Here is a 144,179-nt window from a genome sequence, read left to right as displayed (position 1 = left end):
TGAATCAGATAGAAGAGGAAATTGGTGAACCTTTATAAAAATATTACTAGAAATAAATATGAGTTTTCTTCATTTAGAAGTAAACTGAAATAAAATAAGACCATTGTACAGTATCTTTCAGGGTTAGCCTTAAAAAATGGAAAAAAAAAAAAAACTCGTTCTAAAGAGCAGAATACTTGGCAGCACACTTCATCCTTAATTTTATGTGGATAAAGAAGTTACCTCAGGTAATAAGGTACATAAACTAATAGGAAGAAATCAAGACTTGATCAAGGGTCTAGAAGAAACTTTTGATGACTATAAAATTTGGGGGGTACAGTAATAAGGAGAGAGACAATGCAGTGCAAATCATGGGATTTCACGCTATCACATACGAAAGCACATACATCATGGACATTGAACAAGACAGCCAAGTTGACAACTTGACTTGGCTAGTTATTTTTATCCAGCCTCGGATGCTGCACAGGATGAATGAGGACTGAGTACCATAATGGTTTCCATAACTGCATTTTATCTATCAAATACCTCTTCCAAATACCCAGCTAGCTAGGAGGAGAGGTCTATCTCTAGGTTCTTGTTACAGCATAATTCTTTTCATCATTCTCTCATAATAAATTAACAAGTGGACCTCTTAACTGAGAAATAATTTTAACCAGAAAAACTCAAACTTTTTTTTACATTTTGCTTTTAGAGACAATAAATGCTAAGCAATCGCCACTAATAAAGTGTCAAGAGATTATGCCTCAAATTCAATCAGACCACACTTAACAAAAATAAAGATATTACTATTGGTCTATGACCATGGTATCAACTCTATTATCATCTACAAAAGAAACAAAAAGCTACTGGCATGGTAGAATACTGGAATATTGAGTTCTAATTAGGGCTCCCCAGGAGGTAGATTAAGACCATGATGTAAATTTCATTATATCAGTTTGTGCTACCAAGAAACAGACAACATACATCCAGGAGCCAGAAAGTCAAAGTTGAAGAGTCCTCACTCATGATCATTTCCATTAACCAACTTGGCAATTATATTTTCTTACACCATTCTTCTGCATCCTCCAGTTTTAGAAATTCTAATTATTTAAGAGGACACTTTTCCAACAGGATGTCTAACAAGATTCCAAATAAAATTTAAACTGCACATGAGAACTCTAAATTCTATGTACTAAGAAAACAGAAAGGAAGAGAAGAAATTACAATCCTAGCTAGGTCACTTCATTCTCCTTAACAGAAGGACATTTAGTCCATGTTACAATGAAGACAAAAATCAGATAATGCAATCTGAAAACAGATGATCCTATTTTCTACTTTTTAGTACTCACTTGCCCTACAGGAATGGTGAAAAAAAAAGAGTAGTAGTTGTTGCTTGAGAAAATTATGGTGAGGAGGCTCAAATAATTTGGGGAAGAGTATAAGTTTCACTCAATCAGCTAAGTTATAGAGATCAAAAGAAATATTTTTAGGGGATTTAAAATGAACAACAGAAGAGACATAAGATGACCATTAGTATGACATTCAATTAACACAGCTATCAAAACTGTAATTAATTGCACTATTTTCCCTTCTTATAAATTTTCTTCAGGAATAGAGTCTCACAAGAACCATAAACTCAGTACAGAACTTAGACTGAAAAGTGAATTTTTGTGGTGTCACTATAGGGAACTGTGCTTTATGGCACCATTAGGACTGAAGGACTCATTTGCCAGACAATTGCTGAAAGTGGTCTTTTAAAAATACTTTCATCAGGAGAAGAGAGTTTTGTGGCTATGACCATTCAAGGCTTCCTACACTCAAGACTGTTTGGAACTCATGTAAATCACACTCCATGTCTCATTGTAGGAACAAATATGAGAGTGCAAGACAGCTCCAAAATTTCACTTTGAGTAAGCAGAAGCCTCCTTTGAGATAAGACTGCAACCCCAGATTCTGTGCACCCAAACGTGCTTCCTTCCCTTTATTTCCATTGTGCTGATCTGAAGCATACTCATTCATGGACTTCCAAGATGCCTAGTCATGGTCTTAGTCTACCTCCCTGGGAGCCCTAATTAGAACTCAAATGCATCCTTAATCTACTTCCAGACTTTTTTGTTTTCCAGAAGTTCTTTGAAGTCTTTTGTCACTGGAGATCACCTCCTCTTTTCATTGTGGATGTTTATCTCATTTTATGTTTCTCTTTGACTGTTACTTTAATTAATTGTGGGTAAAATAGACTTGTATATTTGAAGATCTGGATCATTAAGTAAAATACTTAGCTTAGTTTATGGGCTTATAATACACAATCAAAAATGTTCAATATATTTTAATATAAATTTAGATCCATGATTAAAATTGAGGAAATAAAATAGGCTTTATAAGGATGTAATTCAGCACTACAAAATTATCATTGTTTTTTCACAAAGGATAAGAATTTTGGAAGATAACAAGGCAACAAGAAAAAGAATCACTATTTTTTTATATATGGTTTTACTTGAAAGAGAATAATAATGTCACCATAAATCGATGATATAATATAAAACAAAAACCTTTATGAACAATTTCTGTTTATTTTTGACAAAATATATTTGAAGCAAAAATTCCAAAGCCATGAATCTACCCAAAATACTATAAATATACAGTGAATAGCATTTCTACACAAATCATGTAATTTTTGTTATATTATGTAAATTTTCTAGACATAGATGTAGAAGCAAAATACACTAATATTCTTTCTCAAGGCACATTTATAAATCTGCAAATATAATTAAACTTTATTTATTATACACAGATCAGTACATCAAAAATGACAAAATACCTGGAAATAATTCCTTTGGCATTTTCCTATTTCCTAGACAATAAGGTCAGCTTTAATATAATATATCTTCTACCTTTTCAGTGACACATAATTTTTAAATTTTAAGTAAACTCCTTTAGGCTCAAAATTCACCATATAACTATGGTACTAATACAATGAGTGATGGATGTTAGAAGAAAAATTATTAGCACTTTTTAGAGATTTGTTTGAAATGAAACACTAGATCAACACATGATCCTTCAAAAAAATTATAATAATGCAAGCACAGCAATAAATTTGAAATAAAGAAGGTATAGACATTATTAGCTATAGGACTTTGAAACCTCATGCTTTGGACCTAAAAGGCAATTATTTTGCTTTGTAATTACAGAACTTTCATAGCTGTGTGAGGAGTCTTAGATCCATGTTTTTGTTTTGTGATCTCATATGCTTCATTTATTCAGATGTATTAATGTAATATATGCTTATATGAGTAATTTGAAATTATATGCCTCTTTCTATTTATAGAATTATTTAAGAAATTCTTGGTAATCACACAGTTTCTACATTAGAGAGCAATTACCCTGCAAGCTAGAAAATGAACATTGGCTTAAAGAACTCTTCATCCCAGAGTTTAGCCTTAAAATTTCACATAGTTGATGGTCAATAAATTTATATGGTTCATAAAGTTAAGATCTGTTGAATCTTAAAGTAAAGAAATAGGAAACCAGACAGTGCTTCTTCACAGATGCCAAGCTGTCATTACTGGGAATCCCAAGGAGTCTTACAGGGCAGTCTGTCTCTCTGATTGATGTAGTTATGTAAAATTCAAGTCCTGGTTTTCTTCCCCACAACTTTGGCTTTCCTGTGTCATCTTGTTCTTTGCTTTTCAGTGATCAGAGAAGGAGATAGGTTCACAATTATTTGTTCATGCTAAAGAAGCAAACAACAAGCAAAAAAAAACCCATAACAAACAAACAAAAAAAAAAAAAAAAACCAAACACAACTAAAAAACAACTGAGTTTGTGAAAACTTCAGAAATTTAAGTACAGTGATCAGGGTAGGATGGGATTCCACTGACCTAAATGTTCCTTTAAGAAAAATTAGATTTGGTCGTTTTCATTATAACAGAAATTCAAAAGGACATATATGTATGTATATAGGCACACATGAAACTAATACATAAAGAACTAATAAACACAAATATTCCTCCTCTAAACTTGGAAATTATATTCCTGTGTATTTTTAATCCAGGAATGGGAAATTACTAGCATGTTCATTTGATTTTTCAAAAATTTTCAGTGTGCTTCCAAACCCTTTTATCATGATCCTCTCACTTGTCATTTCTTAACGGAGAGAGTACAGGGTCAGGAAATTTTTAATTTTTTGAGTTAAATTGGATCCAAAGACTTTATGAGAAATATAAGTAGTTTATGGCATTGTGATATTGCTCTCTATAAAATGAAGTTTTGAACATAGAATTTCATTTCCTTCTAAAATGTTAAAACTTATAATTAGTCAAATTATAAAATTCACATCATTAGTAGTTCTATTTTTTATTAATATTACAGTAACAAGTTTATAAATAAAAAATGCTGAATTACAAATGGAGATATGGTACAGTGGTGGAGCACTTGCCTAGTATGTGTGAAGTCCTGGGTTTGATCCTCAGCACCACATGAAAATAAATAAAATAAAGGTTTATAAAATATCAAGTTAAAACTCATGTCTTCTTTTATAATATGTATACAAATAAGTAATGTTTAAAATCTCTAGATGACATTCCATATGTAAGTTGTATCAGTAGAACTCATTAAACTTAGAACAAATTGGAAACTAAAATTAATCATCATTCCCTATTTTAAAAATGACTTATTTTAGGAGGATATGAATTAAAGAAGCAAACATTGTTAGAAGAAAATATCCTCAATGTACCATATGGAACACAGTTTTCTAGGCTGAGTGGAACTGTTGGAGCTGAAGTCTGTCTTCTGCAGCTACAAGAAACCTCACCAGTATGCTAAAATTCCCTCCTTCCACAGCCTTTCCATGAACCAACTGCACACTACTTCTGAATCTAAGAATGCAGAGGCACTTATCCAGATGGATGAGGCCAGGGAGGATGTGGTGCAGGTAACAGCCTAAAGAGTTGCACGTTTTAAGGAAAGACATCTTTAAGTTCTGTCTCTGCAGGCCTATAATTTGAATATCTATAAAAAAATGACAAAAATCTCCCTGGAAAACACAGAACTGTGGCTTTCCCAGTGTAACATGTCAGCTTTCTCTTAATTTTACTCTCTTCTTTGTTCGATAACAGCAATCCTTGGAGAGCTGGTCTCCAAACTTTTTTCTGGACTTATTTGGAATGACATTTCAATTGGAATCATGTCCCAGTCAAAGTTGCTATTATTCTGATCATAATATCAAATTAGTCCAGTCCCATTAAACAATTTACTATGCCTCAACTTTGGCGTGAGGGATTCCCGGCACCTCCAATGGTTCCACTATGGCTCTGAGGGTCCTACCTCTATCATGTGTGATAGGCTCCTCTTCCCTAGCTTGTTCCCAAATGAAGCACCTGGTTTTCTGGGTACTTTTGTTTCTGTATGCCACCATTTTCAAAGTGGCAGTTTTGTGATTCAGGCTCTGTGTAAAATATTAAAATTAATCTCAAATTTTAAAAGAAGAAGAAGAAGAAGAAGAAGAAGAAGAAGAAGAAGAAGAAGAAGAAGAAGAAGAAGAAGAAGAAGAAGAAGAAGAACTGAAGGCCACAGGCTGAGGAGATCACAGGAAGATTAAACATGGAGCTGAGTCAGAGCACATGCTGGAAGGCTACCCTAAGGAACCTGTGATGAGCCCTCATACTCACTAATGGTGGTAGAGGGGAGGTCTGCCCTTTCTCTTAGAGAAACCATGTAATATTAGCTTGGGCTTGTGTGTACTATATATAAAGTTATATAAAGTGTAAAAAATAAAATGGAGACTTGTGATGGAGAATCAAAAGAAAGTGCAATCATTTTAAGCAGGTCACTGATACTCCAGGTGTTGAAATCAGAAAATACTGCTTCATCACAACCATTGTCAATATGTGAAGGGTTAATAAAAGTGTCATAAAAAATAAAACGTGTATTTCAGAGAGATTTGGAAACTTGAACTAAATGGTAATACAATGAAACTATAACCTGTACAGGTAATATTCTAAATGGTTGATTTTGGGATAGTTTGAAAGATGCATAAAAAATATAAGAAATACCAAAGCATGAGACCTCCAAAGCCATGTGCAAGAGAAATATAAAATAGGAGAAGAGCATAACTAGTTGAACAAGCATTTGTGTGATAAGGCAAGGCTCATTTGTGGAGGAGGAAGCCCTAGGCTTTATGTGCCCTGGAAAAGTTTATCCTCTATACCAGCCCCCATCCTGGCCCAGCCACACCTCTGCCTTTGCTGAAGTTGGTTGTGCCCTATTTCCTTGCATCGTGCCAATTGATCATCAAGGTACCACTTGGAAATGTCTCCTATATGTTCACTTATTCTCTGTGAGTATTGTTGGGTGAGTTGTGGCAGAGGGGTTGGCTTGTGTCTCCCCCAGCTTTGTGGAGTCTCCTTTTGTTTTGAGCCACAGAGAGCTCTTTGGAGAGCTACAGAAGTACAGACATACACCCTGATTTTCCTGTGGACTTGACACACAACATTGAGCAGGTGAGTCCAATCTCTTTGTTTAAGCTTCCCTGATTTTTAATAGAAAAGTGATTCCATTCCTAATTGTGAGCATTAGATTCATTTACCCTGATACTCAGACTTTAGCTCCAATCAGTGAAACAATAATCTCTGGAGAGTAATCTTAAGCATTGGATTTATTAATCTTTCAGGGAGGTTCCTAGATGTTATGACTAGTATTAAATAAATGTTAATGGACCAAGGTCTTGAGTAAATATTATACATTTGTATTGTGGCTTTTATATATTTTTAGAGTCTTGAATAGAGTTTTTTCCTTTGGTACATGTGAGGGGCTCATAACCACTGAGTCACATCCCCAGTCTTCTTTTGTATTTTATTTACAGACAGTGTCTCACTGAGTTGCTTAGCACCTCAGTTTTGCTGAGGTTGGCTTTTAACTCATAATCCTTCTGCCACAGCCTCCTAATCTGCTGGGATTGCAGACATGTGCCACCTCACTCAGCTTGAATAGATCTTTAACATCTCCCAACTTCTATTTATTTATCTTTAAGATGGGGCTGATGCCACTTGCTTCCCAAGACTGTGGTGAGAATTAAATGAAGTCATAGGTAGTTGGCACTTGGTGTCTAGTGAATGCTACATAAGCCAGGGGGATGACAGGCCCTTGTATTTTTGCTTTGTGGGCACACAGCTTTTTGTCTGTTGGCAAAGCCTTGAATAACTTAGCAAAACCCTGTTTCAAAAAAATACATAAAAGGACTGATGATTTTATTAGTATATTCATTTGTGACATATACATGTATGGGCATAACATCATTCATCAGTCTCATTTCTCAGTGCCTGAATCATCTCTCTTCTCTTCTCTTCCATCTGTCTAAACTCAACTATTCTCTCTCCAATTTTTTTGAGATCCACTTCTTTTTTCACTCCATTTTTCCTTTTACCTTTCACATATGAGAGAAAACACTTGACAATTGACTTTTTGAGTCTAATTTTTTTCATTTAATTTGATGATCTCTAGGTTCATTCATTTCCCACAAATGGTATAATTCCATTCTTGTTTATGGCTGAGTAGAATGAGTAAATTTGTGAAAAGATGTGTAGATGCTATTTTCTGGGTATGTCACCTGCCAGCACACAGAACCTTCATGTCCAAGCTCAGCCTGACATTGTTTGAGTCAGGGAATGAAGATGCAGGACAAAAACGGTCTCATGTGAACCATTTGAGGTCTTTCAATCTGTGGCTCTGACTGCTTGTACATGCACCAAACAGCCTGGTAACTTCCAGAGTGTCCTTTAATGTCTGCATTGATGACTAACCTGTCTTGTGGGTCTGTTTTCAGTACAGTTTTATTCTCAAGAGGAGGGAGTCAATGTGAAGGTAAAACCTCCGGATTTTCCAGGTGTCAGATATAGGATTTGGCTCCTTCCCACAATTCTTTCCCTTTTGTTCATTCATGAAACTGCCTTTATCAGCTTTACATTAGTCCTTTATTCATGTGGCACTGTTGTATTCATCCTGGCCCTGAGCTCTGATTGGGGGCAGGGAATCTAGAGTCAGAGCAGACCTGGGCCCACTGAACTTAATTATTTTATTTTTTTTACTTTTCAGGGATTCATGTTCCCATGTTGTGAAGTGAGATTGACAGCTAGTAATGGTAACACTTAATGACATCAGGAGCCATTGATAACCATGTACTGGACTATTGTTTTTGAGATTTTTGTCCCCTGCCCCCTTCACTGGCAATTAGAACTCCATGAGAAGAAGCCATGTTTACATCCAAGTTGCAGGACAGGGATGCTCAGCTGTGTCGAGTTAACTTGTTTAAGGTAATACAGCTAGCAAATGGCAGCTTCATTGTAGCTGTGGGAACAGAGGGGAAAAATGTACAAATGATCATGGTAAAGTGTTGGCACATAATGATCAGGTCATAGATCAGTAAAAGGAGGTACAGGTACAATGGAAGGCCTGGCTCTAACCAGGGTACAGGCAGGGCTGAGGAGATGAGAGCAGAGTCCAGAGTACAGATTAGAAGCAGGCTTCACTCCAACCTTAAAGAGGTAGCTCAGAGAGTAACACCACAGGAGGTCTGGGACTGCATTTCAGGGATGGGGCAAAGTAGGTGGTTCCCAAATTTGACATGTAGAAATGCAGAATATGAGGATTGTGCTTGGTGGAAAGCCCCAAGCTCCTTGCTGTTGTATATGCATGTACATAGGCACATACATGAGGGATGCCCAGAGAAATGTCCTCACCAAACATTGAATTGCCTTGTTCCTTGATCTTACATACTGTGAAAAATGAGTGTCTATGGCTTATAAACCACCCAGTCTACCATAAATTATTGTAGCATCTTGATGAGAGTAAGGAAGTGCACCATCTGTGTCCTCACAGGATAAATTGAGAAGTTTCTTTGCAGCTCCCTTTTAATAAATGACAATAATCCCATTCCATGGCTCTACCCACATGACTTAATTGCCTTGCAAGACCACACCTTTGTCTGCCTAGGCTCATGATAAACTACCACAACATTCAAATACATACTCACACAGGGTCTAGGACTGGTCATTTTTCCCCAAGTGTGTATAGCCAAGCTTCTGAAATCTGGACCTGGAAGTAATTGTCAAGTCCTTTCTGTGTTCTTGGCATTAAATATTCAAAGAATTCTTCAGTGTATGTTAATAATCGTATCTGTGTATTCACCAGACTGCTCACCCTAGATAAGAAGTGGCTCCTGCACTTGGAGACTCCAGTCTAATGGAGAAAGTATAAAACCCATGTTGTCCCTTGCTGTGCAGACACTAAACATTGCATATGAATCCTGGGATCCTTTAATGTCAATTACTGAGCAGAAAATGTTACATCACAACAAGCATTGCTACTTTAGGTAAAAATTTTGATCACACTGGAGAAAAAGATCCTGGAAATCATGCAAGCTTAAGAAATTAATTAGTCACAGAATAGTATGGTTCATATTTGAGTTGTCAGACTCTTACCTGTCTTTTGGCCCTTGATTTTTGTCCTTTTATTTTATTCTATGTTTTCAACGTGGTTGTTGTTTATGTGGCTCAAATATAAACCCAGTTAAAATACATTGATGACTCACCTATATTCCATCTCCACTAATCTTTTCCCATTGCCCTTCATAAACATATGTTTTAATTGTTATATATTCTTACTGTTTCTTGTTCTGGTAAGAGGCAATAACAATAATAAGTTATTATGTAAATTTCTTTCTTACCCAAAAGGGAGTGCTCCTGTATATCCTGTCTGCCCCTTATTTTTTACTCAATGAAACAACCTGGAAAACACTCCACATATGCAAAAATCTTAAATTCCCATGGTGTAGGTTGACCAAAGTTGGAACTAAACAAATGATGGACATTCGGGCTATTTCTGAACTTTTTTTATTATCAATATTTCTGTATTGAAAAGCTCTGGGAATCTATTTTATATTCTTGCAAATGTACATTCAATGTTCAGTCCTGCAAGAAATATTGCTTTATCAATGGCTACTTTTTATAATTTCAAATAATAAAGCCCAATTTGCTGGAAGATTGGAACATTTTTTCTTTCTCCCATCAGGTATACATGTTCATGCTTTCTGTAGATGCCCCAGTAGACAGAGGCCACATTTTGGATATTCTGTGCAAAATCACAGTGTGCTGATAATGTCTTCTTTTTCTGAGGGAACAATTTCTTATTTCTGTTATTTTTTTTTCCTTTTTACATACGATTGATACCATGTCATGGTTACAGAAGAAAATACCAGTGTTTTACCCTTAATAAATCCATGGCTTGGTGAGAGTCCAATGCTAAAACCAATAATTTCTTCCCAGTACAATGATCACCAAGGACACAATGCATTTTGGTTATTTGTGTCTTCCAACAAATTGATCTATGTAATATAAGTCCTTATACCTATGGGCTGAGAGTTTTAAATATTGTTTATTTATTTTAATGTTCAGGTATTAACAGTGATAAGATTATTTATTTTTTAGTTAGAGGTTTATCTATTTATTGAATTTTAGAAAGAAGTGAGGATATGAGCCCTATAAAAAAGAATTCCTGGAACACCTCAAATATTTTAAATAAATGCCTTAGAAAGTAATACATTGGTATAATTATTCAGCATACAGTAGTAAATATAAGATCACATTAGGTCACATTGACAATGGCAGTAGAAGAAAATGAGAAGCAAGCATTGAAGAACATGCAGAATTCCCAAAAGTTACAAGGAACCACAGGCTCTGATGTGAGAATTTATGGTTTAACTTTACCAAGCAGGAGCTTCTGGGGCTGAGGGTGATGTCATAGAGAACACACAGCAGGCAGATGGTAAAAATAAAGAAGTTCCCCCAAACCTCGTGAAAGTAGATTATTAATTTATATTTGATGTAATCTCCAAAATACTGAGACAAAAACATCTGTAACTATAAACCCCATAATTTTCAGAATCCCTAGATATATTAGGGCCAAGAAACCAATGGTAAAGTTCTAGGGTTAGATCTTGTGTGAGAAAAGGAATGTGAAGTTGCAGAAGAAAATTATGGTGTTAGCTGAGACCTCAAGATGAACTTCAGAGGAAAATGTTTCTTATACAAAAAATATAGTTTGTTGATCATTTTTTCATATACCATATTAATATTATATATATTAGGAGAAAATGAAGCAGAAGCCTTTATTTCAAATATTGTCATCTTTATCAATCTCAGCCTATCCTATTACCAGAGATGTGATATTTGTGGAAATAGCAATCAAAAAGAATTTATTTTTAGAAATAGTTACATAATATTTTCTTAACATCTTATAAGTGTTTTAGATCATTTTCTTTTTTGAGTCATGCTCAGTCTCTGGGCCTGTGATATGCTTTTTAAACCCTGTAATCTCCAAGCATTTGCCCTCTATAAAAATCCGTTTGATAGATCTTGCTTCAGAAGAGTTCCTTTAACATGTAAAATGCTAAATTAGTTGTGTTTCTCCTAGGAAGTATTTGTGAGGTACTCTCTTCAAAATGAGGAAGAAAATATATCTCCAGACTGACATTCTTTATATAAGGAACAAACCAAACTTTGTTAAGCTTTGAAGAAATTTCATACTGTTCTGTATTCAGGTAGTTCTGTGTGTGTTGTTGAGTTGCCTTTTGATGTCCAGAAACCTGTGTTTTCTCATCTCTACAATGGGAATAATTTTTGAGGACAAAGATTAGCAATGTTCCTCATGCAGCCTACTAATACATGACTGGGCTGTGATTCAGACCTAACAAAGCACCTGTAAGACACCATGAAGATTCCAATTTTTTAAACATTATCTGCCATTCACATATATCATATATACTTTCTTTCAAAAGATTGTAATAACCTTTTTAATGTAGGCCCCTGTGTCATACACATGAGCAAATATAAAATGTTGAGTCCTCCATTTCTAAATTCCATTTTTTCCCTATGGTGATTCAAAATGATACAACTAATTTCATGTTTCTCCTTGCCTTCATTTTACTCTATGTTCCCAATTAGAGTTCTCTACTTAGAGGCATAAAGAGATATCTATAATATATAATATATATACATATATACTGTGTGTGTTTACATGCATAATAAATATATACTATGGATAGTATATGTATATATATACTATGTTTAATATATGTTTCCTATATACTATAGTATACACATTCTATTATATAAACAAAATATATTTATATTATATAATATACATATATGATACATATACATATATGATACATATACACACAGTATATATATGTATGTATATATATATATATATATATATATATATATATATATATATATATATATCACTGTTTTGAATATTTATCATTAATCAAGGCATAAAATAATAGAAAAATTTGTATGTGTGGTAGAGGTATTTGGGCTTTCAAATTAGATACAATTTTTTAAATGTATTATTTATTTATTTTTTGGTACCAGGGAATAAACCTAGGGGTGCTTTACTACTCAGTTACATTCCCAGCATTTTTTAATATTTAGAGACAAGGTCTCAACAAAGTTGTTTAGGGCCTCATTATTTTTCTGAGAGTCATTTTGAAGTTGTGTTTCTTTTTGCTCAGCCTCTGGAGCCACTGAGGTTTTACACATGTGTCACCATATGTGGTGATACCTGCTTAATAATTAAAGTGTCTTTAATCATGGAAGAAAAACAAATGTCATAGAGTAGTAGTCATTAGGTCTAAAGTCAAATATGAAATAAGGAGTTTTCCTTTAATGCTCTTAAATAATAGACTCAGAGTTGTGATTATATGTGAAGACATGGGCACCACTTTCTGGAACATTTTCTTTTGCTTCTGTCTGATATCTTAAATGAAAGGGTCAATTGCCAGCATTTGGTGGGAAATAGTCTACTTTTGAAAACTCTCCAGTTAGACCTTCCTGCTCTTATCCATGGCATTATCTCTCATATTTTTTGGACTTGAGAAGAAGTATTTGAAAAAAAATTACATCCCCCACCTAGAATAAAAGAGAAGCAGTCAGGACCTTTATTTTTTTGAGGTGAGAAAAATTATAGTTCTGAAGTCCGGAATGTGGTTTTATGAGCTGTGATATTCTGGAGGCTTGACATATTGGTTTTGAGGGCACAGTTTCAACAATGCATATACTTTTAAAATAATATTTTATTTGTCACATAATTGTAATATTCCCATATTAAAATATTTATGCGATTAAAATCAATTTTTTACTATTTATTTATTTTGTGAATAGTATAAAATATATGACTACATTTGTGTCTGATGTATTCTTATCATTGTGCTCACTGCCGTAAAGGATTGCATCCCAGTTAAATTTTCAATGTTTCTTCAGAAGAAGAGAAAGCAAGAAAGTTAAATAAAATTTTTCATTATTGTTATTTTATTATTTCCATCCAAAATAATATACAGATTTATAAAATCACAGATTAAAAAGACCTTATGTGAGAGGTTAAATGCAAATGTTCTTTTGGGTAGGTTGGGTCTCACTACTACCAGGAAACCTTAACTGAAGCCAGTTGCAGCCTGAGGCTCTGTATTTCAGTTGCCAGCAACTGAAAAAAAAAAAAAAAACTGCAACCAAGAATCTGTCTTTCTAACCTCATTCTTTTCAGCATTTGATGACATGTCACTAAAACAGAAAACTCAGTAGGATTAGCCTGAGAGAGTGAAAATATAAGTGTTGTCCTCTTAGGTGTGCTATATCAAATATAGCACATGGCCAATAATGAGAGGCAGGCTTTTGCCATCTGGTGTGGCTTTATTTCTCTAGAGATTGCCAGTATTTTTTTCCCCTTCTAAGATTCCTTTTTATGTTCAGTGGATCTATTTTTTTCCCTTGCTCATGTGCTGGAATATTTACTGACAGAACATTAGGCCTCTCAAAAACTAGTAAGTGGTGGTGTGCTCTGGTACCCTGACACTGGTGGGCAAGGCTTCGTGAAATTGGCTGTACTCTCGTAGGAACTGGCAACTGTGGACTGGTAACCCTGGGGTAGTCTCTAGAGTCTGCTGGCCATGGTCTTCATCTAGGTTAGGTTATCTCTGAGTCTTTAGTGGCCAGTAATTTTGGGCATGTGTCAGTGATGGGGACTTTGAGAGTCCTGTCCTATTTCTCCAGAGTATCTTCCATCCTTACCTGAACTTCTTTCTGAAAGTGCAGCATTTTAGCCCCTTTCAAGATTGTGTCGTGGAGTGAGCAGAGTCACTAGAATCGAAACTCCATGTGTTCTCTCCTTGCATGAGTGTGGTAGTGATCTGTAGGAGTCTCAGTTATTCCTTCCTCTCAATCTTGCTAGTCTTTCTTTTTTGTGAGTATAGTGGTACTGTAGATTAAAAAATGACTACATTTGTGTCTGATGTATTCTTTATCCTACCTGAGATTTTCCCTAGCCCGTAACTTCTGCTGCTCCCTTATAATCTATCAGTACTCCTCTGTCTTCAATTTCTACAATTTTTACTTTAGATACCATAGTTCTATGTTGACACTCCTTTGCAAATATTCAGAGCTGCATTTCCCTGCCACAAACAGAACCAGTTTTTGCTTCTCTCCCTCTGTACACTTTTCTGTATTGATTCCCCATGTGTGTCACTCCAATTACTTTCTTTGTAAACACACTTTTGAAAAGATCTAAATGTCATTTCTTTTAAAAAGTATTTTATTGGTACCTGTTATATGGAATAGTGGGTTTCACTGGGGCATATTCCTACAGGCACATAAAATAATTTAATTAAATTTACTACCCAGGATTTCCTATTTCTCTTTCTTCCTCCTTCCCTCAGACCTCCTCACATCCTGACAGTTTTCACGAGATTTCCTCATTTTCTTTCTTCTCTCTAGCTTCTGTAATGGAAGAAAACAAATGGCACTTTTCTGAGTCTGGTTTATTTCACTTAACGTGTTCTTCCTCTCCATCCATTTTCCTGCAAATGACACAATTTTGGTCTTCATAGCTGAATAATACTCCATTGCATGTATATACACACACCATATTTTCTTTATCCATTCATTTGTTGAAAGACAACTAGCCTGGCTTTATGACTTTATTATTGTGAGTTGTTCTGCTATAAACATGAGAATATATTTATCCTTAAAATATGCTAAAAAGACACTTCTCAAAAAAAAGTAAAGATAACTAACAATGATAAGAAAAAATGCCCAACATCTTTAGCCACCAGGAACATGAAAATTGGAACTACTCTGAGATTCTTTCTCATTTCAGTCAGAACGACAATCAGGGAGACCACAAATAACAAAAGTACTGATGAATATATAGGGAAAATGGAAACCTTATGGACTATAAACCAGTACAGCCACCATGTAAATCAATATGAAAGTTCCTCAAAAATCTGAAACCGTAACTACTACATGATCCAGCTATTCTATTCCTTCATGCTTACCCAATTGAACTAAATATTAATTTTATAATACAGTGCTAATTATTTTCATTTTGAGAAATTGAGCAAAAGGAACATCAACCTGGAGTCTCATTGGCACAGCCCCACTCTCATTGGAGAAGCACTTTGATAAAGAGGCCTGTTTCCAAGAGAGGCACTTAGAAGGAAAGTGCTATAGGGAAGAACTTCTTGAAAGAAGCTACTGAACAAGCTGATGCTGGAAACTGACCAGAGCTACCTTCTTCAGATGATAATGAAGTAGCATTACTGCTCTGGTATAGAAATAGACTCTAAGAACTAATTTTCTCCCTACATAGTATACCCAAGCTCATTGGCTATGTTTGCTCACTGGGAATAAAAATATTTAGATGGTCTACATGAGAAGTAGAACATTTGGGAGTGGACAGAAGATATTTTGAAACTGGCTGCAGATATCACCTGCTCTGTAATTGAAGCTGCTCTACTAACTGGAAACTTTCACTGGCTTTTGTAATAGGTGTTTTACAGACACTAAATTCAGGACTGCCCTTTCTATTTGGCACCTCCAAATACAAACCATCCCTCAGACTAGGTGGTTGCACTGTGGGCTCATAGACCAATGTTCTGGAGATAGATGCTTTATAAAATGGAATCACCCATTAAAATATCCCATAGTGATGTTTACTCTAGAATTTTTGCATAATCAACCTAATTTTGCTATTATACAAGACAGGAAGTACTACAACTACATTCTTAAGGATTTTCCCTTGGTGACTTAAACACTTGATTCAATGATGTTCATATTGCTTTTTCAAGATGTGTTTACAAAATTATCAATCTGAAGGACTAACTGCTGACTGAATAGCAAATCTATTGACAGAAAAGCATAATGAGCCTAACTATTTATGGTTTACGATGAATTCCAATCTTTAAAGTGTAATATGTGCAAGTGAAATTATATGCAATAGATACTTCCAATCTAGTTTAATTCTATATACAAAGTGTTCAAAAAAAATGGAGAAATCAATGGCATATATTTATGGCACATAGTAAACGTTACCTTATATTTCTGCTTCATTGAACATGAATCTTTTTAGATTTTTGTTTTCTCATTGAAATTAAAAATGCATTGACTTTTACATTGCATGAGCCCAGTTCTTAATTTCAAAGTTAGTTAGAAAGTTGATTTTCATGTTTATAGTATGATATGGACAGCATATAGATAATGAATCATAGTAAATTGGCATTTATAAAATATTAGTTTTCTGCAAGCATCAACGCAGAGAGGAAGGTTACATTTTCTATTCATTAAAAATACATTTTGAAAGTCATCTGTTCTTTAAAATTGTTACTAAAATAGATAATGCAACTGTTTTTTAATATGCCAGTCCTTGCTGAAGAGTGTTTTAATGTTGCTTTGCATGCACTATAAAATGACTCGTAGAAATTTTGCAGACATTAAGGAAATATTACATAAAAATAAATTACAAAAATAATTCATTAAAGGGTAATTTAAACTTTAAGAGTGAATTTTAACATTTTGGTACCAGATAAAACTCATTATATAGTGATTTGAATGGGATAAGAATTTAACAAATAGTAGTTGAAAGAGCATATACTTATATGCACAGATAGGTATACATATACCACTAGGGTTGGTCCTTAACAAGAGCTTCTTGTCTTAGTCCTTGATTCCTTAATAAATAGTCATTATATTTGCTCTTTTATAATATTATTCATCCTTTCTTCCATAAAATTGATACTAATGTGTTTGTTTGGGAGATTTTTCCCTGGACACAATTTGTTCCAGAAAGGATTGATGATTTTAGAAATTGATAGTTTGATTTAATTAGGTTCTAATGATTTTCAGTTTGAACATTTGATTTTTGTTTCAGATACCTGTGGCTCTATATGCAAGAGAGTTCCATGCTCTTCTCAGCATTATTTTTGTAAGGGTTACTGCACTTCAGCAGGACAGTTTACAACTAACTTCCTGTGTAGTGATTAATCATTCAGAGCATAGGCTTTGATGTCACCCTGCTTATGATATCATGTGATTGGGAATTGTGTAGCTTTTCTCTAAGTCATCATTTTCTCAACTGAAATGGTGCTTTGAAAGTGCTTAGAATTTTTGAGAACTAAGTGAGGCAAAAAATTAAGGCATTTAACAAAGTAAACTAACCTCAAATATAGTATATTTTAAGGAAAACTTTAGGACTAATGTTATCCATGTCTTTATCATTTAATATTACCCAGGAACTTGGATATATCATTTTAACCTTCTCAGACTGTTTGCTTGTTTAGAATGAGGAGACTGAGTTAGATGGTTCTTAAATTTACGTTTAGCTCTGATTCTATGAATCTGAAATGAAGTAAAGCCAAGTGAGTAATTAAATCCTGTTCTTTCTTGATGTGGGAGAAAGGGAGGAAAAACAACTTTTAGCTGTCTGGATTCCCCTCCAAATTTTCTACAACTATGTAGCATTTTGAATAAAGGTATTTATTCCAGAAATCATTAAATTTACTTTCCTTTTATATTTTTTTAATTTTTATTTATTTATTTTATTTTATTTTTTTCATCTTTCATACATTTGATTCAAGTTAGTTATGAACTTCCATTTTTACCCCAAATACAAATTGCAGAATCTCATCAGTTACACATTCACAATGTTTACATAATGCCATATTAGTGACTGTTGTATTCTACTGCCTTTTCTATCCCCTACTATCCCCCCTCCCCTCCCCTCCTATCTTCCCTCTCTACCTCATCTGTTGTTGTTCAGTTCTCTCCATCCCCCCCTTTCCTCTCACAACCTCTTATATGTGATTTTGTATAACGATGAGGGTTTCCTTCCATTTCCATGCAGTTTTCCTTCTCTCTCCTTTTTCCTCCCATCATTCATCTCAGTTTAATGTTAATCTTTTCCTCATGCTCTTCCCCTGCTGCTCAGTTCTTAGTTGCTCTCCTTAAATCAAAGAAGACATTTGGCATTTGTTTTTTAAGGATTGGCTAGCTTCACTTAGCATAATATGCTCTAATGCCATCCATTTCTCTGCAAATTCCATGATTTTGTCATTTTTAGTGCTGTATAATACTCCATTGTGTATAGATGCCACATTTTTTTTTTATCCATTCATCTATTGAAGGGCATTTAGGTTGGTTCCACAGTCTAGCTACTATGAATTGTGCTGCTATGATCATTGATGTGGCAGTATTTCTATAGTATGCTCTTTTAAGGTCCTCAGGGAATAGTCCAAGGAGGGCGATAGCTGGGTCAAATGGTGGTTCCATTCCCAGCTTTCCCAGGAATATCCATACTGCTTTCCATATTGGCCACACCAATTTGCAGTCCCACCAGCAATGTACAAGTGTACCCTTTTCCCCACATCCTCACCAGCACTTACTGTTGTTTGACTTCATAATGGCTGCACAACACAATAATTATTGGGGACTTCAACACACCGCTCTCGCCATTGGACAGATCCTCTAGACAAAAGCTGAACAAAGAAACTATAAAACTCAATAACACAATCAATAATCTGGACTTAACCGACATATATAGAATATATCAATCATCATCAAGTGGATACACATTCTTCTCAGCAGCACATGAATCCTACTCAAAGATAGACCATATATTATGCCATTGGGCGACTCTCAGTAAATATAAAGGTGTGGAGATAATGCCATGCACCATATCTGACCATAATGGAATGAAACTGGAAATCAATAAGAAGGAAGGAAAAATCCTGCATCACCTGGAAAATGAACAATATGTTACTGAATGATCAATGGGTTACAGAAGATATAAAGGAGGAAATCAAAAAATTCTTAGAGATAAACGACAATACAGACACAACATATCAGAATCTATGGGACAAAATGAAAGCAGTTTTAAGAGGGAAATTCATTTCCTGGAGTTCATTCCTCAAAAAAAGAAAAAAACCAACAAATAAATGAACTCACACTTCATCTCAAAACCCTAGAAAAGGAAGAGCAAAACAACAGCAAATGTAGTAGAAGACAATAAATAATTAAAATCAGAGCAGAAATCAATGAAATTGAAACAAAAAAAAACATTGAAAAAATTGATAAAACTAAAAGTTGGTTCTTTGAAAAAATAAATAAGATCGACAGACCCTTAGCCATGCTAACGAAGAGAAGAAGAGAGAGAACTCAAATTACTAACATGCGGTATGAAAAAGGCAATATCACAACAGACACTACAGAAATATAGAAGATAATTAGAAAGTATTTTGAAACCATATATTCCAATAAAATAGAATATAGTGAAGATATTGATAAATTTCTTAAGTCATATTATCTGCCCAGACTGAGTCAGGAAGACACACACAATTTAAACAGAACAGTATCAAAGGAAGAAATAGAAGAGGCCATCAAAAGACTATCAACCAAGAAAAGCCCTGGACTGGATGGTATACAACAGAGTTTTACAAAACCTTCAAAGAAGAATTAATACCAATACTTTTCAAGCTATTTCAAGAAATAGAAAAAGAAGTAGCTCTTCCAAATTCATTCTATGAGGCCAACATCACCCTGATCCCGAAACCAGACAAAGACACTTCAAAGAAAGAAAACTACAGACCAATATCTCTAATGAACTTAGATACAAAAATTCTCAATAAAATCCTGGAAAATCAAATACAAAAGCATATCAAAAAAATTGTGCACCATGATCAAGTAGGATTCATCCCTGGGATGCAAGGCTGGTTCAATATATGGAAATCAATAAATGTTATTCACCACATCAATAGACTTAAAGATAAGAACCATATGATCATCTCGATAGACGCAGAAAAAGCATTTGACAAAGTACAGCATCCCTTTATGTTCAAAACACTAGAAAAACTAGGGATAACAGGAACTTACCTCAACTTTGTAAAAGCTATATATGCTAAGCCTCAGGCTAGCATCATTCTAAATGGAGAAAAACTGAAGGCATTCCCTCAAAAATCTGGAACTTGACAGGGATGCCCTCTTTCACCACTTCTATTCAATTTATTTCTTGAAATACTAGCCAGAGGAATTAGACAGACAAAAGAAATTAAAGGCATAAAAATAGGAAAAGAAGAACTTAAATTATCGCTATTTGCAGATGACATGATAATATATTTAACAGACCCAAAAGGGTCTACAAAGAAACTGCTAGAGTTAATAAATGAATTCAGTAAAGTGGCAGGATATAAAATCCTTTTATATTTTGTTAACTGAACAAATTGGGATTTAGGAGTAGTCTTCTCTGATTCCAAATTTTGATTTTTGTGATTTCTCTATGTTCACCTGTAATTTTAAGTATGAAGAATTAGTTTTGTGTACATGAGGGATTTAGCTAAATTGACCAATTTAACAAAAATCCCATTTAAATCAAAACTTAAGAATATTTTGTGAGATATCATGCTAAATATCTTGTTCATAAATATATTGAACAGTCAGGTTTTGCTTATGTATTTGAAGATGACATGGTGTTTTTAATGCATCACCCTGCCTAAATAACAAGTTAGAAATATTGTCTGTGAACAATTTGTTTCATGATTGAAGTTCAATGGGACTTTAGTGATACTTTTTAAGCATTCATAGATCTAATGGCCTATTTTACAAAAGGATATTGAAAAATATCATTTGGATGACTGTTTAGAATATGAAGTTAATGATGAATGAGCTTTCATATTAATCATTATCGTGAGAATCCCAAAGGGAGGTGTGGTTTTTAAATGTATGTCCTTGTAAGCAGGATAATTCATAAATGCACAAAGCCTATTAGATATGGGACTTGAGTGGTAATATATTTAAGAATGTAATTTATTATTCTTTTCACACCTACTCTACTCAATATGCAGGGTTTAAAATGCAGTGACCATCAGACAAGGAAGTGTCATTAGAAGAATGTGGACATGGACTCCTGGGCTTCTAATGATTGTTATCTTTTGGGGTCAGCATGGGAATGGACAAGGCCAAGGTAGGTGCAAGCATGTTATAACACTTGAACACTGGATGTGAGTTCTACTTTAGAATGAAATTACATCAGTCTTTGGTTTGATGGTTGTGGCAATTTGTTGTAATCTTTCCCGAAGATTTTGTCAAAGTGTACCATTATGCTTTTGAATCAGTTAAATTGTACTAGAGTTAGGTGTGAGTTGGTGTATCAAATTCAAAACCATCTTTCTGAAATTTGTTTTGCTTGGATTTAGTAGATACTGCATGTGTGTGTGTGTGTGTGTGTGTGTGTGTGTGTGTGTGTGTGATTTTAGAAAAGTACAAAGCATTTAAAGGTTTTTATATTTTGAAGAGAAGTTTTTGAATCTGTTTTTGTTAGTGACCTTCATGGTATATAGATTGATTTCAAAAATATTTTTGATGTGATATTCTTCAGAAATTAAATGCAACACTTGATGATTCTCATTGTCAGAGCAAGTATTTGGGACAAAATTAGTAATGGAGTACAGCTGTGATGTTGTGGCATTCTGAAATGTCCTTTGGAGAGTAGAAAAAGGTCATAGATTTTGTAATAATGTTTTCAGTATATTGTTTGGTTGAGTAAATCTATGGAGCAGTTTACACAAATTCTAGTGTCTCTGTGTGTGCATTTCATGATTAGTATTGTATTTTTGGAAATGTGGTGCCTACTCAGATATAAATTAAAATTTATTGTATATGATTAAGAGAAGTTATGGTCCCCTTAGAATTATTATTTTTCCCTTTTGGAGGGCTGTGTTTTGACTTGTCAGAATTTGAAATGAAATTTTTGAACAGGAAAAGCATAGGGGTAGATATGTGACTCCTGATATAGTTGGAAGTGTGTTCTGGTATTATATAATTGTGATGGAATTGGGATTTACTAGTCCTTTGGCTTCCAAAATATTTGATGGGTATTTATAAATATTTGCATATTCAGATGTTTATTTACCCTTTTGAAGAGCTCCTTCAAAACAAACACTGTTTGCTTGTCATATGTAGTTTTGTCCTATGAATTTTTTAATTCAAATAGGAAGAAGTTTCCAAAATAAAAGTGCATGTGTATCCATGTATGAGAATAAATATATGTTTATATGTATGTATATGTAGGTAATGATGTGATTGTGTTCCTTTCATGCCATTAAGAATTTATATTATAGGCTGAGGTTGTGGCTCAGGAGTAGAATGCTTGCCTAGCATGTATGAGGTTCTGGGTTCAATCCTCAGCACCACATAAAAATAAATAAATTAAATAAATGTATTGTATCTAACTACAACTAAAAAAATAATTTATATTAGTATCTAGTTGAGTATTCATTTTCCTTTTCTTCTATGTTGAAAACAATGTATGAAATTATATTTAATATATAGTTTTTTGAGCTTTTTGCCACCAAAGGTCTAAAACAAGAATCTGTAGACAGTTGCTGTCTTACATTTCTATTGGCTAAGAGAGCTATTAATACTTCTGGCAGTATATCAGTTCACTAAAATGCAGTCTGCTTACTGTATATAGAGATCGAGCACTACATGTAGTATTGAACAGGATTGCAAAGTACTTTCTCTTATCCGATAGACAATATTTATTTTATTATTTTCTAATGAATAATCATTTATTGGACATGTAAAATAATTGTGAAAAATAAGTATTTTCTTTGTCCAAAATCATTATTCATTTTTTAAATTTACTCTTTTAATTTTGATTGCTCAGATAAGCTTTAACTTTGTGACCATCATTTATTTAAAAAAAATACCTGAAAATCAATTTGTAGCTTAACATCAGTGAAGCTTCTAATGGTAAATGCGAGTTAAGTAATTTGGCTTCTTTTTAAAAGAATAAATTAAAATAGACAATAATTCAAAGGAAAAATGACTTAGCAGAAAACATAATGGAATGCTTTATCTTTATTATTAAGGGAATTTTACTTTCTGAGTAGCTAGACTGAGTGATGGAGATTTCTCAAGTATAATGAACAGACCGCACCATTGCAAATATAACATAAACTACATATTATAATATGTTCACTATTAAATATTTTTTTCACTTTTGAATATTGAAGCAAAAATCTGTTTACTAAATTTTTTTGCACTTTTGCATATGGAAACAAAAAATAAAGTTTTTCAATTAAAATTTATATTATTTGTCATATTTTAAATAAAAATCTTAGAGCTCTTTACTATTATTGATAAGAATATAATAATTAGGAATCTAATGAGTAATATATTCTCTATGGTTTGCAACTCTCCTTTGAACATTGGTGATTTACATCTTAAACTCCAGAATTATGACTAAATCTCAATAATGTATGATTCTTACAGCAAGTGTGCATATAAAATGTAATGCAGTTATTTTAATATAAATTTAAATTCCTCAGGCATGGTAGTAAAGCCAGTCTCTATTTCTATGAGTAGATTATGTTTTAATTGTTTGTCACTCACTGGGAAATTTAGATATTCTTTCCCATTGATACCATATTAGAAATGGTTGTGAGGAAAGAGGACGAAAGTTTGTGTAGTTGAATTGAGAAGGTATGTGAGTTGTCATACTCAGTATTGTTTGAACTGTGGGTAATCGCCACTTAAACAAAGGTAATATAGCAAATGTAGTCTGAATTCTAAACAAGAATTTCCCCCCCAATCCCTCTGGAAGCATCAGGGTCAAAATAAGAGGAAACAGATGGACATGCACTGGTATCAGGCAAATTAGAAGTGGACTTTTTAATCCATCAAATAAAGCATCTGCGTTAAGACATTCAATGCTTAACTTCAGGATTAACAGGTGCTTGTCTTTATGGTAGCATTCTTGGCTAAGCCTTGCCTTTTATCTAGACTGCTCATGTTTTTTGCACAATAGAAACTGTTAGGTATGGGAAATTGTAGGCAATCCTTAAGATAAAGTAGAAGGTATGTGAACTTTAAAAGAAAATATATCCACCTTACAAATAAAATTCAGTGTAAACATTCAGATTTATTTTGTCTTTCCAGGAACTAGAATAGGCATTTTTATAGTCCTTTTTTAAACATTAAGTTAAATAGTGACATTGCAATAATCTAGATAGAACTGAACTGGCATGCAATAAGAATAGGTATAATTGGTAACACAACCAGCAAAACCATGGACCTATTAACTGGAATAAAAGGGGGGGTGGGACAGAGAGAGAGAGAGAGAGAGATAGAGAGAGAGAGAGAGAGAGAGAGAGAGAGAGAGAGAGAGGAGAGTCCAATCCATTTATAGCCTGCTAGAGAGTGTAGGAGGCAGATATTATATTCAGAAATGAGAAATTGTTTTCAAACACAGCAATCCCATTTCTTCCTCAAAAACATATTTAAGTGATAATATGATGTATGCATTATGGTTATGAAAGCATTAGAATAAAAAAAATCAGTCACTTAGATGAGTGTGAATATAAAGGGAATTTGAAGCAATTTGGGATTGAGAAGAATGCTTGCTAAAAATAAAGGCAATAAGTTTGACTTTAAGAAGCAGATAAACTTTATAACTATTATTTAGTAATTCTTAAATTTGCCACATTAATGGCATAGTAAAGAAATGCTATTTCTTTTTCATATGTAATAGAGATGTGTTTATTTTTATGGAACTTAATTTAAAAAAATGCAATGAATGTCAGTCTGTTTAAAAAAGGATTTGCCAGTGTTTTCAATGTAACATAATTTTAGAGTTTTTATAAATAATGTAGTTTTTAAATATAATAATGATTTTAACATGTTTTGGATATGAGAGAATTTTAAACATCTTTGTTTCCATGATGAGTTTACATGCTGAATCTCAAATAGCAACCTGATGCTAGATGTAAGAAAATTTGAAATTTTGAAGAACTAGTGAAACTTAGCAACGTAAAGATTTGAGGACAATTCAATTTATGTTCCCTTTTAACAACTATATATGGAGTCAGATATTATAAAAATAAAATCTGGTAGTATCTGGTAATTACAATTTCCAGTTTTATGATCAATGAAAAAACTACTTAAATATAGATTTTTGGAAAATAAAGAGCTCTTCATTTCTCTCTCTCTTTCTCTCTCTCTCCCAAATCCTTCTCAAATCCCTCTCAATATTTTCCCAGTGTATGAAGCTGTTATTTTTGTTTCTCTCTTCCATTCAAGAAATTTAAGTGATTGTGTAGTTCTATCAATAAGCGAAGGTCTATGCAACTTTGAATTGAAGGTTTATAGATAGAGCTTTTTATTAGAAAATCTCAGATCACACAATTTGTTTTAATATCTTAAGATCACTTCTGGTAAGGTATAATTACCTAGAAGAACCTTGAAGCCATCTAGAGATAGCTTTTTGAAGATGCTTTGTGAATTATTTTCATCTTATAATTGAGTTTTGTTATAAGAGAAGTGAGCTCAGACATTTTGGCAGTGACTATCGAATGATCATTATTTGTGTATCCCAAAAGACCTGACCTTAAAATGTCATAAAGTTAAGTAGTGGTGAAAATGAACTGTGCTATGTAATAGACGTCTTTGTTTCTGACATTCTTTATCAAATGTAAAGGATTTTCCATTATCCTAGATGAGAATATATATATACACATACGCATGGTGGAATTTAATTGAATTTAGTTTAGTCAATGGCAGAATTATGTTATATTAAGCTTTTAAATTTTTAATTCTTACAATTATAAATAAAAATATCCGATATTTCTAACCCACAAGGTTACTCACCATGAGCAATATTTAAAAATCTCAATTTATTTCTAATAGCTTCTTCCTACAAAAGAAGTCAGAAATTTTATGGAGTGTACCATTTCATATCTTAAAAGCTTAATATCATACAGTAAACAGGAAAATTATTCATTTGAAACTGGAAGTGGATTTATCTTAATGACAATGTTTCAAAAAAACGTGTCTTCAAAATTTGGATTCCTGAAAAATGTATGAAAAATGAAAAATGTATGTGTATAAATTCATCTTTCATTTCAAATTATTTCCAGACATCTGAAATTTGTGTTTCTAACAGTAGTACAAGCACTTAATCTATATGACGATAGTGAGGTGTAAACTATAATATCTTGTAATAAAGTTTCATATTGAATTGCTCTTTAAGAAATCTTATTTTTTTTCTACAGATAGAAATTTCTTTAAACAACATGGAATAATCACTTTTAAACCAAATCACTGCATAAAATTTTCATGTTTCAAATAGTCTTTTTGAAAAATTATGGGTACATTACTATTATATATAGTAGTGGAATTCATTGTGTCATATTCATACATAGACAGAACATAAATTTGATCAACTTTATTCTTTTATCTTCCCAACTTTCCTTCTCTTCCTCCCTCTCTCCCCTCCTTCTTCCCTATCCCTTGCTTTCTGATCTTCTTTATATCATCATTTTCATCATCATCATTATTTTAGTGTATTATAATAATTATTTAGTAATTAAAGGAACTGCTATGGAACAAAGGCGATTTTCAGAATATTCCATTTCTCTGTGGGAAGAATATGGTAATTTATACCTCTTGCTAATTAAAATCACAATACCCAATATTTGGGTGGCAGTCATTCACAATATTCTAGAAAAGTTTCTTACCATGCAACATAATAAAATGTGTTTTATTTCATATTTGTTTGATTTTAAATTGTTATTTTAGAAAATTTCATTTTAATAAAATTTATATCCTTTTAATGAGATTAATACCTTTCAAAATTAAAGCTTATTTAGGAAAACTAAATACCCTTTTCAAGGGACTTAAGTATTTTATTGATCATTGTTCAGTTTGCACTTATTTGGAGATGGCACAGTCATTTGATTTAAAATGAAAATTGTACAGATTTATTTTTGTGTTTAGAACTTTAAAGCAGTTTGTGAAGAATAATGATATTTGTTAGACATTATCATCTAGTAGTATAGTAGCTTCATCTCTCTCCTTAGGTACATATTCGTAGAGGAAAAAAGAAGTAAAATTTGAAGTAAAGAGATCATACATAGTTGGAGGAATAGAAATAAGTGGTTGCAACAGTTTCAAAAGGGCAAATTGATAGGAACAAGCATGGGAAACACACAAACAAGGTCTACTGTTGCTAGTAAAGAGCATAAATTCTCAATATTATTCTGCATGTGAAATTTTCAGTAAGGCCTTCATACACATGAGAGAGATTTTGATGGGGAGGAGAAAGAGGAGAAAAGTGGCTGAGGAAAGGAGCCCTGTGTGCCAAGTATGCACTTCACCTCTGTGCACATTACCCTATGGTCAGCTCCAAACCACCAAGTGTGAAAACAATGTTTCAAGAGCAACCTTAGTTAGTTCTTCATGTACAAACTCAAGACCATATCCTGGGCATGGGATGGTCAAGAGAGTTCCAATGTTGTGCTTGAACTTGGTACCCTAGATGTTGGCAGAAATGATTGCTTTTTCTTAATGTTATTGTTTGTTTTTGCCTATTGAACCTGTAACTCCATACCTACTTCAGCATCAAGACAAGCTTGGGAATCACTTCTCTGTCACTTATTATGTGTCTTTTAAAAAGCTTATGAATTACACATAATTTTCAAAGTTGCTACCTGAGGTTTCAAGAGACTTTAAAAAAAATCTGGCACCTTCCCATTAGGAACGCTGTACACAATGTTCTAGTGTTTGTCCACAAAGGACATGGTCCCATCCATCAGCAACTTTAATTCTCTAAATCATCCTATCTTGTGTAAAAGCTTTTTCTCAATGTTTAAGAAGCTCTTAGATTTATAGATGGTCATATCAGCCACATGCTTATCAACTGTAGCTTTATCACACCATAAACTGCCTTGGGATTTTTTGGTTTCTTACATGTGACCTAGTAATTGTAATGCAGTTTATCTTATTTTTGTTTTTTGTTATGATGATTTTCCCCTTATTTTCCTTGTGGTTAATTTCTGGTGCCTATTTGCAAGATATTTCTCTCTCCTCATTCTGGCCGTATTTTCTTTGTCATTCAGTTCATATACCACCGGCTCTATGTCTCTCCCTTGTTCCTCATTCTAATGTAGCATAGTCTCTTGTAGATGACATGGCTTCCGACATACAACACTGTATTTCTCACTCTGTACTCTAATTGTTTGCATGTGTCTTTTTTATTTATAAATTCCTCAATAGTTTGAAGTATATATTCATCTAGTTAACAAGTAGTTTTAAAGCCTTTACCTTAGGCCATGAGTTATTCTGAGGGAAGAAAACTGACCCAAATCTCTGACTTTATGAAGTTTACATTCTAATGTGGGGAATACAGATAAAAGATAACGAGCAACACGAATATGTAAAGTGTGGTAAGAGTAAGTTACATGGTGAGAATAATCCTGTGACAGGAATCAGTGAATTCTGAGAGGGTAAATTTTAATTGGATAGTCAAGAAAGTCCACACAGAGGAGATGAAATTGGAAGTCTGAGATAGTGAGATGATGAGAGCCCAAGCCACACAAATTTGAGAGGGTCCCCCACCTCACTGAGGGCACAGCATGTATGTTATCCTTGCATGGGATCATACCTCTGTTTTGCATGAACATAGAAGGAATGAACATGGCTAAAGAAAAGCACAGATGGGAGTGGTAGCAGGTATGGAAGTAGCAGAACAGGAGAGAAGCAATGAATGAAAATTGTACAGGGTTTTTCTTATTGCAGAAACTTTGACTTTGTTTTGGAGTAAAACATAAAGCTGATGGGGATTTTGACCCTTTTTAGAAATTCACTTTCTGCTTTGAATGGTCACTACCTGGGACTCAAAATTTTTGTTTTATTACTCTTCCAATAAATTATAGACTAGTGTATTAAAGTAATGTTAAATTCTACTTTAAAATGACTAACATGCTTTTATCTCTCTCTTTCCCATTACTGAATATTCCATTTTTAATTAATCTGAAAGCTTTTTAGAACAGCGAGCCAATGCAAATTTAGTATTAATGTATAACTTATTCTTCATCAGATTTAGGTACTTAATTGAAGGTACTAATTTGAAATATTACTTTTTCTATTGGAGAACATCGATAAAACCACTTTCAAATTACTGTCATGTCAATCAAAAACATATTAAACTGTATTTTTTGAGCTTCAGTGTAGACACTGGTAATGAGTTAATAGCTCTAAGTAGACACTTTTTATCCTTGTGGTTGAGGAAGCATGAAGATAGAAGCAATTTTTGGCTTCATATTTGGGGACTTGGAATAACCAGAAATTTTTGGGTCCTGTGGAATTGTCTTCCTGGCAGGCAGTTGTCTTAATGTATTTTGCCTTCCTTCATGGTTTTTCTTTTTCTCTCAAACATTGTTTTCTTGGGGGAAATTAACATCTCAAAACACAACACAAGGGAAAGTGCCAAGGGCATATTATGATGTACATTTTAATATTGAGTAGAAAATCCAAAGAAAGATAATTGTTCAAAAAATACATGGAATGAAACAATGGTATAAAATTATTAAAAAGGATTAGTGTACACACAGTAGTCCAGTTCACCCATGAATTGTATGCCAGGCACCAGGGGCATGGCAATGACGTAGGCAGAGACCCAAATATATAACATAAATTAGAAAACAATACAAACAACAATAACAGACATAAAGTTATAATGCAGTTGAGAGGGAAAGAGAAGAAAGATACAAATATACAGGCCAATGTGTGAGGGGCTGTGAATTTTTCTACTAGAAAGATTAGTTATTATAATTTAGCTGGATACTACTGTTGAGAACACTGATCTAGCTATAGGGAGTCAACGAATTTCTCCATCTTGAAAGTGATGCCTCAGTTGAAACTAAAATGAAGAAAGAGGCCAGTATTTTGCTGATACAGGGTGTTTGGAGCCATTAGAATTGAAAATATTAAGATTTCTAGATAAAAGCCAGTTATTTTCTTTGGAAGAAAACAAGACAAACTAGTATGAATACAGATGGAGAATACAGGATAGGCATGACATAAGCACTCCCAAGTTAAACTTTTGTAGGGGATGCCTGGACATAAATTCAACAAAATGTTTTTAAATTGAAGATGAAATGATCAGATTGACTCTTATACACTTTCCACTATTTTCAATGTGGCAAGTGCACTGTGTTGATAGTGGTGTGGTATGATAGTGGCAGAAGAGGCACCATCTACTGGACCAGTGCTTCTGCCCAGTTGGAGGATCATCCTGATTTTGATCAGATTTTTCCAGCTTCTCAGTTGGAATTCTGACTTTAATGAAAAAGTTGGAGAAAATCATTTGAGATTGGAAGCTATTTTGAAAGTAGAGCTAAAAGTTTATACTGGTCAAGAATCATGCCAAGATGTTTAGATTTAGGGTCCTGGTGGATTATGGTTATTTATTGGCATGGGGAAAGCTTGGTGACAAGATGAATTACAATGCCAGAGGTATAGTTGTGTTCATGTGTCTGATTGAATTTACTTTTTTACATTAAATTGAGATACATGTTAGAATTGATGTGAAGAATTCAAATTGGAACTGAACAATCTCGGCTAGAAATGTGAGTGAGAATTGTAGACCTATATACTATGCTTAAAGTCATAAATCTAGCTAAGGACTTAGAAAACTGCAGCTCATGAATTGGATCTGGTCTACTGCATGTTTTTGTATAGCTCATGATTATATATATATATATATATATATATATATATATATATATATATATATATATATGTATATATATTAGATATTATTACGTAGCTGAGATTAATATCTAATCTTTTATATATATAATTTTATAAGTGGGAAATGTAAAGTAAACTAACAAATTCTGGTGAGGTCAGTTACTCAGATTGCATCTTGGCCCATAAAGTTTGATATTTTCTCTTTGATTCTTTGTTAAACATTTTAATAGCTCTTGATCTAGATGAAACCCTGTGGTATGAAAGCATTTACAGAGAGTATCAGAGTGCATATGAAAATTGTGTCCATTATAATATGTATGCTGGGTGAGAACATAAATCTGGGTATAACTGAGTGAGAGACATTAAAATAAAAGATTTGGTTTTGGGCTGGGGATGTGGCTCAAGTGGTAGAGCGCTCACCTTGCATGCATGTGGCCCAGGTTCGATCCTCAGCACCACATACAAAGATGTTTTGTCTGCTGAAAACTAAAAAATAAATCTATCTCTCTCTCCCTCTCTCTCCCTCTCTCAGAAGAAAAGATTTGTTTTCAGTATCATCAGTGAAAACTTTTGGGGTCAAAGTTCTTATCTTCCACAGACCAGTCACTCACTCATACAAGGAACTCCAGCAGAAAGTGTACTGTTATTTGAGGATAAAAGAGAAGGTTAATAGAGTTAGAACAAAGAAAGTAAAAGGGAGGATGGCATTGGACCTGGCTGAAGATTAAAGAAAGTGTCAAATATTTCAGATTTTTAAAGTGATTTTAAGAAAAATGTGATGTCATTTAGAGATTCTGAAGGGGGAATGCCAAACATATTTGATGGGAATGATCTCTCTGGCTGTATGTGTTGCCAGAATGGAAGGGAGGCAAGGTGGATGAGGAATTAAAATTACCCCACTAGAATCAGTGAATGGAAGACCCCAGGTAACCTTGGCAAGGGCAGGTACAATATCCATATTGGAATGGGCTTAAAAATGAATGAGAATAACAACCTTGGTATTATATTTAATATAATTTTACCAATCCTTTGACTGTGTGGTCAACATAAGCAATTTTTTATTTGCAATTTAGATGTGTGCATGTGCCCCAGGATATTGTGCCTTATTAAATACAAAGCAGGGCTAGAAAAAAACATTTTTAATTATCCGGATGAATAGAATGAGAATCATGACTCTACTGATATTGAAATGTCTCTGTGATATCTTATATTTTTTTACTTATTTATTATTAATACACATTTAGAAAATATTGCTTTAGCTTCATGTAAATTCACCTGATTAATTGTTCTCCAAACTCAAGTATTTTCTTCCATTTGTAGCTTTCTATGGTTTCTCACTTAGAATATGGCCCTTCTTCTTTAAAAATGAATGAGAATAACAACCTTGGTATTATATTTCGTACAATTTTACCAATCTTTTGACTTGAGTCTTCCGGTAAGATCCCATAAGAAGACTCTTTATGACAGCAGTCACCAATGCTATAGTAATTATGAAACATGTTAGTCACCCTCACTGAGTAGAACTTTTGGTGTAGCCTGAGATTTCATAATATTTCTTTGAATTATAAAAAAATTTACACACAGAATATTAAACAAGTTGTCTGTTTTAAAAGAACCATGTCTTTTGATTTGAGTATTTTTTCAGTATACTACTACTTATACTGTTATCTCAAGAAAACAGATTTTTATCATTTTTAAACACCTTCAAATCTAATTCTGACCAGAGTAAATTAATGTATAGTCAACATCTATTAGAACATTTCTGTCTACACAGTTGTAACAACATCATTATACTTGATAAAATGTTTAACAGTTTGAAGTGTTACATCATGATGACTGGAGTGAAAAATGTATAACTCTTACACAAAGAAATATTCATAGATTCAAAAAATACTAGATATCAAAATAAAGATCATTATTCCCACTTGATGTAATCAGTTTTAAGTCATATTACATATTACATAGTTTTGCTGAAAAAACAGCATACTATTTTTCACTCCCCCATAAACCCAAACCCTAAGTTCTTATTTCTCTGTTTGGTGGATAGCTTGGCTTCTATTTTTGAAATTTTTATTGGAATTTAATAATCACCACTCCTTTTTGGATATGCACAGATACTGTTTTCCATTTTTTTGGCAAACTTAATCCCAGCAGCATTACCTGTGTGTGTCTTCAGCTATGGCTGCTCAGAGATCCATCTTGAGGATAGTGGTTTAACTTGTTGCCCACTGTGAATCTTGAGAGGCTTGGTGGCTGTGAAGGCTGCTGATTTGTTTTGACATAGTCATTCAACATGTACTGGTAGGAAGTTTGTTTTCATCCTTAAATGTTACACTGCCTTATAAGCAAACAATATTTGACAAAAATGCAGAAACTAACATCTAATTTTGATGTCCTGGGAAGTAGTCTCATTCTGATGAGGTAGGTTTTGTTGTCCAACTTTGCCTGTTGCTGCTGAACACAGTTGTGCTCCATGACCCCTGGCTTGCTGGACTGGAAACACTGTTGTGATGAAGCACCTGAAATTTAATTCAGATTGTTTTGCATTTTTCCATAGATGACTTTTCTGGAAGCTATTTGAATTCATTAGAAATTAGAGTTGTATTAGAATAACTTTAATTCATTTGTAATGTGAACTTATATATAAAGCATTTGTTCTCCTGTTTAATCCTTTTTGCATGCTAAATCATTTGCAAACAAATATCTTGTCCTTGAGAAAGAATAAGCCTTAAGGTACATTAAGTGCCAGTTGGGACTCTGAGCCAGTGGTCTTATCACTATTATGCAGATACAGTGAGTGAGAGTGTATATGCATATCACTCAATTTCATCAAATAGTTCTTTTGACAAAATTGATATATGATTTCTAAATAAAGTGTCTCTGAATTGAGTGTCATCTCTCAAAAATGCAAAAATTTTATCCTACAATTGGCACTTTCCTTTGGAAAATTAGAATCTATCATTTATGCAAAGAAAAGAAGAAAAATCATGAAAACAAATAATTTCAGGAGACAGAGATCAGATTTCTTTTCCAGATGCCTGTTCCTTTTCTTTCCTCTTCACCTTCTTCTTACTTTTCTACACCTCATTTTTTTTTTAAATTGTAACACATGTGAAAAAAACATGTTCACTTTCCAGAAGAACTAAAGTGTATGTGTACAAGTTTATATCTTAGAAAATATAAGAAAAAAGGAAGATGTGGATGGAATATGAAATCCTATTTGTAACACAGTTCTAATGTGGTTTGTGGGTAGGCTAATGATGTAGTACTAGAAAATTCTGTTAAGAGGCTCGTTGTACTAAATTTAAAAATATTTGTGTAAGCCTCTTAATTCTGAAATGTTTGAAATGGTAATTTTATTTCAGTAAACTCATCAAGTATTTGCTCCATTTTTGTCAGGGATTGTCAAACTTTTTGTATAAAGCACTACAAGAAAATATTTAAGGTTTTGCTGACCTTACCCTGTCTCTTCCCTTTTTTCTCCTTCTCTTTCTTCTTTATAGATGTAAAAGTCAATTCTTACCACTAAGACATAGAAAACAATCCATGAAGCACATTTGGGCTGTGTGTCCATAATTTGAAAACCTCTTACATCATTAGATAGCTTTATTTAATATGCAATATTAGAAAGCAGTGGTGCGGCTAGCAAAGAGAAATCGGCTTCTGTTAACATCAAGGTTTGGAAGTAATGGAATGGCATGAGAACTAATGCTCTGCCTTAAATATGAGTTATATACTATCCATTTATGATATTAGAAATATATGATCATTACTAATTTAAAGGATATTTTCTGTGTTTCATTTTTCTCCTCAAATAAAATGGGATGACACCAAAATTTTTCTTTCCATTTGAACTTTCATTCCATGAGAATTTCTAAAACTTATTATCTCTCTTGTTCTTTAAATATGTTTTACTGCTTATTCTCAGTAATTATAGTGGAACAACTTCTGTGCATTTGGCTTTCTAGAGCAAAGCAAAATAAAAAATTTAACTTAATATGTATAATTAGATGGAGTGCAAGATCATGTGAAAAAGACAAGAAGTACAATAAATTCACCATTAGGTAACAACAAAAGATAGTAGATCAAAAGAAGACAGGACTTCTAATGTTTTACATTTTAAATATCTATCAAAATAAATCTGCAGTGCCCAGAAATAAGTCTTAATTCTAAATCAAAATGCCTTGCAATGCTGTATTAACATGTACTGAAATTAAGTCAGAATATTCTTCATTATCTTTATTTTTTATTGAACTATATTTGAGCAAACCCTAAAATGAGCTATTTTGTTTTAAAGAGAAGATTCTTTGACTTAGAAGGTGAAAATATTTTCATTGTACTCATTAAAATGCCCTAGATGGCTTTTATTGTATTCTGCTTCATAGCAAAGAATAAAACTATATAGTGAAAATAATCTACAAAGCAGTATAAGCAGAATTGTCTCTTACATGCCATACTGCTCTAAGTTTTTCAATCAGGTATAAAAATGTGTTCTTTCCTTTTAAAATTAATAAACTCATTTTGTAAAAGTACTTTTGAGTTTACAGAAAAAAAGTTTCCATGTCTTTTCCCTTCCCTATACCATTTTCCCTATTTTTATTGATTTGTATTAGTATGGCATATTCTTTATAATTGAGCCAATATTTGTACATTTTTAACTAAATTCTGTACTTTGCATTAAGGTTTATTCTTCGTGTTATCAATTCTATAGGTTTTAATAAGTGTCCTATATATCTGCTTTAACATTTTTCATTTGCTGAAGATAATAATATTTCCAAGCAAAACTATAGAAAAGGATCTTCATTTCCCTCCCACCCCAGAATTTTCCAAACATTTTAAAGGAATATTTTTTAACATCTGGAGGAACTAATGTTCCATGAAAAAGTTAGCTGAAAATCAGGCAATTTTATGCAATAATGCAGACACGCATGATTTAATACAATGATGCAAGTTAACTTTAAAAACTTCTCAAGCATTGATTCACTTAAAATTTGTTGTTGCTCAGGTGAGAAATTTAAAAGATAGGAAATTAGAAAGTTTAGAATGACCTTCAACATTAAGGGTAAGAATGCCCCTGGGTAGAAATTAGCAGAAGAAAATATGGAAAAAAAATCAATAAATTTGCCCTTTTGCTCTCTTGCTATTTAGTTTTGGGCTAATAAAAATAAACTCACTTAATGGTTTGCATTACTATGAATGTAAAACATGAAAGGAAGTCGCTCTAGCAGGTACTAGATCTGTACAATAAGAGATTAGACTTGGATTAATGTTGTTATTTTGTTTGTTAGAATGAATGCCAATGAGAAATTTCCACTTAAGCTTCCATTTTCAAGACAAGTGTTTAATTGAATTTCAGAATTTATTTTACAGGAAGGGCTATGAGTGGAATATAAATGTCTTCACAATAAAAATAGTTTGTGCACATGTGCACATGGGTTTGAGAGCAGTTGAGCATCACTATAACCTCTTTCAGTCTTCCATTTTGTATTTTAAAGAGAGAGAGAGAGAGAGAGAGAGATAGAGAGAGAGAGAGAACTAATTTCATAGCATATTTGTGAAGGCCATAAAACAAATGCTTGTAAAGATACAATGAAGTCACAATGTGGTCCATAAAGTGCATTTCTGCTCATATTTGGGGTTTATGAGCTTACCCTTTGCTGATTCTAAACTAGCATTACAGGTGCAAGAGGTGATGTTGATAGGGGTCGAGAGCACAGGCTGACACCAATCGTGTCCTTCTAGTCTGTGCCACCTACACTTGCTATGCAATTTCCTAACTTTGGAAACAAATTTTATTATTTATAAAATGGCCTGTGACTCATATTAGCCAAGTTCTAAAAGGATTGTGACAATGCTAGTGCATGATTTGTGTTCAAGTAAATAGAAGTTATATTTTGTATTTGCCAATCATGGGATCCATCACACTTTGTCCTATATGTTCAGTGCTGATCATGATTCCTAGGGTATGTAAGGTATTTAATCAATGCTAACATTTCAATTTCACAGGGGTTATTTATATGGAATTTGTCTCCCCTTGGGTGAGTGTGTTTACCAAGGCACTTAGTTTAGCTGAGAAAATGTAGATTCTTATTTAAAAAGATATCAGATTGGTCCTTGACTTTTGTCTTCTCAGAACTATGGATTCCTACATCTTGGAACTAATCATTGTGATCAGTAGTGAAGCTTCCTGCATCTGTGTCTATCCTACCAGCCTTTATGTTGTTGGAGTCTTTGGAGTATTTCTGCAACGCCTGCCTTCTCATCAAAATTCATAAGACTAGGTCACTGAATTGTGAGGTTGTTGCAGTGCAGAAAAGGTTCATCCTAATGCTGTTCCAGAGCCATGTAACATGATCCATTTTATTTTCCAGTAACTTTTATGTTGACCATTATTAATTTGGCATTGTTTTAATTTGGGTGAATGAAAATACCTTAGCTTTTCTCTAGAAGTGTCATAAAGAACATATGAGATCATTGAGATATATGTAGAAATTTCAATGATTAGAAACTGTCCTAGTTGCATAGTGTTGGTGAATATAGATGGGATTCTATTTGTTATACTTTCTCAAGAATAATGTAAAGTTAAAGAAATATAAGTTCATAAACACAAGGATTGTGATTTATTTCATGGACAGTGTTGCAAGTAGCAGTCACTCGATCAGTATTGACTGTTTGAATACATGTCAAATGACAGATCTGTTATTTCCCCTCAGTGACTGTTACAACCAGTGACCCACTTTTCAGTAAAATAACAAAAAGAAAAACATTAAGTTGGACAATGTGCATTGTGTTCTTCTGAGAAAATGTGTGTCTTTATTTTTACTACTGTTTTAACTCTGGGAAAATTAATGGATATCATGGCCTTGATGTTATTTTAGACCATATAATTGAGACTATTAAATAGTTTGCAATTTAGTTAATAATATGAAGTTTGAGTTTTCATTTCATCATTAAGCCATTTATTTTATGATACAAGTGATTATCTTAATTGTTTACGATCTACAAATATAAATATTTCACAACCTAACTTGAAAGAAATCTAGTGTATTTTACTAATATATTTTAGTATTATGTTAAAGTTTTAGTTCTAGATAATGATGTAATAATATAATACATACATATGTTTTTCTTTTCTTTTTTTTTGTTTTTATTGAGATTCCTACCCCAGTAAATATGGAAGGACTAAAATATGGAAGGAAAATTTTGCATATTTATAAGCTCATTATACATATTCCTGCATGTTAACTTTAATAGAAAAATTTTGCCTTTAGTACAGTATAAAGTCAAAATTATTGGTTTTTTTCTATTTTTTGAAGTTTTGCTATTGAACTGACATTTTACAACTGAACTACACCTTCAGCCCTTTTTATAAATTTATTTATTTATTCAAACAATCTCTCACCAAAACACTGAGGCTGGCCTCAAATTTCTTCTCCTACTGCCTCAGTCTCTCTATTTTCTGAGATTACAGGCTTGTGCTATCACACCAAGCTGAGTGTTATTTTGTAATTTATATAATGCTTAAAAATAAAGCCATCTATTTAACTTTTAAAAGTAGAAAAATGGTTCTCCCAGTTGACTTTTAAGGCAATTACCAATTTGTTTATAATTTACTTTAAATTTTCCACAATATTTCTAATTTCTGTTGATGCAGAAATTAAAACTGTCAAATAGAGAATTTGTGTCAAGTCATGGCATTTTACAATCTAGTTTATATCTAATTTCTTTTTCAGATAGCATTAAAAATGGCCTTTGCAGCATCATATACAAAATTGAAAAATCATGCTCAGATGTATGTACAGTAGTTCCTGACAGTGATGTGTTGCAAAAAGTAGGAAGATTTGGAAAAAAATCTTCTAAAATGAGAATTTTCTCAGTCTTTGTGAAGCTATTAGAGATAAATGATTGTATTTGACTGTCAATTAGGAATATGAGATTTTTGCTTGATACTGTCTTGAAGTCTAAAGTAAAGTATTTCATTTTTTTAAAGAGAGTGAGAGTGAGAGAGAATTTTTTTTAATATTTATTTTTTAGTTCTCGGCAGACAAAACATCTTTGTTTGTATGTGGTACTGAGGATCGAACCCGGGCCGCATGCATGCCAGGTGAGCGCACTACCGCTTGAGCCACATCCCCAGCCCAAAAGTAAAGTATTCATTAATGGCTTATGTGTATCATCCTGGTGATCAAAGGGGAACTAATTCCTAAAATTAGGAAAGGTAATGTTATATTTTCTAAATAAAAATTGAGTTTAATCTTAGAAATTGAACTATGAGATATTTTTTGTCCCTTGTTTCTAAAACCCTATGTATCTTATGAGATTTTGATAGAATGTGATCTGTCCAGCCTCAGGGGCAGAGGAGGTCAAGGGAAGAACACTGAAGAATATGATTTGAAGGGGTCAAAGGATGAAGGTCTGGGATTCAAAAAACTGTAGGGTAGTAGTGAAGAGGTCCAAGCGATAAGATTTGACGTATTCTCAATTAGGCAATATTCTGAGTCTTTAGCGGGGTGGGGGGGCATAATATAATAAATGTCAATCTAAATCACTTATATATTTTCAGATCTCTTCTAGAGCTATTTGTGTGTAAAACTTTACCATAGCAACAAAGAGAACAATATCAGTTGTCTCAAGTTTAACTCAATTGTTTTTCTTAGGTTAAAGTCCTTAATATTCTGGAAAAATTTTCCTTCTTATAAAGTGAAGGGTTTAGATTCCATGAGTTACTCAATTTCATTTAGCTTCAGTTTCCTGCAATTTAATAACTATGAAGTTTTAACTGTTTCTAAGCCAGAGTAACTTTAAGGCAGCATCTCAACTGGGAGAACTATTTCTCTATTTTAAAACTTTAGAATTATTATTGAAGTATATAATACAGTATTTAGAAAGTACAGAAAGGATAAAAAATGTTAGATATTTTGGAATGTGTATTATATTTATTTCCTTTTAAAAATAATTCAATAAACAACAAAATGCTTTATTGATTCTTACATATCACATACATAAACTTTCTGATATTTGACTCCAGAGTTATTTGGTGACATATATTGTATTTTCACATCAAATGTTGTCTGCAACCATGAACTCTTAAATGATTGCTTCCTCTCTAGATAGCATCACAAAATAAAGAGGTGCTTATGGCACTGCATAATTGATAATATTTGAAAACAATTTTTCTATTATTGGTATTTGTAGTAGGCAAACTATCCTTTTGTGTGTTTATCTAAAAACATTCCTAATTTTCTAATTTTGTAATTTATTGACTTTTAAATTTGAATATTCCATGGAGAGTTAAAACCATGTCAATAATAATTACTCTTAACCTAAGTTATAGCAAATGGAGTTTTTTGCAGTAAATTGGGAGTCTTGTAGGTTGGAGCATGTAGAACAAACCCAGAAAACTTATTACAGGAAGAGAATAAACTGACCCTAACATAAGTTCATGAGAGCTAACAAAATGTCAGGAAATTTGTTCTGCTTCTGTGAACAAAACAGCTTTTTGCTCTATTCTGATATCAAGGAAGCTGACAGGTACATGTCAACAGTACACAGCATTCTGTTTTTTTTCCCCATGCCCCCAGTACTTATAAGAATTCTTTTAAATTTTTAAGTCATATTTATTTTTATTGGATTGATAAAACATGAAGATGGTACCCATTACTGGGTTACTACATAATGATTTGATGTGCAAATACATTTAGTGATGTTTAAGTTAGTTTAAACATCTATCTCCTAAAACTTGTATCATTTGTTTATGACAAAACAGACAAAATTCTTTCTTCCAGCTTTTTCAAATGTACAGTAAGTTAATGTTATCTATCTGAGCAATAGCTTCATGTCCTTATCTAACTATAGCTTAGTAGCCATTGATCAATGTTTCTGCATTGTACATTTCTCAGCCCTTATTATCCACCATTCTGCAACCAATTTCTATGAAGTGAACATTTTAGATTCCACATGAGTGTAATAAATTGGGAATATTTTTGTGTATTTGGCTTGATTAACATAAAGATCTTCACTTCTATCTATATCATTATAAATTATAGGATTTTTGTTTTCATGGCTCAATAGTATTCCATTTTGTGGATGTGCCACATTTTCTTTATCTGTTTATGAGTTGAGGGACATTGTTTCTATTTCCCAGTTATTATGAATAATAATGTAATGAACATGGGAGTTCCAATATGCCTTTTAGTCAGTCACTAGAATTTTGACATAGTATGCAATTGACCTAGTCAGTTCAAATATAGTAAATTAATTTTGCATAAATGTATTCCTATTATATATATATATATATATATATATATATATATATATATATATATACTCACTAGTAAGTTAATCTTGTATATAGTACCTAGCACACTCTACTCTAATTTTCAAAAGATACTTCATAAATTATTAAGTTGGGAACTGAATCAATTGAGAAAATGAATATGAAGATATCTTCTTCACTGTTAGTATTTAACATATAGTTAATATGAAAATTAAAATACCTGAGTAGTTTTCTTTCTTGAAATAATGGTGATATATTAGAGAACATTGTTAACCTTGGAAATTTTAGTTGTCTTTCTGCAACAGTATTCTGTGAAGATTTGTAAAATGAACCAGAGGAATATGACAGAATAATATAAAACATGGAGATGATCTCTGATTTTTGAAGGCATATACTTGGCCCTCCTCCCTTTATACTCTTAACTCCTAGCCAACTACCTGTAATAAATTGGACAGTAGTACTATTTGCTTCTCAAACTAAGCTGAAATCAACTCCAAAAATTTATAGCATAATTTTGTATTAATAGTAGTAATTGTTATTCCTGCTGGAATATAATAGGTACTCAACATCATTACTGTATGTATTTTAATAGTGTGTTTATGATATGTATATATAATTTTACAGGTGAAGGAATTGATACCATCAGAAGTTGAATAACTTGCTGAAATATGGTGACATTTCTAAAGAATAGTTGAGCCACAACTGAGTCAAGTATCTTCTTTTATAAATACTGTGCTCCACTCTTAACTTATAAGATTGCATGTTAGTCTGTTATTCCTACAGGATGAATAGCTCACTAGATTTTAAATTGCTTCAGGCAAAAATCCTTCACAAATGCTTGTAATATCCTTTACAATGCTTTGGTTTAAAGAAAATATGAGAGCAGAGGTAAAATTATTTTCCATTTCACTTCCAATCTTATCCCCTGAATACAGTTTGTATGATATCTCATTCATATTAAAGGATTTTGAGGAATATAGAAATAGGAAATTTTGTAATAAGAAATTATAAAACTTAAACTAAGGAAGAAGGTAGAAAAACACTTTTTGCAAAGAGGCTGATAATATATTATTTTAAATATATTTCTTTGGGAATCTTCAAACAAGGACTAGAAATGTGTCAGCAAAAATACTAGAATTGATTTCTTTATTTTTGCATTGACACAAAAATAATTAATTTTTTTATAACAGTCATTCACTAATCTATGATGCTGTTGTTCAACTCATATTCCTTACTCATATATCCCAAACACTGACTTTAAATCTGTAGAGTGTATTTATACTTAAAAAACATTAACAATACGTATTTTAAATTCCTTGGATTTTAGTGATTTTTAGTCTTAAAATTAAAAATTGTTCATTATTCTCAGTTGAAGAAAAAAATTGGTGGAACTTAATATTGACAATGACAAAAAGTAACTCATGGCATTATAGGAGAATTATGTCATAATTAACAGCTGACTTTTTACAACAAACAATGGTGTCTAGGACACAGTGGGACAGTAAAATTAGAATGCTGAAAGATTGTGTGCGTGCACATGTGTGTGTATTTTGGATTTTCACTGAAGTTGTAGCCTGTCTAGGATTCAAATGTAAGAAGTAACACTTTTAATTAAGAGGAAAACACAGGGACAAAATTATATTCAAGAATATGAGAAAGAAAATAGCCATGACTGGGTTCTAAGTTTGTCCTTATTAGGTAGAACATATTTCACTTTGGATAATTCTTCAAAAAAATATTTCTTGTCTGCAAAATAATTGGGCTGGATAACCTGAAAAGTTTGACGTCTAAGCATTGTATATTTCCATGGATTCAAGTTAATATAGTGTACAAATATCCATCATGGTTATTATTTAGTTCTCTAGAAGGTGAATTTTCCCTTTCATAATTCTGTGACAATTGTGATCCAAATGTGAAAATATTTTTATTGTGCTTTGTGAAAAAGTGTTCTCTTCCTTCAGCTGCCAAGAAAATGTGTTATTTCAAGTAGGAGGACTGGGATTTCTTTTGTTTTGTGGATGGCAGTTTTTTTTTCTCCAACTTTAGCAGTAGGTAACCCTAACCCTAACACTAACAAAATTTTATTAATTATCTCTCCTCCTAAACCTACTTCCTTTTCTTCGCATCTTTCACCTGAGTAACACTAGAAATTGTCTGCGTGAGATTGGTTTTGTCTCAAATTAAATTTAATTATTTTTTAAAGTAGGCAAATTGATATAGGTTCCCATAATACTGCTTAAAACAAAACAAAATGAAAACATTTTAATTATTTTAATTGACAATTTTCTAAGGGTTTTAGTCTTAAATTTAGAAACATTTTTAAAAAGATTGTCATTATAGACTGACAAAAGGGGTATATACAAAATGGAGTATTACCCATATACTAAGAGGAATGACTTCATGATATTTGCCAGTAAATTGATCTGGAAACTGTCATGCTAAGTGAAATAAGCCCATCTCCCAAACGCCAAAGGTTGAATGTTTTTGCTAACAAGTGGATTCTAACCCACATAAGTGTGTGTGGAGGGTGTGGTGGAGAAGAATAAAAGTTTAGTAGATTAGACACAGGGTAATGAAGGGAAGGGAGGTAGGTAGGAAAAAGATAGTGCAATGAATCTAACATAATTTCTCTATGTACATGTATAAATACACCACAGTGAATACCACGATCGTTTATATACACAAGAATGGGGTTCTAATTAGAACAAGATATATTCCACGCTTGTATAATTATATCAAAATGGATTCTACTATCACTTATAACTAAAAAAAGTTTAAAAACTTGATAAAAGAAAAATTATAAAAGAATTGAAAACAGTAACATTGTTGAGTATTTACTATAGGAGATCCATTAAGTGCATTAAGCTACAAAAAGTTGTGCTAATTGTATAGTTTGTTAGGACTTCCATAAAAAATTCTGTGGAGCACGTGTCTTAAACATCAGTAGTTAATTTTCTTATAGTTCTGGAGGCTGGAGTTCCAATATTAAAGTGTAAGAAAGATTTTCTTCCTCTGAGAATCATAATTGAAGGACCCATTCCAGGGCTCTCTCCTAGACTTGTAGATGGCAGACTTTTTATAATTTTATCCTAACATGACTGTCCCCTCATAGACAAATGCCCTGGTGTACCACTGTGCATCTAAATTCCCTCTTATGGAGTCAGATTGGATCAAGACCCACCTTGATGTCCTATTTTAAATTAATCCTTTCAAAACCTGATCTCTGAATATGGTTATTTCCCAAGTTACTGGGTATTGGGACTTTAACATATGATTTTGATGAAAGATGCTCCTATGTTTGGAATCTGCCCTTAAGAGCTGATGTATTAAGGAATGCAGCAATATTCAGAGATGAAAAGATTGGATTATGAGAACTGTAATCTCATCAGTGGATTGATTCACTTGATAATAATTTAAGTGGACTACTGAGTGGCACCTATAGTCAGGTGGGGTGTGGCCTTGAACTATATCTGTCACTTGACCTTTTGTCATTCTCTCTGCTTCCTAGCTGTCATGAGCTAATATATTTCCTCTGCCATAACCTTGGCCATATTGTTCTACCTTCTCTAAGTTCAGAGCAATGTAACTGAATCTGACCAACCATGAACTGAATCTTCTGAAACCATGAGCCAAATAGGTCTTTTCTTTCTTTAAGTTGTTTTTTTCAGATATTTTGGTCACAGAAATGAAAAAATAACCAACATAGGGCAATCAGTCATTAACACTAGTGCACAGTAGGGAGTTATTTACCAGCTTCCTCATGTGATGCAAAGAAATAATAATTCCACCTTGTTTATGGGACACATTCTTTTTTCAGGTATAGACCTAAGAGTATGTTCTAAACGGATGTAGAATTTGAAAAAGTTAGGAGAGATGTCACTGAGCTCTAAATGTAGGGTCATTTTGATGGTTTCTTATGTTTCAAATCCTCATGGTCTTTCTTATAGTAATCTTATAAAATAAATATAGTATACTGGGGATTGATCCAGGGGCACTTGAGCACTGAGTACATCCCCAACACTTTATTTTTATTTTTTTGAGACATGGTCTCCCTAAGTTGCTTGGGGCCTCAGCAAATTGCTGAGGCTTGCCTGGAACTTGTAATCCTCCTGCTTCAGACTCTCAAATTACTGGGATTATAGACATGTACCATCATGCCTGGCTTTTGCAAAATATTTAAAACCTTCTAATAAGAAGATTGAGAGGTGTAGGAATACAAAACATAGTGGTAAATTTTTACCATGTTTAACATTTGTATAGCTTTATTAAAAATGTAGTTGTTTAAAATATAAAAATATTTTATTATCTCATTCCTCTATACTCATTGAGCATATTTTGTGTTATTATCTTGATCCCCTGAATACTGTGATGATGACTCACAAAAATCGCTACTTTTTGCCCACTGGTAAATTCAATTATATTATAAGTGTAATGTAAAATTTTGTATCTTTTCCCATACTTTATACATATATATCCCTACGGCAAATTCATACCTCTAAATATTTCAATTATGAGTGTATTCTTCCCAAAGGAAGTCATAGTATTATCATACTACTGGAAGTATTGGTATTATTTTTTCATCAACATTTAGTCTAGTCAGTACTTTTTATTTCTGCTTTTAGCAATTAAAAATTTTTACCTAAGCTTTTCATTGATTGAAAGTGAATTTGTTATGGTTTAGATATAAAATAGCCCCCCAAAGTTTATGTGTCAGACAATGTAAGAAAGCTTAGAGGTAAAATGATTAGTTTATGAGAACTGGAGAACCTTTACCTAATCAGTGTATTAATCCCCTGAAAGGGTTAGCATAAGGGTGACTGTAGGCTGGTAGGGTGTACTTGAAAGAAATGGGTCACAGTTGGTGGGGAAGATAGTTTTGAGGTATATTTGGTTTGGAGCTTATTCTTTCTTTCTCCTTCCTGGACCAAGTCTTAAGCTCCTTTTCTCCACCACGCTTTTCCATCATGATTTCTGCCTCACCTTGAGCCCCAAAGAAAGGAGTCAGCTGTCTATGTTCTAACACTTCTGAAATCATGAGCCCCCAAATAAACTTTACCTACTTTAATTGTTCTTGTCAGGTCTTTTTGGTCACAGCAGTGAAAAAGGTGACTAAAACAATATTATTTAATTCACATTATTCACATTCAAACTGTCAAATTTGTATCTTTTAATAACAGATGTTTTTACTCTTGATCAAACACAAATTTTTCAAACTATTTATGTGGTAGAAATGGATAAGAATAGGCTACTGCTACCAGTTCATGTATGTTGACTATTTTGCATTTAAGTGATTATGGTGTCTTAAGAGATAGGTGTAATACTATTATTCTAGAGTAACCACTTAAAATGATAAATGTGAGTCATCTACTGTGTATTATCTATTCAGTATGCAATATGAATAATAATTTATGCATGTATGATTATGTAATTATGTGTACTCATTTGTGAGTCTTCTGACCATTATTAACTAATCGTTCTCTAATCTTTTTTTATACAGCAGTTTTTCTCTGCTAAATTTTGTTAATGTTGTGCTATTTTTAATGAGGCAAAAGTGCTGTAGAAAATAGTGAAGCATCTCCTAAACATTTTCCATTTTACCAAGGGGAGAGGATAACTAACTCAGGTACAGGACTTAAGAGATTTAAGAGCTATATGATAGTAACAGGTTTCAATTTCTGAGGACTCTAACACATATTTCTATGTTTTCTGATATAAAATATTAATAAATCAAATAAATGTATTAAATAATTTTACTCTGTACCTCTGTATAGTACTTTGAAGACTTTAATGCTCTATCTTTTGACATTGAAGTAAAACTATGAGTTTATCTTATATTCAGTAGGATAATGAAAAGTTAATAATTATGTCTTCACATTTTGTTGCTTCTTAAATTGAACAGTCTTCAATATTTCTTCAAGAGGTAACAAATATGTCCATCTTATCCTGACTATTACAGAGGCAGGACTTTAATTGACCCATCTTAAGAACTATCCATTGCAGAGTAGATTTATTTAAAGTATTACATACAAAAAAAATATAAGTTCATTTTTAACTTGGATAGAGTTCATAAAATAGTCATAATAGCAAAATAGCGACTAAAAAATGGTAAATCCAAAATTTTAAAAATAAATAGTGCCGGGGTTCAGCCCCAGCGGGGTCCAGGGAGTCCTGAAGGAGGAGTGGCGTCGGCAAAATGATGAGACAGGAGTCGTTTCGTTTGAGCAATCTTCAGAGAGAGAGCTAAAGCTGCTTTCTCTGGGTCCCCTTTTTATTACAATTTTTTCTCATCATTATAGATTCACAATATGTCATTGATTATATAATTTAAAACTTTGCCAAGACATGACATTTCCTTAACCATGATTGAGAGCACACCGATATACATTCTTTCAGGATATGACCCCCAGCCATACAATCATCAAAGTACAGAATCATCAATAAAACATGTCACCAATTTACATCCTTCAGATTTTCCCAAGATTTACTATTTTTCCCAAGATATGTTATTTCCTTATTAACTAATGCCAAACTACGTAACCAGACTCTAAGTCTCCTAGCCAATCATTAACCTAAAGTACACTTGTACTTTATTTTTAATCTAAAATTCCCATCTAAAAAAGTCCCTTTAAATCTTATATTTAAAATACCCTAAAGTTTATGAATCATCCTTAAAACATATCAGAAACCTATACAACTTAAAGACTTAAGAATTTCTAAACTTAAGAATCTAAATAAAATAATATTTTTAACATTATTCTAAAACTGTGTCTTATAAACCTATTTTAATTGATTTCTAAATTTATTCTCATAAAACTGGTTGAGCTGCTTTCTCAAAGAGTTTCTTTGTTTCTCAGTCAAGGTACACTAGTTCTCAAAGAATTTGTTTTTCAGTCAAGGTGCACTAGTTCTCAAAGAGTTTGTTTTTCAGAGGATGATTGTTGTCCGTTATTAGGTTTGTCCACAATGTACTAAGATAGAAGAATAGCCTTTTACTTTGTCCTTGATATGCTGAGGGGTGGGTAGAACGGCCTCCAAGGCATGAACTACCTGTTCTGTTCTAGCCATCTGAAATTTAATTTGTTTGGCATTTAACATACTCATGCCTCCTGTGAGAAACATAAGCATGAAAATGCAAAGTCCCAATTACATAAAAAAGGGTCTCATGGTTTCGGTTACCCACCAACCACCGTGGCTTTGCCAGCATTCATCCTCACTGTGACCCTGTCAAGACAGTGGGAGAGTGGCTTTGCCAACACTTTTTCTCACTGTGACCCTGTCAAGACAGTGAGTGGGGGATCGCCTCCACCAAAATAGTTTTAGACAAACAACTTTATTTTCATTTAATGTGAACTGATTTTCCTGGACTTTCATATAGCCTTTTTAATTTTTTTTTAAATCTGCAGTTAGAAAACATCATATAAATAAACATAGTTTGTAGCTACTATATCTGGAATTGAATCATGCCTCAACCATGCAATATAGAATAAATAATGTGCAGTCAGATCCCTGGGAGAAAATAGAAAACCATCAGTTTCAGTGCTGTATTGTTTAATATATATTTATGTAAAATGAAAAACACAAAAACTGATCACAGGCACTCAAGTCTTAGTGCCTACTTCCCATCCCCATTTTCTTTACTTACTCTCACAAATGATAAAAGTCCTTCACTAAAAATCAGTGGTCAGCTCTAAAATTTATGTTATAGAATTCAGGGATCTATATTTTCTTATTTAGTAACTTTTATCTCCTTATCTTCTTGAATTTATAGAGTTATATATTTTAGGGGTCCAATTAATTTGATCTTAGTTTTCTGTAGATGGATATTTATCAATATGCTGATGCTTATTGTCACTGATTTTGCTCCATAGACTCATGTCTTTGATTTCTATGGGTGTGTGCACATAGAGACTTTATTTATTTATTTATTTGGTACCTATTCAGTAGGTGGGAGAAAAAAAAAACAATTTTTGTTGTGAGATAATATGTTAAACCTTAAGGAACATAACAATATCATTATTTAAACTTGGAACATCTTAAACTATCCTTTTTTATTTTTTTCTTGTTTTGTAAGTATCTCAAAATGAAATGACTGTCAGCAGGATGAGGCACATGCCAGTATACACTGCCAGCTTGAGATCGTTCTTATCCTAGGACTTTTTTAGAATTGTCTAAATGCCAATCTTGAGAAAAATCTCAGTTACTTGTAAAGTTTTTCTTTGTATGAAAGTGAATAAGGTATTTTGACTTGACTAGTAGAAGCATGTACATCAAAATTTCTTTTATAACTGAGGATAAGTGATCCCTCTTTTCAAATAATCTTGATATCTCTTGGCTTATTATATGTATATATATTATTTAGTCCAAAGTAAAAATAATTACATATTACAGAACCTATAAGAAATAAAAATACATCTAAAATTATAAACTAATATATAGACTTTAGTGTAGCAAGTTGTGTGTTTTTGTATCCATGGGTGTGGTCCTCACTATACTCTTCACATACTTATTCACCTTATAGCTTGTTTTGAGGGCAAAGAAGTATCCAACTGGAAATAACATTGTTAGATTACTTGGAGGAATCTTGCATTTTCCGTTATCTTAGTTACCGTGCATTAAAAAAGCAAGCTTATTTTTAGCATCTTTAAATAAATTATTAGAGTTAACATAAGTAAGATGGCAGAGAGTTTAAAGAATCACTTTAGTAAGTTGTCCATTTATAAGAGTGATTGGAAGTAGATATTAATGAAAGCAACATTTTGAATGCATAATTTCTGTGAAGTAATATTGACTTGAAGTGTCTTCGGTGCTCACCAGGGTTCCTGGCATGTAAAAAGTACTCTATTATAATATGTTGAATAATTTATTAAGATTTTTAAAAGTCCAAGAATAGCCTGAGTCTTACAAAATAAAAGTATTTTGTGAAATTTCCAAATATGCAAAAATGTAGGGTCGTTTTGTTTTAATGATCATGACAAAAGTCATGCATGCATGATCAGAGAAGCACCTAATTAAGATAATAGATACTAGTCAATATTTGTTGTTTTGTTTTTGTTTCATACTTGTAACAATAACTTCTAAGCCCAAGTCTTTAATGGTCAGCACTGTGGTATTTATTATTGTGTACATAGGCTTCAGTGGTGAGTGTATGCTTGTTATATTATCCCATTTTTCCTTTTTATCTTTTATCATTCTCTGACATACTTTAAAGCAGTTGAGAATGCCTCATTATTTTAAAATTTTCATTTGTTATGAAAATTATGTATACATTTAATTTTGATTACCTATATTTTGGTATGCATGCATATAATTTTGTTATACATACTTAAGATATACAATATTATGTTTTGAGATATATATATATATATATATATATATATATATATATATATATAATGAAATAATTACTACACTGAAGCAAATCAATATATCCATCAGTTTCTCTAGCTCTCTTTTTCTTTATAAATGTTTTGGGTAAAAACATTGAAAATCCATACTCAGGAAATTTTTAGTATGTTGAGCAATTTTCTTAACTGCTGTCTCATGCTACACGTTAGATACCTTGATTAATTTATCCTACATAAGTACAAGTTTGTATCATTTAAATTACTTCCCCCATTTCCTTCATGTGTTCAACCCTTGTAACCACCATTCTACTCTGTTTTTATGTATTCAATTTTGGGGGGATTCACCAAAGACATGAGCAATATATTTCTTTCTGTATCTTGTTCATTTCTTTTGGCAAAATGTACTCCTGCCTTCATCCATGTTGTCACAAATGGCAGTATCTCCTTTCTCAAATATCTCCTTTCAAATATGTCTTACTAGATTTATGTATACTGCCATTTCTTTAGCCATCCATTCTTTATGGACATTTAAGCTGTTTACCTAGCTTGACTATTGCAAATATGCAACTATAAACATTGGAGAGCACATACCACGGAGGTGCGATTTTCTTTCCTTTGGATACATGTGTAGCCACAGAGGGATTACTTGGCCATATGGTCTCTTTTAAGGAAACTCCATACTCTATTCATAATGGCTACATCAGTTTAATACCCTTTTCTCCACAGGTTTGTCAACACTTTCTCTGTCTCTTTTTCTCTCTGTTTCTCTGCCTCTTAAGTAATAAACATTCTAAGATGTGTGAGATAGTATCTCATTGTTTTTTGTTTGTTTTTGGTTTGGTACTGGAGATTGAACAAAGGGGCATTCAGCCACTGAGCCACATCCCCAGTCCTATTTTTGTGTTTTATTTAGAGACAGGGTCCCATGAGTTGCTTAGTGCCTCACCATTGCTGAAGCTCACTTTGAACTCTCTGTCCACCTGTTTCAGAGTTCTGAGCCATTGGAATTACAGGTGTGAGCCACCTCCAGGCCTTTTTGATTTTGATTCGTATTTCTCTGATGTTGAGCATCTTTTCATATACCTGCTGAGCTTTTTATGTCTTCTGCTGCAAAACCTCTACCCATGTCCTTTGCTAATTTTTAATTTTTTGATATTATTTGTTTGAGTTCCTTATTTATTTTCATACTGACCCCTGCTCAGATATATGGTTTTACTTTCTCTCAATCTATTAGCTGTTTTTAATTTGGGTGATTATTTCCTTTGCTGCAATGGAGAATTTTAGTTTGACATAGTCCCACATATTTAGTTTTGTTTTTACTGACTGGGCCTTTTGTGGGGTATCCAAATATCATTTTCAGTCCCGATATCATGGACACTTTCCTCTGTGATTTTTTTTAGGGGGTGTTACAGCTTCCTGTCTTGTGTTTCGGCCTTTCATCCCATTTTGAGATGGTTTTTGTATTTGATTAAGCTAAAAATTCAGCATTTATTTATTAATTTTCACAAGGATAACAAAACTCTCACAACTACTTCTCTATAAGGACCGTTCCCAGTTATTTGACTAGATTTTTGCTAAGTAGCTTCTATTTTTCCTTCAAATATAAGCACAGTGCACCTTTCTTAGGAAGGCCTTCCAGAATTTCTTAGGGTAGCTTTAGTTGTTTTCTACTCATTCCCCACATAACTTGTATTTTCTTGGTCACTCATAATTCTAACTTCAGGTGAAATAGACAGTTCACAAGAATGTCAGTTTATCTTGTTCTGTAACTTATGCTTGGATCCATAATAGGAAACAATGTTTGAATTCAGTAAAAATCTGAAGCTCATGTTTATTTTTTTTGTTGAGATGAGGATACCCAGCATTTTCATGATAACGTTTTCAATGATATAGAGGATATGCCAACACAGTGTCATTTCTACACAAAGTAAAGTGTTTCAAAGAGTATATATTGTTTACTAGAATCATTTATGGTGGAAGGAAAGACAATTTTCTGAAAGATGTTTTTTCTAAATTCTGTCTTAAAGTTGATTGAAAGTAGAAAATTGAGTTTATATTACATTACAAGACTAAATGTCTTAACTAAATTCACGGTGCAATCTTTAATCAAATAAGTTAATGCATTATTTCCAAATTTAAAGTACATATTCTCTTCAATTGGAATGTTCATCCTAGAGGAAAATATATTTAACACTGTATTAATAATATAATAATCTTGAATAATTTATTTTTGAATATTTACTACATGCTAATGAAAAAATCTTTAGCCAAAATATTTTTAATGTTATTTTACAGTTTTGACCACATGTTATAGACTTTTAATGGAGAATATTTAAAATATTCGTGTGACATGGAAAATATTTTCTTTCAATCAATGCTCTGTTTCCCTATATTTCCTTGTGCTTCAGGCATGGAAAAAATGATGTAGTTATGCCATCAAACAACTACATGCAATGCATATCATTAAATTGGGATATTTAATGGAAAGGAATTAAAAAGATATTGGTAAGAATTTTGTGGTGAAATCATATTGATTGTGAAGATCACAAGTTTGAGACCAGCTTCACTAACGTAGACCCCTGGCAACTTAGGGAGACATTAACTCAAAAGAAACTTGGTATGTAGCTCAGTAGTAAAGTGCCCCTGGGAGGTTCAATTCCCAGTACTAACCCCCCACAAAAAAGATGGGGCTGGGGAGAAAACTTGTCATGCACATCTAAATATCATAATCAGATTTCATCTTGAGTTCTCTAAATATGATCCTAATGATTCGGCATGTTGACTTAGTAACATTTAAACAGAAAAATATACCACAATTTTGGAGAAAAAAAAAATTAAAGGCAAAATAATACTTAAGTCTTAGGCCCAAATTCTGGTTATTCATTGCTGATGGTAAAATTGAATAAACAATTAAATATTCATCTCTCATTTTCTTCATCTGTGAAGAAGGCATAGTTGAACTCATTGCACTTATTGTGAGAAAGACAGTTTTATGATAACGTAACTTTTAAACTGGTATTGTAATGAAAATTCACTTTAAATTAACTATTTTGTAATAAGAAATTCTAACAAATGTCATACATCTATTTTAGAAAAATTTAGGTTAATGTCCAAGTCATGGCAAAGTAAAAAATGTATACAGTGAAATATTAAAATTTTCATTTAAACTTAGAGATTCTTAATCTTTGCAGATGAAATATTCACAGGGGTCAATAAGTATTAGAAAATACATCCTTAAACCACTTTAATAGAAAACACTATATAATTGAAGAATCATACTTGTCTACTATGTACATAAAGAAGATATTGTGATAAAATAAATGATATTATTTTTCTCCTGATGCATTAAAATGAAGGCTTATTTAAGAGAAAATATATGCACAAATTTTTTTGCTTTTATCTGTCTGGCAAAATTTTAGATGATTCACTATCTTCCTTGTGGAAATAAGAAATGGTGCTAAGTCAGCTATATTTCTTTTTTGTCCATCTCCTGTGGGCCCCATAAATGCTTATTAAATAAATGTTTATGAAAAGACTATTTTAAGGAAGATACTTTCAGAACTAAAATTAAGACACACTCAGGCATCTGTAAGAAGGTTATGAAATATGTATAGAAGTGATCGATTAAAAAAAAGCATGTTACATACCACATAATTGGTATACTGGATGTTTTGGCAGCCTGTTTCGAAGACTATTCTGAGTGTGGAGTCCTGGAAAATATTTTTAGCCATATTTCAGGACATTGTTTCAATTGAAAAAACAGTAAGTGTGGGAGTAGGGCAGGGAAATTTGACTTCATGGAATAAGTAGTAAAAACAAAAAGACTATTTCTGAAAAATGAAGGATTATTTTTCTCTTGAGAGAAAAATTGTATTTGTGCTGCCAGTTTGACTTGCCACTCCTTTATAAGCAAATTCTAAAGACCTGATATACCTGATTATGTTAGGGATTATATAGATGGGACTTCTATGTTGAAGACATTTAGGGACTATCAAATTTTCTTGAAATCAAATCATGTAGACCAGTGGATCTCAAAATGTGATTCTGGGATCAGTATTAATGTTGTATTGACACATAAAATCTCAGAACCTTGACAGAATCTACTGAGTCTGATTCAGGAGATAGACCCTGGTACTGTTTTATAATAGGTCCTGTGGGTAACTCTATTTCACACAGAAGTAGGAGAACCACTGCTGTTTGCTATAAGCAAGCAACGAGAGCCTCTACAAGGCAACTTATTAAGTGTGGCTTCGATAGGAGCACACCTTGTTCATCCTATCTAACATGCAGCTTTGTTAATGGCATTATCAGCATAGGATTGTTAAATATATATGCATATAAAAAAGACTAAAAGTAAATTCATCCAGAGAATGCAAAAAGCTGATCATCTTCCACTGGATGACTTATGAGTAATTATTCAGATGCCTGGATGACTTATGGATAATTATTTATGTATGGCATAGTATTTTTGAGTATTTTTATATTTATCACTTCACATTAATCTTGAAACCATTCATATCTAATAATGTGAACCTAAGTAATTGAGACTTCTGAAATTTGTCTATTTGTTTATAAACAAATAAAATAAAATAGTATTTAACTAAGAACTAAGTGACATAAATTACATATGGGGTCAAAAGATATTCAGTGTTATAATTAATTCTAATTCTATATGGTAAAAAGTTTTGATTTCATAAAAGCATAAAAAATTGTTATTTAGGTAAATGATCATAAGATATTGGACTGTAAATATGCTTATAATAATAAATTCCGTAATAAAAGTGGGCTGGGAATATAACTTAGTGTTAGAGTACTTTCTCAACATGTTTAAAAGGCCCTGGGTTTGATCCTTTGTACCTTAAAAAAATAAGTGGCAACATGAAGTAAATAATATTTTACATTCAGTGTGTTAGAGTAATAAAAATTACAAGATGCTTGTAAAAGAACCAGTGTGAGAGTGGTTCAGAGGAAGGTCAATTTGCATTTCATGATAGTACAGCATATTTCATGTAGGTAAATTCAGTGTCATTTCTTAAAGAAAATAGTCTGAGCCCTAGGGAAAGACTAATTGTGTTAGTATACACTGAGACTGAGAGCAAGCATATTTAAATGCTGATACATGGTCTGTGAAAAGCAGGAAAATAGAAGTGTTCTGGAGGCAATATGTAAACCTATGGCCATTTATGATGTCATTTACATTTGTGTTTGATATTTCAATGATCAGTCTAGAAAGGTTGAATCTTGGCCAGTCTCTCGAGGGATTTGATTACTGGGGTTAAGGAATCTTCTATTGAAGTGTGAGAACAGAACTGGGCTCTTAGGAGGACTCACCTGGCAATCATGTGTGTATGATTAGATTACACAAAGCCTATAAATTCAGCAACTAAAAAGAGGACAGTGAAAGAGAGTAAGAGAAGAGAGAGATAATAAGAACTTGGGGGTAAGGGGTGCGAGAAGAGAGAAAAGTGGGTAGAATTTATTACATAAATGTGAAGGTAGGGAAAAAATAGTAGTCAAAATGATGTCTTGGAAAAAGAAAATTTTGGAAAACAGGGGAAATAGGAAAGGGAGCTAACTTTATAGAGAGAGTGTTAACATTTGATTTTAGATAAATCTGAAATGACAGCAGGACATGAGAATGAAAGTAGCTTTGCAGCAGATGGAAATGTTGATATGTAGTTCTAGATGGAGTAGACTGAATCATTAAATAAAAATAATATTCCAGATCTTTGGTGGGGTGAGGAGAATGAGAATATCTAAAAGGCAGAAGAATAACCTGAAGTTCTCAGTTTTAGAGAAAAAGTAGTAAAAAGAGAACCAATAAAGATGATGGGAGTGGGATGATAAGAAGTTAAGCTGGAGTACAGTCTGGAGGAGAAAAGTCATTGTCATATGGTTGTATACCATAAATCTGGGCCAGGAGGAAGGATTCTTTTTTTCTTTCTTTCTTTCTTTCTTTTTTTTTTTTTTTTGCTTGTTTGTTTTTTGGTAGTGGAAAATTATAAAACTAATATGTGATGGAGAATATCCAGATACTTCAAAGAGCTCATAAATTGCTAAACTATAAGGCCTTTGGGTTTGGCCATTATGAATTCAATATGTTTGCAAAACGTAATGTACTTGATGAATGCAAATACAAAGGGTATAAGATGGTAGAAGAATTTTCAACATGAGAAAATAGACTCAGGAACTCAGTAGATGTAAAATATAGAATGTGGAAAGTGTGTAGAAGTGTGCAGAAACAGGAAATGAGTTCAAAAAAATATTTGTTTCAGAGGCAATCAGATACAAAGAGAAATCACATTTGCTGTTGCAATTTTTGTCACTGTGACAAAAGAAAAGAGTACATACCCAGTGTTTGGAATGGTAGATTCATTTGAAGAGCTGAGAATAGATGATTTTTGATGTAGGTACTACTTGGGGATTAAATCCATTAATTAAAAAAATTATCCCAAATTAATGGTACCAATGGTAGTAATGAAGAAAATAATTTTGCAGTTTATAACACTCCCAATCATTCTGTACTATCATGAAATGCAAATTGACCCTCCTCTGAACCACACTCATACTGGATTTTTTGCAAGCATCCTGTATTTTTAATACTCACACACTGAATGTAAAATATTATTTACTTCATGTTGCCACTTTTTTTTATTAAGGTACAGAGGATCAAACCCAGGGCCTTACATATGCTGAGAAAGTACTCTAACACTGAGTTATATTCCCAGCCCACTTTTATTGTATACTAATTCATATGAAACTTTGGCAAAACAATGTTTCAAATTTTACTCTGGCAGCAATAATTCTATTAGGTAAGTGTTTACAATATATTAAATTATTTAACTACTCAAATTACTTTTTGAAAACCTTACCTAGTTTTATATATCTATTGTATTTCTACTATTTTTGAGAGATTAAAATATGTAGATATATTTGCTTTCAGTAACTTTGTACACTTAATTTTTATTTAAACTTATTCTATAGCAACAGGAAGGCACTTGATTTATTTCTATAAAACATATGCAGATGTTTTTATAAAGATGATTTTTCTAAACTTTTTATACAAACAGTACATTTTTTTTACTAAAAAAATTTTTTTTATCCAGATAAGATTTCTGAAACACTGAACTATTTTAAGATTCACATTGAATATTTTAAGTTTGAAAGAAACTGTTTTGGAATTAGAATTGGACAGATGTAAAGTATTTGGCACATATATGAAAAACTATCACCATCATTGATTAATTTGTTTTCAAACTGAGCACAATAAACAAATACTGGCAAGTTGGGTAAATAAAATGTAGCATACATAAAAATTTAATTAAAGAATATTAATAACAACTTAATAGTGTTTGACTTTTGCTTAGCTATTTTGGAAAAATCCAAAATTTAATTTTAATCAGATTTCTATAAAAATAAATAGCAGATATGAAATATTTGCATATTAGAACAGTTTTTTTCCAATAAGCTTCAGAAATCTATTTAGATCATTTAAAATTGTTTTTATTTGTTTCTCATTTTTCCACATTTAATATTTTTCTAGTATTTATCTACTATTATAATTTTTTTAAGTAATGTGGCTCAGTATCAACAGTTATGATGTGAGTTTAAAATGTGGTTGAAAGAAACCTTAAGAAAATTACCATTCTCTCTGACTTATTCTCCTTGATGAAGAGAAAAAGCTAAAATGATTATACAGGATTAATTAAATCAAAGATTATATGTAGATCTGTGGTGTATAGTTTATTTGCATAAAATAAGCATCAAAATTCCATCTGGCTGCAATTTGGAGAGAGAATTATTTATGTAAGATAGGAGATAGCATTAGTCTGATTTCTATATAACCAGGGAGACTTTTTCTGGTTAATTGTAAACTGGAGTTTGTTCCTTCCCTACCTTTAAAAGGGGGGGGCATGAAATACCAATTGATGCTACATGTTATGATTTACATATGAGGTGTCCCCAAAGACAATGCAAGAAAGTTTAGAGGTGAAATTATTGGGCTACAAGAGCCTTAACCCAATCAGTAAATTAATCCCTTGATAGGGATTAACTGAGTGATAACTGTAAACCAATAGGGTGTGGTCAAAGGAGATAGATCCCTCTAGACATGTCTTTGGGTTTATAATTTGTCCTTGTTGAGCAGAGTTCTCTCTGCTTCCTGATATGTCCCCAGCTGCTTTCCTCTGACACACTCTTCCACCCTAATATTCTGCTTCACCTTGAGCCCCAAGGAATGGAGTCAGCCATCTATGGACTAAAACCTCTGAAAGCATGAATCCCCAAATGAAACTTTTCCTCCTCTGCAATTATTCTTGTCAAGTCTTTGAAAAGCAGAAAAAAAAAATAAGATAAAATACCAACTTACTGAAACACTGTTGCGATTCTAAAAATCAGGATTGAGTAGAAACTGAGTGCATATAAAGCACAAGCATCACTAGCAGAGTAATAGAATTTAAAAATTTTTATGGACATGGAATATATCTGCAGGTAAATTCATGTGTAAATGTACTGGTTCATGAATTCACAAACTGAACACACCCATGTTGCTAGCAGTCAAATCAGGAAATCTTACCAGTGCCCAAAAACTGGTTTAATTGATACCTCTGAATCTTCATTGGGAACATGGAGATTTCTCAGTATCTCTACAAATTGGAATAGCAGAAACAAATATTGTAAAAGTTAAAATTTAAAAACAACCGCATATACCAAAAACAAATATACCTAAAAAACTACATATTTCTACATATGTATATGATGTATGACTCATTAACTTAGAAAATATACATCTTTAAAAAAAGAGGCACTGGAATGTTTGTGTGAGACACACACTGGGAACCACACAAATATACTGAAAAACAAAAAAATTAATATTGCATTTTCAAGGAGTGTGCTGGTATCAAGCAGATAGAATGAGGTACAATCACGGGTAATATTAATTTCAAAAAATATAATATTATGAGGCCAAACACAAAAAGTACATTATATATAATTCCATAGACAGTATTGAAAGCTGATAGATCTTCTGGGAATGATGTAACAATGTGACTATTGGCTAAAGAGGTGGGTCCAGTTTGTGGAATTTGTGGAGAGGTTTACTTATGTACATTTTTCTGCAAATATAATACTTGTCTATAAAAATCAAATTTGAGCTGTCAGAAATATACAATGAGGATATTCAATAACTCACATTATTGTTTCCATTGTGACACAGACCACATGAGACATAAGCTATGTAATATACAGAATAGGAACTAGAAATGATAAAGATTCATAAAGAACAAGAGAGGACAAACCATATGACATGCAGAGGCACATGCTTCTTGGCCACATATCTGTGGAAAGAGTTCCTGCACACCAGAAAATGGATAACTTAGCCTAGGTATCCTAAATTATCCCTGCTTTCTTTATAGTGTGATGCATTAAATAACTCTTTCACGTACTATTAAAGCACTGTTAAATATCTTTGTGCACTTAATAGTATAAGATTCCTAATAGAAAGTATTTCAGAACACCATGGCAAGAAGCAACAAATCAAAGGTTTAATAAGGCTAATTCATGCCTGTTGTTCCTCTGATAAAGGTACCTGGGAACATAGAAAAAATTTGATACAACCTGAAAACAGGTTAGAAGAAAGGTCTATGCATGCACTAAACTGAGAGTTGAGTAATGAACTTGAAATATATACATATTTTTCATGGTCTCTTCTTGATGGAATTAATGGCCACAAACTATTTATAGAAAATATATAAAGGCCAAATCTTTACATGTAGAAGGATGAAGTTGTATCTTTGCACTTGTTTTTCAGTTGATTAAACAATCTTTTCCTACCCCACAAAGTCGAAACTCCTTCATTTTGAAAAGGCTTAAAAAAACTTTTCTACCACTAGCAACTCTCTATACCATATTATATACTGAACAGACTGAGTATTTGGGTTTCCTTAAAATTTAAGAAGGTAAGCTCATTTCAAAAAAAGAGTAGAGGTATGCTAGTTGCAATTTAATTAGGATTGATGAATATGCATGATAAGGACATTTAGAAAGAATGAAGTTGGCATATTGATAGTTACAGGTCAGCATGTACTTTGGACTTTTTGAAAAAGATCTAAGGATACAGTGACAATAATGGATCTCATTTCATATTTTTTTAAAACTGGTTATTTCTAATGTTACAATATTTTTAGTAAATGAGACATTCTTCTATACAAGAATGATTCTGAAAGCAGTGAGCAAATCATTGTCACTTTAAAATCATCTTTTCATTGAATGTATCAATTTAGAGATGTAATTCTATAACCAACATTGTCTAAAGATGACTGTAACAAAGAGGAAGTTAAAAAGCCTAGCACATAATACACCATTAGTTGAAATATGTCCCATTTTTAAAAAGAAAATATATTGGTATATATAAAAAGAGTTTGTAAAGCTATAATAAGATAAACAATTTATCTGTCTTCATACACTAAAATTTTTCTATCATAAACAGAACTGTAGCTTAGAGAAAGAGCTGAATTTGAATCCATTTCTTCACTTAAAAATAGGTTGGCTTTGTTTAAAGTATTTCTCTTCTTTGTTTTTATATGTCCAATGATATAATAATGGGCTCTCTTGTTTTGTAGTGAAATGAATTCTTTAAAATCAGTACATACAATATAAGAAATACAATAAGCATTATTATTATCCTCCTATGTTTTTGTGAGATGTCATTTAAAATAGTAAAAAAACTTCTTTTTCATTTTTACTCTAATGTGCAATTAAAATTTCTTAACTTTTAGCTACATTTTATTAAAACAAAATGTGTATAACATCATTAAAATACATAAAAAATTAGGAAATTTAGATGAACTGAAGCCAAATATTAAGCAGTAAAAATCCATTTAAAAATTTTAAAAATAGGTATTTAGTTACATGCATCTAATAAGAAATGTTTGGTATGCAGTGCCTTAATCTAGATTAACCCTTAAGACTTCATGCTCAGTCTTTATTCTCAACAGCAGTAAAATGCACTGTTGAAGTAAAGGCACATAAAAGTCCCATGACACCTTTGACACTAACAAAAACCTCAAGTGTGAAGACTCTACAAATTAAAAGAAGAAGTTACTTAGGCAAAATAAGGTTTTGCTATAAAACAATGTCAGAGAACATCTCTGACCTGGAGCAAATACCATGTAGGCTGAATACTAAGTGAAAGCACACAGGTTTCTTTTTTCCTGATGGGGCACCCTCTACTGTGAGACAATGCCTGAGTTAGTCTCCTAGGGGAGAAGAAACCTACACAGCAGAGGAGAAGTCTCTCAAGTGAGGCCAAATTAGGTCTCCCGGCACTCCCTTGACCAGCCAGCTGAACACACATGAAAATGGAAGATCACCTTACCCTAGCAGAACCACTAAACTAATGTGGATCTTTGTGAAATAATGGTGGTTTTAAGCTACCAGATTTATGGATGATAATGTTATACGGAAGTGTTTCAAAAGTAACTGACAAAATAGTGTACTGAATAACAATTACATAGTAATGAATATTTCTGAGAATGAATTCCTGTGACCCTCCCATTTTGGGAGGTCAAACATATTATGAGGATTTGGCTAGGGCAAATGAAAAGAAGTGGCAGAAGAGGAAAGAGGAGAATCAAGAAAGAGTGAATGATATTTGGATAATAATTCAGGGGAAGGTTTATATTCAGATATTTCAAGGATAGTATTTCAATTGGGTCAGGTCATTTTTTGAAGATAAATTCAATCATTCAAGGGCATGGAAGGTACATTGGCTTTAGCTTAGAGTAGTTACCTTGGTGAAAGCAATTAAAGAAGTTTCTGTGGAATAGGTAAATGAAGATTTACTAGGAAAATGGGATTGAGAACCAGAGCTAATATAAAAGAGGCAAAAGTAGAGATAAAACTTTCAAGAATAGTTATTATAAAGATAAGAGAGTCATGGAACAGTAATTAGAGATGGATAAAGGAATAAATAAAACATTTTAATATGGGAATTTGCATATACAACATATATTGATAGGGTAATGCATTTGTATATGTACTTTTACAGTAATTATCATGCCCAAAGTAAACAGTGGGGATACTGGTACCATTTATTTGCCTACACAATAGAGAATAGGACTCAAAGGTTCAAGTTGAGATAGGTACACTGTATGGTGTTGGAATTCTCAATGTGGGTGAGTTTGTCCAATAGGGGATTATAAATAGAAAACAGTTCTGATTACAGGTCCTTTTGTAGTCTCATCTAATGAGAGAATATGGAAATTCTCTTTTGGTATACAATTAAGAATTAATAATGAAGACTTGGGACAGAGCATGCATTAAAATACCTCATCTATTAGGTATACAAAACAGACTCTTCTCTCCCTCTGTCAACTTGCCTTCTGTCAACTTCTGTATCAACTGATCCTTTTAATTAACCTTAGAGTCCTGAAAATCAAATCATGTTCATTAGCTTATTCTTTACTTGTTAAGCCTTGTAAGTAATGTATTATCCCTAGATTATTAATCTCTTTCATAGTATAAAATCTTTAGAGATAATGTTGATATCCTATAGTACAATATTGGGAATATATGCCATTTAATTCTATCTTGACATAGCATTTTTTCATAATTTTTAAATAAATTCTATTTCCTAAAAATATATGTTGGAGCCTTGGAAAAGATTATAAATACTAAATTACAATAATAATAAGAATTAAAATTAAATATCAGTGATGATTTTTAAATTTTATGTGCTTGTCAAACACATGCAGCAGCTATTTTGGTTACCATCAACTGGATGAAAATTAGTATCAATTTAAGTATTCTTTCTAAATTTCCAAATTAATATTGGGAATTAATCTAAGTCTTTGCCAACCTTAGATTTAAAATTTTACAAAGTGCTTACATTTCTCTTATCAAATGAGACTCAGAAATTCTAAAATGTGTAAACTTTAGAAGATGCAGAACTTACTTTACATGAGGAGCCTCCCACTTTTTTGCTCTGAGGGCAATGTCAGTCTATGATGAAAGAAAACACTTCAGCACCTTAAGGGTTTACAGATCAATCCATTGTTATTCAGTCCACTAACATTCTATTAAAGCCTTTGTGACGTTGTTTTAATTTGATGTTCAGTTGGTGCCAAATGTACCTGATTATTTTTTTTTCTCTGCCCAGTATACGTTGTTACGCTTACCCTTGAAAGCACAAAAACTCATGTGACAGTAAAAATGACTGAGATATGTCAAATGGCACTCATATTTTTGAGCATATTCTATGTTTCTTTATTTGAAGATATACAAAGCTGAATTATACTCCATTATTGTAAAAATTATATAAACACAAACAATAATAACTTAGAAGTCTAAAGCATCACTGTTCACCTAAACTGGAAAAGGATCTGGCTGAACATGTTCATTTCTGACTTCAAAAATCCCTAATGTCTTGTTTATTTGTCTTGACTCTCCTTGGTTTTCTAACAATGGCTATTCTCCCACTACTTCTCTCATAATTTTCAGGAAGATAAGCTGTGAAGTGTAGGGATAAAATTATTAATGAGATAAAAAACAACAAGATCATATTACAGGATATTCATTTACATGAAGATAAATTAGTATTTATATTTTTGTTTTATATAGAAAATATTTGGGGGATTTTTTTTTCACATGGCCAGTATGTAAATAAAATACTTGTTGTACTAGAAATAAGATGGCTATTAATTTTGATTAATAATAACATGAAAACTAGCCCAAATATTAGCTAAGATTTTCATTTTAATATTAGAAATTAATGAACAGATTATATTAGCATATTGTAACTTCTTATGTAGAGTATAAGATCAATGAAGGAAAGGGCAAGGTGTTCTTAGCAAAATCTTACATAGAGACAGCCTCTCAGAGATGAATAATTTGGTGAAGGAATTCCATAATTTTATAATTCAAATGTTGCTCTGAAACCTAGCTGCTGAAACACTTGGAATTACTTTAGGAATTAATTACCATACTATTCAGTTTCTTAGAGTCCCTGTGTATACAAAGAAATGTATCCTCTACATCACAGGGTTTTTTAAAGATTAAAATGTAATCCACAGTCATTAAAGACAGTTTTAATTACACAGAGTTCATTAAACAATATTAGTTTTTCACTCATTTGAAATAATTGCTCACATGTATGAACATGTATGAATGGGGGATATGAGTTACATTTTATATAAACGATTTATTGTATGTGAATACTTCAATTAAATAGTAAATATTATAACTTTCTTGCAAAATAGTCTTTTAATACTTAAAGTTTATGTCAATTTAGATTTCAGAGTTCTATTAAGCGACATTTTGATTTCAGTCTCACTTTGTATCTGCATCATAGATCACTAGTGGTACCTTCCTTCTAGGAAGAATGAAAAGTTTTATAACACTTTTGACACTTGCTATGGAAGTTGCCTGATGATCACCTTTCAACCTTGCCAGCAAATCCAATCAGCTTAAGAGCATTTTAATGTACCTATGTAAGTCCTCAGAATTTAAGATTAGGAGAAAGAGCAGTTCTTATGACCTTCATAAGTGGTATTCAAATGTTACTCTAGAAATGATAGAATTAGCTTAATTTAAGCTGCAATTTGATGAAAATGTTTTCTAGCTTAAAATCAAATCCACTCACCAGCGCCCACAATGTGAGGAAGGTTACATGCTGTGCATTTCTAATACAATAGAAATGCAATGGAGTCAAACAAAATCATTTTGTCATCAGTAATCAGGAAGAGGTTGCCCTAGATGTTTTAGATTCCAATTTTTAATTTAACAAGAAAGCTTAAGTGTACAGTAGTGTAGCATACACACAACTCAGCTCTTTTTGCTTAGGAAAAAAAAGTGCAATATTTTACTTCCTCTGACCTTGAGTCAAAAGCTTTAGAAGTAGATGAAGAGTTTGATTCTGACTGGATTGGGAGTGAACTGAAAAGAAGAGAGGGAAGAGCTGCTTTTAACATTACCAGATGGTAATTTTTACCAGTTGGCAGTGCACTGAAAAGCACATTTTCTGAAAGGAAAGTATACATTATAGACTGGCACAAGTAAATGTGCAAAAGCATCCAAAAATAGATAAAATATTCTTTAGCTTTGAAGTAAAGTTGTGGTAAACTTATATAGTGAATGGTTTCTTTAGGCTAAAGATTGTAGTGAGGCTATAATCAGAGGTCCTGTATGTTTTGAGATGATAATATCTAACACTTAGAGTCATAGCCTCTAATAGTTGTTCTGTTCTCCTTATCTGCTAATTCCAGGTTAAATAAAAGGGTATGCATAATAATTTAATAGTAACTGCTTATTTTACTGAGACTTCTGTTGTTAAGTTAAACTCTAGATTTCCCAACTAAATTTTTAAAATTTTTTTGAATTCTTTTATTTGTTCTTTAGTTATATATAACAGTAGAATCTATTTTGATATATTTATACAAGTATGAAATATATCTTATTCTAATCATGATCCCAGTATTGTGGATGTGCATAATGGTGAGATTCACTGTGGCATATTCATATATGAAAATAGGAAAGTTAGGTCAGATTCATTCTACTGTCTTTCTTATTCCCATCCCCCCTTCCCTTCATCGCCTTTTGTCTAATCACTGAACTTCTATCCACCTCCCTTGTTGTGTGTTAGCATCCACACAGCAGAGAGAACATTCAACCATTGTTTTGGGGGGGGGGGTTTGGCTTATTTCATTTAGCATGATAATCTCCACATCCATTCATTTACTAGCAAAATGTCTTAAAGTTATTTTTCTTCATGGCTAAGAAATATTCCATTGTGTATATATACAACATTTTTTTTAATCCATCCATCTGTCCATGAGCTCTAGGTTGGTTCTTTAGCTTAGCTATTGTGAATTGTGCTGCGGTAAACATTGATTGATGTTTTTATATCAACTAAAATACATTCATAACCTAGAATACACATATTGAATGTTACTAAGTTCTTTATTGAATTTTTTGGTTCTTTTTGCATACAATGGTGTTGAAAGGATAATACCTGAAAACCACAAAAACTCAAGTGAATAAATTTCATAAAACAGATATTTAATTGCTTATTAACAGTTACTCTCTGTAGTTGTTTTTTTAATATTTAATTATTTTGTGTGGCAACTTTATTAGACACAATTACTCTGCATTATCCTTTGATCATTGCTATGGTAAATTCTATAGGCTCTTTCAAAACTGTAACAATCTGTAACCCTTTTTAGTAGTGAGATACCTGAATACTTTCTCTGAAAATGACTGAAACATTATTTCAATATACCACTGCAAGTTAAAATTAGAACACTAACACTTTGTTAAAGACTATCTGCAAGAATTTTATAATATTGAACAGGTACCATATGTTCTTTGAAGATTCCTGGATGACAGTAGAAGAGTGTTAAGTAATCAAGTAGCCACATATGGACTATTTTTTGAGAGGAGTTATCAAATAATTATTGAGTTGGTTTCTACTTTAGTTTTTGCAATAGTCAGTTTGATAAAAGTAAAATGTCCATCATAATTTATTATTTTTTAAATTGCAATAAACACAATGTTTCTTCTTTATATAATGTTGTCAGAGGCAAGATTGGAAAATATAACACAGATTAGGATCTCTAGATAAAATAATATCTAACATTCAAGACAAAAACTGAGATAATTTGCATATTTAGTATTATGACAGAAGTATTTTTTAAATAAATTTTAATTATACTTTTACATTTTTGTTTATAGCCTTTTATTCTGAAATAAATGCCACTTATTTATCAACAGCCCAGTAAGGTAACACCAGTAATTAAAAAGAGCCAGTTTTTCTGCATCCAATGTATTAGAAACTGTTTTAAATATGTATGAATAAATATTGTATATGTGTTCACATATTTAATTCTCAAAAGAAATTTTTGAGGGAGAAGTTAACTATCAGGGCCAATCCTAAACTAATAACAGATTCACTTTATGTCATGTATATTTTATCATGCAACCATCATCACCATCAATCTGCAGAATTCTTATCTTGTTAAACTGGAACAATATACTCCTTAAAAAAATAGCTCCTCATTCCTCTTCCTCCCAGCCCCCGGAAAGCATCATTCTTGGTTCTGGCACTGATTTTGACTACTCTAAATACTCACAAAAATCATACAATATTTGTCTTTTACTTATTTAATGAAACATGGTGTCCTTAAGCTCCATGCTTGTTGTAGCAAACATCAGAATTTCATTCCTTTTTAAGTCTGAATGATATTCCTTAATATGTGCAACATTTTGTTGATCTATTCATCCTGTGATGGAAAACTGTATTGGTTCTACATTTCAGCTATCATAAATTATACTTCTATGAATGTATGTGTATGAATATGATTCCATACTTTAAATTGTTTTGGATATAGATCAAAAAGTGGAGTTGCTGGCTATTGTAATTCCACTACTTTTTAAAATTATTTCTTCTTTTTAGATGAGATAGAGTGTATTTTAACATATTATACATATGTGAAGTATAACTTATAATTATGATCCCATTCTTTTTGTTGTAGATGATGTGGAGTTACAATGGTTTTGTATTCATATAAGAACATAAGAAAGTTATGTCTGATTCATTCTACTGTCTCCTATTTCTATCCCTCCTCCCTTTTCTTTATTCCCTTTTGTCTAATACACTGAACTTCTATTAAGTTTTTGAGAAAATATCATAATGTTTTCCACAGTGACCACAGAATTTCCTATATTCATAAATAGTACACAAAGTTTCAATTTCTTTACACTTTTGCCCATATTGGTTATTTTCTGTAATTTGTTTTTATTTATTTGGTTTTAGTAGCTATCCTAATAGGCATGGTGTGGTATGTCATTACATTTCCTTGATGAATAATTATGTTGAATATCTTTTCATGAGCTTATTGATCGATTGTATTATTTTTTCATTTTAAAGGTCTATGAAAGTCCTCTGCTAATTTTTAATTTAATTTTTTTTGATTTGTTTTTACTGGGTTTTGGAATTCTTAATGTGTTCTGGATGTTGATCCCTTGTCAGATATATAATTTCTCTCATTCTGGGGAATTAGTTATTATTTTATCAAAAGTATTATTAGATATACATTTTTAATGTGAAACCATCCTCACTGAAATATACAACCTTCGTTTGTATAAAGTTCAATTTGCTTTATTTATTTATTTATTTATTTACTTATTCATTCATTCATTGATGGCTGTTTTTTGTGTCACATCCAAGAAATCATTGTCAAATTTAATTTTATGAAGCTTTTGCTTTTAAGTTTTGTTCTAAGTTTTTAATAGATTTTTCTTTGTCTATATTTTTCTTTGATCCATTTGAGTTAATTTTTTATTTTTATTTTTATAAATTTATTTTTGTTTGGTATTGTGTCCGTTTTCATCCTTTTGCATGTGAATATCCAATTTTACCACTACCATCATTTGTGATTGATGTAAAGGACTATTCTTCCCTCTTTGAATGGTCTTGGTCCCATTGTCAAATACCACTGAACCATTTCTGGGCTCTCTAATTATATTTCATTTGTTAATAGATCTGTCTTTTGCCAGGACAGAATTTTTAGGTAGAATTTGAATAAACGTAAAAAAAAGATTCAGCTTAGGAAAAAGGATTATGTGATGCCCACTCATATTGGTTAAAGGGGAGTATACTCGGTTTTTAATTCAAACATTCATCTCTTCTGAAAATACCCTCATAGACAACAAGAGATGACACTTTTCCTGCTACCTAGGCACCCTTTAGTTAATTCAAGTTGACATATGACATTAACTATCACATGATGAAGACAAATGCGAAGAAAAATGAATGTACGTGTATATGTGCCTGTGTTTAAAACTGTGGACTTTTCACTGGACTCTGACTTTTCCTTCATAGCACACATTTGCTTGACCTTTGAGAGTTTATTTCTCTTTCTATTGTTCATAGTATGTTTTTGTGTCTCCTTGTTTTGCATAACAGATTTACTTACCCTTTAGTACTTCTTCTTTCTATGCCATAATCACTAATTATTTCAGGTTATATATTCTATCACATGCTGAAATTTGTATCACATTATAATAACTGATTAAATTTTGCATTTGATTTTTTTCTATTTTTTGTGCATGGAGGATGTGGGTGCTGTGTATTGGTAGAAATAAAGTTGTTTTAAAACACCTACTTTTATTTTTCAAACATTTTATCTCAAATGAAGCATAATTAAATATATAAATACTTAGGATATAGTCTATCTAAAAAAAGCATCTTTGCCTGTCAGGCCATCTGCTCAGAAATATGTTTTTTTGTTGTTGTTTTTACAAAAGTCATCTTCCTAACCTTATATTCTCTAAAATGTAGCCCAATAAGTGTACATTTAAAATGGTTGATAGAGGTATTCTATTAAAACCTTGATGGATCACTGCTTTCTATCACAAGGGAACAAAATCTTGAGTAATAGTGATGAAATTTTTGTTTAATGAAAATAAAATAAACATTGCTTTAGGCATTGAATTTCAAATTAACAAACGTAATTTAGAAAAAGTTATGAAATATGAATAACATGAAATAGGAGGAATTGGGCCTTATAGTTTTCTAAGGTATATAAACACAAATAACTCTTTTGGAGGTTTTGATTCTTTATAGAAAATACCAGTGTTTGTTGTAAATGTTAGAAGAGAAATGTAATTCTGTAAATTTTTATGTAGACATTGAATAAAATTTAACTCTCTGATTCTTGAACTATGAATGCTTTACAGATCATTCTCCCACCAGTGGTCATATTTTTGTGAATTGATGGTCTTATTTATTATAATTTAAGTTTAAAAGGCATGAGCCCCTGGAAACAGAGGAAACTAGGGAATAATATATAATAGAGAAATGGCTTGAACAGATGGTACTTAAATCCATCACTCATATTGTCACATGCAACAGTTCACAGTTGCTGAAGTGAACACCAAGGAGAATACTGTTCCCCACCAACACTGAAAAAAAACTAATTCAAAAGACACTTCTCAGAAGAATGCACCAACAATACAAGTAATACTCGTAATTCAGTTCTTTCCTTAATCAATTAGCAACAAAGTAAGTCCAGCAACAAGTTAAAGTATGAGGATAAACAGATTAAGGCACAAATCTAATCCTTTAGGATATTCAATTTTGAGATATATGATATAACATATTAGCACAGAATACAGTACAGAGCCCTGAACTTTAAACACAAGTTTCATTACAAGATTTACAATGATGTTTAATAAGGAGAATAATGAATACTTTTCTAGGCTTATCCCTGTTTACAAAATTTTAGGTATTTTATAAATTTTCTGCAACTTGAACTATAATTATGTTTGGCTAAGAACCATTTTTTTCCAACATTGTTCTCATTGTTCAGGTCTTTTACTAGATTTTGTCAATGTCAGTGTTATCAAATATTGTAAAAACAAGTTTTCTTCGAGGTTGAGAGTGTTGGGATGAGTCAAACAGATTCTCAAAATGGACAGCCTGTATTCAAATCCTTACCATCTACTTACCTACTTAAACACATGATTTGGAGCAAGTTTGTTACTCTCTAAAACTTGCCTTATGTGGATTGTTTTAAATACAATATATACACACACACACATATGTATACATACATATGCACATATAAAACAAAAAGAGTTGATATATAAAACTAAACCATATTTGGCACATACATATCCTCAAGAAATATTTGCTCTTATTATTTTAGAATGTAATCATGGGATATGATCACAGCCTCTTTTGTGGATTTGAGTCAAATGGACATTCTGCTTTGAGGGGTCACTAAGAAATGTTATTAAAAATTATTAGAAGATGGTGAGAATTTATATAGCATGCAATGTGAAGTAGGCTTCAAAGTTAGAAATCTATTCCTGATTACTCACTAGGTCTTAGGTGTGGACACTCTATATAGATACTAAAATTGGAATACTAGGAAAAAGTCTCAAATTTTCTTTATAATAACTAAGAAATCCAGACATGACTAGATTATGTCAAATAAAGGAATTCCACATTTTATTCCTTAGAAATAAATGAAAGCAGGCAAATATTATGATAAACATGACCATCATTTGAGGGGGAACAATATAAAGACATGAATTAATAAATGGAAAATATTAATATTTTCAGTTTTGGAATGGGCTATACTTTTGTATTTTTTTGCTATTATTGTATATAAATGACCATAGCGTTGTTTAACTCCTAGACTAACACCATTCACCATCTGAGACTATACATAAACCTTCAAGAGAAGTGATTGAAGCTTCTATGTCACCATAGTTGGAAATAAAAATTCAACATGAAAGTGCCATGAGTGATAAATGAGGGGGTTGTAGATGAAAATATCACAGGAAATCATCTCCTGTGAAAAATTGCCTTCCATAATTTTTGGGAAATTGAACTATTAGAAGTAATATTAATTTATGGTAATTTTAAATCACAGTGATATATATACTTTCTACCTTAGATACCAGAGCTTAAGACTACAGGTAATTTGTTTTAAGTCAAGGACAACTAATTATGAATATAGTAAAAATGTGTATCCTCAGAACTATTGTTCTATTCTTAGTAAGAGTTGTTTCTATTTTTGTAATTGTTTTAAGCAAGGATTTCTGCAAGTCCAGAAAACTATCAGGTACAATTCCTCCAATTTCTTTTTTTTTAAAGAGAGAGAGAGAGAGAGAGAGAGAGAGAGAGAGAGAGAGAGAGAGAGAGAGAATTTTTTAATATTTATTTCTTTTTTAGTTCTCGGCAGACACAACATCTTTGTTTGTATGTGGTCTGGAGGATCAAACCCGGGCCACTCACATGCCAGGCGAGCATGCTAGCGCTTCAGCCACATCCCCAGCCCCTTCCTCCTATTTCTTGTTATTCACATTTCATATCTTTTTCTAAATGTATGTTTGTTAATTTGAAATTCAATGCCTAAAGTAACATTTATTTTATTTCTATTAATTAATCAAAAATTTCGTCACTATTACACAAGATTTTGTTCCTTCACAATAGACAGCAGTGATCCATCAAGGTTTTAAAATCTATCAACCATTTTAAATATTTACTTGTTGGGCTACTTTTTAGAGAATATGAGATTAGGAAGATGACTTTTGTAAACAAAATCAGAAAACATTAAATGCTCAAGAATAAAACATGAAGGTTTACTTTTAAGAGACTTTATTTTTAGAGTAATTTGGATTTATAGAAAAAATGACAAGAAAATAAGATACTGCTTATATATGTATGTATGTGAATCCATGTATGTGTATCTGTGTGTGTGTGTTTGTGTGTATGGTTCAAGTTTGTTTTGAAGTTTCAATATTTTAGTCAAACTTGATTATTAGAAGATCAATTTTTCATAGAGTTCAGTGTTATGTAGCAATAGTCTTTTCAATGTGGAAGTGTTTGTTAAATTACTCAGAAAACATTTGTGTGTGTGTGTGTGTGTGTGTGTGTGTACTCATACACAATAATTTTCATCATTTGATTTCATTTAATTTGTTCAAATGAGGCATGTTACTTTTCTGTGAAGTAAATAACTAAATTCATTATCACTGTAAAAGGTATATAATCCTCAGAACACTATATTTTTAAATTATTCTTTGGAGATCATAAAAACATCTTAAAAGCTGATGAGGCCACACAGCAACTATGGGGCAGACAGACCTTTAAATCCAACTTTTAGATATTCTAGTTGTGTAAGTATTATGACATGGTATTGCATATTGGCTCCAATTGCCAGTGTAACTATTTGATCTGGTTATTTTAATTCATGAAAGATACAATATTTCTAAGTGAGTGTATTCATGTATAAGTATTGGGTTTATGTAATTTTATCTCTTATTTTAAATTTCATTGCATTGTGAAATATTGAGCTCTAAACAATGGCAATTCTTTAATATTTGTTTGTCCATAATTTGTGTTTCCACATAGAGTAGAGATTGATTTCCGTCAATATTCTATATAGGTTTATTGAGTTCTTCATTTTATCATTGTGCCAAACAGAATGACTGTGTTTTCTATATCCTCTACAGTTTTATCTAGCTCATGGAATTGAGTTAAAATATTCTCCATGAATCATGGAATTAATTATTTTCCACTTATAGTTCTGACAAATTTGCTTCATGAAATTTGAAGGTAGATATATCAATTCAGTAGTAATTTATTTGCTGGTGACTTTTATTAAAAACTTCCTTAACCTAAAATAAAAATTTTATTTTACTATATTTAATGAGATACTAATATACTAAATATTAGATTTAAACATGCATTTCCCATGGACACAAAAATTCAATTTATAGCTCAAGGGAATTTTAAGTGTGAGAACATATTCAATATCTACATTGAAGGTGTAGTTAATCTATTTTAAATAGTTGTCAAAATTCACAAATCTGAATATTTAAAAATGTTACTATATGTTGCTACAGTTTGAATATATTCCCCTAAAAAACCTTGTGTTAGAAATTTAATCCTCAATGCAACCATGTTGGTAGGTAGGGACCAATGTGAGGTGTTTGTCATGAGGTCTTTACCAATGTGAATAAATTTATGATAATACCTAAAGACAGGAGGTTGTAACTTCACCCTTTTCCTCTGTCTTGACTGCCTGCCTGCTTTCTACCATGGGGGATACTCTAAGAAAACCCTTGCCAACTGCCAACATGCCAATATTATACTTCTCAGCCTCAAGAACCATGAGGAACTTCATCAAAAATTGTCATGGCTCTGATTTCTTTCATACCAACACAAGACACATTGACATATTGCATTTCAACAAATAGCAACAAAAAACTGGAAATCCACCACAATGAAAGGATATTTTCAGTACTTTTGAGTAAGGAGATGAGCAAATGTCCAAAGAATTGAAACAATGAGTTTTGATCTTTTGAGAGCAGAAGATGTCAGATTCCACACTGTGCACCTTCTGCAATGGTAGCAGTAGAAACTGAATTTTTCTATGGTTTTGTTGTTTTATAGGAGGAATGGCGACTTTCATGTAACCATTTATTTTATAAAAATAACTGCAGGAACTCAACATATATACATATTAATTTGGGAAGAGCATAGAGTTGAACCCTTATTTTAGGAAGGCTATTATGGGTGGACTTGACCTTCAAAATCTGTGTAGATTTTTGAATAACAATTCCCTATCTCTATAGCTACCCCTAATTTGAGCTTCAACAGCTAAATCAATGTTTCCTAGTCTGCCAAAAAATATCCATAATTGAATCTTGAAACACAACAATTTTCAAGATCATTCCTTTTGAAAGTTGAGTCCGATATATGTAGTAAATGAGCTTCTCACAGAAGAGGCTAAAATTTTGGTAGTGGTTTAGTCTTAATCATTGAAATATGCAAAGTACAAACAAATAATAAATAATTTATCATGCTTTGTTTTTAATGTTTTGTTGAATGTAGGAGATATTAATTTCTGGGAATGATTTAAATAAAAGTTTTCTTAGAAAACACAAAATCCTTTAACTTGAAAATAGAAAATAACATAGAAAAAGACACATATTATCAGATTTGCTTGGTTTCTCCATTTGTTTTTTTTTCTTTTTTAAACATTTGCTTTTTTCCCAAAGAGTAACTGTATATATTTTTTTTTTTAGTTGTAGATGGACACAATACCTTTATTTCATTTTTTTTAATGTGGTGACAAGGATTGAACTCAGCTCCTCACACATGCTAGGCAGTGCTCTACCACTGAGCCACAATCCTGGTCTTTCATTTTCTCTTTTGACACTAATATTTTTAGCATTTAAAAAAAGCATCTTATACTCATGTATTTTTACTGATCAAATACTGAAAAAATATTTGTTTTTTCAATATTGGACATTTTCAGAGTATTATGTTAGAATCTTCCAGTTCTTGAATAATGTAAATGGCATATTCAGGTTAAATTCAGCTTTGAACTGGTTTCATTGTTATTTACAAAGCAAATTGTATGTAGTAGTAGGGAGGTATTTGGAAATGCTGAATCCCTGGATAGTAAAATATTGATTTAAATTTTGGAACTTTGAGCTAGAGTTGTACACCTATGCTGCATTTCATTTCAATTTAGCCTATTTTTAAAATAGAATATGGAAGCAAGCATGTATTTTATAAAGCTTTATTGGTAAGGGCATGAGATCTCACATGCATAGCACTGAGTAAATGAAACCTGCTATAAATGTCTATCATCTATCCATTTAGATGTTACCTATCCTTTATTTTCTGCAAAAAAAAAAGGTTTAGTTCAAATTCTGGATTGCTAATTTATAATTTTTGCAACTCTTGACAAGTTACGCACTTTTCAGAGTCTCCATTTTTACATTTATAAAATGGTTTTACTGGAATATCTTAAAGGGTGATTATTAAAATAAGACTCTGTAAAACTCCAAAGTGCCTGGAATGTAGTAGGCAGTCATTTAATGGCAGTTGCTGTGATTTCAAATTTTATATTTATCTCTAGTACCACATGTATTGATTTGATGTTTTGTGTGCTGTTCTTTATCAAGCCTACATTAGAAATTAAAGGCTTTCACAAAATAATAAATGTTTTCCATAGATTGGGTAAAGTGTAGTGCTTTTGTTTTTTAAAAAACAACAAAACGCACAAATGTTAAACAACAATTAATCAAAAAAGTAATGCTATATTGAATGTAAACTACTTACATATATATTATGTAAATGCTAGAAATTGTTGATTTATAAGGAAATAAGGTATAGTTATAAGAAATTTAAACAATACATCATTTAGAACATTAATATCAAGTGTATCAAAAAACATGTACAATGAGTTTACCATAATATTTTTGACAGCATAGATGCATTTTATGCATTATTATTAAATGCATTATTGGTATTATTTATAATTGTATTATTGAATTTTTTAAAAAGCATTTCTATATAAGTTGAAATGAAAATTAAGAAGGCCTTTCTCACAGTTTTTTTGGAGAGTTTATTATTATCATCTAAGAACCATTATTTTTTAAGATATCTCTGATCAAATAATTGAAATTTTTAAAAAATATGAACAGCTTCCATCTTAATTAAGTATTTTCTTTACTTATGCAATATTCTCATGGATCTATAATACCATATGTTAGAATTTTTTGCCTAAAAATAATTGCTTATCCATTAAGTTGGATCTGGATACATTTTGTGTTAGATATGAATAAGGTGTTTCCATAGAAATAATCTTTAAAATGCTTCTAATTAATGGGCTTGGAAATAAAATATCTGGAGTTGGAAAACAGAAGTAAATAATTCCACTTTTGAACATATTTTTTGTCTATAGGTAAAGAGGAAATTAAATCATATATATGGCAGCATATATGAATGAAGGTGTCTCAAGTGTACCTAAAAATGGAAATATTTACTCTAAGTGGAAACTGTGTTTGATAATTTTGATAATTTTGAATAATTCCCCTCAGAAAAATCTGTTAAACAAATTCTATAAGACAAAAATATCCTTCAGAGCACTATCCAAAATAGCCAAGATAATTCATCAGTGGATGAGTAGATAAAGAAAATGTGGTATATGTACAAAATGGAATATTTTTTAGTCATATTTATTCAGCCATTTCATTTAAAATAATAAAACCCTGTCACTTGCAGTAAAATGGATGTTACTAGGGGACATTATATTAAGTGAAGTAAACTAGGCACTGAAGGACAGACTATGTGTTCTCCATCATAGGCTAGGAGGAGGGTGGGGAGAAGGTGGGAAGAAGATTGGATATCTGATAGCTCCATAGGAAAAGTAAGTTTAGTGTTCTACAGCATAGTGGGATGACTGTGCTTCATAAGACCCTATTACATATTTTACGAAGAACTAGCAGACAGGATCTTGAAGGCTCCTAACATAAACAAAATCGATAAGAAGATGGCGAAACTAATTACTCCAATTTGGTCATTACACATTGTATATGTATAATGAAACATCACACTGTACCATATAAATATGTACAATTATGCATTTAGTAAAGTGTTTTAATTATCTTAAAAGTTTTGTACAAATGGCCTTTTGTTATTTTAATTTACACAACAACTCTTCAGTACAGTTAGTGAAATTAGAGGAAAATAAAAATATACCACCATATGTTTACAGCTTTTAAAATTGCTGCTAATTACATAGTACTACTAATTTCTATTTATGCCGGTATAATTCATGCTTTCTCGATAAACGAATTTACTTTTACAAGCAAGCAAACTTTTGGGAAGAGTTAAGTAGACTCTTCATGGTACAGTCTTGGGATAAACACCAATGGCTTAGTGTTCTTGGTGCCAATCTACCTATTTATAGTAATCACAGTGTGGCATGTGGAATGAGAAAATAATTCAGATTTTTGTGAAGTGTCTTGTAAATTATTTTTTTTACAAAAGTTTACATTGAGACATGATTTATGTATCACCTAGTTCATCGGCTGAAACTGTACACTCCAATAGCTTTTAGCGCGATTTGAGTTGTTCCACCATCATGACAGTGTACTTTAGAATGTTATAATCACACAAAAACTTCATTACCATCAGTAGTCACTCTCCATACCCTTCAGTGTCCTCACTCAGCCACCCCACATTCACTTATTCAATTTTTTCTCTATACAAATTAAAATTATTTATATGAGGGCAAATAAAACAGGAAATTAAACAACTAGACCATGGGCATTCAATAACCTGACCATAAAAGTTTCAAGAATATTCAAGCACAGTGGTGTAGGTCTATAATCCCAGCAGCTGGGGAGGCTGAGGCAGGAGGACCACAGGCTGAAAGCCAGACTCAGAAATTTAGCAAGGCCCTAAGCAACTTAATGAGACTGTGTCTCTTAAAAAAAAATTAAAAAGGGTGTGAAATGTTACTCAGTGGTTTAAAAAAATTGTATTGAACAAATTATACTGAATACCAACTGCCAAAATTCAAAATTTTCTCTAATGCTTCTTGCCAATATAGGGGAGAAAATGTTTCTTATCAGTCACTGGGTTTATGATTAAGGCATCTATGACAGAAGACAGCATAAAAAAACAAGCATAAAAATGTGTTTAATACAAGTTTCTCATGATAGGTGAGCCTTCAGAAATGTAGACTCAAAGAAATGGATACCTGTGTATTTCTATGCTCAGATTAGATAAAAAGGAGGCAGTCACAAAGAAATATTATTGAGCAAAGGAGTTATGAGCTAATGTTAATAAACTGGTAATGGTAATAAATTTACTAAATAAATTTAGTAAGAAAGCTGAGGCTGTTTTCTATGTTCCTGTGCCACATTCTTTCCAGGTGTAGGGCACACAAGGGTCTTATGACTTAATTTTATTGCTGTCTAGGTGTGCTGTGTTCAATATCTCTGTTCAGCAAAGAACTAAAGAACAGGACACAGAAATTTCCAGAAGGAAGTAGTTTTATTGCAAAAGCAAGAGAGAAGGGACCCCAGAGCTGGGAATCTGGTGCAGGAGTTTTGGCCTGTTCTTTTTATGGTCTTTGGAATTTCCTCTGTTCCTATCTCCTCCTCTGTCCATACTCTCCTCATTATTATTGATAGGTGCCCCCTCTGTCCACATGCCTGTTTTAGTGTTTTCATTGGATCACCACTTAGGAGCATGAGTATGGAAGTGTCTGTCTTATTGGGTCTCTGGCTTGTGTCCACAAGCACTTTCGTGAAGCATGAAGTTGACCTCATCAGAAGACCCTCTTTTGTTCTGGCCCTGTTCTTGACCTCCTCCCTGGCCATCTTGCTCTGGCTGCCTAAGCCCTTTTATTTCTCCCTCACTTCTCCTAAAGGTCAGAGAATTCTTTCATGGTGGGTTTCATGGGAGAAGGACAGAAGGAGGAAGTCAGAGATCTTCTTGCTATTTTTTTCAAAGACCAAGCTGCCATATTTTGAGGTAGAATGTCCTGAACCTCATCATCCATATGATACAATACATTTTTAGATATGTTAGTTCAGAAAGATATCAGACTTTCTTTCACATCAAATTTAAGCTACTCAGTTGTTATAAATACCCATTCTGTTTCTCTCATCCTCCATAATGGACTTTGTGGTGTAGGTAACAATATGATGCTTCTGTTAGCTTAATGAGACATTAATTTAATTCAGGATTTTTATAACCTGGTTTACAGAGAGCAAAAAAAAATATTATGTTTTATTATTTTCTTTTCACTTAACAAAATTACTTTTTCTTCATATCATGTTAATTACAAATTTGTTGCTGCCCTTAAGACATCCCTTTATGTCTAACACATAGTTGCCTTACATTTTTCTTGATTTTTTTTTTAAAACAAAGGATATTTGTAGAACTTCAATAGAATATTGGTTTCAGCTTCCTTCGGAGCAATGAGTCTAGGATATTTGGGGCATTAAGCATACAATCTAATTTCATATGGCTAATTTCTTCTTCTGATTAGTATTTAAAGAATCATCCCCTCATTTTTATATGGTTTCAGAAAATGTGAATGGATAAGAATGCTGGTTGTTGAAACTTTTTGTATTCCAGGCAAATTCATGAGTATTTTCCTTGAAAATTTGTGCACAAAAAATTTTACTTTCAACATTTTAATCTATGACTCTGTATTATAGTCATTTTTTACTTAAATTATTCTTTCAATTCAGTTTTTACTGATAATGGTATACACACTGAGAGTCTGTAGTTTTTATGTTTTATATTTTTCTGTTGCCATTCACTGATTACTAATTTATTCCTAATTCCCCTATATATATTACAATTTCTCATTGGCAGTCAAGAAACAATGGAGGATGCATTGAAATTAGACTTATTTGAGTTGGACATCCATGCTTGAAAAAATTCTAAAAAAAAGTCTTTAAAATTAATAAAAGATCAACATGGAAAGGTAGTGTGCCTGGCACTTGGTCCCAAGGTGAAGGGTACCAGGTGAGATCAAACCTGAAAAGTAAACAGGGAGGAATTTCTGGATTTTATAATTAGGTTAAGGGCTAGTGGACAGTACAGAACATTAATAACAGGAACTGAGAGAGGTTTTGTCTTCTCTGAATGCAGCAAGGGTTGTCCTGCCTGTCCCCTTGTCATCATATCAGAGCATTTGCCCAACTAGGAACAATTCTCTATTCACTGATAAAAGGGGTTTACGCTCACAGTTGGAGGTATGACTTCTCTTGATATTGCTGCCAACTTCCTGGCACTCTCCCAGAGGTACTGAATTAGCATTCAGGACCTGCAAACAGCCTGATTTCCCCAAGGTCTTTGAACATAAGGAGTTGGCCCTACTAGGCTGAAAGCCATATGGTATAAATTGCTACTATTCTAAACATATCCACGTGACTGATTTACTGTGTTGACCAGATGCTCACCTTGAACTATGTATGTTCACATAAAAATTAAAGCAAAAACGTTAAGAAGCATAGTTTTAAATTATGATTAACTTTATCCCATCAAGACGTCAACGAGAAATGATCAACTAGCTTCCAACTGTCCATTGACAGTATTGTAATTCACATCTTGGAGAAAAGTGTTGAACTTATCAAAACTATTGTACATATATAGACATGTAGATTGTTGAAAAGGGAGTACAAAAGTGCATTGAAATACCACAGGAACAGGAAAAGTGGACACAGTACATCTTGAAATTTTAACTCACATACTTAAAAAAATACTTGAATTTAGTACAAATTTTGCCCCCATATACATCCTAGACCTTGGCGATGTTTAGAAAGAAAATAAAGCCCAAGACTATCAATTATTGGATAAACTCTGTAAATGAATGCAGAAAATGTAGACTCAGGAGAAGTACAGGAGGAGAGGAAGAGGAAACAAATATAGGGAAGAAATGAAATTAGGATAACTGTAAAAAACAGATTCTGAGAGGATTCCAAATTAGCATGTATAAAAACTTTCTGTTCCTCCACTGAAGTTTGGGGAACACAACAGCATCTCCCATTGATTTTCCTTCAGCCGTTTAGCCCCATGCCTTCCTGAAATGGTGTACCACTTCTTTTCTGAGAAAGAGTTTCAGACTGATTCCAAGCTCAGTTGTTCAATTAGAACCCCCCCAACATTTCTTAATGTCTATTTTAGTTAATTGGTAGCAATGCAAATTCTTGCCAAACAAGGAATCTGAATTTTTCAAGATTGAATTTTATTTTATCTCCAGCTAGAGGTAGCGAGCCAATCTTCTGGGAGACACAAATTAGGAAGACAGCCAACGTTCATTCACTTTAATGTAAACCTTTCTATATAATGAATCATTTGTCATAATTCTAGGAATTGGTTAAGTTGTAGCATTATAAATATATATTGTATTTTCAGAATAAAATATTAAGCTATATCATTAAAATCAAAATGATGTTTAAGGGAAAACTGTAACTATCCTCTTTAGTACATTAACATGTGATTTATTAGATAATATTTTATACATATATCATGTAAGAGAAAAATCTTAATATACTAGTTTTCTCTGGCTCATACACAACACAGTTTTGAGAAATAAAATATAGAAATATTCAGCAAAAATTTACTCCAAGTTAGATTTAAATTAAATAAATATGTTTTTATTTATGACCTATTGCCTATAATGTATTTAGCTGATAGCAGCTTTGATTTTGATCTGAGGTTAAGGTTCATGTATTTGTGTCTGACGATGTGATTTACTAATGATTTAAGTTTTTTTTTTTAATTTACATAAGTAAAACATTTAAATGCCTAAATTATTTTTAAAATTCAGGAAACATGAAAATATTACTTATATATAACTTATCCAAACTCCGATTTCTTTCATTGAGAAAAGAACCCTAGATGATATTAAAATTAAGTAATGTATGTAAGAGCAATTGATATATTGGAGCTACATAACTTGTACTGATATCAATCTATACCTACATACATTGCCTTATTCTATGTACTCATAGCCTCTAGACTTGTTATATTTTTGGTCTTTTGCTCCCTTTTCTTTGGTCTCACACATTTATATTGGATGAAGATGATCTGGTAGTCAGCTTTCCTTTACTGTGAGAAAATACCTGATAAAATCAATTTAAGGAGGAAAGGTTTATTTGATTTCATAGGTTTCAGTCCATGGTCAGCTGGCTCCATTGATATGGGTCTGAAGTAAGGAAGACCATGGTAGCAGGAGGGTATGGAAGAGCAAAGCTGCTCACCTCATGGTGGCTAGAAGTTGAAAAAGAAGGCAAAAGGTTGGGTACAAAATATGGTCCTCAGGGGAATATTCCCCAAGGACCCATGTGCTTCAGCTAGGTCTAGCTGCCATCTCCCAATAATCCAGTCAGGTATAAATGTATCCAAATGTTAACCAGTGATGAGGTTGGATTCTTATGATCCATTATCTCTAAAATCCCCAGCTGAACATTGGTACATTGGGGACTAAGCCTTCAACACAAAAGCTTCTGGGGGACATTCCAGATCTAAACTGAAATAGATGAGAATAGCAATGTTTGTCCTTAACTGTTTCATGGTAATTTTATAATTTATATTTTATGTGTTGGCCAAATTTATACTGACTAAATATAAAAATATACATTATTGGGAAGTTTTAGCTTTAAAGTTTGGAAAAACTTGTGCATTTATATTAAACATAATAAAAAATATGCATATGTTCACATCATTTACTTTAAAAATATCTAACAAAATGTAGAGTTTTCAATAGCATTATACACTTTGAAAGTTACAAATAAAAAGATAAACATTCAAAAATAAGTTTTAACTTATGTCTTAGAAGTAACTACAATTCCTTAGTAATAAAGAACTTTACAAATTATAGTATATGCATAACTACACTTTGTACAGTTGTAGCACTCAACAAATTATATTAAAGACTAAATTAAATAAGGCATCAGACCAAGAAAGAAAATTTCTTATGTTCTGGTGTGGGAAGAAAGACATTTTTAGTATAAAATTTACTGTGCGATACAAAATGGCCAGATGGTGAACACAATCCATTTGTTGAAAGGCTTCTAGTTCTTTCTGCACTTTGGAAGAAAACCAGGTGACAAGTTAGGTGACAAATTTTCAACATTATACTCTGAGAAAATTCAAAGAAAAAAGGTTGTGTATTTTTTTTTTTTTAATGGCATTCGTCTGTTTGGGACAGACTGTGTTTTTTAGATGAACCACTTTATCCTGCAGTAAGAAATTCTGGAGACGTGTCATATCAGAGCTCAATTAAACTTGATATTTAAAGTCTTTGTACTAAAATACTGAAGCAATTCATGAACAATACAAGGATTAGATTCGGTGTAAAAATTATATCAGTATATATTTCACTATATTGTTGCTTACCTAGGATACTAATTCACAAGAAAAAATGAGACAATTTTCAACATCAGACATTAGTTTGAAACCTGTCTGCTTTTTTGGTAAAGATACTTTACGTAGAGAACCTGGAAAAGAGTTATGGATATAGAGTGAAGTGACTTAAAGGTGAAAACTGTTCCCTGAATATAAATAAAATATTTATTCATATAGATATTATCTTAATTTTCCAGAAAAATGATAAACCAGGATATGTAAACTCTTCATGCTGTGGGCCATATTATACAAAGTAAATAATTAAAATAAAATGCAAAGATTTTGGTTGGGGCTAATCTGTACCCACATATCTCAATTTTACCTGAACACCATAGATTCTCAAATATGTGCCACAAAGCTGTGTGTGTGTGTGTGTGTGTGTGTGTGTGTGTGTGTGTGTGTGTGTAACATATTCTCTCACTTTTCTTGTTTCTAAAAGTAACTTGCCAAAAAAGGAGGTAATGAAGGTGGAACTTGTTCAAAGGGAGTCCCCAAATAATGGATTAAATTAGGTATAGAAGGAGGATTATAAATCTCTTTGGTATTAAATACCATTTAAAATGCCATCAGTTATATGAAGTTTCAGAACAAAAGAAAACAGCCTGTGTTTTGCATAGCAACTGCTGGCCAGTAAACATCAACAGTAGCTATTATTACATTAGTAATATTAACTAAGAGGAATCTGTTTAACCATGTGTTTGAAAAACATAGTAGAGATTGACAACCAAATTTATCCAAACTGTTTGTAGAATTCCTGATTTGTTTTACTCTTCCTAGCAATAAATCAAATTAGAGCCTTGAAATTTTTGGAAAAAAAAATGATGGTTTACCTTGAATATTCATTATATTGAATATTCTTTATGCTCCAAACAAGTTATTTACAAAGAGGTTATGTTCCTTATGGACTCCTTTATTCTGTAATGTTAATTGTACTTGGTCCTATAGCAAAAGTATATTCCAGAGCTCATGGCTTCTTTCAATTACAAGGTTTGAAATGTACCTTTTTTATAAAGCTTTATTAAGTAATGCTTTGAGATTTATTTTGGCATTCCAGTTTTATTATATGTGGAATTATACTGAAAGAATATCCTTTAAAATGCACACAATAGTTCATTATTTAAACACTAACAGTGTTTTAGGACTTTTCAGCTTTGGTAACTTCAAAATTTTCAATGTCAGAAAATACAATGTTGGAGTTGAATCCTAAACTGTTTTCCTTATTTTTAAAACAAATTTACTTAGTATCAAATATCTGAGGACAGACAGTAATTTTGCTTCTGGAGATACAACAGTGAACAATAGACAGAATTCCATGTCCTCTTACAAACTGTCTTTTAGTGGGTAATATAAACAGCAAAGAAACAACAACAAACAGAAAACCACATAGAAATCCTATAGTGGTAAGTGCTAAGGAGAAAAAGGAATATGGAGGTTAGAAAGATAGATTGCAAATTTACCTAGTGTGGTTATAATAGGCCTCACTAAGTCATTGCCATTTCAGTTAAAAGTCCAAGAAATAAGAGAGCACAATACAACACAGCTTCATGGTTAAGAGCAGGGCTTTGCAGGCAGAGGTGACATATAGGTGACAATGACTCATATGTGACTGGACAATAATTGATGGAGGGACAGTGAGAGCAGGAGGTAGAGAGAGAGTGGAGTCAAATTGCAGTTTTTTGCAAGTCTTGGTAATATCAGAAGCTTTTACTTTAAACAAGATGTAAAGTCACTGGAGATTTTTTCTTTTATAATTAAGACATACATCATAATCTCGTTGCCATCTTGAGGAACCCCTCCAGCTGGTATGGAGACTAGGCTGTAAGAAGCCAGGATTTGTTCTCAGGAAATGCAAAGTCATCTTATATACCTGACCCCCTGGGGTCTACTCTAATTTATGAACCTTATTAACTAACTTTTCATTTTCTTCTGCATTGTCAAGTAGTTTCTTTCTAATCAGTAATTTTCTTCATACACAAGCCTATCACAATTATTCTTACCTAAAAACATCTTCCTGAATCATACAATCCTCTTAATACACTATCTCATTTTGCTGATCCCCAGGTCAAGACTTTATGGAGTAGTAGTCTGTACCCATTATTCTCAAATCCTTTCTTCCAGGACTTTGAAGATTTCACCCCAACATGTTTTCCTTTGCTATGTCACAAATCCATAATTGTCAAGGACAGTACTGACTTGCATATCCCTTTTTATACCAATTGAGATAGTTATTTCTCCCTAAACATTTGCTTCATTGGGATCTGGGGCACTCTACTATACATCCTGCTCACCTCATTAGCTACCACTTCATAATTTTATTTTCTGATCCCCAACTTCTTTAAATTGTAGCCCAATAAGGCTAAATTATGGAATTTTTTTCCTTTTATCCAAAACTCAGTTTTATTCCTCTAGATGGTCTTTTGCTTAAGCTCCTTTGTTTATGTTGTACAGTCCAATTTTAGCTTTTTGTCTTCACCCTTCATTTTTCTGATGGATTCCAGAATTATATATTCAACTGCCCAGTCGATATTTGAAGTCTAATATGTAACTCAACATTATTACTTTAAAAATTGACTGTGTAGTCTTTCCCTTAGATATAGTTCTCCCACAATTTGTCCAATATTAGAAGATGATGATTCTATTTCTTCAATTCTTAAAACCAAAACCCACAAGTCATCTTTAACTGTTCTTTTTCCTTTGTACCAAACTCAATCCATTGGAAAATCATGTAGGTCTACTTTTAAATTAAATATGACATCAAGGTATTTTATACTTACACTTCAGTGATCCAAGTCAGTATTCTTACTAAATGGAAGATTATCTTAGTCTCCTATCATATGAGTCTTTCAATCAAGAGTACATGAAGTTAGATAGCAGGCTTATTGATAGTTTTTTTTTTTTCCTACAATGGCAATTATATAACTTGGTGATTCTTATATAATTAACTTATAATTTATGTCACCTCTTTAAAAGTACTTAAACTATGTCCTTTATGATCATTAAAAGCATACTAGACTATGTTCTAAATTCTTAATAATTTCTTCCTATGGATTTTCAATTGTCAATTGAGAGCTTTTATTCAAAAGCAAAGAACAAATTTAGAAGTATTAGCTATAAGGAAGTCTAGGGTGAATTTAAAGGAAGGCTATTGTTTTGTTTGGATTTCAGATTCAGAGTCCTAATGTTACCAAAGTTAATAGTCTCTGCATAAAGGAAACTTGGTTAGTATGTCATTAGCCATTAAGTTTTTATATTCTGTCTAATTAAATGTCGTATTCCCTGGGTCAAAGGTGCATTTTATGGTTCATAATTTCTACATTGCTGTAATTTTTAATTTGGTCATAATGTTTGGCTAGTTTTCATAGTGGCATTTTTAGGACCTGTAGTTTACTTCAGCTGATAATCATTCAGAGGCAGTATTTGTTGATTCAGTTAAATATCAGTTGGTTCTTATAATTTTCGATAAATTGTAAATTGCTTTATCATGAAATTTTCCTTACATTCTTATATTCATTCTTATATTTGAAAATGTTCTTTAAATTCTCATAAATGCATTTTAAATTGGACCCCCCATTTTCAAAAATAAACGTAAGAAATCAAATTGATTTGAGCTTTTGTTCCTTTGGCATTCTATTAGTTTCTGATACAGTAATTTCTCCGATAGAAAACAATATCAATTGTGGTATTTTTTTATATTATGAACCAGTTAGATTATCTGGCTTCATGCTATATAATTGACCTTTTTAATTTCTATTTCTTACAAGATTATTTACTATGTGACATTCATACATATTCATATTTAAGGTATTTATTATTCTGTCAAGACATTCTTTAAAATACAAGTTCTTTGATTTATATTAGCATTGTGAATAGTTTGCTCATTTTAATAGAATATTTTGACATCACAGATAAATTTAAGAATAATATTGCCACCTAAATTCACCTAGAGAGTTGAAAGACATTGATGGTTACACCAGTAATGATTTACAAAATGAGAAAACAAAATTCTCTAAAAGATAGAAAAGCATATATTTCTGGATTATTATACTTTCATTATTAATTAAAATCTTAAATTAAAAACAAATGTTGGTTTGTGAGTTCTTTGGGTCAATTGATAGCTCTTTCTTTCTGGAATTTAGTCTACCCATATCCATTTTCTTCCTTATGTCTCCATGAAAACTATTTTTTCCAATGTTAACAAAAGCCTATTAATTGTCTTCTGAACAGTATATATTCTCACATCCATATTAAGCCTCAACTTTTTGTACTTTATACGCCAGTGGTATAGGATATTAAATAAATATAAAAATGAATATTGCTTAAGTTACTGGTGATCTATTTACACATATTGTGTTTTAGCATTCTTGGGATGTTATGATGGATTTAAACATTGGTTTGTTCTATAGCACTGCAATCTAAGAAAGTTTTTCTTAACTCGTAAATCTGTTCTCAAAGGCCAAATAAGTCTTTCTTTAAAAAATAAAATTGTGCTCAGTTTTTTTCCTTGAAGCATATTAAATTCTTAGTTTCTTTGTATATATAGAATAGAGCTTTAAAACATTGTGCAGAAAGCTTTCATCTTTTTTCCTCCCTATTTTGTAGAGCAATGTTTTGAAAAAATGCTTTATTTTTAGTTTGATTCTATTCTTTTTGTTTATATTAGGTTAACTCTGAAATAATACATGAGGTTCATTTACCAATTCATTCAATAAAATATTTTCTTTACTTATATTCCTAGATCATGTTTATTAGTAAGGACAGAAAGGTTAGAAGGTTAGATCATAACATAGAAATGTCTTAGAATTCCTACAAAATATATATTAACAATTCTAGACTAAATTAAAGTTATTTTGGAAATATCTTTTTCTTACCAATTCTCTTAGTACCAGAAGACTTCATATTGCATTTTAAGCAGTTATTCAGAAATGTTTCTTAATATCACACATCATTCTTCAAAATGTAACAGTTTAATTTAGTTGTATGGAATAAGATCCTCAAAGGAAAAGAATAAAAAAACGTGAAAGAAGGCCAACATGTGGCTAGTGGAATCAAACAATGTTTGTGGACATTCACAGCAAGAAAGTAGAAGTTGATGATTGTCAATAGTAAAATCCCTCTCTCAGGACTAATGATACGATGTGCACAAACATATGTATACTTGGTTCACAGTATTTTTTCAATGTTCCACTGTTAAATCAATTTTTGTATCTTTTGTTTTATTTTGTTCTTTTTCCACCATCACTTGAAATAGCTATTGAATCTAGGATGATAAAATTGATCTGCTTATTGTTCCTGTACTGTTGTTGAAATATGAAAACAAAGCTCTTTTTTAATTGTCAAATCCTTATTTCATTTTCATATGTTTAAAATGTTTAAAACATTTATTTTAAAAAAAGTAAACCTAATTGATTTGTGAACTTTTCAAATTGAATATTATTCTTAAAATATTAAGTTAATTAAAAAGCACAATATAAAAGATGCAATTAATTATGTAAAATTATGCAAGAAATGAACAACATTCAATTAAATGGAATCACAGTGAAAATCACCTGGGATGTTACTTGTTTTAGGTGAGCTCAGGATTAATATTGAGTCTTAAGTAGTTAGCAAATGCAGAATCCTTGTAACTTACTATCCTATAAGATAAATTATGCAGGTTCAGACAGAAAACCAGGTTTTAACAAATGAGAATGAGATTCCCTTCTTAAAAACATTCCTAATTAGTTTATTTCCTTGAGCTTATACTCTTGGTGTCTGTTGAGGGCAGGTAGATTTTTGAAACTAAGGCCAAAGGACCAGGAACCGGTCATTTCTTAGTAACTCTCCCATCAGATAATGTGATAAGGGTTGTTAGGAAAAGTTAGAACCTGGCTTAATATTTAAATTTTGCTGCACTGAGAAAGAAAATGAATCAGGGAATCCAGGTTGGTTCCACAATTTAGCTATTGTGACTTGTGCTACTATTAACATTGATGTGGCTGTGTCCCTGTAGTATGCTGTTTTTAAGTCCTTTGGGTATAGACTGAAGAGAGGGATAGCTAGGTCAAATGGTGGTCCCATTCCCAATTTTGGCATATATATACAAAGGAATATTACTCAGTAATAAAAGAGAATAAAATCATGGAATTTACAGGTAAATGATGGAGTTAGAGAAGATAATTCTAAGTGAAGTTAACCAATCTCAAAAAACCAAATGCTGAATATTTTCATTGAAATAAATATTCATAGTGGGATAGGGAGCGGGAGAATGGGAGGAATAGACAAACTTTAGATAGGGCAGGGGGATTGGAGGGGAAGGGAGGGAGCATGGGGTTATTAATGATGGTAGAGTGTGATGATCAGTATTATCCAAAGTACAGGTCTGAAGACAAAAATTGATGTGAGTATACTGTGTATACAACCAGAGATGAAAACTTTGCTCTCTCTATAATAAGAATTGTAGTGCATTCTGTTGTCATATATAAAGAAAATAAAGAAATAAATAAAAATTAAAAACAAAGAAAATAAAATAAACCAGGGAGATTCCCTTGCTTCCAAAAGGCAAGGAACAGGAGAGTAGAGACCCATGACTTGCAAATGATTTTTAAATATCCAATGAGCCTGCTACCATTAAATAAGGCCTAATTAGTTGGGAATATATTAGCAAAATAGATGATTATAATCTGCTTTCTTAGAAAAATGAGGAAAGCTATAGGAAAGGAGATAGAGTCCTAGAAGCTTATCTTCTCCTTTATTAATCATCAGAATAAAACAGATGATATTGAATAAAAACTAGGGAACTAAAAGATGTTAAATCACAAATTGAGGTAAATTAATGTTCTAAGTTAAATATTGATCATTAGTAAGGATGAACTTGATAAGATAAAACAGGCAATTCAAGTTAAAGAGCAAATAAAAAACACACAAACACAAGTAGCCTAAATTGGCTAGTTTTTAATGAAAATCATCATCATCATTATCATCATCATCATCATCATCATCATCATCATCATCCAGGCATGAGCCTTTGTCAAGTCATACATAAAATGATACCAAAATAAGTTGAAGATTAAAAAAAAGATAAAATTACATCTGTATGATTACTCTAAAAATTTGCTTCTTGAAGCAAAAATTAATGAAAGGATGGTAAGTTCTGAATCAGTATGTGGCAAAGGATTTCTTATATTCATCCAAAATGTATTTGGGATGAGGGGCCTATATGAGTGAACATGAGCACGAATAGATGAGATTCCGTCACAAACACTAATTTATGAGGTGGCAAGCTTGCTCCTGTTTATCCTACATAATTCTTAGCTGAAGCAGCATCTTCTTTCAGCTGGTTGTGCACAGTATCACCCATGCATTGTGTCACCTCCTGGTGGCTCAACTAGTTTCACAGATGAGTAGCTTCTGTGCCTGTGGGGCCATGGAATCATGCTCTGCTGGTTAGGGAGTAGCTTCACCCATGTTTTCTGTGTTTATGTCTCCTCCTGGTGGCTCATCTGGTATCAAAGATGAGTAGATTTTGTGACTGAGAGTGGTCAGTACAGAAAGAAGAATGTGGACTTATTACTAGGGAATCAGGGGAAAGTGGCCATTGCTGTAGGCTGGATGAGTAAAGATGAGACAGACAACTTGTAAGCATCCTCTGCATATGTAGGAGTTTCTAAAGGCTCTCCCTTTGTCTTTGACCCATCTAGACTTCAATGAGGAAGAGTGAAAATGAATCTTTTGTGGAAGTCTCATTTTCTTGCAAGGGAAAGAAACAGCATAGTAGGTATCGAGCATAGATGTGCTACTTGCAAAATTATAATTTCTCAGTAAGGATGAATTGAATATAACATTTTATATATACATTTCATATAATGTACTGGCATTTTTAACCAGGTACTGCTCCACTTAGGTCAGTGATTCTCCCAATAATATAGACAGATATTTACCTAAAATTTGATCACATGTATCTTCCCTTTATTCAACTTAAGTTGATAGAAAAGAATAAAACCATTTATTTCACACATATAAGTGACAAGTTTAGTGCTGAGAAGTTTGTATTTTTTTATTATATCTAAGCATGGTGATATGAGGTAACTGTCTTATTAGTTAAAGAGCATATAATGAAAGAGGATAGCATAGATTTAGTAACTTGTCCTGAAACTACATAAACTGATAAAAAAAGTTGGGGATTCACATTGAGAGATGTCCAGTTCCAAATTATGTGCCAATTCTAAATCTATTACCACTTAGAAAATGATTTTAAGAAATACCTCAGTGTAAACCTTTCACAAAGGATGTTTCACAAACATCCATATATTTTTAAAATCAAGATTGTTGTTAAGCATGATTTGAATGTATTTTTACTTCATTTACTTCTTCAGGAGAACAATTGTGTTCATTTACTGGATTATTAATTTAGATTGTATAATTCTATCACCATATATCAAAATTTTAAATTTGAATTGCTATTCCCCAAACAACACTTATGAGAGAATTATCCAGGAAGTAAAGTAGAAAATATAGATAGTCATTCATATAATTTAAACTAAAACATAGGTTTACCTCAATTGCCTGGTTTTCAGGTGACATATTTTGGCTTGGATTATTTATATTGATTACAGCAATTCTTTACATATCTTTGCATTCATCAACAGCTTTGGATTCATGGAAATTTTTTGGCTTGCATCTTGGCATTCTGTCACAAGAGCTGTGCTCTGAACACCCTAAAACTTTAAAATTCTTGAGTAGAATTGAGTAAGCAAGTTCCATCTCAATTGCCCCTGTGGGGAGAAAAAGGATCAGAAGATGGTATGTTGAATTGCTTAACTGGTCCTTTTGATTATTGATGAGAAGTCAGAATAATCCAGAAAGGGACCATAGACCTCCCATAGCAATGTATTTTCTGATTAACTCAAGTAAACTGGTATTAGAGTGTACTAGGATTCAATGGATTATACCAAAAAATCTACAAAAGGATTATCTTATTAGCAGAATGAGAGCATATAAAGAAAATTGATATGCACAATAGTTAGAAGCATATGAGAAGTCCTCCAACAGTATTGCCTTAGTGAAAATATTAAAATGAAATTCATGCGCATCCAAGATGAAAGAGGTAATATTGTTAAGACAGGTACTTTAGAAGAAGATAGGGAAATATAAGACAGAGAAATGTAAGGTAGGAAAAACTGGAAATTTACAGCATGCATTTTGCAGCAAGAAATTTGCTGACATACACTTAGAAACAAATTAAGAAAAATAAAGAACACTGGTAGATTCTTGGATATTACTGTAGCATAGGTCACCAGAGCCTTAACAAAAGGCAATGAGGAAATGTTTTAATAGATTGGCAAAGGCTGTAGTAAGGCACGTTCTTTGATCCTGGCAGGATTTTAATTGCTTTGCTGTTGATTGGCATGCAACTATGTTCAAATGAAGGAAGAGAACATATTTCGAGAGCTATTTCAAGGATTGCTTTCTGATACACTTCATTGAACAGCTTAGGTGATTAGAGGCTATTTTGGACGATAGCCTAGAAAAAGCTCTGAGTAAGATAAATAAGTCTGAAATAGAAGAAAGTTGCTATCTCACAGCTTAATCACAATATCCTTCATTTAAAAATGCTCTTGAGATGTTGAGAAAGAAACAAGTACATTACAGAAAAAGGTATACAAAGTCTTAATTGGAAGTGTGCCTGAAATGCTTGGATAAATTTTGATTGTACCTTTAATAGAAATGAATAGAAACAGTAGAGGCATAGTCCCCTTTGGGGTTTGAACCTCCTGTCTCTTTGTGTGTATGTATGTGTGTTTGTGTTTGTTGTATGTGTGTTTGTGTGTGTGTATATTCTCACGAAAGTCTGAACAGATAAAATGAACAAAGGGTTTCTGTGGGTTGCTGTGATTCTGGACTCCCTTTCTAAAGAAAAGCAAAGATGTGATATGATGACAAGACATGACAGGAGTAATAACCAGACCTCGTGAGTGCTTTACAAGGTGTCTGGTGTGCTGTTATTTTCCCTGGGGACTCATGACCCCATATTACGAATGTGGAACAAAGGAGTGTTTAGGACCCATGATCCTTCGTAACACTTCTGTTTTCTATGACTGTCTCATAGGCTGAAGGCACATTAAGAAAGCAAATAAATTCAAGTTCATCCTGAGTACACTAAGAGATTTTTTTTCCCCAAAACTGTGGACTCATGCACTTTGTGGCTCTGGTTATACTTTCATATTTGATTCTGCTTTTTATTCAAGTCTAACTATATTGTGTCCTATCTTTTTAAAGCCCAGACTTATGGGTTAATTTTTGGAAGTGATTTTTATATTATGCAGGAGACCTTAATGAGTTCTCCAAGAAATAGGCTAAATGTTTTTCCATACATCAGGGAGAAAGGTAGTCTTACAAAAAGCTCATGGCAATCCTAGCATCTGGATGACACCAGACAAATAATTTCACTAGCAAATTTTAAGACCAAGAAAAAAACTGGTTGCTTAAAATGTTTTACTGATACATCTGTTTGCATGACACTTCACATCAAGATGAAAATTGAAATATCAAGGGCTGGGGACAAGGCTCAGTGGTAAAGCATGCATGAGGCTATATTTAATCCACAGCAACATACACACATACAAAGAGAGAGAGAGAGAGAGAGAGAGAGAGAGAGAGAGAGAGAGAGAGAGAGAGAGAGAGAAATCAGTTATTTACCTATGTATTTTTTATATATAATGCCAAACAGTAAACTAAATAGGTACATCATTCTGGCTATTTTCTTTGGAATCTGAGGTGGTTTTATACACACACAAACATAAAACAAACCCCCTGCCCCCAACAACCTCTTCAGCTCTTTCTTTTAATCAAGGACATTTCTCTAGATACCCCAAACTGTGACTTTTAACTTTTGTACTTTCTCTGGCTTTTGTCATGCTGCATCCATCTAGATTCTCCCTAACTCCATATTCTTTTCAGATTGTTCTCTCATGGCGGATTGCCTGACTTTTCCTGAAGATTTTACTTCTTGGGCTGATTCCTGGGGTACTTCTTATAACATGCACTATAGCCTTTGGGTCAATAACACCCCTATCAGCCATCTGACTCAGCTCTAAAATCTCAACACAACCAGGAGTCAGAGGACCTCACTTCTCTAAAGTGAGGTATTCAATATATTATTGACAGAACTGTTTCATGGGTAGTGTGAGTTCAAGAGGCTAGTTATTCCTTTTTATTCCAGAACTGCAGGTACATTCTTGACAGACCTATGCCTATAGAAGAATGAACAAGGGTCAAGGTTCTAGCTTAGGTTGTTGTTGGTAAGTTGATGATCCTAGGAAAAAAGAATTAGCTCAATATAATCAACCCCCTCACCACCAACAAGACCAGGGCAAAATGATGAAATTGTCTGCCTCCCAAGATCACCACCTAAATATATAGCTTAACTTCTCAGGACTTAGTTTTCACTGTGCCTTCAAACTTCTGTTCCAGAAACAGTCCTGAAAAGAATTTGGATAAGGAGTAGATCATTGTAATCAGTACAACAAAGTGTGAAGATACTGCTCTTATGAATGTTTCATCTAAAGTGAGGTAATGCCTTATTTCAGAATGGCTTCAGTTCGCTGTTAGTGAAAAATAAATACACATCCTGAGTAAAATGAAGTGTTAATCTGTCTCTCCAACTTTCTGATATTGAGGGATGCAAAAGGTAAATTTTTCAAGAAAACCCAATAAACAAAAAAAGAGTTAAAATATATGGTTAGATCAAGTTAGCATTATAATCCACAGATCCTTACCCAGTGTGATTTACAGATTGGCTATAAACAAGGAAGGTGTTTTCGTCAGCTTTTGCTGTGACTAAAATACCTGACAAGAAAAATTTTAGATGAGGAAAAGTGTATTTGGGGGCTCATGGTTTCAGAGGTCTCAGTCTATAGACAGCCAGATCCATTCCTTGAGATTCCAGGTGAGGCTAAGCATCATGGTGAAAGAGTGTGGCTGAGGTAGGCAGATCAAATGTTGATCAGGAAGCAGAGAGAGACTCCACTGCCAGATACAAAATGCATACCCCAGAGGCATACCCACAGTGACCCAACTCCTCCAGCCACCTATCCACCTTCAGTTACCACTTAGATTAATCACCATTCCATTATTTTTGGAAATAACCCATCAGGAGATTAATTCACTGATTGGGTTAAGGATTTTATAACCCATCATTTCTCCTCTAAACCTTCTTACATTGTCTCACATATAAACTTTTGGAGGATAGGTCACAACCAAACCATAACAGAAGGAAATCTTTTTCTCCTTCCGTGCATATCAGTGGAAATAGTGTCCCCAAAACCAAAGCAATCCCTCTGCCTGGTCTTTGGTTCTGGATCCTTCCTTCCTACTTGGGTCTCTTTCTCCATAAAATATTACCTCTATTCTGTTCTTCACTTTTCTTCTTTTCTTTGGTGCTCAATTTCTCCCTTATCAGTAGTTTCATATTCCATGGTTTCAATAACCTGTAGTTAACTGAAGCCTAAAAATGTTAAATGGAATCTTTCAAAATAATTGATTCATAAGTTTTAAATTGCATGCTTTCTGAGTAACCTGGTAGAATCTCAAGCCCCCTCCTGCTCTGATCCTCCCAGGGACATGAATCATCTCTTTATCAGCCCATCCATACTATACCTGCTACATGCCCATTAGTCACTTGGTAGTGACCTCAGACCTGATTGATGGTTGCAGTATCAGAGTGTTTTCAGTAACCATCATTTTACCATTCATGGTGGCCCCAAAGCACAAGAGTAGTAATGTTGTCAACTCAGAAATTCTAAAGAAACTGTACAGTAGTACTTCCTTAAGTGAAAAGTGGAATGTTCTCAACAAGAAAAGGGTCATTGTCAGCTTTTTGTCACTGGGACCAGAACACCTGACCAGAAACACTTAGAGGAGGAAAATCTTATTTTGGCTCAGAGTTTCAGAGGTTCAGTCCATGGTCAGCTGTCTTCATTGCTTTGGGCCTAAAGCAAGGAAAAATATTATGGTAGAAGGGTGTGATAGAGGAAAGTGTCTCAGCTCACGGAAGCTGGGAAGCAAAGAGAGAGAAGGAAGAGGGTCAAACACAAGTAATATCCTTCCAGGTTATGTCCCAGTGCCCTTCTTCCTCCAACCTTGCTCTACCTGCTACACTTTCCACCACCTCCCAATAGTCCATTCAGCTCTCAGTAGTCCAATACACTGATGAGTTCAGAGTCCTCATGATCTAATTGTTTCCCAAAGCCCCACCTCTGAATATTTTTGATGCATTGAGGATCAAGCCTTCAATATGTGAGAATTCATGGGACACTTTTATATATGTTATAATCTTTAATTCACAAATATATTTGGAAGAAAACATTATATATTAGCAGTGGTTATTGTTATCTCTACTGTTGTGATTTCCTAAATTTTATTAAATGTTTAAAGGAATAGTTCCTATCCTTTATAACTGTGACAATGATTTTCTAAATTTTTGTTATTTTTCTGATAGTTTCTACAGAAATGTTCTTTGTAAAATAAATCCTTAACCACATTTTAGCAGGTTTAAGAGTGTTCTTTAGGTGTTTGGGTGCTGGATGATTTTTCAGCACTCCTCTGGTTTAGCAGTCTGAATTAATGGTATTTGCTTAATCCTGCTTTTCAATGTGAGTTTGATCATAGTCAAGAGCATCTATTTCACATTGACAATTCCCAAACCTGTTTGATAATGTTTACTGACAATTACAATCTTAGCTAAGAAGTAACAACAGGGAGTAAAGCTTTCTTTGAATAAAGTCAGCCTCAAAATGAACAACAGTAGGGGACTGATTGGCTCAGTTTTATTTAACATTTTTAAGCCTGATCTTTGACATTTTCATTAGCAAGCAGAAATAGCACATTGAGGCAATTCTCAGGTGGCTCAAAGAGGAAAGTGCTAAGCATACAAGAAAAAATGAAAAATTTCAGAAAATCCTGCTATGTATAAAAATTGTGGAGAATTTTAGAAAGTAGCAACATGAAAGTCAGGCAATATTTCTTATGCCCCCCTGCCCCCACCACCACCATTCTTTTGGAGACAACAGTGTATTTGTGGAAATCAGCCATTCTATTGTCAGGATTTTTGAGATTTATTGGAATTATGGCTGTATTGTATGGACAAAGAACTGTGAAAATGTAATGGACAGTGAGGCAATTTTGTTAGTGTTTTCTCAACGTCAGAAAAGTTTATGGATATAGTAAGAAATTTCCCAATACCCTCCTTGACTACTAAAAACAAACTAAAAAGGAAAGCAAGAATTAACCAGATAAACCATGCTCAAGCAATTATATAATGCTAATACATAATATTAAATGAAGACTGGAAAAAGCAGGAACTTCGCTGAGATTTTATCCCCTTATAGCCTTGCTACTCTGAATGACCTCTGCCCAGTACTTTGGTTGTTAAATAAGAATAAGCACATTATTAAGTGTGTGTGGGCCAGGGATTAGATCAGTGTTAAAGTGTTTGTCTAGCATGCATGAGGCCCTGGGTTTGGGCCCCAACACTACAAGAAATAAAGAAAGAAAAGAAATCAATTATTATTTAAGTAGAAATATATCTCAATGTTATGGAGAACCACTTTGAATATCATTAAAGACAATACAACCCTACAGATAAAGCCTGCGTATGTAAATTGCTTTGAAGTTCAATCAGTTATTACTGAGTATTGAGAATAGAATCTGTCACTAAAGTGGATATTTACTTACAAATAATTTTTTATTTTCTTCAATTATTCCTTGATACAACAATTTTGAGCCAAATTATTTGCAAGTAATTGTCAAAACCAAGAATGGTGACTTCTTGTTACTCGTGGAAACTGGAGGTCTTAAAAACAGGTATCATGGTATTCTGTTTCTCTTTTCCTTGAGCTCTGAAAGGGGTACCATGTGCTTGTTCAATAACCAAAGCGTGGTAACATGGTGAAAAGTTTGGAACCAGACATCCTAGATTCAAATCCTAGCCTCAGAATATATTCTCCCGGGTGACCCAGGCAAGTTGCTCACATACAACTTGAGTTTTAGCTCCTTATTTTTTAAATTAAACAAGCACAGGTTTTTATCACAGTGTCTTGCCATAATAAGGATACAAAACACCTAGCTTCAGTATTCAATGAGGCTGCCTTATTTTTTTCCCTCTTTTTTCTTTCTTCTATCTTTCATAATGTAAGTGAAGGAAAGTAATTTCAACTTTTGCCCATAACTTTTATAAATCTCATATTTTGTGTGTGTGTGTGTGTGTGTATGCGCATATATGTGAAGGAAAGAAAAATTAAATGTATTTATGGAAAATGGGACAGTCATGTTGCAAGGGCAAGAAAACAGATTTAAAGGTTAGAGGGCAAAAGTCCCTAAAGCCATCAGCCCTCCATATTGCAAGATTGAAAAGACAAACAGGCTAAAGGGGTTCATCAACTGAGAAATTGAAATGCAATATAAATCTGGTGAAATGCCATGTCTCTAAATTCAAGAAACACCTTAGCTAGAACACTGTATTCATCAGAGAAATTAGTCATGATTGGTCACTGTTATGGATTGGGGATGTATTCTGGTATCCATCGAAATTTGCGGAAAGGGATGATACTCATAATAGAGTGTAGAGTAATCATTTCAAACAAATCAGATATTTTCTTGTATTAATATTTATTAATTAAGATAATGCTGTTGCCTGACTGAATTTTTTTTTCAATTTATTTGAAAACTCAATATTGTGTACTCAGCATTCTGTACCAAAGGATAATTGGTTTTAGGGGCAATCCTATCAACTTTTAATAAATTCTTTGGAAGTCTTGAAACAGAAGAGAGAGCATAAAGTAATGCTATAAATGGGTTTTATGACCCTCCCTTCATTCAAAGCCATGCTTCAAAAGGAAATCTATACTTGCAATACTTCTAAACTTCAACTAAAAATAGTTTCAATTACCAGGAAATTCTTAAAATTGAAATAGAAAAGGAAATATGTCTATTTCTTATCACTGAACTGCTTTGAGAAGAAAATACTAAAATCACAAAGAATAATCGAGTCCCCATTCCCAAGAGAACTGAAAGGAAAAAAAAAAGTAATGATCTCAAATTCTCTTGAGAATAAATAAGGAAGAAAGATGTGACCACAGTTCATAATTGCACCCCTAATGCATTTGTCTTCACAAAAATAATAGAGCCTTTACCGTAAAAATAGTGGATGTTCACCCACCCAGGTTCACCTGTATTTGTGCCACTTTTTAAAAAATAAGAAAATATTGAAATCAAGTTATATCATCACAAGTTGAAATACTGAATTTGAAAGATGATATTGGCTTGAACTAGATAAACTGAAAGGAAAAAAACATATTCAATATTTTCTTGGTGTTAGAGAAAGACACACACACACACAAACACACACACACACACACACACACACACTCCTTAGAATAGTCTTTTCTCTTAGTGTAGAATTTTGTAATGAAAAGAGGAATTTTTTTTAAATTTTTTTTTAAAAGACTGTAAACAAGTTTATTGCATTCCTTGCACATGAAAGACCTGACTTATACATACTGGCTTCTTCAAACTCTGTTTAAAACTTAGGAGTGTGGGGTCTATTGTGTTGTTAATACACTCATCATCTTAAATCATTTTGGTCTCTCTGATAAAGGGTTTGAAAGAAAGAAGAGTATTCTATCCCAATGAGGCTGGATTCAGGCAGATGAGATCCAGATTATGAATGGTGTTCTAGCACTTTCCCATAAGGCATGTTGTATTACCACAAAAGGGAGGTGGGAAGGGTCAGGTGGCTGGTCTGTATTGCTTACATGGATTAACATTAAAGACCTGAACTCTGCTTCCAAGAAAAGATTCAATGATTTTTGGTCTTCATTAAATAATATGGCACACTTGGCCAGAGTAGCAGTTGTTACTTTAGAAAATCAGGAAAAGATAAAGAACACGAACTGATTTAATTTCACTGTGGATGTCAGAATACATTTGACTCTTTTTTTTCCCTGCATGAAATCCCAAAATAGTGATCTTTGATGGATGCATAAAATTTAAATGGCTAGAGAAAAGTTATAACTATTTTTTAACTTGGAGATATGTCTGAGAATATTCAATGCCTATAAATTATTTTGTTTAGCAGCAAAATACAGTATCACTATAATACTGTTATTTGTGATTTGAACATTTAAACCACTAGTTAAGTTAGAGAATTACATGATAATTAAACAGATACATATAAAGATATAAGGTGTCAACCATTTCACCTCATGTAGGGAAAATTATGGTAATAATAAAAGTATGGCCATAGCTGTATGGATTCAGTTTGGGATATCTGTAGCTATCTTGAGTTGGAACTATAATTGCCTCTAAGTACACTGATTGATTTTCCCCCTATAGTTCAAAAGTGCACTATAAGTAGACAAAAACATTAGAGTGATATAAGGATATTTACAACCAGTACATGGTGCTAGGAATGTGCCGGACTCTTTGATATTAGCTTGAGATAAACCAGGTACCTTCTGGGTTGGATGAAGTCACTTTTGTCCTGACTATTTTATAGGCCCCTGTCTTCTGACACAAATCATGTTTATCCACCTGATCTTGCTGCTGTCCAGAAACATGCTTCTCTCAATAAGTCCCCAATAAAAGGCACTCTCTGATCCTGGGTCTGTCTTCCTCTCTTTTGGTCCTCATGGCACCTTGAAGCTGGCTCTTATACACTGGGTCTGGATTGTTCCAGAACAATAGCCAAATGTTGAATATCTTGAGACAGACTGTTCTTTTACCAATTATTATAAAGAAAATTATTCTAGTCAACTGATTAATCTAGAAAGTTCTCTAAGGTATATTACTGGTTGTATTTCTGATGATGCTTTAAAAATTCCAGCGTGTTCTTCAGTTTCCGTTGGGAACAGATTAGGCTGCAATGCAGCAAATTATGTGGTATTTTTAACAGCTATCACAAAATAAATTTGAAGCTCTTTTTATAATCAGGAAATAAAGTTTGGTTTTATTTTTTTTTCTTTTTCTCTTATTGGTAAAGTCAATCTATATATGACTCTCTGAAAAATTGTTTTCCATTCATCTTTTTATTTCCTGGTTGACCAGCTTCTGTAATGAATTACTGAAAGTACTCATCATATTAAAAGTGGTTTCATGCCATCACTTTTACATAGAAAGTATAATGTATTTATTTGTCTCATAAATGTATTCATAGTTCTATAAAAGAAAAAAAATTTCTTTTACAATACATTAATTCTTTTCTGTCTTGCTATGCTAAGTATTATATTTTATAGTGCCTTATATTTGCATACACTTTAGATATTGAAGAATTTTGTGTTTTTTTACCTTACCATATTGAGGTCCTCTTGGAATAATAAGGCTACTGTGAGTTATTTTAAATGAATTTCACTTTACTAGCTTTGTGTTTCCTTTAAATGCTAGTATATGGTCAAAACATGGCTTTCAATATCATTATACTAAGTGGCATAGATGCACATATATGCACACACACACGTATTTTTAAGTTTGTAAGATCAATTATTCAATCTTTAGAGCATTTTTGTAGCTCTGTTATGAGTTCCAAGAATGCAAACTGAACAGCCTCTTTGAGATAACTGTTTCTACAAACCTAAATCTTACTGAATTTTATTTTCTGCCTTATTGCATGCAATTTGCTTCTTCTCCTATATATTTTTTCACATCATTACTCCCTTTCAAGTTTAATCCATTAAGTGTTTTATAGAATTTTCTTCAATGTAATAGCCTTGCACATTTAGAATACAAATTGTACACCACACCCATTTTCCTTACCTCCTACTGTGCTTTTAAAGGTTGTTTATATGTTCCACTAATGCTTTTTTAGATGAATCAGGTGTGTAACAAGATTGGCCACATAAATGGTTTCAGAGTCCCCTAAATATAAGGTCTATATTTTTCTAGTTAAGAGAGAGCTGTGACAGTTTCTATATGGAAGAGAAATGTCAAATGTAGGTCATGCTCATCCTAGGCAATTATATGATTAGACACAATTAAAAGGTGTGGTTTCTGGACCAGAATAGACTTTTTGTGATCTTAGAACCTGTAGTTCTGGTTTTAAAAGTAATAATTTGAAACCATGACTTTATAGAGTCCTTTTGTAATTTCTAACTCATTTTAAGAGCTCCTTACTTGCAATCTCTATTGGCCTATCTAAGCCACTGTCTCTCCTTTGTCATTTTAGTAGTTTTAACCCTAATAATAAATTCTTACCGTTTCTTCTCTTATTAGAAAATTCTAAGACCTCATTTTCTGAAAATTTGCACTAATTCAGTGCTACTGTAAATTAGGTAAATCCAATGTACAATATGTTTCACACTTTACTAACCTGGAGAAGATTAGCACAAATTAAATTTTACATAAACCAGCCTAAAGCCATGAAAATGAAAGTATGCTCCAGGGTATTTGGTTAATTGTGCTAAAAATATATTCATGCCATTTGTGTAGGGCATAAATGTAGCAAAAGTACTTCTTTAAATAAAATACGGGTAGTTTACGATGGTTTAATTTCTTCTGCTTTCACCATTCATTTGCAGATGTGAATAATAATGACTATTTTAATCTTTTGCAAAGCTAGTAGGTTATTGCTCACTAAGCAATAGTCATTTTATTATTTTATGTTTTGAAAGAGATTTATTTAGAAAAATTAACTTTATGTACATTTTTAGTCAAGGTCTTTGTTTCTATTGTCTTATTTCTTTTTAACCACTTAGTTTAGGCATAGACTCCTAAATAAAGAAAAATCATAATTAAACCTATAATATATGTATGAATTATATGACTACCATTCACTAAAGACATGAAGCAGTCTTTCCACTTACCTTTGTTCCACCTTTTAAATTTAATGATTAAAACAGAGTATTGTTAGTTGTTAGGAATGTATGTGCGTTTCTCCAAAGAGAAGTTACAAATTTCAAGATTTTGTGAAGGATCTATGTCTAAAAATATTACCATATTAAATGTTAAATGTTTTCAAACACTACAACGGGCTTTAAGAAGATTACACAACAACTGAGATTCTCAAGCTTTGTCTGCAAAAATTTCCAACTCTTCCTTAACATTACAGGTGATTCCCTGAAATACTCTAAAATACATATTAATTAGATATGATGAATATTTATTTCATTTTTCTGTTGCCTAGGTTTTATGAATGACTGTGTTGAAAACAGTATAAACAATAGTTAAAGATGTTGAAATGGCTTAAACCAAAAAGCAACACATTCTATCATTCAATGTCGCTTTGGTATCATATACAGCACACATGTATTGTGTTGCTCCTCGTATTTGCTAATGATAATTTGCATTCTTCATTATTTTATTCCCTTTAAGTTTCTTACCCAGTCTGTTACACTGGATGATGCTTCACTTTTGAACCCACTATCTTGGATATTTAATTTAGGATTTGAATTGTTAATATGCCTTGATTAATTCAAGCTCTAACTCATTGGATTCCATTTTCTTGGCTAGAAAGAGACAACCCAGTCAATGACAGGAAAATCATGGGTCCATTTGAATGCTAATTACTCCCCAAGTCCTGTATACTGTATCAAAACTTAGCATAAACATGGTCATCAGGGGAGGCAGAAAAAAAACATTAAAATGCTCCCCAGGAGACTGAGCTCATTAAATCCTACACTGATATCCAACAAAGAACGAAAAGAGTTGCTTAGCTGGACTGCTTCCTTTTGGGATGTGCAATTCATATACTCTCTGTGAGTCAGTATGTGTTCTCCATCCCAAAAAAGAGGGAGAGGGAGAAAAAAATGAATTGTAAAGCTTCTCTCTGGAAGTGAATCTAGGACAAAGGGTGCTGGACTGAATGGAGAGAATACTGAGCAGAATTGAACTGCAGTTTGGGTCAATTAAGTTTGTGAGAAATGCCTTTTCTTTCTTAGGGAATATAAACTACTGCTCTAAATTCTACCTCAAAGAAATTTCTAAATAATCAAAGGTGGTGGTTATTAACAAACCACTTCTTTTAACTATCTTGTTTCTATTATGTACTTAAATACAATCAGTTTTATCTCATCTGGATCACATCATGAAGTTTTAACCAAGAGTTGATTTTGACATTTTGACTAGTATTATCTCTAGAAAGTTATTAAAGTCATAATAAGTTTTAGCTGGTATGTAAAATAGAAACTTGATTCAAGGGGAATGGGATATTTGTGACATTGGGCAGAATCAGATAAGAAAGCAAGTATCACTAAAGGAAAATTCTTCAACTCTGACTTATGTTTTGTGTTTTTTCAATGCTAATTTAAATATGATAGTTTTCCAAGAATATATATGAGTTTAGCTGGCATCTAATGTATATCCTTAGTATTCAATCCTTTAAATCTTTTTTTTTTTTTAACTCAGCCTGCATCAGATTATATGTGAGGCTGGTAAAACCCAGAATCCTGTACCCAGTGCCTCTGGGAAGCTGCACATTTAACAAAAACTCCAGGCACTCATCATTTCAAATAAGTAGCATTAATTAAATAATGTTATAGGTATTCATTCTCAGTGAATACAATTCATCTGTATTTTGCTGGGAAATCTGGACATACTTTTGGAATTACATACATTTTTTTTTAAAAAAAGAAGGAAATTGAAGGAGAAATGTCTTTTAACATCTATAGGATTTCTGTCTGAAATGACTATATTTTTTTACATTGATTAGATTTTTCCTGGCCTTAGAGTTCTTTTACATGTAATACTTATCATATCATATAGCTCTCAATTTATCATATCATATATCCTTTAACTGAGCATAATGATGACATGAACACTACAATACTCTCCCAGACATGTAAAGAAGGTGAAGACATGATGTATTGGTCTGCTTGTGCTGTTATCACAAATACCACCGAGAATGCAGTTTAGAAATAATAGCAAATTGTTTTTCCCAGTCTGGAGTTTGATGTGTTCGAGATAGAAGTACTGGCAGGTTCAGTGTCTGGTGCTTCTAAGATGGTGCCTTAAATGTGGTGTCCCCACATGTTAGAATGGAAGACCAGAAAGGGCAAAAGCCCTCTCATATTTCTTATAAAGTTATGAGTTTTATCTGAGAGGGCTCTTCTCACATGACTTAATTACCCCCTAAACGCCTCTTAACTGCTATAACACTGGTAGTGAAGTTTCAACAGGAATTTTGAGGCATATTCAGACCATGGCACATGGTCTTTTTGTCCAAGTGATTCTAAGCTGTGAGAAACAAACTTTATCAAGATAACTCCTCCCTTCACACATATATATTCAAGATTTAAAATATTTCAGTATTTCAGAAAACATACAAGATATTGGGTATTTAATGGGCCAAGACTAAGGAGAACTGAATATCTTGTGTTTTGTTTTTCTCTTTTAACAATTTGGCTACGACATGATGAACAAAACTATATTTCTAGAAATGAAAAGTATAACAATAATTATATTTTCAATGGTGTGTGATTGAAATAACAATTGCAATTTATATTCTCCTTTCTCTTTAAGGATGATTCTTTAGAAGTCACTAGAAAAGTAAACTTGATTTGTTAGGAACACAATCAATACTTTGGAAAAAGGAAGCCTAGCAGAGAAGAAAGACCATTAATTCATTTATGTTTTATGTTTTCAACAACTATTCATTGACAAACAAATATTTGTGTGACAGTGGTCATTACATGAACCTAAGCTGTGTTTGCCATCAGTCACACGTGTTCAGGCATAATTTGGAAGACTGGTGAAGAGTAGCCAGAGGTGTGTTTACATGGAAGATCAAAAAACCTCCTAGAAAAATAAAAATTCATCCTTGGGGAAAAGAAGGTCAAGATGGGTAAGATTCCTTGAAGGATCTTTGGCAAATATTAAACACAGAAGGGAAAGATGACTCTGAACATGATTTGTGACCTCAGATTGTTACATAGACCAAATCTCATTATCTCACACACAGATCATTGGACAAAGGGGCTGAAACAAACTTAAAAGTGCCAGTTAGAAGAGTTGTTGCTCCGTGACTGCTGTGGGACACTGAATATGAGGCATTGGCAGTGTTGGTGCCAATGGTGTTAGCAGCTCTGGCGGGGCATGACATTGGCATAGATCACTATGTAAATGCCAGGAAGGTGTTGGCAGCTGCACTGGTGACTGTGGCAATGGGAAAGATGTAGACCTTGGCAATGTCAAGGTGATGGCTGGGGTCCTTTGAGGGCCCTGCACGTTGGAGGATGACACCATAAAAGGGCAAAGGAAAAGTCAAGGATGATTTCTGATTTTTCTTTCTGAAATAGTGGTTGTGCAGTTTTCAAAAGCAGAGACAATCTTGAACAAGAAGGAAATGAAAGGAGAGAGGGATAAAATTTCATTTTTATACACATTGAACCTGAACTGTTTCTTTCATATATGTTATACTTGGATAAATATGTGTAATGTTCAGAAAAAGGGGTCATATACCCACTATGAAAGTCATCAATAATTGAAGCTATAGAAAGTGTTTGAGATGTTTTGAGAGAAAGTACATAATGCCAAACAGATTTAAAACAAGAGATTTAGAGCAATATTTTTAATACCTATCTTCTTGAATTAAATAAACCTGGACTTGGGTGAATGAAAGGTAGATTGGGGTGAGTGGAAGAGAGCAATCCAGAAAAAAGCATAGAAGATTAATTTTAAAAAATCAGAGATGAATCAATGGCATGCACTATGAAAATCCATTATTTAATGGGTGATTTATTTGCATTGCTAATCTGTTTATCTTCACAATACTCTTGTGAGATAAGTTTTATCATTCTCATTTTACTCCTTAAGAATCTGTAGGCCAGAGCACTTAAGGACTCAACAAAAGATCATGTTGCTTGCAAACACAGGATCTAATTTGGAGTCAAGTTCTATCTGACTCCAGATATATGCTCTTTTTTTAAATTTTTTAGTTATTGGTGGGCACAATATCTTTATTTTACTTTATGTGATGCTGAGGATTGAACCCAGTGCCTCATGCATGCTAGGTGAGCGCTCCACCTCTGAGCCACCACTCCAGCCCAGATATGTGCTCTTTTCGCTGCTGTGCTACCTTCAGTAAGCACCAAGAAAAGCACAACAACTTATTAACTCAGTAATCTACATATGCTTATGTATAAAATTAACTGTTTTGTATTATGAAATACAGACATCATTTTATTTCAACATTCTCAAGTCTTCAATATGGATTTGAATTACAAGTAGCTTAAAATGCCAGATTGATCATCTTGAAACTGACGCATCGTGGTATAGAGACAATTATACAAGGTTATAGCAAAAACAGCTAAGAGATATATCCACATGCATGTGTGAAATTTGGTTGTCTGAAAACATTAGCCCACATTTCATTTCCACACGAATATCTCAATTCTATATTCTACTGAGACTTCTAAGGCTGTCTTTTGTAACTTTCTTTTTCCCTATATAGCAGTTCCCACATTTGAAAATTTCAGACCTTTTACTAAAATTAATAGTAAACAACTTTTTACCCATCCTGCTAAAAATAGCAATTTACCATTAGTAAATGATGTTGATCTGAACTATATCCTTGTTGCTAAGAATATAGCAACTGTTGTAAATATACATATTCTTTTATATCTAGTTGCCTATCTATAGATGTTTTGTGTGATAAAAAACTTATGAGGCTAAAAGCCAATTTACACAGGAGAAAAATCTACCTGATTAGGGGAAAATGTAATAAAGAAAAAGTACCTTCACGGCGTACTACCAGAGTGTTCATTGATACTCATTTCTTTCCATATAAGCCTCTCCTGAGATGAACAATTTGGGGAGAACTAGAGCTTTGTTACCACTGTATACTGAAATTAATATTGAAATCAGACCACAAGAGAAAATTGTGAACCAGAGAGCTTTAAAAGCAACTCAGATAGTAAATGAGAATGCAGTATGAAACATGGCTAACCACTGCGGAGACCTTTCAGGATGGTATTCCATCTTCGGGTTTTATATTATCAAACCTACACTGTTTTTGACCTTGCAAAATATCTTTGAGCCTCACTAAATTTTAAAACCTTACATGAAGATCCTGCCAGGATGAGATGATTTTTGCAAGAATGATAACCTGCAGATAAGGCAAAATGAAATTTAGTTGGATCTTGAAATGACTGGGACTAATTCTAGCAATGGAAATGTCAATCAAAGGGCCTCAAGTCAAGGCTAAATCTAAACTTGTGTTTGACTGCTAAGACTGGATAGCTTGGTTATTATTGCTTCCATTGTATTTATTCATTCTTTGACTCTAAATGTAAAAAATGAAAAACCACAAGCCTGGAGTGAACAAATATCAGGGACTGAGGTACACTGGTAATTTATTTTGAAGTAAGAAATAGGTTGGTTTAAAATTCAGAGCACCTATACCTTGTAAATCAAGTTGGGCAGTGTGGATTCTATAGTAACTTCTTTTAGTTTTGCTTTGTTTTCCCATGGAGCTGAAGATGGAGATGAGGAGATTCTAGATGACTTTGTAGACTCACTGAGGGGAAACAAGAAACAAGTTATTTAGGTAGTTATATTTTAACATTCAAACCTTATTTTTTACTATTAAGATTCTGATATATTTTAAGTTGATAAAAATATCAGAAATATACTTCTTATATTCAACTTACAGATGTAACTTAGCTTTTCTTTCTGGGTAAGGAAGAGGGCATTTTCCACCACTATAATAAGATTTGTGTGTGTGTGTGTGTGTGTGTGTGTGTGTGTGTGTGTGTGTTGGCCTGGAGAAGAAAACAAGAAACCTTATGATATAAATATGGCTTTTTAAATAAAAGAAAATTTAAGGCCATAGTAATCTTGATTAAGTAATTATTCATTGTTTCCTAAACTGAAAACATCATGTTACATTTTTCCACAAATTATTTACAAATTACCTTCAGTAGAAGAAACTGCTAATTGTTTACCATCATTCATTTTCCTCTTCCTTTTGTAATAGGGAATTTTTAAATGGATGTATATATTAGTACGCTATAGCATTTTACTCTTAGAAACTTGTAACACAAGAGATTTCTAAATACCTATTATATTTTATTTGCTATTTACCTCAAAGGAGTTGTAACAAATCTATAACAGTTGATTCATATGAAGATGAGGTAATTCACTTCTTTTTGAAGAAATGAGGGGTGGCAGGTTAGGGTAGATTTAATTTTAGATGCTTTTAAGTTAGTGATTTCTATTGTATCTGCAGGTACAGGTATCAATGAATTAGTAGATGGTTCCATTGTGAATCTGGGAGCCCAAGGAGAAGTCTGAACTGCATTCAGAGAGAGAATTAAATTCAGAGTCATAGCATGAAGATACTATTTAAGGCCACAAGGTTGCAAGGGAGAAAGTTTGGGAGTAGGAAAGACTGTAGAATGAATTGGACATAACTTTCCTCTGTTCATACAGGAATACATGACCAGTGAAACTCCACATCATGTACAACCACAAGAATGATAAGTTCTACTCCATGTATGAACAATATGTCAAAATATACTATACTGTCATGTGTATCTAAACACAACAAATTTAAAAGATGGAAACAACCAATGCCTTTGAATTTGGAAACATGACAATGGCTGGCAATTTTTTGTTGTTGAACTAAGGACCTCAAACATGCTAGGCAAGCACTCTACTGCTGAGTTACATCCCCAGACCCATGAATGGTATGGTAATCATTAAAAACAAACTGAACTGGGTTGAGTACAAAAGGAGGGGGCAGGAAAAATAGCTATCACTGCTTACTTTTTCATGGAATTTCTCTGTGAATGTGGACCAAAGATATCAAGTTCTTAAAGGGATTGTGATCAGAGAATGACAATGAGACCAATAGGCAGCAGTTAGGTAGCATACCCATTTGTGGGTGCTATCTACCTGCCTTTACATGTTAAGTCAGTTCACACTTACTTCAAGCCCCTTAGGTAGGTATGTTTCCATTTTACATACAAGTAAACAGGGGCACTATGCATTCAAGTAATTTGTCCAAGACCATGGTCTATTAAGTGGTAGAGACAAGACACAAACTTAGTATTCTAGAATCACTCTTATCTAATATTCATTTGGGAGGCTTTTATGGTTCTCTGGTACTTATGTCTTTATTCTATTGCTTTGTAGAAGACAAAGGCTCAACTTCTGGAACTATGAATGCAGCCAAGTAGTAGAACATCAAAGCTGATAGTTTCAAAGTAGAGTGGCAATCAGGTCTCTGTTATGTACAATTTTTCATTCCTTGATTTGGTAACTCTGATCATTTCTTATTTAAATGATCAGTTTTGAGGTTCTTATAGAATATTTGTTTAAATCTATTTTATAATTTTACAGAAAAACTAACACTAAAAAAATGCCTCAGCCTCTTATTCATTAGGCAATTTAAGGCTGTGATCAATTTTTCTAATAACCAGCAAAAAGGAAATTGATTGTGAAGTCAACTATTGTAGTGTCTTCAGGCAGCAAGGAGGTCAGGCATTGGCTAATGAAAAAATAATATTTATAGGCTCAGAAGAAAGCCATTGGATAGTGTTGCCCATGCTTAGGGAGGGTCTCCACTTCAGTTGGCTATCCCACATGCCAATCATTCCTAGATAGACCCTCACTGACATATCCAGAAGCTTCTTAATCATTGACATTTCTTTAATCCGATCAAGTTGACAAATCAAGTCGACAATCACAATATATTTTGAGGATCATTCCTGAAAACAGCTAGGATAATTACATTCAATTATATAAGATCAACAGACCCTTAGCCATGCTAATGAAGAGAAGAAGAGAGAGAACTCAAATAACTAACATACGGAATGAAAAAGGCAATATCACAACAGATGCTACAGAAATACAGAAGACAATTAGAAATTATTTTGAAAACCTATATTCCAATAAAATAGAAGATAGTGAAGACATCGATAAATTTCTTAAGTCATATGATTTGCCCAGACTGAGTCAGGAGGATACACACAATTTGAGCAGATGAATATCAATGGATGAAATAGAAGAAGCAATCAAAAGACTACCAACCAAGAAAAGCCCAGGACTGGATGGGTATACAGCGAAGTTTTACAAAACCTTTACAGAAGAATTAATACCAATACTTTTCAAGTTATTTCAGGAAATAGAAAAAGAGGGAGCTCTTCCGAATTCATTCTATGAGGCCAACATCACCCTGATTCCGAAACCAGACAAAGACACCTCAAAGAAAGAAAACTATAGACCAATAACCCTAATGAACCTAGATGCAAAAATCCTCAATAAAATTTTGGCGAATCGGACACAAAAATACATCAAAAAAATTGTGCACCATGATCAAGTAGGATTCATCCCTGGGATGCAAGGCTGGTTCAATATATGGAAATCAATAAATGTTATTCACCACATCAATAGACTCAAAGATAAGAACCATATGATCATCTCGATAGATGCAGAAAAAGCATTCAACAAAGTACAGCATCCCTTTATGTTCAAAACATTAGAAAAACTAGGGATAACAGGAACGTACCTCAAGGTAGAGAGAGAAGATGGGAGGGGAGGGGAGGGGGGATTGTAGAGGATAGGAAAGGTAGCAGAATACAACAGTTACTAATATGGCATTATGTAAAAATGTGCATGTGTAACCGATGTGATTCTGCAATCTGTATTTGGGTTAAAAATGGGAGTTCATAGCCCACTTGAATCTAATGTATGAAATATGATATGTCAAGAGCTTTGTAATGTTTTGAAAAACCAATAATAAAAAAAAGGAACTTGTTGGGATGAGAAGGCTATTTTTGTTACTTGGCAAAATATTTGTTTTTCTCCCTTGTTTGTAGCTTGAATGTAGTTGTAGCGTTACTGGTAAGTGTAGTAAAAATTGAGTCCATATGATTTACTTATATGGAAAATAAATATGTCACTTTCCCTTTATTCAGAGACGGGTAGTGAGCACATTGTTATAAAATGAATAAATGATCCTATATTAAATATTAAACTGTCAATTATACTTTTCTAATGTATTGAAGTTTCTACAGATTATACATTCCACATAGTAAAACACTGACACTTCACAAACCCTTGTTATGGAGATAATGGTTTGGGTGAGAGATATGGAGAAGGAAACTGGCATATTCTATTTATTTTTATTAAAAATGAATGTTATTTATTACTCTAATCCTCAAGGCCTTTCTTTGGGTTCAGGCTATAAATTGAATACATAAAACTCAAGGTAGCCCTGAATCTCAAAGATTTTGCAGTTCATTTTTCATCTTGTTCCAGGCTAAAGAGCAAATCAGAGTTGAAACCTAGAGAAGTGCACCACACAGACTGGAGCTCAGAGGATCAGGCAGTGCAACAGAAGATAAGCACCTCTCTGAAATGAGGTTTACCTAAGAGCTTCAATTCACCTGAGAGTGCAGATTGCAGGTAAAAAATCTGAGTATGTTTTAAAACTGCACATTGTTAGAGAAGAAGGCAGTGGCATGGTATCTTTTACAACCACTTGTAACAATGTGTGTTTGTATATATTATTATAAACCTGTATGAAGTTCACATGTATTTAACATACGTACACCTGCTACTCCTAAAATATGAACAGCAGGCAAGGAGAAGTATTACCACATCTTTGGAGACTGTTTGTAGTTTTATTAGGAAAACTCATGATTTTCACTAATGAAAGGCCTAGTCATTAGAACAAACTCTCAAGTTATACCATGATTAGAAACAGAATGTTGACTGATACTGAAGTGATAATTTGTCTAGTTTTAAAGTTCAAGTGCTTGGACTTTTAATAATGGGAAGCAATAACCTTAAATAACCAAGTGGATGTTTTGTTTACATAACAGGACAAACATGTCCCTGATTAGGAAGTTGGTAAATAGTAGTTTTCATTTTACAAAAGATGTAGGCTTGTTTACAAAGGGAACAGAAACAGAACTCAACAATATTTATAAAGTTTATTTACCAGATGGTTTAGGAAAAATGTAATCCAAAGATCTGAATAGACTCACATGTCTTTTCAGGGTTCCAAATTAATTCATGATATTTTTGGCTATTGTCATAAGAAAAAAACTATAGTTAGAAATGTTTTTTCAATAAAGTGTGTTTATTTGTGTTCAAGTATTAACTAATAGTAATTTTTTTGATTCATCCATTTACTAATTCAAATATATGCCTTAAGGATCTACATCATAGTGATTAATGCACAGTTCCTGAGTTTAGATTCTAGATATACAATGTCTTAGTCTTGTCACTTTAAATGTGCTACTTAGCTTCTGTATGTTTCAGGCTTCTCATATATGAAATGGAAAAGTCAGTAGTATTTATTTCATAGACATTAAATAAAAACAGAGAGTATCATTAACAATTTTTATGGGTTAGTTGTTATTGGTAATGTGCTCCAGGAATTATTTAGATCCAGGGAGAAGATTGCCTCCATATTATAATAGGGATACAATAAGCAGCTAAACAGGTACTAGTAAAAGGTAGACACTGATAATCACTCTCAGAAACTACAAAACAGAAAGCATATATAATGTTGTAGGAGGTAGAGGTGTGCATGTCTGTTTTATTTAGATCAGAAATCATCTCTGAAAAGATGACGATTGCAAAGAGACATAAATGGAGGGAGTGAGCCTCATAAATGCTCAGATAAGAACACTATTTCACTTTTCCCTCTACTCCTAATCCCCACACTCTGCATAATATTTAAGACACACACACACACACACAAACACACACACACACACATATACGCTTATACACACATACACACACATGTATATATTTGATGATTGGTTCATTTTTCAGTTGATTTACATGAAAGTTTTATTAAAGTTCAATAGGTTTTATTTGAATATGCACAAATTCTATTTGAAAATCCAGGGAGATATGATGTGAATTTGCTATTCAACACTAAAGAAGGAGATCTAATGCATTCCTTGTTAACACTAACATACCATGATAAGCAAATATTGAGTGAGATCTGATCATAGATCCTCTACAAAAGTTTAAAGGACTTGTGCAGTCTTACTGGTGAAAGGGAAGTAGATTGGAGTCGAGAGGTGATTCAGTTCCCTCATGAGGAAAATACCCAGTGAAGTGTACTCCTTATAAAGACCTGGAGACCATAAGTCTTAATGTTCTCATGATTTTTCTTTAGATTTTCTGAAAACTAAGTAAAATTAAAGTTGTGAAAGTACTTTATAAACTCAAATATGCTTTGTATAAAGGCATTTTACCTTTAATTCAATATTATTTATTCTTTTTAAAAATTTTATTCATTTATTCTAATTTATTCTACATGACAGCAGAATGCATTTCAATTCATAGTACATATAGAGAGCACATTTTTTTTTTATGTTTCTGGTTTTACAAAAAGTAGAATCACACCATTTGTGTCTTCATACATGTAGTTACGGTAATGATGCCCATCAAATTCCACCATCTTTCCTACCTGCATGCCCCCTTTTTTTCCCCTCCCTCCCATTTGCCCTATCTGAAGTTCCTCCATTCCTCCCATGTTCCCCTCTTCTATCCCCATTGTGGATCAGCATCCACATATCATAGAAAACATACTGTCTTTGATTTTTTGGATTGGCTTACTTTGCTTAGCATAATCTTCTCCAACTGCATCCATTTACCTGAAAATGCCATGATTTTATTCTCTTTTAATGTTGAGTAATTCTCCATTGTGTATATATACAAAATTTTCTTTATCTATTCATCTATTGAAGGGCATCTAGGTTGGTTCCACAATTTAGCTATTGTGAATTGTGTTGTTATAAACATTGATGTTGCTGTGTCACTGAAGTATGATGTTTTTAAGTCCTTTGGGTATAAACCAAGGAGTGGGATAGCTTGGTCAAATGGTGGTTCCATTCCAAGTTTTCCAAGGAATCTCTATTTGCTTTCCTGATTGGTTGCACCAATTTGCAGTCCCACCATCAAAGTATGAGTGTGCCTTTTTCCCCACATCCTCACCAACACTTTTTGTTGTTTGTATTCTTAATAGCTGCTGTTCTGACTGGAGTGAGATGAAATCTTAGAGTAGTTTTGATTTGCATTTCTCTAATTGCTAGAGATGTTGAAATTTTTTTTCATATATTTGTTGATTGATTATGTATCACCTTCTGAGACATGTCTGTTCATTTCCTTGGCCAATTTATTAATTGGGTTTTTTTGGGGTGTTGTTGGTTTTTTTGGGTTGTTTGTTTTTTTGAGTTCTTTATAAATCCTGGAGAATAGTGCTCTATCTGATAGGTGTGTGGTAAAAATCTGCTACTATTCTATAGGCTGTCTCTTCATCTCACTTATTGTTTCTTCTGCTGAGAAGAAGGTTTGCAGTTTGAATCCATTCTATTTATTGATTCTTGATTTTATTTCTTGCACTCTAGGAGTTTTGTTAAGGAAGTTGGGGCCTAATCTGATATGATGAAGATTTGGGCCTACGTTTCTTCTATTAGGCACAGGGTCTCTGGTCTAATTCCTAGGTCCTTGATACACTTTGCGTTGAGTTTTGTGCATGGTGAGATACAGGGGCTTAATTTCAGTTTGTTGCATATGGATTTCCAGTTTTGCCAGCATCATTTGTTGAAGAAGTTATCTTTTATCTAGTTATGTTTTTGGCACCTTTGTCTAGCATGAGATAACTGTATTTATGTGGGTTTGTCTCTGTGTCCTCTATTCTGTACCGTTATTCTAGAAATCTATTTTGGTGCCAATACAATGCAGTTTTTGTTATTTTTCTGTAGTATAGTTTAAGGTCTGGTATATTGATGCCACCTGCTTCACCCTTCTTGCTAAGAATTGCTTGGCTATTCTGGGTCTCTTATTTTTCCAGATGAATTTCATGATTGCCTTCCTATTTCTATGAGGAATGTCATTGGGATTTTGATCAGAATTGCATTAAATCGGTATAGTGTATTGGTAGTATGGTCATTTTGACAATATTAATTCTGCCTATCCAAAAAAAAAAGAGATCTTTCCATCTTCTAAGGCCTTCTTTAATTTCTTTCTTTATTGTTCTGTAGTTTTTATTATAGAAGTCTTTCACCTCATTCATTAGGTTGATTCCCAAGTATTTTATTTTATTTTTTGAGGCTATTGTAAATGGGGGTAGTTTTCCTAGTTTCTCTTTTTCAATAGATGCAGAAAAAGCATTCAACAAAATACAACACCACTTCATGTTCAAAACACTAGAAAAAACTAGGTATAATAGGACCATATCTCAAAATTGTAAAAGCTGTCTATACTAAGTCCAAGGCCACCATCATTCTAAATGGAGAGAAATGGAAAGCATTCCCTCTAAAAACTGGAACAAGATAGGGATGCCCTCTTTCACCACTTTTATTTAACATAGTTCTTGAAACTCTAGTCAGAGTGATTAGATGAAAGAAATTAAATGGATACAGATAGGAAAAGAAGAAATCAAACTATCACTATTTGTCGATGACATGATTCTATACCTAGAGGATACAAAAAATTTCACCAGAAAACACTTAGAACTAATAAATGAATTTAGCAAACTAGCAGGATATAACAAACACCTATAAATCAAAAGTATTTCTGTATATTAGTGACAAATCCTCTGAAAGAGAAACTAGGAAACCTACCCCATTTACAATAGCCTCAATAGTATTAATTCTTACTGGAGGTAAAGACACCTATTTTATGCATGATTCATGTTTCATATAAATTATCATAATGTCTGGCTGATAGAGAAAATGTATAGTTTTTTGTGAGACATAAAATGTGATTATATTATCTCTTTTGTCTTCCTTCTTTTGGTCTTAAAAGTTACAAGTCAAAGAAATAGAATGTCTCTGTAGCATTCTTTTTTTTTTCTGAACTATTCTTGTTGAAATCCTATATCGAGATAAATTTGTAACTATGACAGGCTATATTAGCCATTGGAATCTGAACAGAAGGGCAATTCGTAATCAATTTGGCAAATTTCTTTCAGTACAAATTATCATCATTCATAGCAAATTTGCTATCAATGAACTGTGCCAACTTGAGGTATGGTGCTGAGCACTTTTATCTTAGCCCATCAAAAAAAAAATGAACACATCATTTTGTAATAGCAATGTCTTCTTTTTCTCTGAAAGTTTTATAAAAACCAGTAAAATAGAAGGTTGTTTTTCTTCAAATATTTCAATCTTATTCCACTTAAAAAAACTATTATAAATGAAGCTATATTTTCTGTAACATTTAATATTGAGATGAATTTATGTAAAATATAGAAATTAAAAACATACATATTATAAATATTGGAGTAATATTAAGAAAAATGTTTGATTAATTTTCCATTGGACACTTATTACTTAGCCTAACCCTGGATATCTAAGAATATATATGTATTTGTGTATTTATATATATAATCAGTGAGACTACAGATTCATGTGTTCCAAATTGTTGTGCTACTGTGTATAAATGTTAGATTCCCAGATGTCATCATAATATTTATATATAGTTTTCTGACTCCTCATCATCTACACTGTTATAGTTTGCTGTTCCATCTGCTCAAAATATACATTTTTATAGGTCTATAATAATGCCATCATCTAAATAGCTTGCCAAATTGCAAATAATGTTAAAATATATGAGAAAGATAGAAACACTAGGCAGTGCTTTATGATTCTGCAGTCTTTTACCCATCTGCATTTAATTACCTTTTATTTTTTCTCAGACATAGAGCAGTCTCATGTGCAAACTTGTGGCTAGGAAATTTTCATAATTATGGTTTTATTATTTCAGTTTTGTAGTTATAACCACAACAAGATGAAAGACTTCATCTGAAAATAACCATCTTTATCAGTAAAAAGTGTTAATTACAACATAAATGATGAAAGTAAAAATATTGGAAAATTCCAGGTTTAATTAGGTCTACCACAGAAATAGAACTGTCACAAGGCTTGGCATTTTGGCAGTTTTAATTCCTGTGTTCATTTTCTTCTTTAAGAGGATCACATATAGAGAGTGAGAAAATGAACATGTCATTTGTTTAAAACATATTGTTCAAGTATGTACCCAAGCTGAAGTGTAATATTCATTCACAATATGTTGCAGTGACAAAATATTTCCAACTATGGTTTTCACAAACATGCATATTCATTCCTTAGTCATTGCTTCTTTTTCTCTCCTTTTTCTAAGATATGATGACAATCTGAGCCTATCTAGAGAAAAAATAGTTCCTCAATCACATCTTCAAGACTTGTGGCCTTTTGTATATTATTTATCTGTGTTCAATCATCTTGAGACTAGGAAATAACCCTAAGCAAAAGAGTAGGATATTTTCTAAGCCCCCAGTGGAAGCAAAGCTTCAAGATGGCAGAGCCCTAGTCTTCCTGCCAATAAGAAGATCTTAATTGCTATAATTAAAATAAGAGTCACTTTTATTAAAAACTAAGCCCCCTGTTGTGCAAATCATTCTAGTAATGCTTTGCATAACACTCAGGAATTTAGAATGCCTGAGGATAAGAGAAAAATGTAACTTTCCCTGACGATTTGCAACTGTTAATACATGGTTTGTCAGTGTCAGTTTCAAGTCATCAAATTGAGATATTCATTAATAAGTTAAATAAGATTAAGAAAAAGGAAAAATTGGGGTATGCTTGTATATTACATTTATCATTTTAAAAATCAGGTTTTATTTGGTTTGCATTCCTAGCAACAAAGCAATTCTGACAAAAAAAACTTGCATAGTTCTCTTACTCCCACAACTCCAGCATTCAGAAGGAGCCATGCCAGCAATTAAATGAATAACCAGCAGGATTCCCCAAAGAAAGTCAGTGGAGTGATGCAGAAAGTCTTGAATGTGACATGGAATTTATATCTTCATGATGCAAAAGGAAATGCAATATGGTTCTTAGTGATATTCTGTGGCTCCTAAATGTCTTTGTTAGCTCTATTGCACATATAAGGAGGTAACCCTGAAAAAAATTAGGCATTAACAATCATAACAACCAGGTATAGATTATTAAGGTGGATCCTCTCTATCTTCGGCTCTTTGAGTCTTCATTTTGTTATGCTAATTATACATGATGAAAAAGGAAATATCAAACAGACACTACAGAAATACAGAGAATAATTAGAAATTATTTTGAAAACTTGTACTTCAATAAAATAGAAAATATCAAAGACATTGACAAATTTCTAGAGTCATATAATTTGCCCAAATTGAATCAGGATAATATACATAATTTAAACAGATCAATTTCAAGTAATGACATAGCAGATACCATCAAAAGTCTACAAACCAAGAAAAGCCCAGCACTGGATAGATACACAGCCAAGTTCTACAAGACCTTTAAAGAAGAACTAATACCAATACTCTCCAATTTATTTCAGGAAATAGAAAAAGAGACAGCACTTCCAAACTCATTCTATGAGGCCAATATCACTCTGATTCCAAAACCAGCAAAGACACATCAAAGAAAGAAAACTTCAGACCAATATCTCTAATGAACATAGATGCAAAGATTCTCAATAAAATTCTGGCAAATCAAATGCAAAAGCATATCAAAAAGATGGTGTACCATGATCAAGTGGGATGCATCCCTGGGATGCAAGGTTGGTTCAACATATAGAAATCAATAAATGTAATTCATCACATCAGTAGACTTAAAGATAAGAATCATATGATTATCTTAATAGACTCAGAAAAAGCATTTGACAAAATACAGCACCGCTTTATGTTCAAAACAGTAGAAAAATTAGGGATAACAGGATCATATCTCAACATCATAAAGGCTATCTATGCTAAGCCCCAGGCCAACATCATTCTAAATGGAGAAAAATTGAAGGCATTCCTTCTAAAACCTGGAATAAAACAGGGATGCTCTCTTTCACCACTTCTATTTAACAAAGTTCTTGAAACACTGATGTGATGCATTGCTTTAGTTTAAAACATTCATTTATACTTTTTCAGGTCTCTTCCACTGCCCAAATAACAGCCTCTTCTTTGTCTTTGCTTCTCATGGAGATTATTTTATTCATATGTGAAGGTGTAGTCAAATTATTTCCAAAATGACTAGGAAGAACCTCCCACATTTTCTTCAGGAAACAGTAAATGTGACATGGTCCTGGTATCCTTACCATTCAGCTTTCCTTCCATATATAAAGGGCAATTGGGGATGCATATTAGAAGAGATGAATTAGAACCTGAAATTATGTACTTTGTAGACTGTTTATGACAGAAGAAATCTAACTTTTTCAAACTCTATACTTTGAATTTTACTAGTCTGGGGAATTTAGGCTCAGAGAGAATCACTAGAGAGATTATGTATTCCTGCAAGAAGAGGAGACTAGACTCTTATCCCTGGGCTATATGCTTCTTGGGTTATAGTCTACAAGTAGGCTGTAACAGAGAACAACAGGATGAAGAATTTCATGAGCAAACTTGTTTATCTTTTGACATAATTTTGGAGTATGGTTCACACTTCCTACCTGAAGATAGGAGTGTTTCAAGAAAAAAATTTCAGGTTGTTTGTAACTTGGTGTAGGGTGACTGGAAAGAAAATAATGCTTTTCCCACAGTAGGTATCTTAAAAGGATCGGTACATTTCTACAGGATGGAGTACAGTGAATAAGGAGGAAACAATAGCATTTGAACTTTCTCATTTGCAGCTGAATGAAGCAACATAATGTCTTGGAAAGGTTGGGATTTGAACCATTGTCAGGTTTCAGAGATTTAGCTGTCATTTTCTAAGGGAACTCTTTAGTTTTAAGTGGGATTGAAGATCAACTCACTATAAGAAGACCACATGGTTTACATAAGACCACCATATTGGTAGAAGCCACTTGATACTGACATTAGTGCTATATAAGGACATGACTTGCACTTCAATCCAAGCAGTACCCACAAGTGTAAGCAGCAGCTACTTTTTCTCTTTTGCTTCTTCATGCTCCTATAACAAAATACCAGAGTGTGCAGCTTATACAAAAAATGTATTATTCACATTTCTGGAGACTGAGAAGTATCAGATCTAGGCTCTTTGTTGTCTGGCAAAGGCCTTTTCATAGATGGCTATTATTGCCTCTGTCCTAACATGGAAGAAGTGGCACTAATCACATTCATGATTGTTCTGCCCTTCTGACCACATCGCCTCTTAAACTTTTGATTTCTGTTTTCATGATTTCTGTTGCTCCTAGGAGCAGGCCTCAAATCCCTATAAGTGCTTAAATAGTCCTTCAACATCAGGACTGTTTTTCTCTGTGGCTCAACAAGTACCCCTATCTTATTTTACTATTTTTTAAATTATAATTTTAGTATAAGATATCAAACAAAAAACAAATGCAGGCATAATTTTGTTAATGTGTGTAAAAGAGGAGTAAAAAATTCATAGCAATGCACAAGACGAGTGGTGTCTTTTCAATCCTGTAATCATGTAAGAGATTTTAGAGGTCAAAGCATGAACAGAAACATTTGTATGCTTAAAGTCATCTGCACAGTTGAGAAAGGGACAAAGACAAAGTGTCATCAGAAACCATTAAGGATCATTAATTCTTTTTTTGGATGAGATAATGAGGTCCTGTTTGGAATTTTAATGAATATACATGAAACATTTTATGTTATGAAGGGTACATTATTTGTACTGAAAAAGTTCTTGCTCAAAATACAATAATAACTTGCATAATTTTTTTAAGTGATAAGAAGTTTCTATTCTTAGATTTTTTAAGGTTTGGGCTTATTCTTAAACATCAGATAAACTGCATATTTTAGTTTCATACAGGTTTTCTGGGTTTATGGTTTCTTCTGTTTCATGAAAAAAAAATAGATCTGTGCATTTTGGTACTGGTGCTTTTGCATTACCTGATCCATATATTTTCATTTCAAATAAGATTTTATGTGCAACTTTCAAAATATCAAGCATATATCTTATATGCCGTTTTTTAGTTTTTATGTTTTTTAAGTGTTTAGTGTTTAAACAATATTCAACTAAGTGCAAATTCTTGAAGCACAAATAGACACAACTTGATGAATGTGTTTTGAAGCCTAAGTCAGGTGATCGAGCCGAAGGAGCTGACAATCCCATGCAATAGATAGATGGTGATTCCATGAATGCAATTCAAACTTGTGAGCATGGTAATGGGTCATATATAGAATGTATGGGCACAGAAACCAATTTCAGCTGAATCAAACTGCCATACATTTAACACAATCACTGCTCTTTCTATAATCATAAATCATTCAGCAGATTTAGTAATTAGACAAATGAGTTTGTTTTATTGAATTAAGAATTAACATACAATTTGTTGGATGGACATGCAAGGAACTTGAGAAGGAACAAATAATTCAAGGTATTATTCTCTTAAATGACTTGATGCTTTGGTCAGGCTGAATAACTTCCAATCCAATATTTGATTTGAAAAAGAAAGGAAGGAGATGGAGCTTTGATTGTTTCACTCTAAATAGTAGTGCTTTATTCAGTAGATTAAAAAATGCATTGTGTGTGTATAAAGATGAAATGTCCATATTTAATACAAATATTCCCTCTTAAAGGAATGTAATATTTTTGCAGCTCTTTCTGAGAAATGCTACTTCATTTTCAGTTTTGACCTTCTGCCTGTCTGTAAACTGTGTAATTTCTAAGTGTTTTTCTTGTGATGCATTCTGATGAGCTCCTTCTTATGTCACAGAAGCTCTGTCACTATGATCTTCATTAGTAATTATTTATTCTTCTTATGAGAAAAATTCAGCATTTTCATGCTTTTGCATCTATGTGAATTGAACTGTTATCCTGTAAGAGATGCCTTTCTTGGGACTTGAAAGTTTTAAAAGACCCTAGGAGAGAATCAGAGGAGTCTGATGGATGAACTGGAAAGACATTTACCAGATTGGACTCAGCAGTCTCTGCTCTGAAAATGAATGACCTGAGCATTGGAGTCAGACCTTCCACTGCAAACAGCAATTCTACAGGAGGTTTAAATAGAATAAAAGATGAAGAGATAACACTTCAGCTGCCCTACAGGAAAGAAAGAGAAGAAACAACTATGTCAGTTTTTGCTGTCAGGACCCCTTGGTCTTCAGGAAAGACTGTGATATTAGAACAGTATATACAAAAACCAATATTATCTAAGGGCAAAACTACTGGCAATTATGCTCTAAATGAGCAGGTTAATGAAAAATCAGTTAAAGGAAAAAGTTAACACTTCCAAGGGTTTATGGTTTCTTCTGTTTCTAGGACTGTATTGTTTTCTGGGAGCAATAGAATTGGCTCTACTATGGATGGCAATGATAATAATAATGCTGGCAGTAATACTACCATTTGATTACTTGCTATGTGCCAGCCTAAGGCACTGTACCAAAAACAGTATGTATACTATGTAACTTAATGTTCACAACAATCTTCTGTTGTATATACTGTTATTTTTCTCAGTTATAAGTGGTGATGGGGTTTAGGACATATTACCCCAAAATATAGCACTTTGGCATGTTAAATATTTTAATCAGAAGAAATATGAGATCACAGAAGCAAGAAGTTCACTCAGAACTTCCCTTCATCATTTTCCCCTAAAGCAGATCTTAACAGTCCTCCCAAGGATTTTCTGACCCTCCCCTGAAACAGATTAGAAGACTCTCCTATGAGAGTTGCCCCTGCCGCTGCGCTGCCATACCTGGGAAAAAGGAATTCTTATCTTCAAAGACACAGGGACACAGAAAAAATTTGAACGTCCAGCTGGCTAAATTTCCTCCAGTTTATTACCATGAGGTAATGCTCTTTTTGCCCTATCAGATTTCTTCCTGACTCTCCATCATTCACCACACCTGCTGTAAAATACTTATTCAACTGTTTCTTTGAATCTGCATTTCCTTATGAAGGCTCCTGTGACACTTGAAACATATTAAATACATTTGTGTACTTTTCTTAGCTTATGTTTTGTTGTAGGAGTCCTGAATCGAGTAAAGTAAATGATTTTTTTTTTTTCCTTTCCGTATGCTGGGAAAACTAGACTGAGATTTTCTTACCACGGTAAGACCACTTTTAATAAAGGTCAAAGCCAAGCTTCAAATCCAAGATAGATTCTGGATTCACGATCTTCTTCAATATTAGTTAATTGGGCTTAAAATTTAGGGTAGATGCAAGTTCTTTGGTCAAGCAGAAACTTAAAGAACAAGAATAAGATTTCGAAAAATCCAATCAGTGATTCTCAGCCATGTCAACTTTGCCCACATCCAACATTCTAGGGAAGACAGGTGATGTTGGAGACGATTTTTTTTTAAGTTGTGCAGTGTGAGGAGTCCTACTGGCATTTAGGAAGCAGATGGGTCTACATTTTTCCTATCAGACACAGGACAACACCCACAACAAATAATTACCTGGACCAAATGTAGAAAGTGCTGAACGTGAGAAAGCTCAAACTAAACTGACAGTGCCACCTACATAATTTTGGAGGCCAGTATAAAATGGAAATGCAGAGCCCCTGTTCAACTTCATATTCTACCTTTGTCTTAAATGTTAGGTGTCCTTTGCTAACTATTATCATGTTTTCTTAGCAAAGATTGCTGGTTGAGAACCTACAGAACTTCACAGGCATTTGGTTCTACCCTGCAACTTGGCACTGGCCTTGACTCTCCATTACCCTGCCATGGTGAGAAGGATAATAGGAGTTATTGGGCAGGGATGGGTGAGCAAATGGTCAAGAACCCAGCCCAGGGAAGTGGGAAGCACCAGGAACTGGGATGGCAATGGGCTGGGACTCCACATTTCCAGTATGTGCTTCTGTTGTGCCATTAGACTTCAGTAAGGAAACATAATTCAAATATAGGGTGATTATGAATTTCAGGAAGGTAACAGTAGAGTATTACCCTTCAAGCATCTTCTGAGGGCAGGTATGTATGTGACTGCTTTGATTGATAAGCCATCCTGAAAGTTCATCCTGTAAACTGATCATGATGGGTGGGAGGACTTAAAGAGGTGACTGCAAAGCTGGTGCAAGAAGCCCAAGGGAGGAAACGGGACAGATTGGAAGGTTTAGGAAACCAAAAAGTCTAGTGTCAAGATTCATTCCCATTATGATTAGGGAGTGTATTACCTGAGAAGAGCAGAAGTCACTTAGAATAACCAAGAGAAATGGATAGAACAATAATGGAAAGAAAATCTGGGACACTGACAAGCTCAAATGGAAGAAGTAGCCCTTGGAAGACATCTAACAGCAAACTCTGAGTTTAAGCAGAAACCATAGATATTAGAACAGTTCCAGGAAGAAAAATGGAGGTTCCTGGAAATTCAAACTCAGGAATGATGTGAAAATGGTTTACAACTGTATTTTCTGGGTAGTGATAGTTGAGGCCTGAGCTGGGTCATTCCATGCTACTATCTGAAATAAGAAAAGCTACAAAAGGGACAGAAGCATCTGATTACTTTGGGTTGATTTGATTGTACCAGACATGAATGCTTGTGTTAGGGCATAACCCATAATAGACTGAATAGAAGCCCCACCTGCTGCCCTTCAAAGAGGCTCACACAAAACCCCCCGGAATCTATGACTACTTTCTTAACATTATGATATCAATAAGGTTACCATGAGACCTAATGATGATTCTGACCTACATCAACCTGATTTAATCACATGAGTCCTTAAAATTTTTTTCTGGTTACAGTTTTTTTCTGGTTACAGTTGTTCAAAGAGATGCAAATAGAGAAGGGCTTGACCTGCTGCTATAGACCTTGAAGACACTGGAAGAGAACAGAACAGAAGAAAAGTAGGCACCCTCTAATGCTGCCAAGTGAAATTAAGTGGGTTCTGCCCTAGAGGCTCCTGAAATGAGTGCAGCTCTGTTAGCAGGCTGACTTTAATCCAATGAGGCCATATCAGACTTCTGATATTCAGAAATATAAGGACATAAATTTGTTCTGTTTTAAACCATTAAGTTTGTGGTAATTTGTTTCAGTCCCAATAGGGAATGAAGACACAGGTACTGGAAAAAAAAAGACACAGGTACTGAGCTTGTCTGGAATTAGCACTGTGAGGACACAAAGAATTGGAGAAAATTAAAGATGTGATGAATCACTGAGATAACGAAATCAAACACTCTTGTTTTAAAGTGAAGAATCCCATTGTTTAAAGGAGTTAATTAATGTGCCAAACATCCTACAGCCAGAACCCTATCAGCCAAATTCTCGATCTTCCTGGTGTGAGTCAACAAATTTGAGATGCTTAGAATGTGGTATCTATAAAACATGAAAGATGATATGTCATGAGCTTTGTAATGTTTTGAACAACCAATAAAAAAAAAGAAAAAGTGTGCTCACTGTGTGATTTGAGAACTTTCTATATACAGCAAGAATAACATTTGCACATAAGAACAAAGAGGCATATGTGGGATATAAACTTTATAATGTTTAAGAATTGGAAATAGCCTAAATATCTACATAAATAATTGAATTATTAAATAAATTTAAAAATTGAACATACATTCAAAGATGGCTCCATATTTCTTTAATAAGTTCACTTACCAATAGATAGAACACAGGAAGAATATTAGGTGGTGGTAGAAGTGAGAAGCAAGATTTGGGTAGGAAGAAATAGGTAAACTAATACCAGTTTGGGATATAATGAGCTATTTAAAGAATATGTCTCAGAGGCAATGGGAGACAATGGGAAGGGACTCTAAAAAAGAAACCTAATAATACCATTTATTTAACAACTTTGCCTGGGATCAACTTAGATTAGTTGGGCTTTAGTAAATTTTGTGTAAGATTTTAAAAGTAAAGTAAAAGCACTATATTTTAGTGAAATTTTCAGGGGAAAAGAGATGTCTTCAAAGAATGATATGAGGAATTGCCAGAGAAGGGGAAAATTGACTTGGGAACAAAAGGATTCTTGGCATAAAGGATGGAAAAGAATTTCAGCATGTAGGAGACAAAGGCATAGACAGAGTTTATTGGAGAAGTAGATACATATGCAAGACAAAAGGGGGGAATCTCAAAGAGAGATGCCTTTGGGGTAAAGCAAGAATAGGCACTCAAGGTAGAATGTGAGATATCTCCAGAGGTGTGGTGTGGTGTGATAATATTTACAGAGTGAACATTGTTAGGGGCTGGACCAGAGGTTGAGCCAGGGTGGAGCTACACATTTTCCAACCAGTTTTTCCTGTATGTGTGCATTTCCTTCTTATTACAAGGGCATGTTGCACCAGAGTGGCAATTGCTCATTAGTGCTCTCTGAATTTCAGTGGTTCCTTTGAGACTCATACACTTTCCTTTTATTCCCAAATTTTGATCTCTGAATCAAGACTATAAAATAAATAAACAAAATATGAAATAAATATTCAACGTTGAAATGATGGATATATTTCTAACTGCAGCTATGTGCATTTTTTAATATCAAATTTTTCCTTGCTAATATAAAATAATAATTCTATCTTCAAGGAAATAAGAAAATAGTTTAATCTCAGTCAAATATGAGTGAGTTTGGCCCAGGAAGATCAATTAAAGTTACCCTGAATTACATAATGCACCATAGAAGAGTTTACATGAATTTTTGTAGTCACAGAACAAAGGAAAGTCATAAATCAATACATCTACTGATCACATCTGTGGGAGCATCAGGTAGATCGACTGCATCAAAGTAGGAAAATCTCTGCTGTAGTTTTAAGATTTTATTACTTTCTTAGTTTTCTTGGCGGAAACTGGAGGTCTGTTAAGCTTAGCTGTACATTCCAAGAAATTCACCTAATAGCCATGGGAATGTTAGGTCAGATACAAAAGTGAAAGTAAATGGCTCTGAAAAGACCTAAAATAGTCCAAGAAAATTCTGACTCTTTACTTACAACATTCCATCTCCCGACAAGCAGGTCAACCAACGTCCAGTGATCTACAGTATCTTTAATACAGTTACAGTCTTTTCAGAAAAATAAAGTTCGTACTTTATTACTTTCAAAATTGATTTCATGCTTGTACCCTGAAGGAAATTGCGAAAAAAAAAATCACTGATCAAGATGTGTTATTGTCTGTCTTTTTGTTTGAGAAGAAGCTGGTGCTAAGTATTCATATCTAACAAACTTTATAATTCAGAGAAATAATGACAAGGAAGAAAAGTGAGAGGTCTTGGCATTATAACAGAAAGATGTCAAAATCCTCTGAAGGCAATTTTCAGATTGATATGATTGCCACATTTTTGTGGATCAAAGATAATTCTGCCTTTAAGTGTCTGCTTGGTGCTTAGCTCTTGGATAATGGTAAAAGATATTACACATCCTCCCACCTGGTATTACAGCTTGCATAGCAATAATGAAGACAGATTAGTGCTAATTACCTACTGACACTGACAAGAGTAGCTTGTCTTTGTTCCACTATTTTATCATTAAAGTCTTGTTTTTCAGCATTACATTGCCTGAAGACAGCATGCTGCAATCTTGAATACCAAAGAAAACGTGTTTAAAAATAGCATCAATGGCAACTTGGATCACCCCCATCTAAAACCAAGGCAACTCTAATTTAATGCATTTCTCTGTTCTTAATTTACACTTTTATGGAAATATAATGAACTTGGAAAATATGATTCTGATGATTAGTAGAGGTATAGAAGATAGAGAGAAGAGCAATAATAAATTTTGTTACCTTTAAATATATTTTGGTTAAGTCATAGAATTCTAAACTCCAAAGATTAACTAAATCCTTATTTCACCCTAACAGAGATACTATCAGATGCCAAATGGAAAAAAAAGGTGATGAGATAGTTAAATATTTGAACTGTATTGAAAAGAATATCAAAAAACCTCAGTTTTAATATTATTTAAATTATTTTTAGGTCTGCCAATTTTTATGGATTCATCTCCAACTACTCTCGGTGGTCCAGAAAATTGATAACTTACTTACTTACTTTATTTATTTATTTATTTATTTATTTATTTATTTATTTGTTTATTTTTGCTTTTGTTTCCTCTTCCCACAAGAGTATATTGCTTTAACAAGCATAAATCTTTAATGAAGGATATGAACACTCGGAGAAGTCCAAGTGGATTATATCATTCTCCTTTATTTTTGTCAGCTATCGTCATCATTTCATCAGTGCAGTTAATCAGATTTATTCAGCTTCACCTCCACTGCAGAAACCCAGCCTGACCTGCAGAATTCTATACCAGTTCAAGGATCCTTCTTTTGGCAAAGAGGATATAGGCATTTGCCTGTGGGGCCAGTTTATTGTCGCAGTGATGTCAAATCTCTTAACAATGATTTAGCTACAATTTAGTTGGAACTTTTGTCAAATATCATAGCTCCAGGCAGGCAATTGTGTTGAGGTTACTAAAATTCTCCCCACAACTGAGTGTATACTTTGATACTGTTTCACAGTCCATTCTTATTTATGATCACTGAACCATTATTTTTCCTTTATACTGATTTGAAATTGTAAGATCTGTTGCATGGATTTATCTTGCTTTTAATTACCATTTGGACATGTTGAGGCAGAGACTGTGTTTACTACTGAACATAAATCTGCATCATACCACAGGGAGAGTATTCCACATTTTACAAATTAAAAGTGAGGATAAGAAAGAGGGAAAGCAGATAGTTGTATGATGGCTTCCAAAATGGAGCCAGTGGTGAAAGGATTATTGGTTTATCTAGAAATCAGACCCCATATTGGGAAGTAGTCTGGGATCTATCCTATATAGTGGCATGAAAGGTAAAACAGTATTTAAAATTTCAGGTTCTAGAGAAACTCTTAAAGCCAGTATTTCATATTCTAGTGGGATACAAACAAGTTTTTAACTAGTCTAAGTCCCAGTTTTATCAGCTATAAAATTGGAGATAATATATTACTGTCTTGACAAGGGTGCTTTGTGAATAAAATGGCTTTACCTGGTAAAACACTTAACACATTGCACCTACATAAAAACATTGAATTGTTATTTCTTCAACAATCATTTGTGTTAACAAAATTTCCCTCTTAAACATAAAACTAGTGTAGACATAGAATAATTAAACATATAAAATGCAAGTTTACTCACATAGCTACAAGTCATAAAGCCATCTTTTTAGATTTGATGTTAGATATAAAAACTGTGTTTATTTTAACCTGGGTTTTGTTCACTTGTTCAGGACATTAAAAAAGTATGTGTAGGCTATTTTCCTGCCTGTAGCACAACCCATAACCTATCCCTGCACACACCCTTGCTCTCTAACACACACACACACACACACACACACACACACCTGAAAAGAACAAGTAAAACTACTTGCTCTGACTTGTTCTTCTTCCCCTCTTCCTGTCTGCTCCTCCTTTTTCTCCTTTTTTTTGGCGGGAGGGGGATTGGGGGGTGGGGGGATGGGAGGGTGGGGAGCAAGGGGAAGAAAGTGGCAGCAGATGAACTGTGTTTCTAAAAGGGTCTCAGTGTTTAAGGCCAAAGAACAGAGAAAGAAGGATGATTTAGGCAAACAATAGTAGGCTTGAGGTAGGTCAAAGTTTCAAAAAATGATAATTGGTTTTGGAAGGTAGACATTGAGAAACTTCTAGAGGTAAGGTGCTGGTCTAGAGTCTGAAAAATAAATTTCAATGAGTTGCTATGTCCCTGCACTTTGACAATCTTGAAGTTTCTAAGAGATACCTATAATGAATTTCATTAGAACTAAATCATTTAAATGTGATAACCTTTTCACACTTGACCATGTGGGGCAGAGTTTAACAAGAATTAGACTCTCTATAACTGAATATTTGAAAGTAATATTTCTTACATAGCTGAAACTTTTGGGATAGGAATTGGTGTCTGTAGAGTTTTCTAGAATAATAGTAAGAAAGTATAACATATCCATAAAGAGGGGTCAGGAAATAATTTATAAAGTAGAAGAGATCTTTACATATGGAAAGGGAATTTTATAACTTAGCATGACCATGATAATAATGTATGTATAAAACTCCTTCTCAAAGGTATTCAGCTATTCAGCTTGCTTTGAAAGTTATGTCTAATTAATTACTGCTCCAGGGTAATGCATATTCTCTTTTCAAGTTATAGGAATCTACTACAGAGGAGCCGCAGGCTGGATGTACAAGAGCTAGAGATGTATTCTTTTTTTTTCAATCTATCTACCCATACCCTTTGTTTCTGACCTTTTTTATGATATGTTTAATCTTTAGTTTGTCATTGACACATTTGTGAAATAGTATCCTTTTGTTCATTTGGTTTCTAGGTTTTGGAATTGGAACAGAAGACTTTGGAATAATTGTAAATGAAGACTGACTACTATGAGTGTCTATTTTCATAAATTACTCCATTTCATCATTCTTCAGGAAAATTTAAATCATAAAGAAATAGTGATTGTATTTCACAGCAGGATTGGTTGATTCAATCCCCTAATTCCTTCTTAGCACAAAATATACTTTCTTTTAGAGTTCTGATTAATAATGGGAGTAAATCACTGAGGCAAATTAAGAAGACAGACATACTTGGAAACAACAGTATATTAAGGAAGTTCTTTGAAGAGATTGAAACAATTTTTTTCCCTTTCTAAATAGTTTTTTGTTGTTGTTGTTGTTGATGTTGTTGTTATCAAGATTCTTTGCAATTGAACAGTCTTAATCATCAGTTGTGAAAAGCCTGATATGGGACTTTGCACCTCTGGGTCAACAATTCAAATCTGGCCAAAACCAACACAGATTGAAAAAACAGTACTAGTGAATGGATCATAATGGTCTCAGTAGATAAGTCCATGGACTTGATCACTCTCTGCAAGCAGAAAAGGGCCATGGTGACAAATCATGCCACACCATGCATGACACTCCCTTGAATACAGTGGTATTAGATGATATCTTTGTTTATCTCAGTTGGCTCAGCATTTAATGAAAGGAAAATCATACAGTCATCATTCTTTCCCAAATCATATCCATTGATATATAACCTGATTTTGTTCAAGATAGTAAATGTTTCATATTGTGGTGAATACTCTTAGACCTGGGATCCTAAGCTTCCCTAATTGAATTTCAGGTGGTATAATTTGCTGTATTTCAGACATCTGCTATTTAAAAAAAAAAAACACTGAGGTGTTTATTTTAATGAAAATATTTATTTTAAAGCACATCATTATCTTTTCACTGAAAAACTACTTTTCCATCCATTTTCCATACTATGAATAAGAAAATAAAATGAATCTGTTCTAAAATCTTTCACTTGTTCTTCCAGTATAATACTAAAGAAAACATATGAAGCACTGAGGTCTGTTTTATGTTTTCTTTCTTTCTTATTTATTTATTTATTTTTGTGTGTGTGGGTAAAGTGAATTTCAGTGGAAAACCAGGTTAAAAATTATTTTTTTGGTGGGGGACATTAAAATGGCACAGTATTAAACTTTTGTGGTGTTATGGGGAGCAAGGTATAATAAAATGAGTGAGGCTGCCCCACTCTGCCTTCAACTGTCCCCAAAGGAAAGTTCAAGTCAAGGTGAAGGAATGTGGGAAGTATGTGATGTGATGTGTAAAATAGTTCCTCAGTAATGCTTCTCCAAAGAAATTGCCAGAGATTTGTAGCTTTTTTCATAATACCTTGGATTTTTCATCCAAATCTTTTTCTCTTTTCCTTTAAAAGAGTCATACTTTACATTTATATCTTGTTTGACAGTACATAATCTGCTTTTATGTGCATATTTTGTTTCCCCCCATGATTTACAAAATTCAGGGACCTAAGAGGTCAGTAATTTACCCCAAACCACACAGCCAAAGGGAAGCATAGACTTCAGCAATCTTTCCTCTTCCATTGGATTTTAAGTTGTGGTGTTCAAATCCAAGGCATAAATGAGTAAAGTAGCTAAATTGCTGGTGTGGGAGAGTCATGAGTCTGCAGATAATAGGAGTGGAGACAGTTGACTAATATCTGGTACAGATATACCTTCCCATATGTGTACAAATTATCAAAAATGTAGATGATTTTGTCTGGTGGAATATAATTTTATTTCAAAATTACTGGGTGTGACATTTGGTTTTATGTATTTCCTTGTAAACACATATAAAATGTAAGGTGAGAGCTCAATTTTTTTCCCTTCATAGGTAAGGGTGTCCTTATGTATCCAATGGTTGAGAGCTCCACAACTCTATTTTGGTTCCTATTAGACATATCCATATATTGCCCAATACCTGAAATATCAAAAAGAAATTCTCAAACTAGGACTATATCTCTGAACCTGCATTGCCTTTGCATCTCCCTCATTATCACCTTCTGACTGCTGCAAACAATGTGTAGGGAACAATGACCAAGGAGTTGAATAGCAAAACTTTCAGGAAAACTCTTCTATGAGAGTAGTGACACAGATGGGTATGAAAACGTTCTGGTTTCTGCAAGGAATAGCATCGTAGCCTCCAAAGAACAGGAACAAGGGTGGAAATGCTCTTGCTGGGACTTGAATAGACATTTGCATCTTCCTATCTAGAGAAGTAAATGAATAAACATTTTTCTATAATGAAAAAGATTAAAAATGGGCATTTTAGTAGATGTAGAATTTGCAATATATGATGGTCAAATTAGAAGAGTAAAATAATCATTGCTAAACTACAGGAATCCTTCTTTTCTCAAAGGTGTAAAAGTGGTGTTGTTAGGCTTAAAACCCAAGACATGTGTTCAGAATTACTTAACCATGAGGAAATAAAATCTGAACTAAGGTTATATGTGGAAGGTAGATTTGCAAAATAAGTTACTTGGTTGGAAATAAAAATAAAAAGATAAAATTATTTATATGCTCATATTGCCAAATGAGCTATTTGTATTCAGTTCACAGAACTGAAATGAACATGATTAAGGTTAAGATGTCTAGAAGTAAGGGTTGGAAATTCAACAGGGAAAACACTAAGGAAATATAAAATATGAGTGTAAGGATAGAAATCTGTTATTCTAAACAGTGATATTCCATTAACTAAATAAATAACCACTAAATTTTGATGTGATGTATTGTCTAGTTATCAGGAGAATTTAAATGGAAGTAAATAAAGAAGTGCATTTAATTTTTAAAAATATGAAGTCAATGTGAAAAACTTACATAAAAACACACTTTTAATTTTAATGAGAAATGCTGGCCCTTTACAGGAGATAAATGGCAAACATGATGTGAAACTTAACTCTGACATTTGTACTTTGTTAGTCTTCAGACCTTTTGCCCAGAAGGATGGCAGAGCTCCATGGGTCAAAGAGGCTGATAATAGGAAAAAAATGTCACAGACACCCTGTGGCCTTAAGGGCTAGTAGGCACCCAGGAACAGTAACAATCACTAACAACATTGCTCTGATGGGTTTGCTTAAAAAATTAAGTCAGCTATAATAATAATGAGAGAAGTTTGTCATTACTATTTTAACCACAAAAATTGAATTCCACTGGCCTGAGAAACGCTGAGGACTCTATATCACATACTTTTGGCAGCTGATAGCACTCTTTGACTTCTCAGGTGAATTTTTTCCCCCTGCTTGTGGTACCATTCTCAGAGATAGAGAATTTTGACTTCTGTTGATACACTGAATTTTGGCCCCACCCAATTCATATGTCAAAACCAAGGTGTCACTAGAGATGGTACCTTTAACGAAGTAATTAAAATTAAATGAGTTCATATGACTGTGTCCTTGTAAGGAGAGAAAAAGGCATCAGATATATGCACCTATAAAAAGGCCATGTGAGGACTCAGGAAGAAGGTGGTACTCTCGGGGCTGGGGATATGACTCTAGCGGTAGCGCACTCGCCTGGCATGCCTGCGGCCCAGGGTTCAATCCTCAGCACCACATACAAACAAAGATGTTGTGTCTGCTGATAACTAAAAAATAAATATTAAAATTCTCTCTCTCTCTCTCTCTCTCTCTGTCTCTCTCTTAAAAAAAAAGAAGGTGGTACTCTCTGTGCAAGCCAGGGAGAGAGATTTAAAAGAAACCGAGCCTATAGACAGACACCTTGATTGTGGACATCCAGGTTCCAGAACTATGAAAAAATAAATTTCTGTTATTTAAGTCAAACAGACTTTGGTATTTTTTAATAATCACCTTAGTAAGAAATAATACAAATTTGATGTCTATTTATCTGAAGATAAAAACAAGTAATGCTTTCCTATGTATTATGGAGACAAACTTCAAAAAAACATTTTTTAACTTATGTTGTTGATATGATTATACCATTTTGAGATAGATGAAAATGTTTAGCTTTTAATGTCCCTCTATCATTTGTATATATATATATATATATATATATATATATATATATATATATATATACACACACACATATATACACACATATTTACACATATTTACACATACAATGAACGGTACTATATGTATACACATATATAATGCTAGTAATGATGCATAGTCATGTGACTTATAGGTTGTTTCAGTATTAAAATTGTTCAGTTTGTGGAAATATTTTCATCATAAAACATTGTGAAGAGGCTGATATAGTACTGATGCATAAAGAAGCTACTTTTGACTTCTAAATAACCAATTTTAAACCTTCATGTGTTCAGAATATAGTTTTGATCATTTACCATTTGCCCTGATTACATTAGGTGAGGAAACAGAATGCTCATTGGTTTGAAATTAATGGAATTTAGGAATAACATGGGAAAATTCAAGACAAGTGACATGTATAAGTAATGAATTGATGGTTCAGAGGAGGAAAAAAAAGTTCTTTTTTCCTCTACTGTTCTAAATTCTAAACTAGGGTCACTCTAGCAAAAGAAATTAACAAAAACCTTTAAATGTATTGAATGTTCTATTTTATATGCTACAAATGCCTCCATATGAAATGATGACCTAAAGAAATGATTAAACCTGAATATTTTTATACTAGGTTTGCTGAAGAATAGAAATCCCTAAAAAAACAGGATGGAATAGAAGAGTTGTGAGCTAAGGGTAAAAAAACAGGAAAATGTAGCAAGACCTCCTATTTCAGATTCTTGTCCATGTCCCTCTGTCTTCAGAGATGAGGTCATTCCTTTGCTCTGAATCTAGTGACTAGTTTCAGTGCAGGGAACTTCAGAGTCTCTCCTGTCATTTCTCAAATTTCTTCAACTTAAAATAGTCAATATGTCAAGGTGCATAAATTTTGGGATGGCACATTCTGATGTGCATAAAATGGCAATTATGAAGGGTGCCTTAAGATTATAAACAAAGAGTCTTGTTTTAACTAGAGGGTGGGAGAAAAGACTGAAGGAGACCTTTTAGTATCAATTTGAAGCATAAAAAACATGATGTGAATAAGGTTGGAAGTTGAGATTCTAGAAGGTGGGTAACAGCACTTTCTAAACTATCAAGTGGTAGGAGCTCCTACATTAGAGTATCCAACAGAAGGGCCATGTGGCTGGAATAGAAATAATGCTAGGAGAAAGAACACTGTAAAGATGTGACCATCCTGCTATAGCAAAGGGAAGTCATCGGACAGTTGTAAGCAAGGAAAACAGTGAATCAGATTTGTATTTGAAAACATCACTTTGGCTTCATGTAGAGAGCAAGGAGAAAAGAGTTTGAGTGAATACAGCAGAAATGTTAGGGGTTTTCTGGAGTAATTCATGGGTGAGATACTTGACATTTGAGTCAGAATGTTGTAATGAATGTGGCAAAAAGTGAATAAATTTACAATATTACTTTGACAGTAGAACCAATAGGACTTTGTGTGAGAAGACACACACAAACATACATACAGTGAAGGAAACTTCTGAGAACATAGTTTCTAGAGAAACAGGAAGTACATAAAGGCGGTGTATGGAGAAGAAATTGAAAAAGTCTAAAAAATTATAGCTAAGATTTATAGATTTCTATATATATATCAGACAAGAAGCTAAGAATTTTATAATGCTATTTCATCTTTCTAGTATCCAACAAAGTATATATTTTGGTGGGGTTCTGAGAAAATATCCCTTTGGGGGCTCCTGAAATCCCCTATAATCAACAATGTTGTAAGACTTTCTCTCTTTGTCACTAGACTGTTCCATGTATTAGATAAATTCTTTAGCCTTACATTAAATGCAATCTGATTCAACTTGACTATAAAATAGCAATTGACTTTAGGCCAAAGACCATGTTTGGAATGTGAAAGCCTGATTAGTGTTTTGAATATGTAATTTAAAGGGATCACCCGTGGGTATTCTCAGAACTATAGCTTTCTCTCAGGAGCAACCCAATGCATTAAGAGGTCAATCTATATGGTTCTATATGCTGAGACCTATCTGTGGAATTGCTGTCCAGAGTAATGAGGGCCAATACTTCAGGGACCCACAGGCTGTCAGAACAGTAAGCTAGGAGATCTGTAGTCATCTTAGAGAGGCGAGAAGTTGTAGCAAAGTAATGTCATTGAGCCAAGTATTCCATTATTTTCTATGCACTCTGTCAGGAAATAATAGAATATGGCACCAAATAGATGAATACATTAATAACTCATAAAGAATAAAGACATTTATATTGCAGAAAAAAAGAAAAGGAAAAAATAACCTAATTTTTATCAGAGGAGATCTGCTTAAATAAATTTTGATGTGTCAGAGTAATGAGCAATTCTGTGGCCATTCAAACTATGGAACAATATACAGTTAGTAGAATTTTTGGAGAGGTGTCTAGAAGGAAGTCTACTGTAGGTATATCTGAAGTTTGAGCTTTTGGGTGATTTTTGCATTTTTTTCACTTAATTTTGCTCATTTATTTTTAGTGAATAATCAGAATTATGGGATGTTCATTTTTAATTGATGGCTATCAGCATAATTTGTGTGTATTTCAAAAGCACAAGTATAAGATAGGTGGTTTTCCAGGCTAATAAATATTAAGACATTAGACTATAACAAATGTTTATATTGGCTTTATTTGTCTAGGACTAGGTTCCAAATGACTGCTACGTTTCCAAAATAAATTAACCCATTAGAACTGAGGGTTCATGAAGATATGAAACATTTTTATTTTGCTTAGGCTAATCAATAATTTTTTTAAGAAAATAAGTCACTTTAGTTTTCTAAACTATATCCCTAATGATCTCCCCCCCCCAAAAAAAAAAACTAAAAGAAAGCCCATGATAGATTCACAAAGGATTTATGAGATTTAAATAAGATAATGCATATAAAATATTTAGCACAGTGCCTGTTACTTGCTAAGCATGGAATAAGTTGTTATTGATGTTCAATTACCTAAGATACATTAATAATCTCTTAGCTACTGCTTTCTAAGGAAGTCCTATGGTCATTCTAATTTTAGTGTTTGTTCCTTTGATATATATTTAGCTTTATTATTATAAAATATCTATAGTTATTGAGTCCAGGAAATAGAATTCAAGTTAGGTGAAATATAGAGGTGTTTCAAAGCATTGTTTATCATCTGCTTTTATTGTTACCATCACAATCCATTACTTTGTGATGTTGATTCTCTGAGGTTATCACTAAGAAGGCCACAGTTACAGAAATGCAAAACAGATTCTTAACTTTCAAACAGGAATCCACTCTTCTGTATTAGAAATCTAAAGTTAAAAAAAATGAAAACGATCTGACTTTACAATCCATACCCTCTTTAAAGACAATTCTAAGTGGGTAAATAGTGTAGATATACGCAAACTGGTTATACAGTGAGAGCTGTGGCAAAGAGTAAATATTAAAATATACTTGTTTTCATTATTGTCATTATGATAGAAATATTCATATAATATATTTCTTTTATTGGTTCTTATCATTCACCTAACAAATTTAAAAAAGAGGCAGAGTTACAAAAGTAAATTAAATTTGAGAAATACAATCTGAGTATAGTTGTAAATCATATTTTGGGATGAGAATATCAGTCAAGCCAGGCGGTTTAACAACAATCTTTTGTTTAAGACATATAGAAATAAAAGTGTGTGCATTATACTATAAAGCTGCAGAAATATTCAAGCATTGACTGTACTCCTGTAACTTGCTCTCAGAAGCTGATCCTATATCCTGTATCTCTGACTTATAACTGCCTGGATTAGTCTCCTTGTATTTGTGACTTCTATAAATAGATCATACAGTAGAATATGTCTACCTTTTCTTACATATTTTTCTGTGATACATGTGTATTTGATGCACTGGGATAGTTAATTACATTGCTGCATATTCACTGTGTGTTTATTCCACCATTTATTCATTCTTCCACCCCTAGCAGTGCTGCTATGTATGTTGTTGTATATGTCTTTCAGTGAACATATTTGTGCAAATATGATGGGTATATTTCTAGGAGTGGAATTATTTATAGGATATACAGAGGGTTTTTTTTTACCTTTAGGAATTGACAAATAGTTTTCAAAAATAGTTGTATCAATTTATGTCCTTTACCTGAAATGTAGGGGAGTCACAGTCACTGTGTTCTTACCAAGAATTGGTTTTATCTGATTTTTTACTATTTTGCCATTCTAAGATCACATTTTATTTTTATAGTTAGTAATTACATAAGGGCTAGTGGAATTTAATTTTTTTTAGTGTCTTTTAGAAATTTTGACCATCTTCATATCCATCATAAGTTGCAGTACCTTATAATAAATAGAGAATCACACAGAACAGTGTGCCTTAGTGAAATGGTCATTCTGTCTCATCCTTGCTTTCTCTTTCATCTCATTAAGAGTCATTTTATTCAATATTTTTATGTTTTAAAGCTATTATTTTCTATCTACAATCATTCTCACCTCAAATCTTTCATCCTCCCACTTATCTAACTGGATTCATATGGATGATATTTCTCTAACTTAAATGTATGTTGCAATGAAGTAAACTATAAGATACATAAATAGTAGGAAATGCAGATAAAAACAGAAAGTGACAATCTACAAGAGAATTTAGTATTTTCATGAAGCATTTATTAAAGAACTACCTGAGAACTAATAAACACTGATATTTCTTTGTATGAAACTGTTGAATCATTTCTATTTCCTAGAAAACCAGAGTAAATATTTGAACCCAGTAAATTTTAGCAAATATTTTATTTTAGAATAGTGTTAGATTTACAGGAAAACTGCAAAGAGTGTTCAAAGTTTCTATATTTCCCATAGTCCATTTTCCTTGTTGTTAACATCTTTTATTGGTATGGAATAATTGCCACTGTTAATGTCTCGACATTAAGACATTATTATCTAAGTAAAGCCCATGTTTTATTGAGATTTCTTATGCTTTACCTAATGTTTTCTTTTCTGTGACAGTTTTTTGGACTTTCTTTGTTTTTGACAATCTTGGCAGTTTGAGGAACATCAGTCAGTTAGGTTGTAGAATGTCCCTCTACTTCTTGGGACTTACCTGTTTTGTTTTGTTTTTTGGAGGTGGAGGAGTGGGGTAGGGGGGAGAAAATAACAAGACCACAGAGCTAAAGTGCCATTCTCATTCCATCCTATTAAAGGAACATACTGTCAGGGTGATTTACCACTGGTGATATTCAACATGGATCACGAGGCTAAGGCAGTATTTGTCAGGGCTCACACTGCCATACCTTTCCTTTCCCTTCTTTTCTGTGTTGTACTCTTTGGAAGAAAGTCGTTATGTGCAGTCTTTATGTATTCATACATAAGGAGTAAAGGACTATGTTCCAACCCATTGAGGGTGGATTACTTGGGATTTTCCTGCAAGGGAAATTTGTTTCTTCTTCTGCACTAACCTACATATTATTTACTTACTACTTATATCAGTTAGGAAGTAAGAAAATCTTTTGTATAATTTGTGTTGTAATGCAATGTGCTGCTATTTATATACTGCAAATGTTGCTCAGATCATTTCAGCTTTGGGATTTGGGGAATTCTTTTGGTTGGTTCATCATTCCCTGTGATATACTCCCATTGTGTGTGTGTGTGTGTGTGTGTGTGTGTGTGTGTGTGTTGAGTACTTCCCTACTTTCAGGCACTATAAGGACTTAGATATTTAGGTTTCATTGGTTTCTTGCTGCAGGCTTATTCCCTAGTCTTGAATCAACCATTTCATCTTTAATTGGAGAGGGTATTGGAAATATCTGAGTGTTTACCCACTTTTTAGGTAAAAGTGTCATTTATACTTTAAAAGATTACATAAAATCATTAAATTGCATTCAGAAAAGTTGTTATAAGTATGTAAAACAACCAACCAAAAAAAAAATTACCTTGAGTGTTTTCAACTGAACTAGTGTACGTTTCAGAATAAAATGGACTAATTTATTGGATTTATCATAATTAATAAGTATTTAACTTGGGCTACAATTAGTCCACTCATAGCACCGACTGATGGACTTACTAATTAAAAAGTAAATTAAGTTGAATGTAGCAAGTACTGTGAAGGGCATGAATATTTTGCTTGATAACATTCTTTTTTATCTTAATGGAACTGAAGAAATAAAATGATTATGGCACTGCACTTCTTGGCAGTTCTGTTGCCTTCAGTGTTAAACACACATCTTTTAAAGCTGAATGGATTGAGAGAGAACTTTGTGTATATTTAAAAGACCAAAGACATAAGCTAACTGTAGAATTAGCTTACTAAATAGATGCAGATTTAGAGTCTTATCACAGAAGATGGCTATACATTTTATCTATTTTTTTTGTTTATTATGAAAGGGCTCATATTTATCTATAGTGTTGGGTATACTTAGTGGGAAAAGAAATTTTAAGTAGACCTCAATAAAAATGAATGACCATTCATGACCATTGAATGCTTACCTATTTAGTAGCACTGTAGATTTTGTAACAAAAAATTAACAACAATGTGGAGCCCACCTGTATGGAGAAAATAAAATATTTTGCATCTTGTATCGTTATTTTAAGAAGAAATATTAGGGACTATTGTATTTCTAAAACATTTAGTCATTTCCTGTTTATTTTTTATTCTGACTAAAATTTTAAGTTTTACACCCTAATTAAAAAATATGACTGCAGTTCACAGTGCTACTCTTTTCTTTCTCTTTTTTGATGCTGATGACTGAACCCAGGTGCCACCTTTTTGATGCTGATGACTGAACTTCATGGGGCCACCCTCCCTGTTCACAGTCCTATTCTTCACAGCACTTTCTCAATGGACAAAAGTACTCTCTTATATCTTTTCTAATACAAGCTCTCTTGCCCCTCAACTAAAGTGAGAGTTGTATATATCCTGGCAAGAGTAGGCCCAGGTGTTTGGAGGTCCAAGTTTATACAGTTGGAGGAGCTCTCTTAAATAATGCAAAATAACTCATATAAAATTTAGCACAGAGCCTTGGAAGAAGTATGGGGCTTACACATTTAGGTTTCATGATAAATCTGTCTCTTTGTGCAGGCACACAGATGGATTATTCTACTGCCTTCCAGTTTTGATCATAATATATGAACTGGCCTCAAAAAGTGAAATCAGAACTGTTCGTGTCTTAAACACGTGGTGTTATAGTTGCAAAAGGAGAGAGCATTGTGAGACAATTGCACAGAAGTCTCTTATGGTGATGCAAGTCTTGCTGGCAGAGGCACTGACTGCCTTTGCCCAGTTATCTGTTTAAAGATATTTGTAGTGTGAGCAGCTTTAAAAGAGAGAGGTAGTATTTCCTCTAGAGCAGAAGTCAGGTTCGCTTAGAGCTTAGAAGATACCAAGTCTTTCTTCAAAGAAAAAGAGAAGGCTTGCTCTGTGCCCATCTCAAGATTCCAGTTCTCTAAGTCCAGAGTTTCCCTCCTGTAAAGCAGTTCCCATTGCACTTGCAGGTGTGAGTTAAACTCCCATCATTTACCTCTGAGGATTTTGGCACAGGGAACTTTGCAGAAGTGCTGATTGACCATTTTTGCTGTGAATAAAAATCTTTCCTCCTTGATCCAGGAGGGTTTTGTCTTTGACAGCATCCAGGAAACTTCCCAGACTCACTTGTTATCTTGCAAATAGGGTCAAATCTTAACTTCTTGGCAGTTCTTGACAGTACACTGCTGATCCCTCATTCTCCATTAAGTTGATATCTAGCAAATGATCAAATTAGTTCAAAACTGTGTAAATGTTTGATTTATGTGCAGTTCAGTTCTTTTAGCTTACCTGTATTTTTTTTCTTTTTCTTTTTACTTTTGATACTAGATTCAACTCAAGGGATGTTGTCTTTACCACTGAGCCACATTCTCAGCCTTTTTTTATTTTTTTAATTTTGAGACAGAGTTTTGCTAAGTTGCTTAAGGCCTTCCTGATTTGCTGAGGCTGGTCTCAAACTTGCAATACTCTGGCCTCCTGACTCACCGATCAGTATTCTTATATTACTTTATATTTGCCTGTACTTTATAGTTTATATGGTAATACATTTTGGTTTTAAGCAATATTTCCTCCCTTTTCGACAAATAATTATATTTCAGGCAGCGTGATCAGCTCTGAGAATCAATGATATACAAACACAAACCTAGTCCCCAGTGCCAGAGAGCTTCAAATGGAGACTGAGTGTCTCCCCAATTAGACATTTGAATTTTATAAAAGCTGACTTATGTATCATTCATTTTTGTTTCCCACTTTACCAGAAGGCCTGGAACATATTAATGGCTCTTTAAGAAACAGCTTTATTGAGCTACAGTTGATAAATAAAAAACACTACATATTTAATGAGTTCAACTTCATGAGTTTCAATATATGTAAACACCATGAAATCATCACCC

Source organism: Callospermophilus lateralis, unplaced genomic scaffold (assembly GCF_048772815.1).
Source record: "Callospermophilus lateralis isolate mCalLat2 unplaced genomic scaffold, mCalLat2.hap1 Scaffold_83, whole genome shotgun sequence".
Taxonomy (NCBI): domain Eukaryota; kingdom Metazoa; phylum Chordata; class Mammalia; order Rodentia; family Sciuridae; genus Callospermophilus; species Callospermophilus lateralis.
This window is presented reverse-complemented; position numbering follows the sequence as displayed.